This window comes from Panthera onca, chromosome B2, assembly GCF_046562875.1.
Source record: "Panthera onca isolate mPanOnc1 chromosome B2, mPanOnc1 haplotype 2, whole genome shotgun sequence".
Classification (NCBI taxonomy): Eukaryota; Metazoa; Chordata; class Mammalia; order Carnivora; family Felidae; genus Panthera; species Panthera onca.
Window position 1 is genome coordinate 14,806,591 of NC_138343.1, and position 144,179 is coordinate 14,950,769.

The 144,179-nt window shown below is 43.0% G+C and overlaps 1 protein-coding gene and 1 pseudogene across 1 annotated transcript; one reads left to right on the forward strand and one right to left on the reverse strand.

Moving 5' to 3' along the window:
- Window positions 1-28,769: 28,769 nt before the first annotated feature.
- Window positions 28,770-92,420, reverse strand: RNF182 (ring finger protein 182). Its single transcript, XM_060614760.3, has 3 exons — window positions 92,326-92,420; window positions 65,218-65,369; window positions 28,770-31,997 (listed from the first exon to the last, which is right to left on the reverse strand). Exon 3 carries the CDS (start codon window positions 31,783-31,785, stop codon window positions 31,042-31,044), a length of 744 nt encoding a protein of 247 aa, XP_060470743.1. The 5' UTR covers window positions 31,786-31,997; window positions 65,218-65,369; window positions 92,326-92,420; the 3' UTR covers window positions 28,770-31,041.
- LOC145715478 (rRNA-processing protein FCF1 homolog pseudogene) lies at window positions 46,237-49,157 on the forward strand (annotated as a pseudogene).
- Window positions 92,421-144,179: the final 51,759 nt, after the last annotated feature.

Here is a 144,179-nt window from a genome sequence, read left to right on the forward strand (position 1 = left end):
GGTGTCCGTGGTCCTTAATTTTACGCCGTGTGAAAGGAAGCCCCGCGTCGAGCAGGAAGCGTGGCTATGTGCCCGTGACCATGCATGCAAACACCCGAGTGATTCTCTCAGCGCTGCCCTGAGGACTTAACCACTGGAGAGCTACGGGCTGGGCACCCACCCTCACCTGGAAAGTAGCCTTGGAGTCCTCTGTTCGGGTCATAGCACCGGAATCTTAATACGAGGATTTTTCCATTTCGCTCGTGCTCCGAACATGTTCCCATGGAGGTAGACACGGGTGCAAGAACAGCGGGTTTTTCTGAGAAAAGTCGTGGCAGCTGGGTAGTGTTTCTCACAGCTGTCAATGGCTCCTCACCGTTCATACCTGCGAGGCCTGGCATTTTCCGTTGCTATGGAGATTTGCAGTGGGTTGAGGAAACGCACTGACTTGTGCTTTCACTCTGGAATTTGAAAGGAAAATATGTATTCTGGAGGCACCTGGGTGGCTCAGCCAACTGAGCGTCCAGCTCTTGGTTTCGGCTCAGGTCATAGTCTCACGGTTCGTGGGATCGAGTCCCATGTCGGGCTCTGTGCAGACAGCACGGAGCCTGCTTTGGGTTCTCTCTCTCCCTCTCTCCCTCCCTGCTCCTCCCCTGCTCACGATTTTTCTCCAAATAAATAAACAAACATTAAAAAAAAGAATATTCTGATCTAGGCCTTGGCTATCACACAGCTCTATATAGATTAAGAGATCTAGTAAGCCAGGAGTCTAGGCTTATTCTTCAAATCTTTCCATTCACGTTCCCCCAGCTCGTTGATTTCCAGCAACAAAATCCAGCAAAAAGTCTCTTTTATCAGGATAATTTAGAAGACAGCAACCTCCACAACTGGCTTCCATCACTAGCAGCTTCCGGGATAATTCCCAGTCTTCAGCCTAAACTCCCTTTGTCATCCAAACGTGAGCTCCTGGGCACAACTTCATTATGACTGTGGCATATGACCCGCACTGGAAATGTCATGGGACATGAAATGAGGGGGGAAAAAATGGCCCCTCGACACTATTTCCCCTACAAAGCTCCACAGCCCAAAGCATCTTTCTCCATAGTTAGTCAACCAACACCGAGCAAATGTCTTCAACTGGCAGAGGACTGAGTCCAAGAGCTTATGTGACTCACAGCACAGCCTTCCGGGAGCAGGAGTTCATATTCTCGTGCCCCAACTAACAAAAGAATGATACAGGATGAAAGAAACAGGCTGTCTGAAAGACATTTGGAAAATCCTGGCAGATATAAAGAAAAAATTAAAATGGCCTTACTCTACGATCTGTCAATAACTACCATTAACACGTGGCCTTAATCCACTCCTCCAGCTTTTTCTGGTTTTTCCCCCACAGTTGAAAATTGTACTGAATGTGTATACATTTATGTCTTGTTTATTTTCCTTTCAACATTGCAAGAAGAATATTCCCCCTATCACCACAGAAACCCCGTGGGCACAACCTTTTCCTAATGAATCGTTTTGCCTTTGTCCTCCTATGATAGACTCACTTATCACATTTTAAATGTTTTTGTTGCAAAGTTTCATTAGGTTCTGATTAAGCGATGCTCTGGGGTTGCTGAATCGTGTGCGATTTTGTTTTAAAATCTTGGGTATTAAGATGGACGGTGGGGGACCATCCACACACACACTCAAGGTTCAGAGGGCGAGCAGCTGACGTTGATGGGGAAGAATCCGCCCTTCCGATTGGAAAAAGTGCCAGAATGTCAGACTGGCAAACGCAGAGGCAAGGGGACAGCAGAGGGATTATTGAGAAAATCAAATTAACTGCTGATCCGAAGCCCAGATTCTCCTTCTATTAAGTACAATCAAGTCCAAGAATCTCTAGTTAGAGGAAAACACAGTTGGTAGGCAGTAGTCCTCCATGGAGCTAAACTCAGGAAAGTTTGAAGGATCTGAAATTTGGGGGTAACACGGAGACGCGTTCCTTCTAAGCCCAGACGTGGGGAATGCCAGGGTTCGATGAGCAACAGCTAAAAAGGGCTAAGGAATACTGCACAGGGCTATTAATTGTAATTAGGCTTTTATATCTCTTGAATCTGGTTGAATCACAGGGTGATTGATTGGCGTTGTTGCAGGTTGAATCGTGTCCCCCCCCCCCCAAATTCATGTTGACATCCTAGCTCCTGTAACCTCAGAATATGCCTGTATTTGCAAATAGGGTGGTTGCAGATGTCATTAGTTCAGATGAGGTTACATTGGAGTAGGGTGGACCCTAACCAACGTGACCAGTGTCTTTATGAAAAGGGGAAATTTGGACACAGAGACGGACACACAGGGGAACACCACGTACGGACCGGAGTTACACGGCCACAAGCCAAGGCAGTGCTTGAACCTGGGAGAGGGGGAGGGTGGCCCCGCGGTCACCTTGATCTCAGACCTCTGGCCTCCAGAACTACTGTTGGAGCCGCTCTGTTTGCAGTGTGTCACAGCAGCCCCAGGAACACAGAATACAGAAGGAATCCTGGGAGTGATTTCATCCAATTTCCTATTTAACACGGATCTTCCTCCCCGTATGGATAGACGCTCCCTTCCGCCAGCCTCCAGGGGACATTTCCAGGGATGCGGAGGCCACTGTTCTTGGGGTAACACATTCAACTGAATGGTTCCAATTATTTCATTGTGTGGGGTATCATGCTTTTGCGATACAATTATTTGCAACACTAGTTAACATGAAGTTGCCCCCTTTTCATTTCTTATATAAAGTGCTGTTAACATGCAAGAAAAGGGCGATGCGTAGAAAAGTCTGTGCGGATCACCGGCTTAGCCTATAACCAAGGCCCCATTGTTGGCTCGGAGGTAACAAAAGTACTCGGTGCTTGGATGGAGGCTCTGGCCTCCCTAATACGAACTAAAAAGGCAAGAGCACACTTTACACTCCCTTCTGTGGCTTGCAGAGCCCGCTGCCCGACCCAGTGCCCACGAGGAGCAAATCAATGCTAACAGGCTGGCCGACTGAGTCATAAGAAGCCCAACTCGTGAGCCAGAGCGCAGCATCTCCCTTTCCTGCTACAAAAGAACAGGGACAGAAACAGAGCTGTGAGTCACAGAGTAATGCTGGCAATGGGCAAATCCCACTGGAGTAGTCGAGGGGACGGGGGAAGCATCTTTGATGCGTTCCATGACCCTCTTTCTTTCCAACCAGCCACATTTCCGAAAGGACCAGAGAGCTAGAATTCCTGCCATCTCCCCTCAGCCCATTCAACAACAGCTTTTGTCGAGCACATGTGCGGACCATCTGCCCCAAGGAGAAACTGCTCGAGCCACAGGGCTGATTAACTCTTATGAGCTACGAGTTGGTGCCTGGAGGCTAAGTGACTCATGACGAGAGATCAGTGCCTTAGGAAGAAGTGGCAAGTAGATTGCATGTCCAGAATGCCTGGCTCTGGATGCTGATGAAAAATCCTGTCCCTACTTGGTCATGTTCCTCTGCGCCCCACCCCCCAAAACCCAGTGATGAGATCAAGCCATCTCATAGTGGAAAGCAGAGTCTGTATTTTCACATACACACACATGCACACACACACACACACCTAGACCTATTAAGAATGTTCCAAGCCCCTTTCCACTGTGTGCACCTAGACCTCTCGTCTCCCACACTCACGTTTAGTGTAATTCAGCAAACGCTCACTGGGTGGTGTTTACACTGGGCAAGCCCCATGCTAGGAGCTGTGGAAGCTACAAAAATAAGACCCAATGCCCTGAAGGAGCTCGGGGAGGAAGCAAGACGATCCCTCTGTCTTCACGTGCTGGCACCAGTTCCTAGGCTGACATTTCTATCTCTTTTTCATATGGGAGCCGGGGAGACCGAAGTTCCTATTCTGTCACCAGTGCCTCCTCGCTGTGGAACACGAGGCCAAATCCTAGGGAGGATTTCACCAAATTTGACAAACCGAATTAGAAATTCATAAGAGAAGCAAAGGACCGGGACTAGCGGAGACACCCGTAAAGGCGATAGCCAACGTGAGGGGTCTTTCGCTGCAAGATATCGCACTCATAGCCGTGTAGAACTGCTGTGATTAAAGCAATGTGGTCAATGGGTATCACAGCAGAAGCGAACAAGTAGAACAGCGATGCCCAAGAGAAAGCCGATGGGAAACACACAGACATGTGAGAGCCTGTTATGTGACCAACATGGCATAATCAATGGGAAATCACGGACTCCTCGAAAAACAGCGCTGAGACAGTTGATTAGTCCAAGAAAAAAATTCGTTTCATTCACTAAATACAGCTGTTTTCTTCTCCTTCTGGGCGCAGGAGGGAGTTGCATCGTCCCGAACCCTCTGAAACTAGACATGGTTATGTGACTCGCTTTGGGCACGGAAAGGTGATCAGAAGACACACGTGTCCCTTCAAGCACGGCCCTAAGCACCAGTATGAGACTCACCACATTCACCCCCTTTATTCAGGGATCCCAGAGGCCCCTGTCTAGATAAGCCCCCAGCATCCTGGGTCCCCCAGGGGCTACGATGAGCAGAGACCCTGCACTCCCACAGTGGACGACAGTATAAATGAGACATAAATTTGGGGTTAAACCTCTGGAATTCGGGTTTATTTCTGCAGTACAACCTAGCCTCTCCTACTACGAAAAGAACCCAAAATTAAATTTCCATGGATTAAAAACCCAGATGTGAAAACTTTAAAATTTTTAGAAAAAGATACAGGCAAAGATCTTTATGACCTCAGAGTATGGGAGGACTCTAAAAGTTTTTAAAAATTATCAGCCATAAAGGAAAAGATCAACGTATTGACCTCATCCAAGTTAACGTCTTCTGTTCATTAGAAAACACCATACATGGAACAGATAAGCAACAGACTGGAAAGGGGATTTGCAGTGTGCGTAACAGCTCAGAGGTGAGTGTTGAATGTGCATAAAAACACTCTGAAGATCAATAAAGAAAAGACAAATGAGCCAAAGGGAAAAATAAGCAAAGATATGAAAAGACAAGGAACAGAGAAAACTACTGAAGTCATCTAACCGTTGAAGAAATGCACAGTAACGTGATTTAAGCCATTTCACATAGTCGGTTTAGCAAAAATTAAAATTGCCACAACACCTCAGATTGTCAAGGATGTGAGGAAGAACTTCACAGAAGAGCAATTTGGACAAATCTAGTGAAGTTGAGTACACTTGCCTTTCAAGGCAAGAATAGTCACTCTTCTCAGTGCATTTCCTAGGAACCCCTGCACTTTTGCACCAGGAGATGGGTAGTCAGGAACACGCTTTGTGGGCTTATTTTTAATGGCAAACAATTAGAAACGATTCCAATATCCACCCCCAGCAGAGTAGATGAGTAATTTGTGATATATATGGTGGGATATTCACAACCACTTGCATCCACGTGGATAAATCTCGAAAACACAAGCCAAACAGTTAAGTTGCAGAAAGTTGTGTGCTATGGGTGCCATTTATACAAAGTTTGAAACCCTGTACGCTTTAATAGAGACGTACATAAGCAGCACACGGTAAGAGTATGAAAGCCTGCAAGGGAACGATGCACATAATCAGAGGGAGAGGATAATGGAGTCAGGCATGTAGGTTTCCAATGGGTCTCGCTTTAATTAAGAAAAATTGAAACTCATATAGCACAACTTTAGATTGGGTTGAGGGGTGCCTGGGTGGGTCAGTCGGTTGAGCGTCCAACTCTTGGTTTCTGCTTCGGTCACGATCGCACAGTTTCACGGGTTCGAGCCCCATGTCAGGCTCTGCGCCGACCGCGTGGAGACTGCTTGGGAGTCTTTCTCTCCCTCTCTCTCTGCCCTTCCTCCACTAGCGCTGTCTCCGTCTCTCCCAAAATAAATAAATGAACTTTAAATAAATAAGTACATAAAGAAATAAATACATACATGTATCCTAAAAAATTTTTAAAGAAATTAAAAGAAGACAACAATGAAATTGGCCTCATTGATCGACTCTTCATGAATGATTTCTCTGCAGCTTGTGATGCCGTTTGACAGCATTTTACCCACAGTAGAACTTCTTTCAGAATTGGAGTCTGTCTTCTCAAACTCTTCTTTTTCAACTAAGTTTACATAACATTCTAAATCTTTTGTTGTCATTTCGACAATCTTCACAGCATCGTCACCAGGAGAAGCTTTCATCTCAGGAAACCTCTTCCTTTGCTCGCTCACGACAAGCGACTGTCATCCTTCAAATTTTATCATGGCAGCAACTCAGTCCCATCTTCAGGCTCTAGTTCCTTCTTTTGTAATGTTTATTTATTTTATTTTGAGAGGCAGAGAGAGAGAGAGAGCGTGTGTGCATGTGAGTGGGGCTGGGGCAGAGAGAGAGAGACTCCCAAGCAGGCTCCACACTGTCAGCTCAGAGCCCGATGCAGGGCTCAATCTCACAAAACGTGAGATCATGACTGGAGCCAAAATCAAGAGTCTGGCGCTTAACCAAGTAAGCCCCCCCAGGCGGCCCAAGACTCTACTTCTAACTGTAGATCTCTTGCTGTTTCCACCACATCTGCGGTTACTTCCTTCACTGAAATCCTGAACCCTTCAAAGTCATCCATGAGGGTTGGAATCAACTTCTTCCAAACTCCTGTTCACGTTGAGATCTCAACCTCTTCCTAGAAATGATGAACGTTCTGCAAGGCATCTAGAATGGTGGATCCTTTCCACAAGGTTTTCGATGGACCCTGTCCAGATCCAGCAGAGGAATCACTGTCTATGGCATCTATGGCCTTATGAAATGGATTTCTAAAATAATAAGACTTGAAAGTTGAAATGACTCCTTGATCCACGGGCGGCAGAATGGGTGTCGTGTCAGCAGCATGAAAACAACACTGATCCCCTCGTCCACCTCCATCTGAGCTCTTGGGTGAACAAGTGCCTGGTCAATGAGCAGTAATATTTTGAAAGGAATCTTTTTTCCTGAGCAGTAGGTCTCCACAGGGGGCTTAAAATATTCAGTCAACCATGTGGTAAACTGATTTGCTGTCATGCAGGCTTCATTGTTCCTTTTAGAGAGCCCAGGCAGAGTAGATCTAGCGTAATTCTTAAGGGCCCTAGGAGTTTTGCTGTGGACTGGCTTCAGCTTAGAGTCAGCAGCTGCATTACCCCTAACAAGAGAGTCAGCCTGTGCTTTGAAGCCAGGCATTGACTTCTCCTCTCCAGTTATGAAAATCCCACATGGCATCTTCTTCCAGTAGGCGGCTGCTTCATCTACATTAAAAAATCTGTTGTTCCGTGTGGCCACCATCATCAGCTACCTTAGCCAGATCTTCTGGAGAACTTGCAGCTTCTACATCGGTGCTTCTTTGTTATGGAGATAACTTCATCTTGTGCTTCTTTGTTACGGAGATAAGATGGCTTCTTTCCTTAAACCTCATGTACACTGGCTTCAAACTTTCCCGCAGTAGCTTCCTCACCTCTCTCAGCTTTCACAGAACTGAACAGAGTTGGGGCCTTACTCTGGAGTAAGGCTTTGGCTTAAGGGAACGTTGTGGCTGGTTCGATCTTCTGTCCAGACCACTAAAACCATCTCCATATCAACAATGAGGCTGTTTTTGCTTTCTTATCGTCTATGTGTTCACTGGAGTAGCACTTTTAATTTCCTTCATAGAACTTCCCCCCCTTCGTGCACAACTTGACTAACTGGGCCAAAGAGGCCCGGCTTTCAGCCTATCCCAGTTTTCAATATGGCTTCCTCACTGAGCTTAATCATTTCTAGCTTTTGACTTAAAGTAAGAAACTTGCCACACTTCCTTTCACTTGAATACTTAGAGGCTATTGTAGGGTTATTAACGGGCCTCAGTTCAAGACTGTTGTGTCTCAGGGACTAGGGAAGCCCAAGGAGGGAGACAGAGGGAGGAAACAGTGAAGCAGTCTGAACACACACAACATTAATCAGTTACGTTTGCTGTCTCATATGGGTCCATTTTGTGGTGCCCCGGAACACAATAGCAACACCAAGGATTATTGATCACAGATCATCATGACAAATATAATAACTTGAAATACTGTGAGATGAAACAATTTGAAACATTGCAAGAATTACCAAAAGGTGACACAGAGATGTGAAGTGAGCAAATGCCAATAGATTCACTCCATGCAGTGTTGGCACAAACTTTCAATTCATAAAAAAAAACACAGTATCTGGGGCACCTGGGTGGTTCAACTGGTTAAGCCTCTGACTCTTGGTTCCGGCTCAGGTCATGATTTCACAGTTTGTGGGATCGAGCCCCTCCTCAGGCTCCGCACGGACAGTGAGAAGCCTGCTTGGGATTCTCTTTCTCCCTCTCTTTCTGCTCTTCCCCTGTTCATGCTCGCTCGCTCGCTCTCTCTCTCTCTCTCAAAATAAATAAATAAACTTAAACAGTATTTGAAAGCACAATAGAGCAGAGGGCAATAGAATGACATATGCCTGTAACTTGACCTGGGGCGTGGCCTGGTGTTAAGAGCATTTAAAGCTTCTAGGTGATTCTAAGTGCAGCCAACGTGGAGAACAGCTGCCTTAGGAGAAATGGTAGGAAGAGCTCAGGTTTTCGAATCTGTGAGGAAGAACCACAGATCCGCCACTGCTTTGTAATCTTGGGCAATTTCACTATCAAGCTCTCCATTGGAACAACAGTGATAATAACACTTATTTGGGGGCGGGGATTGTGAGAAGAATTAAAAAAAAGAATGATGGTTATACATTACCCAGTACAGTATCCGATATATGGTAGCAATAAGTAGTTTTTCTCCTTAAGATTGATGAATAAAATTCTGACGTATTTTAAGGAAGTGAAAACCATTACCGTCCTGGATGATCTCACAAGAAATGAACACCAAGCAGATTACTCAGATCCTGGGACTGGGCTGAGCATCTTAACATCATTCTCCATCCTGTGCCCTCGTCCTTCCTCCTTCTGTCCTCCTCCATCCCACCGACTACACTGTGAAGCAGCCTATAACCCTGCTGTTCTCTCAGCCTATCTTATCCAAGTGTGCTTGGAATTTTGAAAAGTCTCAGTCGCACGTTTACACCCAAAATATAGCCCTTCAGCCAACAAGGTGGTCTGCTGGATTCTCAATATTTCTTCTTAACTGGTATCATTATCTCAATGAGTCAAACAACACCATCAAAGTGATAAATCGAAAATGCTTTTGCCTTCCTTCTTTTTTTTTTTAAAGTCTTTTACAATAGTGGGTAAGACGCCATACCGCAAAGCTATAATCTTTTAAACTACCTTGCTCATGGATGAGACTTCTCTTGACTTAAGAAGACTGGTCTCTATTTTCAAGGCCTACGGTGACTCATTCTGCACATCATGTATTACGAAAACAATATTATATATTCATCATTTTCAAAACTACTTACTTTCACAAATCCCTTCTTTTATGAATGTGAGAGGAGAGAAACGAGGAGTCTAGATATCTGAGCAATAAGGAACTGTACAGACGTAGCCTATCAGGTGATGCTGCTGACCAGACCACATTCCGTGACCCGAGCAAACGTTTAATGTGTCTACCATTTACTAGACGTGTTGGAGGTAAAGCAATGCGTAACAGATAGCCTGTATTCACAAGACACTTGTAAGATATTTTTGAATATAGGCTTAAAAAGATAACTCATAATACCAGACACTGTAGCAATTGAACAATTAACAATTTAAAGTTAACCACCTGGAAAGACGATACATGTGAGAATTCTGTGGAAAAAGATATGAAGCTGCATGGGTTAGTGAGGAGATCATTTGGGGCAGGGAAGAGTGCCTGATCTGGACATTGAAGGATGGATGGTCTGGCAGCCCAGAGGTTTGCCTCCAAAGTCATTCTCCCCTTCCTCATTGCCTCTAGATCCCTGATTCTGTTTGGACAGCAACGTGCCCATTCTGAAAGAGAAGTCATGTCTTCCAGGAATCCTGCTGTCTTTGCAGCTGGTGGATCTAGGGATGGGGTGAAGGTACAGTTTTGCTCAAATTCTGGGAAATATTGTCTTGCTATTTGCCCCACTCCCTTTCTTGCTTGCTTGGATTGCTGTTCTATGAAGATATGATTCTGGAAGCTGAATCAGCCCTCTAAGGAACATTATGAGTGGCATCACCAAGACAATGAAAGTAGTAGAATACAGGGATGAACGAGTCTGAGTCACTGGTGATACTGCAGAGTCATTCTGTCAACTCTAGGACCCCTCACCTCCAAATTTTGTTATGTGAAGTAACTATGCCTTTACTATTGAAAATACTTTAGTTGGCCATTCCATTACTGACACAGGTAGCTCAGGCATTCCAACGGGAACAGCAAGAGCTATTAGCACGTTTGGGGGATGATGAACAGACAAATTTGACCAGGTAAACTAGAAGGCTTGATAAAAGCAATAACAACTGAAATCTAGCAAGAAAAAGCATGAGATTCAGAACCAGATAGACCTGGGATCCAATCCTGGCTTAGGCATTTATTATCTATGTGACCATAGCAATTTCTTCTACTTTTCTACAGCTAGAGTTCACATCTGTAAAACGGACATACATATATATACCTTGCAGTGAGTGTTTCTGTGTTAAACACTTATAAATAGCAGGTACTCTATACATAATAACATCATTATTATTAGAAGAAAAAGTGAAAAAGTTAGGTTGAAGACAAAACATGGAAGCCTTTGCCTGCCAGGCTAAAGGAAGCCCTTTACTGATAATAGGAAATCTTTGCAGGTTGGCATTTTGCAGCTTTTATACAGAAATTTATAAACTCCATATTTATTTCAACTCTTAATGTTAGCCAAGTTAACATATCCTCACAGCAAAGTCTATTTCCTTCAGCTCCTAGTACACAATACAAAATGTCCAGCTTTCAACAAAACTGCCAAAAGTTACATGCAGAGAAATAGATATTTGAATGACTATATATATTAAAGAAATCTAATCAATAATGAATAACCTTCCAAAAAAAAGCAAGCACCAGGCTCATAGGGTTTTCTGGTTATTCTACCAAACATTTTAAAAAGAAATTATAGTGGGGCGCCTGGATGGCTCAGTCAGTTTAAGTGTCCGACTCTTGATTTCAGCTCAGGTCATGATCTCACAGTTCGTGAGACTGAGCCTCACGTTGGGCTCTATGCTGGCAGTGTGGAGTCTGCTTGGGATTCCCTCTCTCTCTCTTCCTCTCTGCCCTTCCCCCAACTCATGCTCTCCCCCCCAAAAATAAATAAATAAATAAATAGTCAAAAAAGAAATTATACCAAATTTCCACAGTCCCTTCCAGAAAATAGAAGCAGAAAGCATACTTCTTCACTCATTCTATGCGGCCAGGATTGGTCTAATATTAAAACCAGATAAAAGATATGACAAAAAAGAAAAACTACACACCAATATCTCTCATGGCATAGATGCAAAAACACTCAAGAAAATATTAGTAAATCAAATCCAATGATGTATAAAAATTATATACCACAAGTAAATGGGATTTATTTTAAGCATGCAAGGTTGGTTCAACATTTGAAAAACCAATCAATGTAATCCACCATGACAATGAACTAAAAGAAAAAACATACGATCATATCAATTGATTCTGAAAATGCATTTGACAAAATCCAACACTCATTCATGATGAAAACTCAGCAAAGTAAGGATAGAGGAAAATTACCTCAAGTTCAAGGAGAGCATCTACAAAACCCTAGATAGCAGCAGCATATCTAATGTTGAAAGACAGAATACCTTCTCCCAGAGATGAAGAACCACAAATATAGTCATCCCATCTTTGACAAAGGAGCAAAGGCATTTCAGTGGAGAACGTCTTCAATAAGTGGCTCTGGAGTAATTAAATGTCCACCTCAAGAACAAAAACAAGGGGCGCCTGGGTGGCGCAGTCGGTTAAGCGTCCGACTTCAGCCAGGTCACGATCTCGCAGTCTGTGAGTTCGAGCCCCGCGTCGGGCTCTGGGCTGATGGCTCGGAGCCTGGAGCCTGGAGCCTGTTTCCGATTCTGTGTCTCCCTCTCTCTCTGCCCCTCCCCCGTTCATGCTCTGTCTCTCTCTGTCCCAAAAATAAATAAAAAACGTTGAAAAAAAAATTAAAAACAAAAACAAAAACAAACAAACCTACCTAGAGACCTTAGATCTTTCACAAAAATTAACTTAAAATGGGTCATAGGCCTCAATGTAAACCACAAACTATAACATTTCTTGAAGATGGGGCACCTGGGTGGCTCAGTCAGTTAAGCATCTGACTTCGGCTCAGGTCATGATCTCATTGTTCGTGAGTTTGAGCCCCACATCAGAGCCTGCTTCAGATTCTGTGTCTCCCTCTCTCTCTGCCCCTCTCCCACTCATGCTCTGCCTTTTTCTCAAAAATAAATATTTTAAAAGTTTTAATAAAAAATAAATAAAATAACATTTCTTGAAGAAAACAAAGAAGAAAATCTAGGTGGTCTCGGATTGGGTGGTAAATTTTTAGATCCAACACCAAAACCACAATCCATGGAAGAAACCATTGATAAATTTTAACTTTATTAAAATTAAAAACTTCTGCTCTGGAAAAGACATTGTCAAGGCAGTAAAGAGACAAGCCACAATCTGGAAGAAAATATTTGCAAAACACAGATCTGATAAAAGGCATGTGTCAAAAATATACAAGGCAGTTCAAGCCTGTGCAGCTCAAATCTATGTTGTTCAAGGGTCAACTGTGATATTATTGTATTATAAATATCTGAAACAGCCTCCCTGAAGAAAGTGGCGGGAAAGGTGGTGGCATAAGTCACTTCGGAAACAGAGTCAGTAAGAATAAAGTAAAAGGAACTGTGCAAACTCATGGTACATGGTAAACTGATAAAGTTGTACCCCATGGGGGTATGGCTAACAATTCTGATACTGAAACACACGAATACTGGAACTGAACAATGATGTACAATGATGAACAATGACGGTGGGTGATGGCGGCCAGATTTCTAACCTTTGGGGTGGGATTTTACAGTTAAGCAAAGGGAGAAGGTTAGAATGACCCATACAGTAATGGGTTGGCATTGGAGAAAGTAGTATGAATTTTTAACTTAATTTACAGATGGTTACACATAGAATATTTACAGATTTGTGTATGTACAAAGGTTAGTATACTCACATATATTTCCTTGCTGTGTCAGCTGAGGGGGCCTAGAAACTAATGACACCCCAGTCACAATAGCATAGTTAGTGCCTGTAGCTTGGTTGCTAGTATTGGTCTCCAGTAAAAAGAACCAGGGTTCTCTGGAGAATGGCTGATTTTAGAACCGGGACAGGAAATATACAAGATGAGCCCGGAACATCCTGTAGTGCCAGGAAGTAAGGAAGTGCTCAAAAGTCAAACTAACCAACCAAAAATCAACATGAAGGGGCCAGGTCAAAGGGAAAGGAGCCAACTGAGAGAATGCCCAATGGCCCAAAATGGGGCATTTAGAAAAACTAAATAAAGTAGCACTCGATTATAACCCAAATTATAAAATACATAAATTTTAAATTTTAAAATACACTAAAATAAATAAGTGATTAAATAAATAAATGAAGGAGAAGAGACAAATCTCCCATCAAGAAAAATCTCAAATCATTGATGTTAGACACTCCACCCTCAAGGTGATAGAGCATAATTCCTGCTCCTTAAGTATGGGCTACCCAGAGTAACCTCCTTCCAAACAGGATAATATGGAAAAAAGGAAAAAGAGTGACTTCACAGCTGAGAAATCTGACACAGAAATCTCAGGCATGGAATCAATGTCAATATCATCCATGATAAGCCATGTTGACATCATGAAAATGGCACTTATCTCTTCCATCTAAATGCCCATAACCCCAAGTCTAATCATGAGGAAAATGTCAGACAAATCCCAGTTGAGGGACATTGTACAAAATAGCTAAAACTCTTAAAACGGTCAAGGTCTCCTTAACACTACCATTGACCCTTGAACAAAGCGGGGGGTTAGGAATATCAATCCCCTGCACCAACAAAAATCTGCATATAGCTTTATAGCTTTGACTCCCACAAAGGCTTAACTACTAATAGCCCACTGTCGACCAGAAGCCCTACCAATAATATAAACAATTAATTACACATATTTTGTATGCTATATGTACTACATGCTATATTCTTACAATAAAATAACCTGGAGAAAAGAAAATGCTATTAAGAAAACCATAAGGAAGAGGGGCACCCGGCTGGAACAGGCGGTAGAGCATGAGACTCTTGATCTTGGGGTCATGAGTTCAAGCCCCATGTTGGTCTTGGAGCTTACTTAAAAAAAAAAAAAAAAAAAGGAGGAAAGAAGGGAGGGAGGGAGGGAGGGAGGGAGGGAGGGAGGGAGAGAGAGAGAAAGAAAGAAAGAAAGAAAGAAAGAAAGAAAGAAAGAAAGAAAGAAAAAGAAAGAAAGAAAGAAAGAAAGAAAGAAAGAAAGAAAGAGAGAAAGAGAGGAGAAGGGAGGGAGGAAGAAAGAAAAGAAAACCATAAGGAAGAGAAAATACATGTAGAGGACTGTCCCATATTTCTCTAAAAAATAAAATCCATAGATAAGTGGATCTGCACAGTTCAAACCTGAATGACTTATTTGTTTAAGGGTCAACTACACTTGTCAATCTCCTTCAAATTGCCAAGGTCATCAAAAACAAAGAAATTCTGAGAGACTGCCATGGCCAACAGGCACCCACAGAAACATGACAACTGAATGTGCTAACTTGGATGGGATCCCAGAAGAGGAAAATGACATTGGGGCAAAAGTGAAAAAATATGAACAAAGCATGGACTTTAGTTAATAATAATATATTTATGTTGGCTCGTTAATTGTAACAAGTCTACTATATTAATATTAGATACTAAGAGGGGAAACTGAGCATAGGGTATATGGGAATTCTCTCTACTGGAGAGAGATTCGGTGAAAGGGAGTGTGAGTTAAATACTTCCCCTCTCAGAGAAGGGAATCAAGGACCATGTAAGGGTGATACTTAAAAAAAATTGTGTTTTTTTAAATTTTTAATGGTTATTTATTACTTTGAAAGAAGGCAGAGACAGAGCACAAGTCAGGGAGGGGCAGAGAGAGAGGGAGACACAGAATCCGAAGCAGGCTCCCGGCTCCGAGCTGTCAGCACAGAGCCCGACACGGGGCTCGAACCCACGAACCCCGAGATCATGACATCAGCCACAGTTGGACACTTAACCGAATAAGCCACCCAGGTGCTGCCCCCCGCCAAATTTGTTTTCATAGTTAAAAGCGAATACTTATAGAGAGTAGAGCTGAGTTCGGGAAAAGAAAACGTTTGTTTTTCACATAGTAGCTGCCGCAGTTACCCGCCAGATGAGGATAACAGGGTTGCTGTGACAGCTGGCCAAAAGAACGTGCTTAAGGCCATTCGCCCAGACTGTGGCAAGTAGTAAGTGCTCAGTAAATCCCACACGGGATCATTACAGGGCTTCCAGAAATGTATCCTACAGGAGGAGGGAACAGGGCCTCAGATTCCACAGGGGCCTTAATTCATAAGCACGAGGTAGCTGAAAAAGCGCAGGAAACAACTTTATTGCTGGACAGAGCACATCTCTGCACTTTAAGAGCTGCGTAATGTATAGCATGCTATCCGCCTCCAGCCCGATGTGAGGCAATGACTGGCTGATGTCAGTGTCAATGTCAGATACTTTCACAGGCAACAGACTCCAGTCTCACATTTACCTGCATACTTGAAAAGCAAATGATGCCTGACAAATGCTTAATTATTTCTGAATTTTCTGTTAGGACGATGTCAGCGTCACGCAAAATAGATTTTGACGAATAACTTGGCCACGGTGAACCTTTTAAAAGAAAAATGCTGGCTTTGATGATCTGAGATTCTCAGATTATGAGGTCGTTCATCACTGCAAGTGTTAGGTCTCATTTCTGCTAGGGTTGTTTTACTAGGCCCCTTAGGGCCGTAGTATGTTTATTAGGCTGAAGTTAAAAAAGAAAATGATTTCTGTTCATAGCTATTCAGATTTTATTAAAAACAATTTCTAAACCAGGAATCATTTTTCCTTCTCTCCATTAAACATGGGGAATTGGGTGGCTCAGTCAGTTGAGCGTCCGACTTCGGCTCAGGTCATGATGTCACGGTTTGTGAGTTTGAGCCCCGCATCAGGCTCTGTGCTGACAGCTCGGGGCCTGGAGCCTGCTTCAGATTCTGTGTCTCCCTCTCTCTCTGCTCCTCCCCTGCTCACACTCTGTCTCTCTCTCAAAAATAAATAAAGATTTAAAAAAAATAAAAAAAAAAACATAGGAAAGAGTAGGCTTTAAAAAAAAAAAAGCAAACAGGGGCACCTGGGAGGCTCAGTTGGTTAAGTGTCAGATTTCAGCTCAGGTCACGATCTCACGGTTCGTGAGTTTGAGCCCCGCATGGGGCTCTGTGTTAACAGCTCAGAGCCTGGAGCCTGCTTCAGATTTTCTCTCTCTCCCTCTCTCTCTCTCTCTCTCTCTCTGCCCCTCCCCCACTCGTGCTCTCTCTCTCTCTCTCTCTCTCCCTCTCTCTCTCTCTCTCAAAAGTAAATAAACATTAAAAAGAAATTAAAACAAACAGCCAGGCCGTCCTGCCCATTTCCCACATTCTAACACAGAGACAGTAACACCCACTGATAAAGAATCTTTCTCTTTGACGAGATGGCTGGTGACCATGTGTGTCTCTTGCCATTCTGAATCCCATACGAGCCCACCCATGCTTCGGGGGGGAATCGGCACAGGGCACTGCGTGTGTTTTTGAAATTGTTTAACCCTCACTGTGTTGCGTATACACTTCAACCGCACAATAGGAGAAAGTTCTAAAATTTCTAGAACCCATGAAACTCATCTGGAATCACCTCAGCTAATAGATAGAGCGAGCATACACTTATCGAAAGATGCCCTTAAGCCTGCAGCAGGACCAAGTGGCAAAAGTGGCAAGGAGAAGGAATGGCAAAGAGAAGCAAGTTGATTCATTTAACAGAAGCTTGGGAAAGCTCGAGAATTGGAAGTACCAGCTGTTTCTGGAGATGGGGGTACAGAGTGGTGGAGAGTTGACGCAGAGGGGATTAGTCTCGGGATTCTCTTGTCTCTCCCTCCGGCCCACCGAGGGCCAGAGGCTTACTTTCTAGAGGGGTTACGTCCACCAGAGAGGGCCTGTCCCCAGAGACAACCAGAGGATGTGTGGGCAGAGCTGGGGCGTCTACCGGACACAGAGGTATTAAATGACAGGTTCTATATTGGAAAGGGAGTCTGACATCCTCTCCCCATCGTTCAGCTTCCAAATCACGGGCAGCCACGATCGTCCTCTGGGAAGGGACTCATTAACATAAAAGACCCACAGAGAGTAAGAAGTGAACATTGGCCAGTAAAGCAGGAGGACCTTCCCCCGGGCCAGGTGACAAGCCCCAGCCACGCGTACAATTTCCAACTGGCCTGTCAAGCTCCTCACTAAACCAAAAAGGCAGATGGGGATCACATAGTTGAGGGGTGGTTCTCCATGAAAGACAGAGGCCAGAAAAAAACGACCAAATTAACTCGAAGGAAACAGACAATGCAGGGAGCAAAGGAATACACAGAAGCTCTAGAATGAAGATTCTCACTAAGAGAAGATCCTGTGTTCATGACGGGAGAAGAGAATATCATTTGAAAAACTAAAAACAAAACACTTTCAGAGAACAAGGAAGCACTCTAAGAAATTAAAAATGATGGCAGACACCATAACATTAAAGAGAAAGGTTGACAGAGAAGATTGAGGACAATTCTGGGGAATTAGATCAAAAATGAAAGAGATGAGAAATAGGAGGGAAAGAATAAGAAAATCGGAAGATCAACCAAGAAGGTTCAACTGGAGTTTCAGAAACCAGAAGAGAAACAAATGAAGGGGAAGATATTTCATTAAAAATTGGGGCACCTGGTGGCTCAGTCGGTTAAGCGTCCAACTGCGGCTCAGGTCATGATCTCACGGTTTGTGAGTTCGAGCCCCGCGTCGGGCTCTGTGCTGATGGCTCAGAGCCTGGAGCCTGCTTTGGATTCTGTGTCTCCCTCTCTCTCTGCCCCTTCTCTCCGCTCTCTCTCTCTCTCTCCCAAAAATAAACAGACATTAAAAAATAATTCAGGAGCATCTCTAGAACCAGAGGAATGAATTTCCACACTGAAATGGCCTGCTGAACACCTAGCACAATAAATGGAAAGAAACCGCATAACAGTTTTTCACTGTGAAATTTCAGAACAAAATGGGCAAAAAAGACCCTAACAGTTTACACAATGGAAAAAATAAAGATCACGGGCAAAGACTCGAAGATCAGAATGCTATAGAACTTCTCCACAGCAAGCTGAGGGTTGCAAGCCAAAGAGGCAATGAGAAAGAATGATCTCTAAACCAGTTGGGAATCAAGCCTAAGGCTAGAAGTAAGATGTTTTCAAACACACAAGGTCTGAAGATTTTTACTTCTTATGCCTCTTTTTTTTTTTTATTCCTCCTGCAAGCTGCTGGAGAATGTGCTCCACAAAATAAATAAATAAATAAATAAACCAAGAAAAAGATGGCATGCAATTCAGAAAGAGAGGATTCCCAGGATGAAAGGAAGTCCCTATAGGACAGCTGGGCAGAAAACAACGCATACACATCTCATCAAGGCAATGAAGGGCTCCAGGAGGGCAAACTGGCAGATTATCTATCATGTTTGATGTAAAGGAAAGGTTTTTTCCTGAGTCAGAGACTCTCGGGATGATTCAGTTGTAAGTACAGAGAAATCAAAGTAAGTTCTCAGATGAGGTAATTAATTCTAGGGAAAATGAACACTGTATAAGAAAGAAAATGGGGGTGGTTGGCCGGGGCTGAGGGGGGAGGGAAATAGGGAGTTGGTATCAGCATGAAGTTCCCGTTATGCAGGATGAATTAGCACTGGAGACCCGCTGTACAATATAGGGCCCATAGCTAACAGTTCGGTATTATTATGAGTAGATCTCACATTAAGTATGGAGGTGACAGATACGTTTATTACCTGGAGCACGGGGATGGTTTCACAGGTATACACACGTCGCCAAACTCATCAAATTGCATACATTAAGTAGGTCCAATTTTTTTTGTAGATCAGTTATGCTTCAAGAAAAGCTGTTAAAAGAAGAAAATGTACTCACAATACACTATGACCGCAGCTACGAACAACACTCTATAGTCATTAACAGTCTAAGCACGCAATCTCTAACTTGCGCTGGAACTACATTGAGCTGTAAAGAGTGGAAGTGTGTGTGTGTGTGTGTGTGTGTGTGTGTGTGTGTGTGTGTGTGTTGGAAGGCAGACGGCAAGACACTAAATCCTCACGTTCCACAACAGAAAATAAATAATGACTAAAATTGGAAAAAAAAATAGGAATTCTTTAAGCACAGTTTTCAGAAATATGGAAGTAAAGAGTTAAAAGGATTTTAGCGTAGAAGGTGTTTGCCCTTCGGGGACCAGAAAGAATAGGTCAGGGCACCTGTGTTTTATTACATGACCTTATACATTTAGCATTCATACATTCAGCTTTTGACACCATGAACATGTTTAACTGTGATAAAAATAGAATTTACTTTTTTTTTAAGTTACCAGTCCTTTTGAGAAAACAGTCTCATTACAGTTGTCGTGGTAAAAGCCAAACCTGCGTAATTCAACGTGAGCAAGAGGATGTGGGGGGTGGGGAGGGGGAACAGAACATGGGAGTTGAGATCCAGGCACTGCAGGACCAGGGCATTAGAGGAGCACCTCCCTGGATGTGAGGATGATTCCAGCTGCCGAGGACGTCAGAGCGCAGGGTATCCCCATACGCCCTGCAGGAAACTTGCCTCAAAGACTATTGCAACTATGCAGGTAAGGGTGTAAATGAGGATGATGCATATTCACAAAGACTGTCTCTCCACGGCCCATCTTTAACCTCTGAGCCCTCTGCTCAAATCTGCCCCACTTGGGCTTTCCTCTCTGTCTTTGCAGAATCCATTTTGAACAAGAAAATTCACCTACCCTTGGTGTCTGACCAGCCTTCGTATCTTCTCACTCTGGCCTCCTCTTACTAATTTTCTATCTGCTGACCCCCCATCCTGCGCTATGGATATAAATCCCCGTTGTCCTTGCTGGAACCAGAGTTGAATCCAGTGTCTGTCTCCAACTGTAAGACCCCATGAGAGCCTACCGATCCTGATGATTTGTCACGCATTTCCTGACCTCTTACCACAATACCCTCTTCCTTTGCCTAATGACTACAGCTGTCTGCTTGTGTGTGCTAAAGCTCTTAGTGTTTGTTTTCTGGATGAGTTGCTAGTACTCACTCAAATGTTTAATCTTATTTCTCCAGAACAAAGAAGGATGTTAAATAATTCCGATGACCATCTCGTGTCTTCGTTACACATTTTTGCAGCTAGACACAACCTCGATGAATAAAACAATCTCATCCAGCTGCATATTTCATGGTCCACAATTTGATAATCTGTGTGGGAAAAAATAAGTTGACCGCTATGACTAATCAGCAGGGAAGCGTGGGGTAAAAAGCAAACCTGGACCTCAAACACCTTGGTCGGAACTCGGCTCTGGCACTTGTCGTGTTGACTCCTTTGATCACTTCTCAGAGCACAGGTTTTACTTTCTGTACAATGAGGCCGTGGGACCGTGCTCTCTAAAACCTTTCCAGCCCCAACATTCGAGGATCAAACATTTAAATCTGGTACCTGTTTTTCAAAATTTGGAACACTGGGTTCCGTCCTTTGCGAGTTAACTCTGCAAGTTTTGTAGGCTCAAAAAAAAAAAAAAAAAATAGCCACCAGTTCATTATTCTGCCGGGGACCTCCTTCTGCCTATATTTAGATATTTCCCCACGTGTAACATAATGACTGATGCCGACAGAGGGCTTAGAGCCATAGTTCCTGTGTCTCATTCCAATGAAAACCTCTGATCAGAATAGAAATCGCTTAACTTGGAAACAAGTGGTATTGTCAACATTTTACTACCCCTGCTGCTGGAAAGCTGTTCCCTTCCTCCTGTGCGTTTTGGCACTCTGCTTGCACCTACTGCCAAATTATGACTTTCTTCTCGACTGTCTTTTTAATTCACACCCTGGTTCCGTGATTTACATCTGCCGTCAGATTCCACACGACTGTTTTATCAATTCGGTAGCGAAAATGTCATCAAATGTGCCCCCACAGAACACTAATTCCACTAAATATTCATAGATGTTTTGAGAAAAACTTTCGTGGCTTCTTAAGTTTGAGAAAACACTGGATTAAACCACGAAACAGGTTTAACGGACTGTCTTCCCAGGCACTTTACCGTGTGGACACTCAGTGAGGATCTTTAAGGGGAAGATACAGCCTGCATAGCTACTTGACCACACGGCCACGAAGCCCGCTCTTCTTGAGCCATCTCTTTGGACACATTCCACGTCACGTGGTTTGGAACAACTGCTTTAATGTGAGGCCCTTTTCAAACACTGTGATTGTCTTTAAATTCTTTCACCGCAGCAGGACATGCATGGATATCATGTCAAAGAGTCAAGGAATATTTGCCTAATACACGGCCAATGATATGGCCGAAATAATTAATCTAAATGTCTGATCCACAACCGGACAAGGTTTCCACTTGGGATATAAAGCTATAGGTAAGGAAGAAGACTACGTAATCTACAGTGTGGTCTTCCTCCTTGGCTCCAAGAACAAAAGTTCGTGTTCTTGGCCTTCTGGTACCACTCCACTCTGCCCTCCACTCCAACAGCAGAAAAATGCCACAAAATTACAGTACGTCTTGCTCTCTTTCGACTGGGGGTTGGAGTTGGTCAAATGATAGGCTGGAAATAGCTCTATAACTTTAAAAACTCTAACCAAAGATAAAACCTGTAATGACAACAAACTTAACCATATAAATACATAGCTCCAGCTGGAATATCGTGAAAAAAAATTACATCCAAAGGAAGCAAGGTCACAACCAGCCCATCACATAGCTTGGGATAATCTCTGTTGCTTAGTAATGGTGAATACTGTAAAAGAGTAAACGATGACCTCTGAAACAAGGAGCTGGAATCCATTATTCTATGAGCAGTCAGAGATGTAGTTGTTAGAGGTCACAAAACTATTCCGAAATAGATCTTAAGTGGATAATTTACCAACTGGAAAAAGACTAGTGTGGTTCTCCTTTACAAATCTGTTTCACACAATGTGAAGATGTGGAGTGTGTGTGCACGCGTGTGTGTGCGTAGGAGGCACGTGCAGGATGTGTGAAGGAGGAGGACAGTGAGGAGAAGTAGGTTCTTCCACGAATGACATTAAAGAAATCAAAGAAAGTAGGCAACAGAGAGAGAGGGAGACGCAGAATCCGAGGCAGGCTCCAGGCTCTGAGCTGTCAGCACAGAGCCTGACGCGGGGCTCGAACTCACAAACCACGAGATTGTGACCTGAGCCGAAGTCGGAGGCTTAACCGACTGAGCCACCCAGGCACCTCCTAAAGTGTAATTTTAATCCAATTAAAACTCCATGTTAGGAGGTAAGTTTTCTTACCTATAGCTATGGAACCATCGGAAACTTCATGTATTCTAAACTATGGGGGAAGGATTGGAGATGAAGCCAACTTTCAAAACTACCTCGCTGCAGTTCGGTACACATTTATTAGCCAGGGTAATTCATGACTCATTCAACCAGATGGGAGTTGTATCGGCAAGAATGAAGGGGAGATGTTAAGTTTGGAATTACACAGCATACATTTTGCTTAAGAATGTTTATTAAAAACTTTATATTGTCTGTCAAAAAAAAAAAAAAAAAACCTTTATGGGGTGCCCAGGTGGCTCAGTTCGTTGGGCAGCCGACTTCGGTTCAGGTCATGATCTCGCAGTCCGTGAGTTCGAGCCCTGCGTTGGGCTCTGTGCTGACAGCTCAGAGCCTGGAACCTGCTTCGGATTCTGTGTCTCCCTCTCTCTCTGCCCCTCCCCTGCTCATACTCTGTCTGTCTCAAAAATAAATAAATATTAAAAAAAAATTTTTTTTAACTTTAAAAATAGGGCGCCTGGGTGATTCCGTAGGTTGGGCGTCCAACTCTTGATTTTGGTTCGGGTCATGATCTCAGGGTCATGGGATCGAGCCCCGCATTGGCATACATGCTGAGTGTGGAGCCAGCTTGAAATTCTCCCTCTCTCTCTCAAATCAAAAAATAAATAAAAATAAAATAAAATTTAAAAAACCTTAAAACTGTATCTAAAGACTATAGAATTTATTATGTGAGCTGACAGGAGCTCTGCCTGAATTCCATTTGCCATTCAAGGGGCTGAAAAATCCAAAAACGGGAGGGCACATATAGAAAAGTTCCAGAATTACATCCAGACTGGAAACAGTGAACCTTCCTGAAGAATCCACTGCTTGGAAAGGACTTTAAGAAAGGGAAAAATGGGGGAGGGAGTCAAGATGGAGGAGAAGTCAGGGAACCGGAAATTCCCTGATCCCTCAAACGCTTGGAATTCTGGGAATCCAGGCAACAGGGTGACAGAAACATCTCCACGGGTGTACAGGGACAGCTTGGCAGGACAGAGGTGAGCGTTTTCCAACTGGGGGAGAGAAAACGGGCAGGGTAGGCAAGGAGGGGAGGGATCCCCTTCTGTGGAGACACAAAGGGAAGGGAAAGAGAGGCTGTGCAAGTGTGGGATTGTATTTGGACAGGAGAGAAACCTCTCCGGGCCACGGACTGGGGAAGGAACAATACGGAGAGAGTCCGTTTCTACCTTGCTGACATCCTTAGGAGCGAAGATTGGAGTCTTCGGGGTCGCACAACTTTCTCCAGACCAGAGCCGCTGCCTATGCATGTGCCTGGGGGAAGGGGAGCCAGTCCCCGGGCCTGGTAGCGAGACTGACACTTATCTTAACCAGAGGGCCCCTCCTCCAGACCAGCACCGTCACCGGTCCCAGGCCCCAACAGGGAACTGTCCAGGGGTTTTGCATTTTCTGATGTGATTTTTGGTCAATTCTTATTATATATAGATTTTTGTCTTTTTTTTTCTTCTTCCTTCTCTGTTCTGGCTGTTTGTTGAATCACACATGTTTATTCTTTTTAGACCTCTTCTGTATCTCCTTCTTTATTTTCCCCTCTCTCTCTCTGGGTTAAGCCTTATAGTTTCTTTGATTCTCTGCCTGGTCTTTTTTTTTTTTCCCCGCCCCTGTCATTTCTCTCTTCGTACGGGATAAGGCGTCTTCCACGCCACCCCCCTTTTCCATTTTTTTCCAGGGTGGCTTCAACGAACAAATCAAAGCACACCTTTGGAAGGTCCAAACCACCACTACGAGTAGGGAGATAAAGCAACCCGAGATGCAACAACAGAATGCACTCAACACACTTCAAAAACGCTTCCTGAAGGGCCAGGCCCTGGACAGTGTCTGACCCCTTTTTCATAGAGTCGTACTCGCAGGTGCAGGGCACATAACAAGCTACTAAAACACGTAAAAGACAGAAAACAGCCAAAATGATGAAATGAGAGATTTCTCCTCAAAAGAAGGGAGAAAACGGTCAGACAATAAACAAGAGGTTCGGAAGATAAACCGAGGAGCGCAGTAGTTACTAGGAAAACAAGAAAATAGAGCTGTCTGAAGTGGAACGTTCAAGAAGATCTGACAAAGACTGAGGCAAAGGAATGTGCAGTCTTAAGGGAAATGACAAGTAGCCCGAACATGGTTGAAGGATAACCAGGGAGTTGGTTAAGCTAAGCCAGAGGGTAATAATGTGTTCCGGATGGGTAGTTAAATATCCAGGTGGTATTTTGAAGGTTTGAGGCGAGTCAGGCACATTATTTACAAGCTGGAACAAATGTTACTTCACAGATTTGAGTTTCCTTCTTCTCTGAGATTACAGAAGGTACATCAGGAGACAAACGTGTGTTATCCTTTCCAGTCTAGTCCTTCAATAATTGGACGACTGCGATGATACATTCCAACCTCAAGGTTCCCTGAAGCTTTAGACAGGCACGAGGCGTGGGAAATCCGTTCTCAGAGAATAACACATTCCAAATCTTGGGGAAATAAAATAACCGATTCAAGCCAGGATCATCATTGGATACTAAGATCATCTGGAACAAATTCTCAAGGAAGATGAAATTTCCTGGTGCCCGAGCATCCCCCGACAGACGACCTGCTAACTGCACAGGGGAAATGGAAAGACCTAGATGTCACCACCTTAACTGAGGGATCAGACAGCATTTCAAATGGGGGAGCCAACTTGCAATCACGCCTCCCGGTGTGATGCAATAACAAGAACACCGCATCCCCTAAGAAGACTTCTTGCGCCAAATGTGAATGCAATCAAAATTCTATACCTAACTCTCAGTTTACCCGAAATTCAAGCGACAGGAGGATTTCTGACGATTTCCTCACCACCACGAGGAAGCAGACATCCCGAAGGTGGGATAGTGTGCAAAATAACAGGCCTTCTTTCTTCAAGCAGTCAACGTCATGGGAAAACAGAGTGGGTCGACTGTTCCGGCATAAAAGAGAATAAAATACGTAGTAACCAAACGCAATGCGTGAATCTTGATTAGCTCCCGGCTTGTGTTTTGTGCTTTGAGCTATAAAAGATACTTTGGGAATAGAAAGATTTGATGAGACTGCATAAATGATTAGAGAAGTATTTTTAATTGTCTCAGAATGATGATATTTTAGTCAAATTAGAGGAAGTCTCTTATTTTTAGGGGGGAGAGAAAAAACAAATACAACAAAAGGTCAAGTGTGGACTCTAACTGGTAAGCGTACCAGCGACAATTAGGCAATTCTCTGAACTTTTTCATCAGGAGAAAAACTTGACAAGCCTTTTGTTAATAAAGTCATCTCCATTGGGGCACCTGGGTGGCTCAGTCGGTTAAGCATCTGACTTCAGCTCAGGTCATGATCTCAGAGTTTGTGAGTTCAAGCCCCTCGTCTGGCTCTGTGCTGACAGCTCAGAGCCTGGAGCCTGCTTCGGATTCTGTGTCTCCCTCGCTCTCTGCCCCTTGCCCCTCCTTCATGCTCTCTCTCTCTCTCTCTCTCTCTCTCAAAAATAAACAAACATTAAAAAAAATTTTTAATCAAAATAAATCATCTTCATCTGCTTTCACGTGTGTTCATCTAATCATCCTAATTCCACCTCCTTTCTCTTGGCTCCTGTGACCGCACATCCCCCAGTGTCTGTACCTCTTTCCTCAGGCTCTGGCTACACTAATACAATTTCTTTGCACTTAGCAATTCCGCTACTGATCATTCAGTTAGAACTTCAGAGAGCTCAACCTTGACCCTCTGCTCTCTCCCGCTCTCCTTGTCTCTACTTTCTTAGCTTCAGTTGCCATCGAAATGCCAGAGACTCTCAAATGTGTGTCTTCGGGCCAGACCGCTGATCTGTGGTAAATGGATCTGAACTGCTGAAAAAAACTTAACTAAAGCACTGAACTTCATGGGAAACCTAAGACCCAAACTGACCTACTAAGTGAGAGCACGTTCTTTTCCCTTATAAAATTCCCACCATCTCAGCGTAAAGGGAAAATGTTAATAGGGTGCAAATCTAATAAACTCCTGGCTAATTAAAAATGGTTGTAGGGTAATTGTCCCAGGTAATGGAATGTTTTCATCAAATCAAGCTTCAGCCACTTTTAAAAATACATTACCACATATCCCTAGTTAGTATACACAATGCACAGGGCATAATTTTTTTTTTATTCCTAAATTTAAAGCATCTTCATGTCAAAACCCATAAATATCCGTGTTTTTTTTGGGGGGGGGTAAAGTTTATTTAATTTGATAGAGAGAGAGAGTGAGTGGAGGAGGGGCAGGGAGAGAGAGAAAGAGAGAGAGAGAGAGAATGAATGAATCCCAAGCGGGCTCTGTGCTATCAGCTAGCTGGAAGCCTGATGCAGGGCTGAAACCCACGAACTGTGAGATCACGACCTGAGCCGAAGCCCAATGCTTAACCAGAAGAGCCACCCAGGCGCCCCTAAAAACCGTAAACATCTATATACTGAGTATACTTAGTTGAGATTTGAATTATACCACGAATTTACATGATATAAGCAACTGAGTCGAATCTGTATAGCCTCCAGGACTCACTTGGAATTTACACAAATTCCAACATCCAGCCGTGCACATTCTTCTTTAAAAAAAAAAAAAAAAAAAAAACAAAAAACTCTTTTACACAAAAATAAACCTGTCAGGGAAGACCCAACATGAAGCCTCGAGGTCCTCACAGAAGAGCAAAAATTCATAAAGTGTCTGAGGCCATGAGAAGTAACATCTAACAGATGGGCAGAGATGGGGAAAATACACTGTACTCAAGCTTCCCCAGCAAATGGTGAACATCTCTCAGAGATCTTACCTGTAACCACGCCTCCCACTGGTTTTGAGGAAAGCTCTGGAATAGTCTGTGGTGTTTCTGCGGGTGTTGCAAAAGAATTAAGGCAAATATTTGGGGCACCTGGGTGGCTCAGTCAGTTAAGCGTCCGACCTCGGCTCAGGTCATGATCTCGCGGTCTGGGAGTTCGAGCCCCGCGTCAGGCTCTGTGCTGACGGCTCAGAGCCTGAGCCTGCTTTGGATTCTGTGTCTCCCTCTCTCTGCTCCTCCCCTGCTCACACCCTCTCTCTCCCTCATAAATAAATAAAAATTAATAAAAAAGAATTAATGCTACTTGGCAATGAGAAAGAATGAAATCTGGCCTTTTGTAGCAACGTGGATGGAACTGGAGAGTGTTATGCTAAGTGAAATAAGTCATACAGAGAAAGATACCATATGTTTCCACCCTTATGTGGATCCTGAGAAACTTAACAGAAGACCATGGGGGAGGGGAAGAAAAAAAAAGGGGGTTAGAGAGGGAGAGAGCCAAACCATAAGAGACTCATAAAAACTGAAAATAAAATGAGGGTTGATGGGGGGTGGGAGGGAGGAGTGGGTGGGTGATGGGCATTGAGGAGGGCACCTGTTGGGATGAGCACTGGGTGCTGTATGGAAATCAATTTGACAATAAATTTCATATTAAAAAAAATAAAAATAAAAGTAAACAAATGCTAAAAAAAAAAAAGAATTAATGCAAGGTTTTTTTTTTGTTTTTGTTTTTGTTTTTTTGCCAAAAAGAATGGGGAAAAAGAACAAGCCTCAAAAAAAAATGCAGAAACAGGGAGGATTATAGTTTGCCCCCATTACACTCAAGTTAACTCTTTCCCCCCATCTTCTGTGCTCCGGGACTCAAAGACATGGCATTGATACTTCGGTGTCAGTTTATCTATCAATACAGGATTCCTTCGGCATCTGCATCTACCTGGATGACATATCAGAACACTTCTTCAAAGTCAGGGTGTCCGTTCAAAACCAGGCAAACGCTCGTCACTTGCGGGTCTCTCAGCGTTAAGCATGACTCATCTAAGTCATGACTAGCGCAGGCAATGCCCTTCCTTAACCAGATTCCTTGCTCATCTGTGCAAAAATTTCAGAAGGAAACCGTCACTCTTGATGAACAGGTGGTGCCAACTCACTAATTATCGTAAACAGGGAATCATGACATATTCCCAAGTGATTTCTACTTTGCCTAACAACGGTCACATTTAAAGATGGGGTAATTTAAAAAATTTGCCCAGATCACAGAAGGCTAGTGATTCCCCGACTAAAACGGACACTGTTCTGCTGAGCGGCAAGGCACATTCCGGAAAATGAGTCAAGCAAATTAAAACCAAAAATGTTATTTATCAAGGTAAAGATAATGGTTTCGTTTCATCTTCGTCCGTGTTTCCGAAAGCTCAGGTCTGCAATGATCTGACGTTAACAGAAGTCCAAAGTAATAACTGAATCTCAACCATGAGTCAAAGAAATCACACTTCTGGTGTGGAAACAATAACAATTTAATGGACAAACAAAATATTATCACAGTGGATAAAATATTGAAGCATTGTCGTGTTTTCATTCAACAGCATGAAGAGTTTTTTGCTGTCTTCCATTTAAAACTCTTTAGAACCAAATGAAGTTACCAGCAACTTTTTAAAAAGGAGACTATCACAATATTCAAAGAAACACGAATTTAGCACTGCAGACATGACACAAATAAGCAAAATGCACAGTACCCACAACCAGAGCTTTCTAAAAATCTCATATTACTCACCAATTTATTTGATGTTACATTTCAGACAAAATGAACATTAAAAAAAAAAAACCTTATAAATATATAAATCCGAACCACAAAACACCTCCTAAACATTAGATTTACTCTAAGTACAAATGGGTTTTTGGAAACTGCATTCACAATGCTATCTAAACTAGATTTTACGAAATTATAAATGTATTGAGCTGTAACTTGGGGCTCCAATTCATTGGGCCACACCCCACGTATGCTTTCCCGTCATACTCCCCTTGGGTGGACATATTCTCAGAGTCAATAGTTATACGATTAAAATCAAACTACGACTATTCTAAAAATAAGCGTCAACTCTTCCCGAAAATTCGGAGATTGGACTGACCCACTGTAACGGTGCCACGCAACGAATGTTTCATCGCCAACAAGTTCAAGTAGTCTTAGTAACGCCCTTTTCTAAGAGAAATAAATATTTTAATGTTAATCATCAGTAACGGGTTTTAGGAACTGAAAAGCGCTTTTTTTTTTGGCCTAGTTTCTGTGGACGTTCTATTCCCTCAAACCTAAAACCTGCTAGACAATTTCTTCTCATAAATATATACATTCGACTACCCCTCCGTCACAGAATCATTAACACGAGTCACACGGCTTACGCTTTTATTTGAAATCAATTACGTAAGAACTTGAACCCGTTCTAAAACGGACTGCCAACGGGACCCGCGATATGTCAAGTTGTTCTCTGCCATTTCCTTTGTGTTTCCTGGGAGGGTCCTCTCGAGCAGCCCGCCGCCTCTGCTTCTGGCCCATCTCTTTGCCCGGCCTCCTGCAACACAGTTTTGCACACAGGCCTAAACCACTGTGTTTGGGTTACAATTCAGTACAGCACAGCAAAATACGTCGGTCCGCGGCACCTCAGACCGTGAGCTAGAACATCTCCACAATTGTTTCTGGGCTTCCACGGCCACAATTCATTCACCCCAAACCGTTAGAGGAGTAAGTTCCAGAAGTTCACCGTGGAATTTGAAATACAGTGGGGGGGGGGGGGTGGGGGAACAAAGCCTCATGAGTGTCTAACAACTCATTCCAGGGGAACCTCATTCTGGGTAAGGGGTGGGGCTCGCTGAACAAGGTGGCTGACAAGACAAAATTCAACGAAAACGTTTTAGGGAGAGACTCCACGGAAGGTTTCCACGAACAATAACCGGGCTGTGAGAATTTCAGAGAAGACTGAGGCGAGAGGAAAATAAATACGGAGGGAAGGGTGTATCTCAAAGACAAGGGGCCATGTTCTGTCATGAAGGGCGCTGTGATGCAAAGTCCACGGTGGGTTTAATTTCTCTTCGGTGATGTGGCAACACAGGTATTTAATTGAAACCGCACAAGGGCACGAGGCCGATTCGCTCTGGGCAAAGGGGCTTGTGCGCAGGGAACAAGCCCCTCGCTGGGGCAGCAGACCACAGACAGTGGCCCCAACTTCGAGAGAAAACACCTGAAGATTCCAGGGAACGTCAACAACCAGGTGTGGGAGGGGAGGCGGGGGGGGGGGGGGGGGGGAGGGGCGCAGGGGGAGTCACACTTTTTAAGCGGCCGTGTCTCAGAACAGCTTTCCTCTCGTGTCTACCCTCCACCACAGATTCTCGAGGATTACGAGAGAGATCGTTCATCCCTAGCCGTCTACAAAGACCTTACTACAGCCTGACCCCTCGCCCCTGGGGCCTGTCTAGCAGGGCTGGGGGAGATCTTGGCCATTTCTGGGGGAAGACTCCCCGGAAGAGCTCTAGGAAGGCTTAGCTCCTACATTTCTGCGTCTTTGCCCACCCCTAAGTAGAAATGAACGTCTTTATGTCCAGCACACAGGAAAACCGACGGAGTCCAGGTTTCGGTGGAAAAAGAGAGCACAGACATTTGGCCAACGGCTTCGTTAAGGTCACGGACGCTCCTCGCAGAGAAATACAAAATAAGCAAATGATGGGTGACCTAACTTCAAAGGTGGCAACGGGTGTCAAATTTCCGAGTTTGCGCCTCGGTTAAGAAGAAGGGGCCACGCAGTCTAGAAACTCGTGACAAACGCACTGGCAGAAACCGTACACCATGAGGATGACGAGGCTCGAAGGGACGAGGCTGACAAAGACGACCCCGAGGGTGACCTTCTTAGACACGAGTAAGTAGATCCCTAGGGGTAAGGAGCTGAAGTACAGCAAACCCAGCAGCCAAACCAGCACCCGGATGGACGTCTGAAACAGCAGGGACGTACAGTTCCACACGGTCCAGTTGTGGGACACGGTGGTGACAGAGTCGAAACTTGCAGGCCGGTAGAACTCGACCACAGGAGTGGAGCTCAGAGACGGGGAGCTCTCTCTCTGCACCTCCATGATGGTTATGACCAGGCAGTTGGAGGAAGCGTGAGAAGGGCTGACGAGAGACGCCAGCCTCTTGGGGGTCAGCAGCAGCTCGGTAGGGTTTTCCGGCAGGCACTTCTTGCCTTTGCCTCCGCAAGTCAAGTTTACCAGGATGTTGTTGTCATCCGGCAGGCTGCTGACTTCATCATCCGGCAGGCAGGTCTCAAACCTGCAGAAAGGGCAGACGATGACGCCTTGCGGGGAGTCCCCGAAGTCTATGATCTTGTAGAGGCATTTGGCACAGACCCTGTGACAGCACTCCAGCACTTTGGGTTTCCTCTGCTTCAGGTTGTACCGATTGTAACAGATCTTACACTCGAGCTCGTCGGAGACCTGAGAGTCTGCCCCATCTTCCGGCGGCTGACTGGCCATCCTGAATGGTGTGGACACTGTCTTTGGCCAGAAGTGTCTCTCTGAAGGATGACTTCGATTAAGGTGTCCCTCTGAATATCACATCATCCGAATCAGGCAGTGGGGCCAAAGGGCAGGAAAAGGAGGGACAGAAATCAGAAATCGTCCAGGCATTTTGAGCTTCTACATTCACTCTGTCTCAAACACATATTTAAAAAGGCCACATGCAGGGTCTGCAAAGGAAAAAAAGAGATTCTAATATAGTGAAGAGTTCACTGAAAAGGGCTTTCTGGAATTTTCTGCGCTCCGGTGGCTGAGAAGCCATAGATTTAAAGGTTAGAGCCCCTTCACCTCCTCACACATTTCTGCGCCAGGACAGGAAAGTGTTGTCTCCATGCTTAGCTTTCTCAGTCCACAGATACGGTAGGAAAGAAGGAATCCAGATTCCTACTGGTCTAAGTACATTCTAGAGCATCCTGATTTTGACTAGATACAGAGATTCTCTCTCTGAAACTCGTAACATTTCTGGGCCCTTTGAAAACAGAACGGGACATGTATCAGAAACAGATACATTTGCAATCAAATTCCATTCAGTACAGACTGATTGATTCAGATCATCAATAGTGTAAATGCCAGTCTTCTAAATACCCTCAGCAGTGCTTAGGAATACACACAAAAGAAGGAAAGCCTTAAGGATAAATTCACTCCGGGAAGAATGGGGCAGATGACACGTGACACAAGCATTACAACCAGGCCAAGTCTAACTCTCAAAAAAGAGAAGTAAACACAAGGGCAGCTGCGTGGCTCAGTGGGTACGCATCTGACTCTTGATTTCAGCCCAGGTCATGATCTCACGGTTCTTGAGTTCGAGACCCACGTTGGGCTCTGCGCTGACAGCACGGAGGCTGCTTGGGATTCTCTCTCTCCCTCTCTCTCTGCCCCTCCCCCACTCACACTCCTGCTCTATCGCTAGAAAAATAAGCAAACATTTAAAAGAGAAGTAAACAATACACGCACAGTTGCATCTCTAAGCGAGAAGAATCGTGCATGCATGGCTATGGGGACGAAGTCCTCAAAGTTCCCCTACTCGCCCAGTTTATTTCATGTAAACTCTGTCTCTGCAGTGAACAGAAAGCATAATAGAGTCAACAGTGCCTAACGTCGGCCCTCGGGTGCTGTTACTGGCTTTGGACAGAAGGCTGAGGCTTGATTTCGTGCACCCAGTCAGTCCTCGATTATTAGCAGTCACAAAGGGGGCTGAAGTCTGGGCCGCCTCCACATCACCAGTATTTGGCTTTGACGTGTATGACTGTTTTGGTAAGAGATTGATCTTATGTTTTGCTGGGGTAAATATCGAAATGTACTTGAATTTCTGAGCACACTTCCAAGCCCAGTGGCGGAAGGCTGTCACAGCAGCTCTAGAAAGCCCAGCACAACTCTTCGAGGATTAACTTCACTGTGGGTCATCCCGCTTAACAGAGAAGAGGCAGCGGGTGCCTCGACTTGAAATATTTGGAATTATGAACAGCTGGCTTGTGAATATATATTATCTTCCTTTTTATGACTTCAGCTAATTTGTTAATTGATATCATATAATACAAAAAGGCATAATGGATGGCAGTTACGAGACATAATGTTGGGAAAAGGAAGTCACTCCATAAACAGAATCTCTAGTATGACCCAAAACACGGAGGCAGGTTTTTTTTTGTTTTTTGGGGTTTTTTTTAGTTTTTAGTTTTTACATTTATTTATCTTTGAGGGAAAGAGAGAGAGAGAGAGAGAGAGAGAGAGAGAGAGAGAGAGAGCGCACAAGTGGGGGAGGGGCAGACAGAGACAGAGACCCAGAATCCGAAGCAGGCTCCAGGCTCCGAGCTGTCGGCACAGAGCCCAACGTGGGGCTTGAACTCACGAACCATGAGATCATGACCTGAGCCGAAGCCGGGGGCTTAACCCACTGAGCCACGCAGGTGCCCCGGGTTTTTTTTTTTTAATAGAGTTTATTGTATATGAATGCATGTATTTCAAAACTGCCATCATAAGCCAATTTCTGTATATCTACTCTTACGCACAAAAAAAGGATATACAGACACACACATCCTCTCTTCTGTGCCCTTTCTTTCCATGTGCCCTCAATGTTTTCTTCATTCCTGGTCCTGAAGCATGTGCCCAGGTGATCACGAAATGGGACTGTATCTTGCCCACAATTCTACAAAGCTGGGTTCTTGGTCTCCTGTGGGATGGACATCTATCTCCAGGAGGGGAGCCAAGGGCCACGAAGATGTTCTATCCCTGTCACTATACCCAGTCCTCGCCACCTTCACAGAATGGGGCCCGGCACCGGGCAGTTCCGCTTCCTGGACAGCTCCCCTTGTCAGGTGTCCCCTGTGGCCACGCACAGACCAAAGGCCCATCCCAAAGGAGTATGTTCTGTTCTCTGTGCAGCAGTCCTCCCACTCAGCCTTAATGCCTTCCAAAACCCAGGCGGGCTAAAACTAGTAATAGGGGTAGAATTCACAGCAGTGACTGCCTCCATCGCCATCGAAAGGACCGATGTGTGTGAAGGTGTGTGAAAAAGTAAAAGACAAAATGTAAACATATACGCCGAGACATCTGGAAAAGAGCAAGTGAAATATTCAGTGAGGATAAGTTAGCAAAATCAGAGAAAGCTAGACTGTGCATCTAGTAACATCAGCAAGAAGCTTATATGGATGTGAAAATTCAGCATTTGATGAGAGCTCGTCCCATTAATACTTTCTGTATCACGCTTTGAAACAAAGCTTTCCTTTTGTCACAGAAAACCACTCTATCGGACCTTCGAAGGTGGTGACACGGTGTTATGTGATAATGTTCCTCTTTATAAAACTTCACATCGGGGGCTTCTTGTAACATGCAAAGAAAATACCAGATGTTTGAATATCCAATCAAAGAGACATCTACTTCAGTCCTAAGGCCAACTGTAGCAAACCCGCTCTCACCAGCAGAAATACTTTAAGTCCTGCCTCTGAGAGAGGCCCCCCCCCGGGCAGCGCTGGCTGACAGCCTTGAGTTGCATCCCTGGAAATGCGGCCAGGACAAGGGTTTCTTCCTGGGATGCCATAAAGCAGCATGGCGATCGTTCCTCTCGGGAAGGCAGGGTACCACCTGCTGGAGTTCTTAAGAATAAATACTTCATCTGTCTCCTTGTGACTCGAGGGTCTCTCAAAGGACTCGACTAATAACTGAAAATCTGTAACTTCATTGGGCTGCCACGAGTCAGAGTTATTTGGTTCTCCAAAAGCTATGCGTTCACCCCTGACAAGAGCTGCGGGCAACAGTCACGATGCGGAGTGAAGGAAGTCAGACCCAAAAGAGCACATACCGCAGGGTTCCATTTTTAGAAAGCTCAAAACACACACACACACACACACACACACAGTCAAAACTAAGCTGTGCAGATGCAAGTTTAGGTGGTAAAGCTAAGACAGAAAGCCAAGAATTGATTAACGTCCAAGTCAGGATCTCGGATGCCTTTGAAGGGGTGGAGAAGCGGGGTCAGAGGGCACCGGCTGATAGGCTGATGATCCTCTGGGTTCTCAGGAGTGCTCAGTTGGTGACATGCCATCGGGCAGTACGTTGTTTCTGTACTGGTGTTATCTTTCACGGTAAAAAGTAAGAAGTAAGAAGTAAGAAGGGGAGAGGGGAGGGGAGAGGGGGCGGGGAGGGGTAGGAAGGGGAAGGGAGGGGAGGGAAGGGAAAGGAAATACCTACATATTTTGGTATTTTTAATAGCCTGGATTTTTCTGTCAGTAGGTATTTCAGATCAACTTATCTTTCCCTCTATGATCTGTAATTCCATTTCTTTTCTTTTTTTTTTTTCTTCCACAAAATTGAAATGTCACTTATTTATCACCTAAACATCCAGGCACTACTGTTAAGTCAATATTGAAATGAACGGAATCTTTAAGACACGCCGGTCTGGCGCGTTCCTTGAGGAGAACTACTGCTGAAAGTCTGTCTCAGCAGGCACAGGGGAGAGAGTCTGGCATGCTAAAACTGCCTCAAAAATAAATACACATAATTATGCAAGATGACAGATGTGTTACACCAATGTTATTGTGGTAAACATTTTGCAATATGTACACGTATCACATCACGGTTACACCTTAAATTTACACCATGGTGTATGTCAACTGCATTTCGATAAAGCTGGGAAAAGGTTTTCTTTATTTTTCCTGGAAAAATACATATTTAAATATATGAAGGTGATATTCCTTATCAACCACTTAATAGTCTTTAATCCTTTTATAAGTCATCTGGGGTAAGACCATCCATGTAAATAATTACCTACTGTGAATCTTGGTGCTATCAGACCAACGTTTAATTGCACTGCCCTAAATGTACGGTACTTATTGTTTGACTCAAACCCACTTCCTCCACTGCTCAATTCTTTTGATCTTAAAGATGCAAATTTTGCTTCTATTTGAGGCAAAGCCTCCAGCAGACATCTGTGGTTTCCGTCTACCTGGGATCTTCTGGTTTTCTCCTTTACACAGACCTGCACCCCCTTCTGCCACTGCCACCGCTTCTGCGGGGACGTGCTCCCCGCGCACTCAAACCACGTGACTTGTGTTTCTACCGTCCACTGCCCGCGCTGCCTCCCTTCTCTCCAGAGGTGTGGCTTTGTGACCCGGAAGGCCGAGGGAGGGCGCACAGACCAGAAAAAGATGTTTCAAGGAACTGTCCTGCCCTCCAGAGGGAGAAAAAGGGAGAAAAAGCCAAAGCCAAAGCCAAAAGGAGAAATACAAGACAGCAGAAGGTGGAGATACAGACAGAGGCAAAAGGCAGACACCTGACGACAGGTGAACCGGACCTGAGTGGAGGCTCCTGTGAGCCAATGAATTCCCTTCTTTGCTTCTGCTGGTGTTTTGATTGGATTTCTGCTACTTACAACTCCAAGAGCCCTGGACACAATTACCATGCTGTATTTGATTTGAGAATGTATTATGTTTTGAGATCTAGGTTCCTCCTTGCTAGGGCAGAAATTATAAATGATTTGTAAAACTGGATACATGTACTTTTAAAATTTCACTTGTGTGCGCGAGCACACATGCACATATACATACAAATTTAAATTTACTAAACACGCAAAGGTCGTCATAAATATCATTGTTTATTAGTCGTGTGTGTGCGCGTGTCCGCACGCATGAGTGTGTGTGTTCTTGTGTATCTGGCTCATTTCTCCTCTTCACTCCCTCCATCCACATCAGCGTCAATGCGACCTTCTTCCCCGCCCCCCCCCCCCCCCGGTCACACATATTAACTAGCTGGTATGTTTCTTCCATATATAGTTCCATGTACATGTATTTATCCAGTACATATCATTATAATGGCACACACAAGCACCGTGTTTTCCATTGTCTTGACTATTTAATACCCACTTGTCCGCATCTTGCTTTTCCCATTCAATAACGGTTCATGAAAAGCTCTCAAGTCAACTGATGAAAACTTCCTTTTTTCATGCGTGCGTATTTCATTCATCATTTGGATACACCGTAATACAGCCAACCACCTCTCTCCTGGTAGACGTTCATCCATCTCCATTCTACCCCAACACATACATTTCGGCAGAACACAACCTCGTGATACGCATCCTTACGTCCGGGTGTTTTTATTTCTTTGAAAGAAAAGGAGTGGAGTTCCTGAGTCAAACAGATGTTACCCCTAACAGATGTGGCCAGCCTGCTCTCCAACAGGAGTGTAACACGTACGTCAACCAGTGTTAATAAATGTACTTTGTCCCTCACCAGCGATAGATGCTATTGGACTTCAAATGTTTGCCCGTCTGAGGGGTGACACATCATGATTTGGGTCTGAGTGCCTTCTCACCTGTTGGCTTTCTGTGTCCGCTCCTCTCTGAACTACACCTTCTCATTTTTTGCTTATTTTTCTATTGGATTGTTGGGCCTTTCTTGTCCATTTGTAAACATTCCTTGTCATGAGACACATGAAACTCTGTCCTCTGTATTGCAAACGCTTCCTCAAATTTTACTATGTATTGGCTTTGCTTCATATGTTTTGAAATGCAAAATATTTGACTCTTCGGACAATCACGTGTTCATCCTCTCTCTTGTAGCTTCTAGGTCTCCGATCTTAATGCTGCTCCTAATATTATACATGTGGCTATTTTCCTACAAAGTTTGTCTCGCTTTATTTTTAACTTGTTTTCAGTTTTACATACGGTATAAGATACAGTCCTAATTTTATTTTCTTCCAAATTTGGACATTTATATTTGGCAAGGAAATAACCTATCTCTTCTAGTTTTTCAAGTTCGTTGCCATAGCGTTGAATACCGTTCTCTTTGCTATCTTCTTTGATTCGTTCCTGCCTCTCTGATTACGTCTTTGCTCTCATTTCTGGTCTTGTACATTTTTTACTGTTTATTTCCTAATCAAACACATGAATCTTTGTATCTATTTTGCTGTTTCAAAGAACTATAAAATGCATTTGTCCTTTACGTTATTTTTTGTTTTATGAGCTTCAGCTTTCATCTTTATTATTCCCTCTTTCTAACTTGTTAGTTTGTTTTGTCATTCTTTTTTCTCACTTTATAATAAGGGTACAATTTGTCTTTATTCTCAAGTAATGAAAACATCTAAAGGCTGTAAAATTCCCACTAGCTACAGCTTTCACTCTATCCCAAGCCTTTTGGAATAAATTGTGCTCCTTTGACAGATATCTAGGTATCTTCTAAATTGACTTTTGTTTTCTCCTTTGATGCTAAGGTTTTAAAGAATGTTTTTAAATTTCCAAACAGTAAAGGGTCTTTTTACTACCTTCCATTATTTATTTCTAATATTACTGTGTTATGATCAGAGAACAAGATCTATAAAAATCCCTTGCCTTTGAATTTGCTAAGGTCTTCTTTGTGGTCAAGTATATGATCAAGTTTTGCATCTGATTCAGAAACGAATATTCTGTGTTAAGGGATGTGAGGTGTCCCATGCCCATCAAATCCAACTTTTTTATTTGTTCAATTTCCCCATCTTAGGGTTCTATACAAGGTTAACACAGGTTGAGACAAGCAAGAGATGTTTATGCAATTTCTCACCATAACTATATTTGCATTTGTAATAATTTTGCTTTACAGATTTAGTGGCTATGTTATTCTATACATACAGGTTTATTTACCTCCTTCATCAACTGTGCCTTTTAAAAATTATTATGTAATGTCTTTGCTTATCTTATTTACGCCTTTCCCTTAAATACTACCTGTCTAAACCTCATATTGCTAGTTTCTGACTGTCCGTATTTGCATGGGATCTTCGTCCATCCTTTTATTTTTCACCTTCTCTCACTTTGTCTCAAGTGTTTTTTTTATAAACACCAGATTACTGCATTTTGCTTATTAACTCAGTCTGACAGTATCAAACGTTTAATGGGGAAATTTTAGTTCATTTTCATTGAATGTCAAGACTGCTATCTTCCAATTTATTCTTTCCTTCCCACTTGAGTTAACTGATTAATGTAGAAAAATTTCCTCTGCTAGTATCTCTCCTCACCTTGAGGTGTTTCTGTTGAACTTCTCATGTGGATACTTTTTGTTTGATACTGTTTCTGGAGTATTTTTGTCAGAAAACGGGTGATGGCATCTCTGCGTTCCTACAGAGCAGCAAATTTTCTTTTACTCTGACAGGGAAATGGCAGCTTGGGTATGTATGTGGCTTTTAGGCTGCTGGCTTTTTGTCTCTGGAAGTTACTCCACTGTCTCTAGCACTCTCTGTCATACATGAGAAATCTGGGGCTAGTCTGATACTTCTTCACGGTAGTTCATTTGTTTTCTCTGTCTGGAAGCTTCTAAGATTTTGCTTTTTATTCTCAAGAGTTCAAGCACTTTCCCAATATATACAGAGATGTGTTTTTTCATAAATCTTGCCTGGAACTTGATGAGCCATTTGAATTTATAGACTCCAGGGGCACCTGGGTGACTCAGTCGGTTAAGCGTCCCACTTTGGCTCAGGCAGGTCATGGTCTCGCAGCTGGTGAGTTCAAACCTCGCATTGGGCTCTGTGCTGACAGCTCAGAGCCTGGAGCCAGCTTCAGATTCTGTGTCTCCCTCTCTCTCTCCCCCCCCCCCATCACGCTGTCTCTCAAAAATAAACATTACAATTTTTTTTTAATTTATAGACTCCAGTCTTGATATTAAAGCTCAGAAAAATCGTTTCTTATATTTATGTCATTATGGCCTTTCCTCCATCCGTTCCTTTGCCTCCTTCTGCCTCTCCTATTACTCACACATTGCATTTCCTGGATCTATTTTCTCTTGTGATTTCTGTCCTTTATATTTCTGTTCTGTGCTCTCAGGTTCTTCTGCCTGACTGGCCAGGGTGCTAATTCAAGCCTCAGGAATAATCGCCGCCTCCTTTAATTCATTTGCTGAAATGTTTGATTGGAAATTCACGCATTTCATCTCTAGGAAGCCTTTTCGTGCTGCATTTAAATCTCCTTATACGCTCTTAACTACGTTTTGTCAGGTTGTCATCTGTCTCCAGCCGCTGCTCTATCGCATTAACCGTGTGTTCTATCTGTTCTCACGGACTGTCTTCTCGCTGGCTGTGGTGCCATTATTTGTTGTATCGCTGGGGTTCAGGTCGGATTGTTGGAGGACCCATGTGGCTGCACTTGCATCAGCAGTGGGAGCACAGTGGCCTCTGTTCCTGTAGAGCGACTCCTGGAGCAGTGCGACAGCAGGCAGGCACCAGGGCCCTGCCGAGGCACCAAGGGGGAGGGCTTTATGTTCTAGAGTCTCCTCTCTCTCTCCCAGCCTCCGAAACAGGGAGGACTCAGCCCAAGGGTTCGTCTTCTCCTTGGTCTTTTGTGGGACACGTACCCACACAGTCACGCGCACACAGTGGGGCGAGGGAGGTTTTCAATTTTCCTCCCAAGACTCCCTCAACCTTTGTAGATCAGGCTCTATATAGTATCCGATGCATTCTGATCCTCCCCCAGGACTTATCAGATGCCCATCTTTATTGCCAGCCCCATCCAGCCCAGGAAGTAAGCCCCCACCCGCTCCCTCTCACCCTCAACTTCCACAGAGCTCAGGACTTCCCTGCAGTGTGGGTTCTGTTGGCTGCAGGGATTGGTCTGGGTCAGGAGAGGCAGAGTAGAATGGAGAATGGCAGGATAGTGAACCACTTTACCTTGCCATCTTCCCAGAATCCTCACCAACTATAATTCCTAGGTTTATTTTTCAAATGTGTATCCAGATCAAAAACATGAGAATTTGTGATAAAAGTTTAATATGGGGGGGGGGGGGGGGCCTGGGAGTCCTCATCATGTTCAGTGACTGTTATGTAAAGACACATGTCAAACTGATATACATCTCTAAGTTCATAAAGATTTTTGAAATTCACTTTTTAAAAAGGATTCTCCTTTCCGAATATTCTTTTGTGTTATTCCTTCTATAGCAAACTGTCTTACCCCAAGAATACATAAACTTGCCACCCACAAGTATCAGAATCCTCTTACTTTTTCCTTGGCTGTCTTGCTACCGCTCAAGTCCTGGTTTCTATTTCAGAAGCTGTATTAACACATATCAGTTATATCAAAAAACCACTAGATCAGAATTCTTCAGGGGCGCCTCAGTGGCTTAGTCGGTTAAACATCCGACTTCAGCTCAAGTCATGATCTCGCAGTTGGTGGGTTCGAGCCCCACATCGGGCTCTGTGCTGACCGCTCAGAGCCTGGAGCCTGCTTCTGATTCTGTGTCTCCCTCTCTCTCTGCCCCTCCCCCAATCACGCTCTGTCTCTCTCTCAAAAATAAGTAAACATCAAAAAAATTTAAAAAAAGAATTCTTCATATCATATTTTTATATTTCAAAAATATTCATGTATACTTTCAAAAACTTAGACTGTTCATGGTCTTTCCTGTTTGGATCTTAGGCTATCTTGGGGCTTCTCCCCCAGCTTTTCATGATATAATTCTTCTATTTCAATTTTAAATTTACTAGTAGACCATTTTACCTAACTATCCTTTGCCCTTCCCCCATGATGTGTAGTAGATTGTTTGCATGCAAATGGAGTTGTAATAATTCTCCACAGCCCTTTGCAATGTGACTTTCCATTGACCCATCAACAGGTGGAGGAAGCTGCTTCCCCATTCCTGAAATCGAGGCTGACCTTGTGACTTACTTTGAATAGCAAAGTGAAGTGACTTCCTAAGAGTTCTGACCCTTGACCTCAGGGTGCTTTGCGACTTCTGTTGGCCTCTTAGGACCCTGGGACAGCCATGTGGAGAAGCCCAGGCTACTCTCCCTGAAGACGAGAAGCCCAGACAAAAGCCAGTATCAACATCCACACCAATACCAGTCATGCGAGTGAGACCATCATGGCGCAACCAGCCTCTGCTGAACCACCAGTGATTATATCCATTGAATGAGTGACCCTAAGAGAGACCAGCCAAAGAATCATCCCTACAGAACCCAGTAGAAAATGCTGAGCCACAGAATCATGGGCAAATAAAATGGCTGTTATTTTAAACCACCATGTGTTCAAGTGGTTTGCTTTACAACAATAGATAACCAGCCTACCATGCTAAACTATCCCTTTCTGACAAAATCCAAAGCTAATCTCTGTCCAAAGAAATTATCTTCCTCATTTATCAACGGCCGCCATTCCTGCCTAGAAGATTTAGACATTCTTACGTACTCCGAAGCTGCTTGACCCTGTAGTTCTTGCAATTTTTGTGTGAGAAAATTCTTGGTCAAAATCCAGTTGTTGTATTTTTGCTATATATAAACCTTTATGATCTTTATCATAACTTTCTGTTAATTATAAGCCTCTAAGAAGCTCAAAACTTTTAGAAATACTGCATAATCCTCCTAACGGTGAAAGGCAATTATAATTCCCTTTTAACAGATGTGTAAATGCCCATAGAAGGTAAGCATTTTTTCCAAGATGCCATAAGTTAGGACAAACGGAGCTCAGAAACAAACTGTCGCTGTGATCCTATTTTCTGCCTATCCGGGGCTCTGGCCTGTGTATTGCCCTACCGTCCACGCAAGTTGATTTTCTATGCCTTGGGGTGACTTTAGGTTCTTCCAAGTGATTCTCACACAGGTTTCATTTAGCCTGAATCATGCTCCCAGAGTCCATCAACCATTTTAATTTGGCATCAACGGAACAGGTTCTATTTTTCCCCTTATTTCAGAGTAACAGCTGCCAAGTTCCAACTCTCATTTCCTGGATCCTCCTCCCATCCTGGAAAATAAACATGACTAGCATCGCTTTCTACATGATGAGTCGAGAGATCTTGAAGGGCTCTCTAACAACAACGACGACGACGACACAAAACTGATACAAACTAAGGGATTGTCATTTCCGTGATCTATGGTTTCTGTCTTGAGAGCCAGTGCTAACGATTTGCTTCTGTCTTTCAATTCCTTTTTTTTTTTTTTTTTTTTTTTTTTTTTGCAAAAGGAGCCTCACTCCTACATGGTCACTTCGTGGGCATCAGTTTTTATGACAGCCTAAATTCTCTGACCAATGATTTGGGAAACATTAGCAATATTTGAACTTTCATATTACAGCATGACCGCCTCAGAGTTCAGGTTTCTGCTATTATGCCTTTTCGTTAAAAGCAATCTTTCTTGCTATTATAAACGGCTGTCACTTAGAAAACCCTAAAAGAATTGCCTTGACAGATGCCGAGCACTCATTCCTAACAGATCAGCAGCTGACTCTCAATGAATTTAATCTGCAACACCCATAATCCTTAATGGCTGCCTGACAGCACACACACCATTCCAGAAACTTCCCTCAAAGATTGAAACTCTTGCCCCTCCTCCAGGACCAAGCAATTTAATTTGATAGGGAACCATAATCTATTAGAATACAGCCAAGTTAATGATCTAGAATTCTAGGCTATTGATTTTGGACAAGAAGCCGCTATTTACACATGCGGAGGAGAGATTTATGATGCATTCTTTGCTAGGGTTTTAATCCAAATGAACGTCCAGCAACAAAGGAGAAAAACTAGGTACTCCTCGCCCTATGCATAGTGACCCACATCGGCAACCTCACGGCCCTGGATGTACAGCCGGGAACATGACCGTCACTTCTGGCAGTCTGAGATGGAAACACATAGGGATCTGGAATCAGGAGACCTAGATTTGCAGGCTAGCTCTGATACTGACTGGTTACGGGATCTTGGGCTAAAAGATAATGAACCCTGCCTCACGAGGCAGTGATTCCATGAAATCACATAGGCATAAACATTTTTGCATAAATAAGCACCATATGGATGTACTGGAAATCTAGAAGTAACATAGCCATTGATATTTTTAAAGTACTCAGGGGCGCCTGGGTGGCTCAGTCGTGAAGCCTCTGACTTCTGCCCAGGTCATGACCTCACAGTTGGTGAGTTCGAGTCCCACATCGGGTGAGCGTGAGCCCCACTTCGTGTAAAAACATGAGCCCCAGGTGAGCCCTCCTTCTCACTCTCCCTTCTCTCCCCGCCACCACCCCCCACTCCGCCTCTTTACCCCTTGTGGGATATTCTCTCTCTCTCCCTCCCTCCCTCGCTCACTTGGGCCTTCTCTAAAAAAAAATAAAGTCCTTCAGCGTTCCAATCTGGTATTAACAGAAGACTCGGCATTGAATACAGTACCGAAAGGTACACAGGTTTTCTGTCTATAGATAGAACCCGCTGCAAGTAAACTATACGCTACTAATTCTGCAATATCATACTAAGCTCCACTACCTGACGAGTTGCAAGAGATCTTTTATTATTTTTTCCTTAATCTATCTACAGGGGGTATTAACAGATCATGTAGAAGTCTTACAAGTTTCGATTGGTTGATTTGTACCTTCCTCTTCACTTGGAAGAGGCAGAGATAAGATTGAAGAAAATCAAGGGTTAACAGGGATACAGGCTGCACATGACATTATTAAAAGTGACTGACTCTTTCCCCATTAAACAAATCTCTTTGCTATTAATTCCTTCCTCCATCATTTCCCTTGGCCAAGGCTTACTAAAACTCTCTGACCATATCAAGAAAGAATAAAATGTCTAAAGACACTAAGGTGCTTTGCACCATTTCTGCAATTTCAATTTCAAACTTCGGTGGAAGGAGCTGAACTATTTTGATGCCAGTTTCACTAAATGAAACGAACATTACACACGCACACATGCAAATATTCCCTCTTTTTCCAAACCAATGTAAGCACCTCTCTTTTGGAACAAAGATGGAATGTATCTACTTGTCCAAAAAGAATGCAGTCACGTTCCTGAAGTCACGCGGAAGATCAAAAACTTCTGGTATGTTTTTATCAGTTTATTAGCAATTGATAGTAACGTTGTCTCAATGGATTTAGAAACTCACTTAAAAGATCAACTGCTGAATTTAATTCTTGACTGACTCATTCATGATACAGCTCTCTTTTGAAACTCTCTTTCATTTAATCATTCGACAACTATTTTCCTCGTATCTATTATGTGTCCGGCTAGATGCTAGATGCCGGGGACGCAAAGACAAACAAGATAAGAGTTCTGAAAGCAGAAGCTGATTATAAAGGTACGTGGATCCTTTTCTGCCTTTATCTGGTTTTACCTCCCGACAGCTTTCTACCCAATGACGACCCCCTTCCTCCTGAAACCCTCTCTTCTCATTGCTTCCGCGATGGAACACTCTTCCGGTTCTCTTCCTGACTGCTCGTTCTCAACGTTCTCCGCCAGCTCTGCTTCGGTCAAATCTCTAAATGCTCGAGCATCCTCGCACTTGGCCTCGAGCCACATGCTCCTTCTCTATTTGCAATCTTTCCCTTGGATTGTCTCATTTACCCCAACAGCTTTAAATACCATCTGACAACTCCCCCAATTTTGTGTCTACAGCTCGTGCCTTTCTTCTCAGCTCCATACCGCCTACTGGACACCACCACCTGTCTCTTATAAATATGGCAAATTAACCTAAGTCTGAGACCGGCCTTAACCCTCCTCTGCAACTCCCACCCAACCAACGTCCCCATTAGAACAACCGGCACCACAGTTTCCTGTTTTTCGGGCCAAAACTAGGAGTCATCTTTGATTCTATGGTGTGTCTCATCCTCACGTCCAGCCCACGGGCAAGTCAAGTCAACTCTGCTTCCAGAGCGAGCCTCCAATCTTTCCACCTTCATCAGATCTTCGACCTCGTCCACGACAAAACTGCCTCCTAACTGATCTGCCTGCTTCTAAGCTTGCCCCACTGCAAACTATTTTCTTTGCAGAAGCCAAAAGTGCGCTTCTAAAAATACAAATTAGATCATACCTATTGCTTGTTCAATAGTTTTCCATTGCATAGAGATTAAAATCCAAACTCCATACAGCAAAGCACAACAGTGTGGCCCCTGCCTTCCCTCCAGTCCCCCCACAAACCGCTGTCCACACGGCCTTCCTATCACATAGGCCTTTGTTAAGTTGCATGGACAGTCCAGGCTCTTTCCTGCTTTAGGCGATGTCCTTGATGTGAGATGTCCTTACCAAGCTCATTCTCTCTTACGGATCTGAGCCTCCAGATAAAGTCTTCAGGGAGCACCTCCCTAATTACCTTCTTTTTAAAATTCTTTTACCATTTGTTTTCTATTATAGCACCTTTTTTTTTTCAACAAACTTCCATAATCCCAATTTAACTAATTAATTTGTCTGCTCTCAATCTCCACTACTAGAATGTAGTTTCTAAGAATACAAGTGCCATTGATACGTTGTTTCCCACTGTGGCACAAGCACCTATCGTAAGCCAGCACAGAGTAAATACTTGCCAAATAAATAAGTATATTGAATTATCTCCAAGATTCCTCCTCTCTCCATCAATCGGTGTTACCACATCACACGTTGCTAAGTGTGGTGAAGTCAGCACTTTGTCTTGATAAATATTCTTGAACACTGTACATTTTTAATCTGGGTTTTTAAATTATAAATCTAATGTCCTATAATTATCGTAAAGAAATATTGAATCTGATAAGATGAATTTCAAAAAAAAATCTTTAACTCTAAAGTAAATATGTAAAAATATTCATAAATCACAGCATCTAGGAAGCCCTTCATATATGTTGAACAAATGAATGAATTCCTTCATCTTCATTACTGACAATCCCCAATTTTCATACATATTTGTCCACCATTAGCTTCAGGTTTAGGCTCATCAAAGATATGCATTAATAAAATGGATACAATACAATTCCTTTAAGATTGTTTCTCTGTAAATGTCCAGACATCAACCTAAGAAGCTATATGTTGCTTTAAGACCTTTTTTCATTTTCTCTAAATGTACCCTGATATACTAGGCAAAACTGTCATCACCACTATATCTAGACACAGCTTTCTCAAAATTATTATAGACACAGGAAAAGCTAGAAAGGTGTTATGTTTATAATATTACTCTAAAATAAAAACAAAGTGACAAAAATATTCTTCGTCTCCCCAAAGTGTTTTGTTCACTTCCCAAATTCTAAAGTACATATCATCTCTTCTCCAGCACTAATAAAAACATTTGCAACACCTCCTGAAATGTAGTATATTTACAGCTACCAAAGTCCAACTGTGCTCTGACTCAGCAAAATGAGAACAATCGAATTCATGAAATGCTTTAATAAGGGGCAAAAATGCTTTAATAATGGGCCAAAAAATGGGCAAGGGGAAACGGAAATCAAGTCAGATTTCATTGCATTTATTTGCCCTGAATGGCTTTTCTCAATAGGCTTTTCGGACTCAACCTTAATGAAGATGTCACTTTGCAACACAGCTACAAAATGTGGCGTTACTGACTGGCACCAATTCAACCACAAAGATCAGGATAAAGCAAAACGCTACAACATTATTTTTGAGGAGATATAAATGATAGTTGTACGGGAAAAGCAGCACACTGTGAAGAAAGATACTTTTGTATTTATTACATATTAAGGTTAAGCGACTGTGTTGTGTGACAGACCCATTAAACACTCAGACCCTCAAAAGGCAAACCTAGAAGAGTGCTGCTGTCTTTCTTATCAGCCCAGAAAATAATTGGCTCAGAGAAGCTTCTAAGGTATGAAAAAAATTTCTCCCAATTTTATGGTTGAGAGAAAACTAGAGCTCAGATGCTAGTATCCTCAAAGGTGGTCAGAATTAGTCTAGAAAATCTTTGTGGAGGGGCGCCTGAGTGCTCAGTTAAGTGAGTCCTGATTTCTACTCACGTCACAGTCTCGTGGTTCATGAGATCGAGCCCCGCATTGGGCTCTGTGTTGACAGCATGGAGTCTGCTTGGGATTCTCTCTCTCCCTGCTTCTCTCTCTCTCTCTGTCTCTCTCCCTGTTTCTCTCCCTCTCTCTCAAAATAAATAAACATTAAAAAAAAAAAAAAGATGCTGCTTCCTCTTAAAAAAAGAAAAAAGAAAATCTTCATGGAAAGGAGGGAAACGTGTTGTGGGACAACATATATTAAATGGAGAAGTAATGTCATAGAAGCAATGTCATAGAGTCTAAAGCAAAGGATAGCCAGCCAAGATTGGGCCAATGCAGAAACAGGGTGTAGTGGAAAATTAAAATAAACAGTTATTGGGGCGCCTGAGTGACTCAGTCGGTTAAGCGTCTGACTTCGGCTCAGGTCACGATCTCATGGTTCGTGGGTTTGAGCCCCGCCTCTGGCTCTGTACTGACAGCTCAGAGCCTGGAGCCTGCTTCGGATTCTGTGTCTCCCTGTCTCTCTTCCTCTTCCCCCACTCACGCTCTATCTCTAGCTCTCAAAAATAAACATCGAAAATAATTCTTTTAATAAATAAATAGCTATTCACAACAACAGGGCAGAGTGAAATGGGGAAGCAAAAGAAGCAAGAAATACATGACCGTCAAGTGAAGGCCTAGTCTCAGAGATCAGAGACTTGAAGGGAAGAACAGGTTAAAACCTAAAAAGAAAGAAAAGCAAGATCCCAGTGCGCTCAAGGCCACAGAAGTCCCCCAACATCCTTCCTGCTTATTCTTCCAATATAACACACAGCTGGGCCCACCTTACCACATCCTGGCTGATACTAACGTTATCAACTTTTCCATTAAGGCCAAAGTCGACGTAGGATAGTCAATGATGGGCTGTCTGTATGCCAGGTGTATCCCTTGTGTAACTGACTTTTTAACGGCCGAAACTGAGAGACAGGGGCACAAGTATTAAGGGGCCCTAAGGACTGCCAAGGATCCAAGGCTGGAAGATGACCGTGCACACACCAAGGAACCTATGCGAATGACCGCTCAGTATAGATGGTAACTAAGCAGTGCCACGCCGTGGCCACAGCTGACCAGGACTTTTAGTGAAGGATGGAAAGATCCCTGGAGTTCCCAACATGCACGTTTCTACTACAGGTACAACACTGAACAGATGCCAGGTGATTATGGAGCCCCTTGGTTCTAATTCTTCAAAAAAGAGTTCCTCCGCCTGCCTTTACCAACTTGTTCTGTTGCCAGTTCCCATAGCAATAGGCTATAACACGAATTATTATTCCACTTACTCATTCACTCTGTTGCGAGCTGAGTATGGCTAAATACACTCGACTTTGGGGGCGCCTGGGTGGCTCAGTTGGTAAGCGTCCGACTTCAACTCAGGTCATGATCTTAGTGGTTCGTGACTTTGAGCCCCACGTCAGGCTCTGTGCTGACAGCTCGGAGCCTGGAGCCTGCTTCAGATTCTGTGTGTGTGTGTCTCTCTCTCTACCCCTCCCCTGCTCGCACTCTCTCCTGCTCACACACACACACACACACACACACACACACACACACTCTCTCTCTCTCTCTCTCAAAAAAAAAAAAAAAAATATGGGGCACCTGGGTGGCTCAGTTGGTTAAGTGTCCAACTTCAGCTCAGGTCATGATCTCAGAGTTCGTGAGTTCGAGCCCCGCGTCGGGCTCTGTGCTGACAGCTCAGAGCCTGGAGCCTGCTTCAGATTCTGTGTCTCCCTCTCTCTCTGCCCCTCCCCAGTCATGCTCTGTCTCTCTGTCTTAAAAATAAATAAAACATTTAAAAAAATATTTAAAAAAAATAAAAAAATAAACATTAAAAAAATGCACTCACTTTCTGATGGTTTTTGAAACTGATATTTTGTATCATTTTAAAATTTGTTGTATCTTTTTATAAATCCGATGATTACTCGCCAAGTAAAATAAAACAAAATAAAGTAAGACAGCTCCTGGGAGACAACTTTCAGAAGGCTTTAAACCCATCTTCAAAATCTTTTCATTGATCAACCAGCAGCCAGGGGCCCCATCAGTGACAGGAATACATTTAAAAGGCACCTCAAGAACACGGTGTACTCTTTCTCTTAGATTTTCTTTTTATTTGTTAGAAAAAAAGTCAAAGTTGAAACATCTTATACTCCACAATAAATATAGAGATAGAAACATCAGAGCTCAGAACGAGACACAGAGTTCTAAAAGTCATCCATCTATGGGGAGTAAATGAAATCATGAGAAGTAAGACTGGCAAACCGTGAGCGTTCCTAGGAAGTCAAAGTAAGGCAGAGAGAGAGAAAATGAGAAATGCTGAGGATGCATCAGCAAGATCTGGAAACATTGTTAATGAGCTGGGGAAAGAGAAGAGAGAAAAAGAATCATAAAGAAGACAGGAAGAAAGACAGGTGATCTGTAAATCCAAGGACAGAAACGAAGAGGGAAGTGTCAAAGCAGCACGCGGGCCAATGAGACAAACACCTAGAGAAGACAGCACGTAACCATAAGCATCTAAGGAAAAGGCGGACTGCACGGGGCTGGGGTGAAAGTTTGGCCGTAACAGAGAGAAAAGATAGACAATGACTTTGAAGAGCTGGAACACAGAAAAGGAGCGAGAAAGAGCATTATCACAGCCAACTAATCTCAGTGAAATACCGACCATCAATCAGGAGACAGCCTCTTGGGACGTACTAAAATTTGAGCTCTTCGAGTATGTCCATTTTCCCCCCACTTGGCACTAATGAAAAAAACATATGGGATTGGATCAAATTTCACATCGTAGGCTAACTAAATGATGTTGCATTATGAACTATGAAACGTCAGTTTGGCTCATCAACAGTGACCTAGTCATGATAAAAAAGACGAGCATGGGGGCGCCTGGGTGGCTCGGTCGGTTGAGCGTCCGACTTCAGCTCAGGTCACGATCTCGCGGTCCGTGAGTTCGGGCCCCGCGTCAGGCTCTGGGCTGATGGCTCGGAGCCTGGAGCCTGTTTCCGATTCTGTGTCTCCCTCTCTCTCTGCCCCTCCCCCGTTCATGCTCTGTCTCTCTCTGTCTCAAAAATAAATAAACGTTAAAAAAAAAAAAATTTAAAAAAAAAAAAAAGACGAGCATGTTAACCTAGATAAAAATATGTCAAACTGCAAGAAAGGGTCTAATTTTTGAATTTGAAAAACATCGTTCTCCTTACCCAATAGAACTGAAAAGCTGAAGCATCGTGGATTTTACCACCGCAGAAAGAGACCACAGCTGTATTTTCTAAGAACCACAACTGAGGTCCTCGCCTGCACGGACAAAGCTGCAGGCACACACAGACAGGAGATTTCTCCCACTGCGTTTCTGAAGCGAGTGTGCCTCACCCACTACAATCTCCAGCTGCCTCCCCGAGGCCAGCAGGCAGGTGCAATCCGCACGGGAGACACCCCCTGAGCCCCTTGCCCTGGTGGCCAAAAGGCTGGTGTTCCAGAGCTCCACAGGAATGTAACAAATAGATGCACAGCTCCCGGCAAGGCCACCACCTCCAGGGTGCTACTACGCAGACAACAGAAGGAAACACAACCCCAATCTTCCTGGCGGGGGGGGGGGGGGGGGGGGGGGGGGGAGGGAGGCCTATTTAGGTAGCCTGGAGCTTCAGCTTGAGGGACAGGCTTCAGGCCTCCCACACATCTAGAGGCTAAGGAAGGAAGGTCAGAGAACGTAAGCAGGCAGATACCACCCTCACGCACCTCTCTGGCCCTGCTACGGGTATGGTTGTGGCCCCACAGGACAGTACATACTTGCATACTTTAAATGCTGCTGCCTGAGGGTCTGGCTTCCCACCAGCCTGAAACTAGGCACTAAATAAGATTCCTCCCCTTGGATCACCCGACAGGTCTTGGCACATCCACATCAATGAGGGCGATTAGGTAGTTTAGACAGTCACGAGGGTTTGAGAGACAAGCAGGAGCTAGGGCAGGCTTGAACAAGAAGGATCACACCTACAGAAAGCAACTGCTTCAAGACTAAGAGAGGCAGGGGCGCCTGGGTGGCTCTGTCAGTTAAGCTTCCGACTCCAGCTCAGGTCTGGATCTCACAGCTCGTGAGTTCGAGCCCCGCGTCGGGCTCTGTGCCGACAGCTCCGAGCCTGGAGCCTGTTTCCGATTCTGTGTCTCCCTCTTTCTCTGCCCCTCCCCCACTCACGCTCTCTTCCCCTCAAGAATGAATAAACAAACAAACAAAAAGACTGAGAGGGGTAGTTGTTTCACCTAATACGTAGAAATAAACACAGGGAGAGTCAAGCAAAATGAGCAAATAAGAGAAATATGTTCCAAACTAAAAAACAAGACGAAACCTCAGAAAAAGACCTTCATGCTACAGAGATAAGTAATCTACCTGATAATCCAAAATGATGGTCATAAAGATACTCACTGGACTTGGGAGAAGAATGGATGAACACAAAGAGAACTTCAACAAAAAAACATGTGGAAGTATCAAACCGAAGTCACAGAGCTGGAGAATATGCTACCTAAACTGGAGAATACACCAGAGGGGGACAACAGCAGGCTGGGAAAGCAGAAAAGTGCATCAGTGAGCTGGAGGATGAAACAGTGGAACTCACCCAGACAGAGCTAAAGGAGCTCACCGCTACTAAACCAGCCTTACACGAAACATGAAAGGGACTTCATGCTGAGAAGAAAGGACACTGATTAGTAACGAGAAAACATACAAAGGTAAAAATCTCACTGGAAAAGGTACATATGTAAGAAAGTATATATATATATACGTATATATATACATATATACGTATATATATATATGTATATATAAGTATATACGTATATATGTATATATATGTATATATGTATATATATGTATATATGTATATATATATATATACATATATATATGTATATATACATGAAAGTGATAGTAGATCCATCACTAATATAACACTACTATAAAGGTTAAAAGGCAAAAGCAGCAAAATTAGCTAAAACTACAATAATTGGTTAAGGGGTACATAAAATAAAAAGATGTACAAAATGACATCTAAAGCATAAAATGTGGTGGAGAGAGTAAAATGTAGAGTTGGAGGACGTGTTCCGATTTTAGTTGCTATCAACTCAAAACACACTATTCTATACGTGGGAAGTTACATGTGAACTTTATGGTAAGCCACAAAACAAAAAAATAGTAAATACACAAAAGAAAAAGTGAGAAAGAAATCTAAACATAACACTAAAGGAAGTCATCAAACCACAAGGGAAGAAAGAGAAGAAAAAAGGAACAAAGAGGAACTACAAAAACAGTCAGAAAACGATTAACAAAATGGCAACAAGTACATACCTATCAATAGTTACTTTAAATGAAAATGGACTAGGGGCACCTGGGTGGCTCAGTCGGTTAGGCATCCGACTTCGGCTCAGGTCATGATCTCGCGGTGCATGAGTTCGAGCCCCGCGTCAGGCTCTGTGCTGACAGCTCGGAGCCTGGAGCCTGCTTCAGATTCTGTGTCTCCCTCTCTCTCTGACCCTCCCCTGTTCATGCTCTGTCTCTCTCTGTCTCAAAAATAAATAAACATTTAAAAAAAAAAATTTTTTTAATAAATAAATAAATAAATAAAAATGGACTAAATACTCCAATCAAAAAACAAAGTGGCTAAACGAACAATAAAACTAGATCCATCTATATTCTGCTTGTAGGAGACTCGCTTCAGAAGTAAGGACACATGGAGACTAAAAGTAAAGGCATAAAAAAATATATCCCATGCAAATGGGAATGAAAAGAAACCTGGTATAGCTATACTCCTATCAGACAAAATAAACTTTAAAACAAAGACTGTAATAAAAGACAAAGAAGGGCATTATATAATGATAAAAGGGTCAATCCACCAAGAAGATATAATATTTACAAATATACATGCACCTAATATAGAAGCACCAAAACATATAAAATATACAAAGTAAATATTAACAGGTAATATAGCAATAGTAGGAAATTTTAACACTGTACTTACATCAAAGGTTGGATCATCCAGACAGAAAGTCTATAAGGAAACTATGGCTTTGAATGACACATTAGACCAGATGGACTCAACAGATATATAAAGAAGATTCATCCAAAAGCAGAAGAATACACATTCTTCTCAAGTGCACATGGGATATTCTGCAGGATAGCTACACATTAGGACACATAACAAATCTCAATAAATTCAAGAAGACTGAAATCAGATCAAGCATCTTTTCCAATCACAATGGTATGAACCTAGAAATTATAAGAAGAAAACTTGAAAACTTGGAAAAACTACAAATATGTGAAGATTAAACAACATGTTATGAAACAACTACTGGGCCACAGAAGAAATCAAAGGGGAGATCAAAAAATAACTAGAGACAAATGCAAAAGAAATAGGATGTACCAAAATTGATAGGATACAGCAAAAGTGGTTCTCAGGGGGAAATTCATAGCAACACGGGCTTACCTCAAGAAACAAAAGAAATCGTAAACAATTTACTTTTATACCTAAAATATACCTTAAAAAAGAAGAAAAAATAAAGCCCAGAGTTAGTAAAAGGGAGAAAATAAATAAATAAATAAATAAATAAATAAATATCTGAACAGAAATAGATTAGAAACTAAAAAAACAATGGAAAAGGTCAATGAAGCTAAGAACCGGTTCTTTGAAAAGATTAACAAAATTAAGGAACCTTTAGCTGCACTCACCAAGGGAAAAAGAGGGTTCAAATACCATCAGAAATGAAAAAGATGTTACAACTAATACCACAGAAATATAAAGGATCATAAGAGACCTGTGAACAATTATATGCGAGCAAATTGAACAGCCTTGACTAGATAAATTCCTAGAAATTTACAATTTCCCAAGACTCACTCATGAAGAAATAGAAAATCTGAATAGACTGATTGCTAATAAGGAGATTGAATCAGTAATCAACCCTAAAACAAAGGTCCAGGGCCAGATGGCTTCACTAGCGAATTCCACCACACATTCAGATTTAATACCTATCCTTTTCAAACTCTTCCAAAAACCTGATGAGGAGGGAAAGCTTCCAAACTCATTTTATGAGGTCAGCATACCAAAATCAGATAAGGACACCACACACACACACACACACACACACACACACACACAAATTATAAACCAACATCCCTGATACTGCATACGTCAAAAATTCTCAACAAAATACTAGCAAACTGAATTTAACGATACATGAATAGGATCATACACCATAATCAAGTGGGCTTTTTCCAGCAATGCAAGGATGGTTCAACATCTGCAAATCAATCAACATGATATGCCGCGTTAAGAAAGTTAAATATCATTTGATCATCTCAGTAGATATGGAAAAAGCACTTGACAAAATTCAACACTGAATTACGATAAAAACTCTCAACAAAGTGGGTATAGAAGGAACATACGTAAGGCCATATATGACAAACCCACAACTAACATCACACTCAACCATGAAAAGCTGAAAGCTTTTCCTCTAAGGTTAAGAAAAGACAAGGATACCCACTATCCTCAGCCTTACTCACCATGGCGTTGGAAGTCCTAGCGACAAGTTAGACAAGAAAAGAAATAATAGGCATGCAAATTGTAAAGGAGGAAGTAAAAGTGTCATTATTTGTAGATGACATGATACTATATGTAGAAAAATTTACAGGCTCCACCAAAAAACTGTTAGAATAAATGAATTCAGTAAAATTGCAGGTTTCAAAATGAATATACGAAAATCAGTTGTATTTCTATACACTAATCGTGAACTATCAGAAAGAGAAATCAAGAAAATGTTCCCATTTACAATCACATGAAAAAGAATAAAATACCTAGGAATAAACTTAACCTAGGAGGTGAAAGACTGAAAGACTTATACTGAAAACTGTAAGAAACTGAGGCAGAAATAAATAGAAATATAATCCATGCTCATGGATTGAAAGAAGTCATATTTTTTAACTTTTTAAAAATATTTATGTATTTATTTTGAGAGAGACTGAGACAGTGTGAGCAGGGGAGGGGCAGAGAGAAAGGGAGAATCCAAAGCAGGAATACGAGGCTTTAACTCATGAAACTGTGAGATCATGACAAGAGCCAGACGCTTAATTAACAGAGCCACCCAGGTGCCCCTGAATATTGAACAGAGCCACCCAGGTGCGGTAATATTGTTAAAATGTTCATACTGCCCAAAGCAATCTACAGATTCAAGGCAATCTGTACCCAAATTCCAATGACATTTTTCATAGAACTAGAACAAAGAATCCTAAAACCTGTATGGAACCGTAAAGACTCCAAATAGCCAAAACAATCTTGAGAAAGAATAACAAAGCTGGAGATATCACAGTCCCTGATTTCAAACTATACCACAAAGCTATACTGTCTAAACAATACGGCATTGGCATGGAAACAGACACACTGGTCACTGGAACAGAATAGAGAGTCCATAAATAAACCCATGCTTATATGGACAATTAAGTTATGACAAAGGAGGCAAGAATATGCAACATTTAAGGAACCATCTCTTTAATAAATGTCGGGAAAAACAGACAGCTACAGGCAAAAGAATAAAACCAGGCCACTATGTTATACCATATATAAAAATCAACTCAAAATGGATTAAAGACTTGAATGTGAAGCCAAAAACCATAAAATCCCTAGAAGAAAATCTAGACAGCAAGTTCCTTGACATTAGTCCTATGATTGTTTTTAAAGATCTGACTCCAAAGGCAAGAAAAAGGCAAGCAAACATAAATGGGATTACATCAAACTAAAAATCTTCTGCGCAGGGAAGGAAACACACACATCAACACAATGAGGGGCGCCTGGGTGGCTTGGTCGGTTAAGCGTCCGACTTCGGCTCAGGTCACGATCTCACAGTCCGTGAGTTCGAGCCCCGCTGAGCTGTCAGCACAGAGCCCGGAGCCTGTTTCAGATTCTGTGTCTCCCTCTCTCTCTGCCCCTCCCCTGTTCATGCTCTGTCTCTCTCTGTCTCAAAAATAAATAAACGTTTAAAAAAAAATTTATAAAAAAAAAAAAAACACAATGAAAAGGCAGCCTACTGAATGGGAGAAGATATTTGCAAATTATGTATCTGATAAGGGGTTAATATCCAAAATATATTTTACAAACTCATATGACCCAATAATAAACACAAAACAAAACACAGTCCAAAGAATCCAATTTAAAAATGGGCAGAAAATCTAGATAGACATTTTTCCAGAGACATACAGATGGGTAACAGGCACATGAAAAAGATGCTCAATATCACCAATCATGAAGGAAATGCAAACCAAAACCACAATCAGGTATCACCTCACACCTGTCAGAATGGCTAGAATGAAAAAGACAAGAAATACCAAGTTGGTGGTGAGGATGGGGAGAAAATGGAATCCTTGTGCCCTGTTGGTGGAAACGTAAACAAGGGCAGCCACTCTGGAACACAGTATGGAGGATCTCTGAAAAATTAAAAATCCAGCTACCATATGATCCAGCAATTCCTCTCCTGAGTATCTATCTGAACAAAAATGAAAACACTGATTTGAAAAGATACATGCACCCCTATGTTCACTGTAGCATCATTTAGAACAGCTAAGATACGGCAACAACCTACGTGCCTATCCACAGATGAATGAATAAAGAAGATGTGTGTGTGTGTGTGTGTGTGTGTGTGTGTGTGTGTGTGTATTTGCACACATACAATGGAATACTACTCAGCCATAAAAAAGAATGAAATGGTACCATTCGTGACAACGCGACGGATCTTAAGGGAATTATGCTAAGTGAAATAAGACAAATATCACGTGACTTCACTTATATTGAAATCTAAAAAAAATAAACAAAACAAAACCCAGACTCATAGATACAAAGATAGGTGGCTGCCAGAGGGGAAAGGTGTTGGGGATGGGAGTGAAATGGGTGAAGGGGATTAAGTACAAACTTTCATTTATAAAGTAAGTAAGTCCCGGGGATGTAATGGGCAGCATGGGGAATATAGTCGATAACCCTGTGTTAACTCTGTAAGGTGACAGATGGTGACAAGACTCATTGCAGTGACCATTTTTGCAATGTATAGAAATGTCAAATCACTATGTTGTACACCTGAAACTAATATTAGTTAGTAGTTAATTATTAATAATTAGTTAATGGCTAATCTAATAACTAAATAATGCAATTTTTGCCAATTGTACCTCAATTTTAAAAAAAACTACGACTGAGACATTCCGCCAGGGAGCTCTCAAGGCCTCAGAAGTACCACACGGCTGCGCTGTGACTCCTAACAGACATCAGCCATAGGGTTCTCCTGTGTATCTACAGGGCCTCAGTCTAGGAAGACTGAAATATCAAATATGTTTAATATCCATAATTTCATGATGACACTTAAAAGAACGAACTGGTCACCTTTGGAAGATGCTAAGAATCAATTGTTCTGAAAATAGATAATAAATAAAGGGAAAGACTCGTGCATTTATCTTCCCTTTCCTTTACAAACAGCTCCTTAATAATTGATGAGGCAAAATTCCTCTTTCTAGAAGCACTTCAATTAATAAACAGAGAATGATAGAATTATTATATTATTTTGCACACCCCTAATGAAATAACTGATGTAGGTCAGAAGAGTTGGCAAATAAGTTTGGCTAGCAGGCCAAATGGAATCTGGTAAATACAGTTTTACAGGAACACAGCCACGTCCATCATTTACATATTGCCTACAGTCGCTGTCACACCAGAATGACAGTGACCATATGGTCTGCAAAGCTGAAAACACTCACTATTCAGCCCTTACGGAAAAAGTTTGCTAACCCCTGATAATCTTGACGATAATGATCAATGGTTGCTAACACCACTCGGCAAAAAGCAGATGAGAAAGCTTATAATGACAACACCTGTGCTCACTGGTGAAGCTTTAAGTCACAAAGGCGGGGGACAAGGTATTATGTGCCCGGGAGGCCATGCATTAGAAAGTACATATACCCCACCTCTGAAGTCTTCTTGCCAAAAAATTAAAACTCTGATCAAACCTCTGGTTCTAATTAGCAGTTTACAGGAAAGACGGCAGATAGAAAAACAAATTAAACTACGCCATGGGGATACAATCAGTAAAAATCCACACTGTGGGAAATCCTACAGACAGAGGATCTGGCCTCTTCAATACATAAAATGCAAGGAAAAGGGAAAGGTGAATCTATAGATGAAAAAGTCCTAAGAGATTTGAACCCACAACCATATGGTCAATTAATCTTCGGCAAAGTAGGAAAGAATATCAACAAATAGTGCTGGGAAAACATGCAGAAGAACGAACCTGGACCCCTTTCTTATACCATAGACAAAAATAAATTCAAAATGGATGAAAGACCTAAATGTGAGACAAGGTTCTCCAGAGGAGAACACAGGCAGAAAGCTCTGACATCAGCCATAGCAACTTCTTTCTAGATGTGTCTCCTGAGGCAAGAGAAACAAAAGCAAAAATAAACTATTGGGACTTCATCAAAATAAAAAGTATTTGCACAGTGAAGGAAACAATCAACAAAACTCAAAGGTACCCTACAGAATGGGAGGAGGTATCTGTCAACGACATATCTGATAAAGGGTTAGCACCCAAAATCTATAAAGAACCTATAAAATTCGACACCCAAAAAACAAATAATCCAATTAAAATGGGGAGAAGACATGAATAGACATTTTTCCAAAGAAGACATACAGGTGGTCAACAGACCCATGAAAAGATGCTCAACATGACTGATCATCAGAGAAATACAAATCTACAATGAGATATCACCTCACATCTGTCAGAACGGCTAAAATCAACGCAAGAAACAAGAGGTGTTGGCAAGGATATGGAGGAAGGGGAACCCTCTTGCACTGTTGGTGGGAATATATATATATATATATATGTATATATATATATATATATAGGAATATTATTAAGCCATTAAAAAAGTGAAGTCTTGCCATTTACATCAACATGGACAGAGCTGGAGAGTATTAAGTGAAATCAGTCAGTCAGAGAAAGACAGATACCATATGATTTCACTCATATGTAGATTTTAAGAAACAAAACAAACAAGCAAAGGGGAAAAAAGAGAGTGAGAGAGAGGGAAACCAAGACACAGACTCTTTAACTCTAGAGAGCAAACCGATGGTTACCAGAGGCGAGGTGGGGGGAGGGGGGGGATCGGTTAAATAGATGATGGGGATTAAGGAGAGCACTTGTGATGAGCACCAATGATGTATGGAAGTGTCGAATCACTGTACTATACACCTGAAACTAATATTACACTGTATGTTAACTAATGGGACGTTAAATAAAAAATGTACAAGAAGAAAGGTCCTAAGAGATTTGTCAACTGAACGCATGTATGGTCCTTATTTGGATTCTGATTCTAACATACCATCTGGACAAAAAATTTACAAGACAAATCAGGCAAATCTGAATACGAATCCAATATTTAACAGCAGTAAGCAATTACTGCACTGTGTCCTGGTGTATTAATAGTGTTGTGATTAGACTTTTTAAAAAGGCAAGTCTCTTGGGGCGCTTGGGTGGCTCAGTTGGTTGAGTGTCCAACTCTTGATTGTGGCTCAGGTCATTACCTTGCGGTGCACGAGATCGAGCCCCACATCAGACTCCGTGCTGACAGTGTGGAGCCTGCTTGGGATTCTCTCTCTCCCTCTGTCTCTGCCCCTTCCCCATAATCTCGGCTTTGTGCAGAATAATCCAATGGGGAAGGGGCAGATAAATGAAGCAAGATTGGCCATCTGTTTTTTTTAAGACATTTTTTAACGTTTTTATTTATTATTTTTGAGAGACAGAGAGAGACAGAGCATGAGCGGGGGAGGGGCAGAAAGAGAAGGAAACACAGAATGGGAAGCAGGCTCCGGGCTCTGAGCTGTCAGCACAGGGCCAACGCGGGGCTCAAACTCTTGAACAGTGAGGTCATGACCTGAGCCCAAGTCAGACGTTTAACCAACTGAGCCACCCAGGCACCCCAAGATTGGCCATGTGTTGATCACTGTCAAAGGCTGAGTAGTAAAAAGGGATTCATTCTGCCATTTTCTCTACTTTTGCCTATGTTTAAACCTTTTCATAATAAAAAGATAAAAATTCATACAATTAGCAAAGCTTTTTGTCTCCACTTCCAACGTATGTGTTCGTGATTGTTTTGTTTCTCTTCTGTCCATCCACCACACGTATCTGTTCATAAACCGTATATGTATTGAATGCTTACTATAACATGGCCCATGTGCTAGGTGCTGGCAATGATCTTACCTTCAGGTGATCTATAATCTAGATGTGGAGCCCAGTAAGTAACTCAGCTATTAGAGTACGGAGGGTAAACGCCACAGGACAAAGGCCCAAAGGATGCTCAGGGAACAATGCAAAGAAGGGGGAGCTGCACGTTTCTGTGTTCCTCATTCCTACCCCTTAATATCATTTGTGGTAGTGAGAGCATCCTGATTTTGCACTTTTCTCTCCTAGGTGAACTTGCTCAAGTGGCCCTGACTTCCACCATCTTTGGGGGTTTCCTATTGCCTATACCATGACTCCATGAAAGCAAAAGACTGGCATCTGCCTCCACCCCGGTCCCCACAGGCCCTTTACTTCTCTTGCGACCGACTCTCACAACCCCAAACTCCCATATCAGTTCAGTGCTCTCCTACTCACTCATGCTCACTGGTTATTAACAACCACACACACACTCACACCCAGTGCAGTGCTAACCCCTCTTTCCACATCTTCACTAGTAACTCACCTGTCCACTGTGTGGCTAAATGGTATGAAGAGTCACCCAAGGTTTCCGTACCCAGGGATCCACTGGTATCACCAGAATGAAAGGGACACCAAAAAAGGCAGAGGAAAAAGTGGGACTACACGCACTGGAAAGCTTCTGCACAGCAAAGGAAACAATGAACAGAGTGAAAGGCAACCTACAGAATTGGAGAAAATGGCAAATCAGGTTTCCGATAAGGAGTTAATATCCAAAATATATTAGGAAATCCTACAACTCAACGGCAAAAAACTAACAATCTGATTAAAAAATAGGCTAACAGGGGCACCTAGGTGGCTCAATTGGTTAAGCACCTGACTCTTGGTTACGTCGATGTCTGCACTGGGGGTAGAGCCTGCTTAAGATTCTCTCTCCCTCACCCTCTGGCCCTCCCCTGCCCAGGTGTGCGCTCTCTCTCAAAAAAAAAAAAAAAAAAAGCTGAGGACTTGAATGGACACATTCCCAAAGAAGACATGCAAACAGCCAACAGGTATATGAGAAAATATTCAATGCTACTAATCAAGGAAAAGCAAATCAAAACCCCACTGAGATATCACTTCATACCTGTCAGCATGGCTCGTATCAAAAAATCAGAAAATATCAACTGTTAAAAAAAGAAAAAAAACAACAAAATATCAAGCGTTGACAAGGATGTAAAGACATTGGAACCCCTTGCACACTGTTGGGAGGAATGCAAAATGGCGTGGCCACCATGAAAAACATCATGGAGGTCCCTCAGAGAGTTAAAAATAGAACTACCACATGATCCAGCAATCCCACTTCCGGGAATTCATCCAGAAGAACTGAAATCAAGATCTTGAAGAGATATGAGCACCTCATGTTCACCACAGTACTATTCACAACAGCCAAGATGTGGAAACAACCTATCGATGGATGAATGGATAAAGAAGTGGTATATATACATACACATGTACATACACGTATACATATACATACACAATGGAATACTATTCAGCCACAAAAAGAAGGAAATCCTACCATTTTCAGCAACATGGATTAAAGTGAAATAAACCAATCACAGAAAGGCAAATTCTGCATGATTTCACTTATAGGAAGTATCTACAGCAGTCAACTTCATAGAATCAGAGTGGAATAGTAGGGAGAGGGAAATCAGGAGTTACTGATCAACAGTCGCAAGTTAGTTAAGCAAGATGAGTAAGTTCTAGAAAACAACACTGAACCTAGAGTCAACAAATGTGGTGCTACAGACTTAAAAAGTCGTAAAAAGGGTGATCTCTTGTTAAGCATTCTTGCTACAGTTTTTTTAATGGTTATTTTAGCGTGCACGCACGCACACACGCGCAAGCTAAGGAAAACTGTCGAGATGAAATTCAGGCATGGCAATGATGGAAAAGAATAAGGGGAAAAAACCCGATTTACTATTTCACACCCAAAACAGCATCAATTAATGTTTCGACAGAAGAGACGTGGTATTATTTCAATCTTCAAAATTTTTATAACACTGTAATGGACATATTTAGGCAAAAAGAAAAAAAAATCAAGGTCTGCTTTTTTAGCTCTGTGTTGGTTGTTTTGTTATCATTATCCTATTACTGTTACTTTATTTTTGCCTAAACTATAGTGTTGCGGGGGGGGGGGGGGGGTGTCACTCAAAAGAGATTTAACAGATTCAGGCAGAAGTGTCTGACACAGAGATCTGCTAAGTCACCTGCTGGGGCTCCCCAGGACACGGCTGAGTCACTGTCACCTCCACCTACAGGCAATTTCACCTCTTAAGGTTATTTTCCAGAAGAATGCAGGGGCAACACTGTGGCAGTTTGCCATTGGATAAATACATTCAGTGATAATGACCTCTTAGGGTAAATCCCCAAATTGGGCCACGATAATTTCTGGTTAAACCAATTCCAGTTTTCTTTTTTTTTTTTTTTTCAATATATGAAATTTATTGTCAAATTGGTTTCCATACAACACCCAGTGCTCATCCCAAAAGGTGCCCTCCTCAATTCCCCTCACCCACCCTCCCCTCCCTCCCACCCCCCACCAATTCCAGTTCTCTGAAGCAAGCTCTGGGATCCTGAGTAAATCACTTGGGGGAAATCACTTAACCTTTCTGGCTCATGGCTTTTTCATCTAAGAAGTTAAGAGTCTGGGCTTGATGGCCAGAGACCTTCCTGTTTCAGGCACTACTGGGAGTTGTGATCCGGAGCAGCTTTTCCATATGTATTGGGGTGTTGACAGTAGTTCCCGAGACAACTGAGAGCATTTATATCCCCACAAAGCACTATTAACACTCCTACTTTCTCGCTGAATGTTTATTAAGCCTTGCTAAATTTTCTTCTTAGGGTTTGGCACACAGTAAACAGCTTATCGATGCTGTTATTAATGTAAATTATTTCTAAGAAAAGCATGTTGCTACATAATAAGATTAAAATACATGTTGAAAAGCACGTATTACGATGTATTGGCACTTTGAAGTCAAATGAATCTGGGTCTGAACTCCCAACTCCTGCAGTCACTAACTAGATGACCTTGATCACGTTACCTAAAATGTCTGAGCCTCATGATTTAACATGGAGACAGTACGGACCTCACAGGGTTATTAGAAGGATTAAGTAAAAATGACAGATGTCATGTGCCTGGTTAAACACACATTAGTTCCTTCTCCCCTAGCTAGAACTGGATATTAAACTCTAGGTATCCCTGATTTCTACCCCATTTTTGCTTTCACCTTCGATTTCCATTCATAAAGTACGCTGGTTGCCCTGTGTGTGATGGGACTCTCTCTTTGACCAAGCTTTGTTCAGGCTCCTCTGAGCCCTCTCCTCAATCAGGCCTCAACCTTGGCCTATGAGAACCGCAACTTTCAGCACAAATGATTTCATCCCCCGCCCTAAGAGACTTAATCACGAGAATAGTTTCTATCAGCTCCAGGCCTTGTTCCTAGAATGAGGACCCCAAGTCCCTAAACCATCTGCCTGAGAAAGCTCACGTCGCCAGAAGAATGGACTGTGTGCTCCAGCCAAAGCCTGGCAACGGGCTACGGATCTCCCTTCTGTTAGAGCACTTACTTTAAAAGGCTTACAATCTCGTCAGTCCTTGTGCTGCCCCCTATGAGAGGTTCATCTGCTACCACCCAGAAATGTCTCCGTAAGGACCTGGAAGCCAGCTCTTTGAAATGCAAATATCCCGGGAGGTAGCTCTCCTGACCCCCAGCTTCTGTGGGAGGGCAACAGCCTAACTGGGGTGGGCACCTGTCTCCCATCTGCAAAACTACCTCCTGTCCTAAAGATATGAGAAGGTGATTTCTCCTCCAGAGGATTGCCAGGCGATCCAGATAGCCTAACCATACAGACCGACTCCTCTTAAAGACTTTTGAAACCTTTCCTTTGGCACATCCCAGGCTGGAAAAGGCCTCCTGCCTTTTGTTACAGTGCTGTTTGTTGGCTTCGGTTTACATTGAAGTCTTTCTCCTCTACTGCAGTAGTACTGACTAAAATCTGCTTTGGGGTACCTGGGTGGCTCAGTCAGTTAGGAGTCCAACTTCGGCTCAGCTCATGATCTCGCGGTCTGTGAGTTCGAGCCCCACGTCGGGCCCCGTGCTGACAGCTCACAGCTTGGAGCCTGCTTCGGATTCTGTGTCTCCCTCTGTCTCTGCCCCTGCCCCTGCCCAACAACAAAAACAACAAAATTTATTTTAAAATGTTTTAGCCTCAACTTTTGAGCCTCTGTTCGTTCAACATCAATGCCTATCAAAAACATGTACTTAAGATCATTACAGCTCATGGCAATATTGGTTGTTTACTACAGGGGTATATAGGAAAATGGCACCTAACGTATTTAGGTTGTTAATTTACACTTAATAATTCAAACGTTTATCCAGCACTGTATCTGGTATATCAGAAGTAGGTAAATGTAATTTCTGGGAATCCAGTAATTTTCCTGAAAACTTTACTTTTTGTAATATTTATTTATTTTGGGGAGAGCACAAGCAGGGGAGGGGTAGAGAGGGGGGACAGAGGATGTGAAGCTGGCTCTGCGTTGACAGGCTGACAGCAGCGAGCCTGATGCGGGGCTTGACTCACAGACCATGAGATCATAACCTGAGCCGAAGTCAGACGCTCAACCGACTGAGCCATCCAGGCTCCCCAAAACCTATTTTTTTAGGGCAGTTTAAGGTTCATCGTGAAATTGAGAGGAAGGTACAGAGATTTCCCATCTACTCCCCGCCCCCACACAAGCACAGCCCCCACATCATCAACATCCCCCCACCAGAGTGGTATATTTGATACAATTAATCGCACCTAATAACTTTTAAAAGCTATTATCAAGATTGATTTTCATTTTTATAATACAAAGTATTAAATCCTAAAGATACCAGCATTAAAAATTAAGCATTCCGTGTCATTTCACTAAAAACTAGAAAAAAATAATAATAATAATTTGACATTAATGAGTCAGGATAAATACGTGTGTTTTCCTAACAATAAATTCAAATAAAATTGATCTTAATATTCCACAAATTGCAAAATAAAGATCTACCCCAAAGTCATTATCAAATTTTTGTAAAGCTGATTTATATATTTCATTGATTTTACTGCAAGAAGTAATAAAGAATTAATTGGTTCAAGAGAAAGTATTCAAAAGACCAGTATTATAACAACATCGCAGGTCAGTTTGTCCTTTTATGCAAAACCGTGTAGTCTCTTAGCTATTGATTAAGATTGACTAGAAGTTCCCTGGTTCAAATTTTGCAAAATAAGTTTTTAACTTTCCCACCTAGTCTTTATCTTGGAGAGACACTCTGACGATTCTAAGAAAAGACTCTGACCTAGAGAGAAAAATTACAACTCAACTTAGGTCAAGTAAAGCAACGATGCTGAAGAATGCTTTTGGAGATCCGCTTCCATAAAGAGGGAAATAGTTCATATCAGGTCAACCCTCCAGGAAGAAAAGCTGGATAAAACTTACAAAAGCAAAAAACTGTTCAAATTTTCAGAGAGCAACCAAAGCAACCAGGACTCGAAAGAGGGAGACCCCGGAGAGAAGAGAAATTCTGAAGTGAGTCTGACACTCCCTGCCGCTGTGGATGATCAAGGCATTTGCCAATTTCTTTGCACACTCAGGGGCCAGGAAGCCAAAGAGACAGCAGTGACTCAAAAATTCTAGCTTACTGAGCTATGCTCAAAAATTAGAGTTCAAGTTTACCAAAGCAGATGGGACTGGAAGAGCCAAGATCCACCAAAAAAGAAAAGTACAGAGGAGCAAGATCAACAGTCTACACAACGTCTCCCTTCAAGTTTCCAAAGCTGTGTGATATGAGAAGCCAGAAAAGCAAAGAGAAAGTGGCATGTGTGAAGCTAAAATACCAAGCAGAGTTTCTGGGAGATTTGTAGGGTCCAGGAAAAAGAAAGTAGAGCCCGGGGTTAGCAAAGAAGAAGGTCCCAGTAAACACCTCGGGTTTGTACTTGGAATCTAAAGGGCTATGTCCTAGGAATAGAGGAAAACCAAGAGCCAAATATCCTTCAAAGAGAATAAAACTGAGAATCAGATTCTTTCTTCAAGTCCTGACTAAATAAAAATAGGTTACCCCTACCCTGTCTTCCAAAGGAAAAACAACATCAAACAGGGCTTCCACAATTTCTTCAAATACACTGTCCTGACATTCTATCACAAAGATCACGCATGCTAGGGGATGAGACCAAATGCCTAAAACCCGGGGAGAGAGGAGACAAGAGAAAATGACCCACTGGTGATTCAAATACTGAAGTTATCAGATATGGACACTAGAAGCACAATGATTAATATGTTCAAGAAAATAGAGGACAATTGAAGAGTTTCACCAGAGAACTGCAAATCTGTGTCCAAAAGGAAAAAAAGCGGGGTGCCTGGGTGCTTCACTCGGGTACGTGTCTGACTCTTGATTTCAGCTCAGGTCATGATCTCATGACCGCAGGCCTGAATCCCACGTCAGACTCTACACTCAGCGTGGGATTCTCTGTCTCCTCTGTCTCCTCTCTCTCTCTCTCTCTCTCTCTCTCCCTCTCTCTCTCTGCCCCTACCCCGCTCACACGCACATGTGCCATCACTCTCAAATAAATAAAAACTTTAAAAAGGAAAAAGAAAGAATCAAGTAAATCTCACGTGCATGCATCTCTGAATAAATAAATAAATAAATACTTTAAAAAGGAAAAAGAATCAAGTAAATCTCACGTGCATGCATCTCTAAATAAATAAATAAATAAAAAGCTTAAAAAGGAAAAAGAAAGAATCAAGTAAATCTCACGTGCGTGCATCTCTAAATAAATAAATAAATAAATAAAAGCTTTAAAAAGGAAAAAGAAAGAATCAAGTAAATCTCACGTGCGTGCATCTCTAAATAAATAAATAAAAACTTTAAAAAGGAAAAAGAAAGAATCAAGTAAATCTCACGTGTGTGCATCTCTAAATAAATAAATAAATAAATAAATAAATAAAAACTTTAAAAAGGAAAAAGAAAGCATCAAGTAAATCTCACGTGCGTGCATCTCTAAATAAATAAATAAAAACTTTAAAAAGGAAAAAGAAAGAATCAAGTAAATCTCACGTGCGTGCATCTCTAAATAAATAAATAAAAACTTTAAAAAGGAAAAAGAAAGTAAAGATCAAATAGAGATTGTGAATCTCAAAGATACAGTAACCAGAACAGAATCACGTGGGCATGATGGAGTGAGGAGGCTGGTAAACCCTCTCCCCACCAAGCCACCATAAAGCGGCTCAAAACTGTCAAAAACAATCATTCCAGCGCTCTGGAAATCTCCGCGTACAACCAAATGAGAAGCGTTTATCCATGAAAACGAGCGACCTAAGGTGAAATTACCATACATGCCGTAGTGCTCTTGTCTGGGGCTGCTCCCTTCAACCTGCACCCCCCCTCAGCATGTCAAAGGCCTACCCAGCTAAGAGAAACAGTGGCTTCACCGCTCCTGTCAAGGAGGCTCACGTGATATGAAACTGCTGTTGAAAAGTGGTCATTTCGGTCACAAGCCAAGAGGGAGCAGCTTCACTACCCGAAAGTAACAATTCTGCTTAGGGCAAGCCATACTCCGGCAGACTAGCCAGATACGGTGTTCAAGAGGCCAAAGGGAGGCGTGAAAAGCACTCCACGTGGCCTGGGTTGACCAGAGGCTGAGTACATCCATAGTAGAGACTAGAGTTTAACACGCTAAAACGTTCATGGTCGACAGGGCCCAGATACACGCATACAGAAGACCTCAGAGCGCCCAGTGGGAGTAGCAGCGAGGGAAAACTTGAAAGCAGTCTGAACTGTGAACGGAGCCCCCCAGTCCACCTGCAGATTCACCTGGGCACAGTGGCAGCCTTCCAGACTGGAGATATTTGAGCACAACCTCTGACTAATCTTTGGCGGTAGCCCCAGCGAGGCAGACTCCGGAAAGGTCCCCAGGGAGCCAGGCTTTCAAAAACAGAAGATGAGAAAACGAACTGAATGGAGACATCAGCCACAGATCACGGGGAGACAGATTTCACAAATTTAGGCCAGTTAAGTTACTAATCACAAACAAAATAAAACCACCACCACCACCACCCTCAGGGAGAAATAAGTCACAATCCATAGTTGCTACGGTATGTTATTCAAAATGTCTAGTGTTTAAACAAAAATGTTTAAGAAATGCAAAAAAAAAAAAAAAAAAGACAAGAAAGTGTGACCTATAGTCAGGAGGGGAAAAAAAGGGAATCAATAAAAACTGTCTCTGAGTGAGCCCAAGTATTAGATTTAGCAAAGACCTCATGCTGCTATTAGAAACACACGTATAGAACTTTTTCTTAAAAGTTCAAAGAATCAAAGAAAAATATGACAACAGCGGCTAAACAAATGGAGACTCTCAACAAAGAGATATTACTTTAAAAGAGCCAAACAGAAACTCAGGAGTTGACAATTATAATAACTGAAAGGAAAAATTCAGCTGAGGAGATCAAAGGGTACATTTGAGATAGCCACAAAACAAACAAAAAATCAGTAATACTAAGATAAAGAAATATTACCCAATATCAGACAACATCAAGTATGCCAATATACATGTAATGGGGGAGTCAAACGGTAAGCAGAGAAAGGAACAAAAGAATATATTTGAAGATATACTGGCCCCCAAATTTTCCAAATCTGATGTAAAAAAAATTAACTTACAAATCTAAAAGCTCGATGAATCCCAACTAAGATAAACACAGAGATCCACACAAGGGCACGTCTCAAATTGTTGAAAGACAAAATGATAAAATCTTGAAAACGGCAAGGAAAAAAAAACATCCATCATGTACAAAGGAACAAAGAGATTAACAAGTGACTTCCCAAGGCGCCTGGGTGGCTCAGTCAGGTAAGCAGTTGACTCTTGACTTCTGCTCAGGTCATGACCTCATGGTTATGAGACTTGAGTCCCAGGTCTGGCTCTGCACTAGGCAGGGAGCACGAAAGGGCATCTGGGTGGTTCAGTCGGAGGAGCGTGCGACTCCTGATCTTGGAGTCGTGAGTTTAAGCCCCACAGTGAGTGTGGAGATTACTTAATAAATAAATAAAAACTTTTAATATAAAAAAAAAGAAGATGAAAAATTTCTCAGAAAAAAGTCTGAATTTGTTCCTAGCAGAGACCTGTCTTACAAGAAACACTGAAGGAAATCCTTCAAGCTGGAAGAGAATGACATCAGACATCGACTTGAACTGGCCAGAAAAAATGAGAAGTGTTCCAAATGCTAAGTATGTAGGTAATACAAAATGTATAAAAACTATTTTTCCCATTTTTTCTCTTATTTTCTTTAAAATACATAAAATGGTATAAAGCAATAATTATAACATTGTTGAGTTTGAAATATTTAGAAATATAATTGTTTAGTTCTTAATATATATAATTATATATATATGTGACATATATATATATATATGACATATATATATATGACATAATATATATGACAATAAGAACCCCAAGGAAAGAGAGGAAAAAGAGAACTATTGGAACAAGGCTTCTATATTTTAATGGAATTAAGTTACTATTAATGTGAAGTACACATAAATTAAATTAGGACACATATTGCAATCCCACTAAGATCGTAACAACAGGAAAAAAAACAAGCATAATTTAAAAATCAACAGACAAACAGCCAACTAAAAAGCAAATAATGCAAAAGGAAGTCAGGGGGAAGAGAGATATGAAACAGGAGATATATGGAACATAAGTAGAATGGCAGACATTAAACCGTAGCAATAATTACATTAAATATAAATGGACTAGACATTTCACTCAAAAAGCAGAGACTGACTAAATGGAAAAGCACAACTGAACTAGATGCTAGCTACAAGGGATACACCTCAGGTTCTAATATACAAATAGATTGGAAATCAAAGCACAGAAAGATATACCATGTTAAAACCAAACACAAGTGAGCTGAAATGGCTATATTAATATAAAATAAAACGAACAGTAATGTAAGAAATATTACTAGAGACAAAGAGGGGCATTTTAAAATAATAAACCTGCTAGTACATCAGGGAGACATAACAATTATAAATATACATACAAAGACATAATAATGATAAATGTATATACAACTAATAATAAAACCCCAAAACTCAGCACAATCTGACAGTCATGAGAGGAAAAATAGACAATTCAACCATAACAGTTGGAGATTTCAAAACCACAGTCTCACTAATTGATAGAACAGCTGAACCAAAAATCAGCAATGTTAGTCAACATATAAATAAAACTATCAACCAACTTAACCTAACTGATATTAGTAGAAAACTCTACTTTGTGAATACAGAATACACATTCTTTTCAAACGCACATGGAACATTCTCCAGGATAAAACACAGGCTGGCCACAAAACAAGTCTCAAGAAATAAAAAATTAAAATCATCAAAGTATATGCCCTGATCACAATGGAACTATATTTGAGATCTACAAAAAAAAAAAAAAAAAAAAAAAGGGAAAATCCCCAAAATTTGAAAATTAAACAAGACACTTGGATCAAAGAAATCAAAAGAGAACTTTAAAAATATTTTGAGCTAAATGAAAATGAAAGCACAACACATGAAACTGGGTGGGACCTACTGAAAGGAACACTTAGACTTATAGCTATAAATGTCTGTATCAGAGAAGAAGAAAGGTCTTAAAAACCTAAGCTTCTACCTTAAGAAACTAGATAAAAATAAACAACCCAAAGCAACTGGAAAGAAGGAAATAATAAAGATTAAAAACAAAATCAATGAACCAGAAAACAGAAAATAATAGTGAAAACCACTGAAACTAAATGTTGGTTTGTAACAAATAAAATTGGCAAGCCAACTAAGTTAATTAAACTTAAACTACTCCTAGTAAAACAGAAGATATAAATTATCAAATTATCAAAATAACTAGAGAACATCACTACTATATATAATTAAAAGACTTGTAAGGAATATTATAAACAACTATATGTTCATAGACTTATACATATGTTCGTATACTTATGAACATATACTTATATGTATAAGTTCATATATTTATACATATGTTCATAGACATATAAACAACTATATGTTCATAGACTTATATAAGGAAAAAAAATTGAATGGGTAAATAAAAATCCTCCCACAAAGGAAAGTCCAAGTCCAGATGGCTTCACTGGTGAATGATGTCAAAAATTTAAAGAAACAAAATCCACTCTTCACAAACTCATTCAAAAAATATAGGAGAGAACACTTTCCAGCTCATTCTATGAGGCCAGTATTGCCTTGATCCCAAGGCCAGATAAGGATATCACAAGAAAGCTATAGCCATAACACTCCTTATTAATATAGACACAAAAATCCTCTTAAAAAGTACTAGCAGGCTGAATTGAGCAATACCAGAAAAGACAGCTGAGACAAGTGAGATTTAACCATGGAAGCAAAGTTCATTTAAAATTCAAAAACCAACTGGTGTAATAAACTAGATTTGTAAATATAATATTAGGAAGAGGAAAATCAATAAATATTAATGAAGGGGAAAAACACACGATCATCTCAATACATGTAGCAAAATATTTAATAAAATCAAATACTCATTTATAATTTTTTAAAACTCTCAAACTAAGTATAGAAAGGGTCTTCCTCTGGGGCCCCTGGGTGGCTCAGTTGGTTAAGCGCCCGACTCTTGACGTCGGCTCCAGTCTTGATCTCATGGTTCATGACATGGAGCCCTGCATGAGACCAAGCCCTGCGTCAGGCTCTGCACTGACAGCTTGGAGCCTACGTGGGATATTCTCTTTCCTCTCTCTCTGCCCCTCCCCCGACTCATGCACGCTCTCTCTCTCTCTCTCTCTTAAAACAAGAAAGAAAGGGTCTTCTTCAACCTAACAAAAGGGTGTCTGTGAAAAAACTACAGCTAACATCATATATACTATCGAAAGAGTGATTGCTTTTACCCCTAAGTTTAAGAACAAAGTAAGGATGTCTGCTTTTACCACTAAATAAGGCAAGGTTGTCCGTTTTTGCCATTTGTATTCAACACTGTAGTGGAAGTTCTGGTTCCTACAATAAGAAAGGAAGTAGAGAAGGAAGGAAGGAAGGAAGGAAGGAAGGAAGGAAGGAAGGAAGGAAGGAAACAGGGACAAGGAGGAACTAGGGAGTAAGAGGATGAGGAAAGAAAGGCATTCTGATTTGAAAAGAAAAAAAACAGAACTTTTTTATTTGCAGATTATGTGGTCCTATATGTAGAATATGGAATCCACAAACAATTCCTAGAATAAATGAATTTGGCAAGATTGCAATACGAAGGAACAAACACAAGAATCAATTACATTTCTTCCTATCAGCTATAAACCAGCTAATATGCTACATCCTAGCAATAAACAATCTGAAAATGAAATCAACAAAACAATTTCATTCATAATAGCATCAAAAGGAATAAAATACTTAGGAATAATTTTAACAAAAGACATGCAAGACTTGCCCACTGACAACCACATAAACATTACTGAAGGAAATTAGACATCTGAGTACATGGAGACATTCCATATTCATGAATTGAAAGACTCATTGCTGTTAAGATGGAAATCCTTCCCCAAAGTGAGCTATAGAGGCAACACAATCTCTAACAAAATTCCAGTAGGCTTTGTGTGTGTGTGTGTGTGTGTGTGTGTGGTAGAAAATGACAACCGTATCTTAAAATGTGTATAATAGGAATGCACAGGACTTCAAATAACCAAAACAATATTGCAAAAAAAAAAAAAAAAAAAAAAAAAACACAAAGTTGGAAGATGACTATTTGATTTCAAAGTTCAATATACGTCTACAGTGTAATACGGGACAACCATAGAAGACAAATAGATGATAGATATAAATGGATCAGAATTAACAGTCCAGAAACAGGGGTGCCTGGGTGGCTCAGTCGGTTAAGCGTCTGACTTCGGTTCAGGTCATGATCTCACAGTTTGTGAGTTCGAGCCCCGCGTTCTGAGCTCCTTCTCTCTCTGCCCCTCCTCACTTGTGCTCTCGCTGTCTCTCAAAAATAAATAAATGAAAAAAAAAATTTTTTAAAGTCCAGAAATAAACCTTTACATTTACTACCAGTTGACTTTTGACAAAGATGCAAATTCAGTGAGGAAATTATAGTCTTTTCAACAAATGGTGCTGGTAAAAGATTGGACACCTACATGCAAACAAATCAATAAACAGATAAAGCGACCTTTACCTCACACAAAATACAAAAAAAAAATAATTCAAAATGGATCATAAACCTAAATGTAATAGAATCACAAATCTTCTGGGGAAAAAAATATAGAAAAATCACTATCTCATAAAAATCTAGAGAATCTCAGATTAGCCAAAAAGTTCTTAGGTACAACAAAAGCGTGCCATAGAGGACAATATTAATAAACTGGACTTCATCAAAATTCAAATCTTTTTGCGCTTCAAAAGTAGGCACTTTGGGGGGAAAATATTTGCAGATCATATATCTGATAATGGGCCTGTACCTAGAATATATAAAATACTCTTGGGGCGCCTGGGTGGCTCAGTCGGTTGGGCGGCCGACTTCAGCTCAGGTCATGATCTCGCGGTCCGTGAGTTCGAGCCCCGCGTCAGGCTCTGTGCTGACAGCTCAGAGCCTGGAGCCTGTTTCAGATTCTGTGTCTCCCTCTCTCTGACCCTCCCCCGTTCAAGGTCTGTCTCTCTCTGTCTCAAAAATAAATAAACGTTAAAAAAAAAATTAAAAAAAAAAAAACTCTTATAAATCAATAAAACAACTCAATGTAAAAAATGGGCAAGATAACTAAATAGACACTTCACCGAACAATACTTACAAGTGGCTAAGAAGCCCATAAAAAGTGTTCAATATCATTAATCCTTAGGAAAATGCAAATTAAATCACAAATTAAATTCAACACGCATACTCTAATGGCTATAATCAATAACCATTGGACAATGATGTGAAGAAACTGAAACCATCATACACTACTGGTGGGAATATAAAACGTTACAGTTACTTTGGAAAACAGCTCAGGAGTTTCCTAAAAAGTGAAACATACATGCACCATATGACCCAGAAATTCTACTCCACTTCTCTTCCTCAAGAGAAATGAAAACATAGTCTACGAAAAGACTTATATGAATTTTCATGGCAGCATTCCCCACAATTTGGGAAACAACCCAAATTTTCATTAACTGATGAATGGATAAACAAACCAAAGCGTATCCCTTCAACATAATACTATTCAGCAATAAAAAGGAATAAAATACCAATCAATGCATGTTACGATATGGACAAGACTTGTAAGTTTCTTCAAAAACATTATGCTAAGTGAAAGAAGCCAGATACAAAGACTACATTTGTATGATTCAGTTTATATTAAATTAGTAGAAGAGGGAAATTTATAGCATTTGCCTGGGGTTAGGGCTGGGAGCAGAGATTGCAAATGGGCTCAAGAGAATTTGGGGGGTGGCTGCAGAACCCTATAAAACTCAATTTTGGTAATGTTTGCAGAACCCTATAAATTTAACTATCATCACTGAATTGTACACTTACAAAGAGTGAATTTTATGGCATGTAAATTATACCTCAATAAAGCTGTAACAAAAACTCAATACACGGGGTTTGTTTTTTTTTTTTTTTAAGAGCAGACTGAACATTAAGAAGAAAGCATTAGTGTATTGGAAGATAGATCATTAGAAAATCTCCAAATTAAGGCAAAGAAGGAAAAATATACAATGGAAAATACAGAAAAGAGTTTGAATCAAACAGGACGTAGTGAAAAAGTCTACTATATGTAAAACTGTACTTTCAGAATAGAGGAGACAGATTGGACCAGAAGAAGTTAATATATAATGAGATAATTGTCAAAAATATTTCAAAACTGATTTAAGAGACTCTATGGTCTCCAAGTAGGATAAACAGTAAGAAAAAACTGCCTGGGCAGATTATAGTAAACCCCTCAATATCAAAGAAATAGAAAACAAAATTTAAAACAGAGGAAAAAGCACATCATCTTCAAAAGACCAACAATGAGACTGACGGCTCGGTTCTTAAACAAAAATACTAGAAGACAGAAGATGATTAAATTATGTATTTAAAGCACTGAAAAACAGTTAACAACCCAGAATTCTACATGCAACGGGAATTAGACAGATTTTTTGAAGTTTCAAATAAAAATACAAAGAAATACTAAAAAGAGGTCTTCAAGCAGAAAAGAAATAATCCCAGAGGGAAACAGACTTACATGAAGGAATAAAGAGAAATAGTAAATACAAACAGACATTAACAGCACAAAACATCAATAACAATGTATTGTGTGGTTCTATTCATACGTGAAATTAAAATAAATGACAGCAACAGTACAAAAGGGAGCAGGGGCTTTTACAGAGGTAAAGTATTCTTAGAATTGTGCATGATGAGGAAAGTGGTTAAGCGCTGAGAGTAAATTCAAGTGAAGGGCGGGTGATTGTACAGATAAACTATTAAGACTAGGAAGCCAATGTAGCAAAATCCTTGGAATCTAGGTCAATACACCAAAATCTACTGTAGTCTATATTCACAGGCAACCTAAAGTTAGAAGGTGAAACTTTAAAGATTCATCTGCAACAACAACAAAAAGAATCAACCTCATGAAAGATGTACAAGAACGCCACAGAGAGAACTTGAAAACATTACTTTGAGAAATTAAAGACAACCTAATTAGATACAGAGCTATACTGTGTTCACTGACTCAATTATTATAAAGAGTCAACTCTCCCAAATTGATCTGCAGATTCAAGGCAATTCCAATCAAAAGCTCAGCCAGTGTTTTTGTGAAAATTGACAGGGTGATTCTGGAATTTATATGTAAATGCCAAACACCAAGAAAAGGCCAAAAGGAAATCAAGAAGAAAAACAAAATTGAAAGACTTACACTACCTGGTACCAGGTCTACAATAATTTAAGGTATTTTATTAAACAAACAGCCCAATAGGACAGAATACAGAGGGTCCAGAAAGAGGTTTACAGACACAATTTCTTGATTTAGGATAAATGTGCTATTGTAATTCAGTAGAGAGAGGATGATCTTTATCACAAGTAATGCTGGGTTAACAGGTTAATAACACAGATAAAAATCATCGTGACCCCTACCTCACACCACACGCAAAATTCAATTCCAAGAGGGTAATAAATCTAAATGTGAAAGGTAAAACAGTAAGACTTCTTAAGAGTACAAGAAAATATCTTTATGACCTTGAGGCAAGCAAAGGTTTCTTAAACAAGACACTAAAAGCACTAACATAAAGGAAAGATTTATAAGTCAGAATTCATTCCAATTAGAACCTTTGGTTCATCAAAGACACAACATTACAAGATTAAAAAGCAAGCCCATAGTGGGGCTCCTGGGCAGCTCAGTCAGTAAAGCGTCTGACTCTTGGTTTCGGCTCAGGTCATGATCTCACAGTTTCACGAGTTCGAGCCCCGCGTCGGGCTCTGCACTGACAGTGTGGAGCCTGCTTGGAATTCTCTCTCTCCTCACTCTGCCCCTCCCCCACTCATGCTGTCTCTGTCTCTCTCAGTAATAAATAAATAAACTTTGGGGGAAAAAAATCATTAAATAAAAAAAAAAAAAGCAAGCACATAGTATCAGAGAACATCACTTATAGGCGAAGTACAAATAAAAACCACAATGAGATATTACTTTTTGCCCTCTACTATGATTTACAATACCAAGTGTGAGCAAAAATGAGAAACAGCTGGAACTTTGAGACATTCGTGCTGGGAATGTCAACTGGTACAACCTCTTCAGGCAAATGTTTGGCCATATCAGTGGTAACTCATACATGTAACCTATGATCCATTCCAATCCTACATATATACTCAACAGAGATGCCCACGTATACATACATGTATGAGACTCTTCATGACAGCACCATTTGTAACAGAGAAAAATTAGAAATGATCCAAATATCTATGAACGACAAATGGATAGGAAAAAAATGTGGAATCTACAATAACAAAATACCAAAGTGTGGGAGAAGACGAACCAAATACGATTACATCCAGCAGCTTGGGTGAATGTCACAAATATAACAAAGAAATGCTTAATGACCAAAAAAAAAAAAGGACACATTGCATGATTTCGCTTGTAGAACATTTTAAAATAGTTTGCAAAACTGATCCGTAGTAATAGCACTCAGACCAATGGTCACTTTTTGGGTGCAGGTAAGGTCTGAAAGAAAGCGGTGAATGGATTCTAGGTTAACGATAATATTTTACGTTATGTTTTGATGTAAGTTGGGGTTTCGAAAGTGGCTTACTTTTGGAAAATACAAACCGCTATAACCCTCTGACTTGTGCACTTTTCTGCATGCATGTTAACCTTCAATGACAATGCTTACTTAAAAATAAAAATGACGGTTCCTTATATCTTTACATGATACATAGAACACAAAACAGGTAAAAGGATGCTATGATTTTGAAAAGTCTGCACGCGGTCCCAGAAAGACTTTCTAGAACTCAAACTGCATCATTTACTTCCCTGCTGAAAAGAATTTAAGGTCCTCCCAATCTGGCCTTGCTGGGGCCACCCGTCATTCAGCATAGGTACTAATTATTCCCAAATCTTACTTGGATGCCTCTCCCACCCCCTTCCACAAGCATCATATGCCTTTCGTATCACACTCTAGTGTAACGACCAAGCACGACACTGTCAGTGCTTTTGGGTCATCAGTGCCCAGCCCAGCGCCTTACACACAGTGGATATTCAATACGTACTTACTGGAAAAATTAAGTAGTAAAGTCAGCAAAAAGTCCTCCTTTCTACCATGAGAGAGTTTAACATGGGCTGTCTAAATTTTCTCTTTTTTTTAAGCTGACTTTCTCTGGCAGAAAAGTCTATCATTTTATAGACCAATCGACCATGACCCAGAGGTTAATAATCAAATCATTTAAATTTACTGCAGACCAAAGAATAATTGAATTTCAGTCCAGATATAAAATTGAACTCTAAAATGCTTTAAGCTCTTCCTAATTATGTGCCCCACTGTTTGAATAAAATTGTTTAAAGGTTTCAAACTCTTCCATCATTGTCTGTAAAAGAAGGAGAAGGGGAAACATTCAATCTGCTATGTTGCTAGTTCCATACCCAAACTACGTGAATCAGCATCCCGGTCCATTTCAAATGCCCCATTGTAGTAAGTGAGGTCTGTCTTAAAGGAATCCTACTGATAGGTCTTATTGTTTTCATTAAAAGTTTTGAAGCAACTTATGTATACACTCAGTGTAAGATGCACATTGTAACTTTTCTACCCGTAAATTACCATGACTAAGTGAGGAGGACAACCTCAATAGTTTCAGCAACATCGTGTGGTTATAACCAACGTGGCTGTCATTTTTGACTACCTTCCGCTTGTGAAAATACCTTCCACTCTCTAATACGTGCCTTGTGGCACTTCTACCATCAGAGTAAGAGTGAAGGACAGGCGACTCTAATCTGAAGATTTGAATAAAGACCTTGATATCAACGACTCTACGAATCTTTTTCCTGCTGGCTATAATAATTCCTTTGGCCATGATGCATACGACCATTTTCTATGTGTAATATCAGAAATACACTCACTTGATAGTTAAATCAACATATATGGACGAAATCTTATTCATGGTATCTCACAATCGTTATCTAGTCACTAGAGTACTAGGTCACCAAGAACCCACACGCTGCCAGGCTCTGGACTGCGCACTGGGGATACAGCTTTAAAGAGAAAAAATCGCCTCTTCCCTCGTGGGGCTTACAGTCCAGTGAGGGCAATATCAAATAAGCACAAAAAGTAATATAAAGTTACAGTTGTAATAGGCACACCACATCTCACCTGGACTACTGCAAGAGGCTCCCGATAACCCGGCCTGTAGCTACCACTCTTGCTTGCCCAAGAACCAACCTCTACGTGGAAGAACATTTCCAAAACGTAAACCAAAGTATTCCCATTTTCCCAACCACTACTTCTGCAGCAAGCCCTCCAACGGTTTTCCCACTGCACACAGAATAAAACCCAAGTCCCTGCCACGGACAAAACCTTGAGGAATGTGGCCATTCCTTCCTTCTCTGACATCATCTCTCGGCATTCTCCTGCCTTCTCTCTTCCTCAGGGCCTTTGCACTTGTTCCTTCAGTCTGAAATTGCTTTGCTCCTGATAAAGGCTCCCCTTGTCACTGAGATCTCAGCTTAAACGTGATCTTGCTTCCTAATCTAAGGTAGCATCTACTCACTTGCCATAGTTTAATTATCTGTGTGGGTTTTTTTTTTCCTTCAAATCAGTCGGTGTGAGTCACACAACTTTATTCTTTTCCACATTTGTTTTGGCTCTTCTGGGGTTTTTTGCATATTATCTGTGTTTCATTTGTCCCTGCTAGTTTTCTTTTTTATTTGGATTTCTGTGTGTGTGTGTGTGTGTGTGTGTGTGTCCACACATGTGCACATGTGTACTTATCTCCTCACCCAAATGCAAGCACCACCGCAAAGGAACCTTGTCTGTTGATATTCCCAGAGTTGAGAGTCTTCCGGCACTCAGTCACATTTGCTGAATGTCTGACCCCATCAAGAACGTCAGGGAAAATTGCCCTAAGGAAGTAACAAATGAACTGAAATCTGTAAAATGAGCAGGAGTTAGTGAGTGAAGAGAGAAGGGAAGAACATCTTCACAGAGGAATGACCAGTGCAAAGGCCCAGGGGAAGGAGGAAGCACCGCACAAGGGAGGGATTCACAGAAGCCCCACGAGCTGAGTTCAGAGTACACAAAGAAAGATAACAACGATGTCAGAACTGTTAGCTAATATAAAGAATACAAAGACAAGTATTGCACAGTGAAATTAATATGCTTGTCAGCTTGAGCAAAACAAGAGCCAAATGTAAAAAAGAGAAAAATCACTGAGGAATTATTTCATCATAATAAAACCAAATAAGATCTATAAAACAAGATAATAATGTATTAAATTAGTCATAATTTTAGAAAAGGAGCTACTATAACATATGTAACTAAATTTCACAACCTGATCATTATCTGTTCTTATTTTTGTCCTAATTGTATCTAAAAACAAAAAAAGCTGCTGCATGAAAAATGCTTTATAATGCTCATCAACTGATGAAAATTTATTTGTAGATTTCATTTAAAAAGAAATCCTCGGGGCGCCTGGGTGGCTCAGTCGGTTAAGTGGCCGACCTCGGCTCAGGTCATGATCTCGCGGTCCGTGAGTTCGAGCCCCGCGTCGGGCTCTGTGCTGACAGCTCAGAGCCTGGAGCCTGTTTCGGATTTTGTGACTCCCTCTCTCTGACCCTCCCCCGTTCATGCTCTGTCTCTCTCTGTCTCAAAAATAAATAAACGTTAAAAAATAAAAAATAAAAAATAAAAAAAAATAAAAAAAAATAAAAAGAAATCCTCATTCTACTCATTCAGACATTATTGCTGCTGTATTGAGTGTGGTCTTACCCTTTCATAGGTTACACTACTAAATATCTTAAGTAGATTCGCAACGTCGTTTTAAAATTATAGAGGACTCTCTGTTGGAACACAGGTGTACAGAACTTTGTGGTCACAAACTAAACAGAGACCCTCGAGAAAAGACAAAGGTAAAATGCCAGAATTATTTTTTTTTTTTAAGAAATGATTTCAAATGATCTTCAGACATTAGGGTTCATCTCGTAAGGGGAAGAGGCTGAGAGGAGAGGGCATGTGATGGAGGGAAAAGATGCCAAAGAGCTTTGGGCTGCCTTCATTAAGCGCTTTTCATCGGTCGGATGCGTGGTACACACCTTACGTGCATCCAGCCAGCCATCACGTGTCCTCACAACAGCCCTCCGCGGTGACGTACCGCACCCAGGTCACAGCTCAGCGCCCCCCAGCTCCTGGCGTCTTCTTGTACCTGTGTCATTTATCTGACTTGTGCAAACGGGACGGGGCAAATGAACACGTTCTCTCACAAAAACCGAAAGCTCACGGGCTGAGTACAAGATTGACAGCTTCAGAATTACGCGTACAGAAGTTTTAACAGAAAAAGTTATTCACCCTGCTCTGTAAATTTCATTTCCTACCATCACCATCTGTCAGTAGGAAGAACTTCTTCCTGCCTTATCCCAGCAAATTTATTTGTTGCCCACACCCGCCAAGTTATTCAATCGCAGCCCTCTCTTTCAGAGGGAGAGTTAAATCTCATTACTTCCCACCCACAGACCAAAAGCAGTTGCAAGACCCTTAGTGCAAAGCCAGGATTCCGGCCCAGATCTGACTACCAGGAAGCCCGGATTCTTCGTATGAGCCAGCAAGTGACATCACACGCCAATGAATGCCTCTTGATTTCACTCCCATCTTTTAGAACCTGAGAGCTGACTTAATAATCTTCAATGAGTCTGTTCGCTTTCTGAGACACGGAGAGAAGCTCTGAAAAGAAAACGTTCGTAAGTGACAAAGACACATTGCATCCAATAAGTAGCAGAATTTTCCAAACCCCAGGGAATGGGGCTGTGTTTCGTTGTCTCTATAGTCCTGCTCCTATGGCACTGATGAAGAGATAACGAAAAGCTTTGCTTAGGCACAACTTTCCAACCTCCCCCCCTCCCAAGGGTAACACAGATTTTTTAAAAAATAGATAAATCAGCAAACTTTTAGGCTGATGGATTTTACAGCCTCTAGCTCTTGGGATGCAATGCTTTTTAAAATGCTTTTTATTAATTCTTGAACATCTAACAAGCAAATAGCTAATCCAAGCTCAGAGAGAAGTGGGCTGTATTGTTCTTTTATGTCTTAGCCCCACAATTGTACAATTGAAGAAATTCTAGTTCGTATTAACATTAGCAAGAGTTCAAAAATTATCTCTGAATGGTTTATATCCAGTTTTACAAAAGCCTTGAGAAGAGAAGGGAACTACATAGTACTTTTTTTTTTTTTTTAAGACTTGGACAGAACAGTTAGAATACAAAGGTATTATCAATCAAAAGCTCTCCACACATTTGAAAAAGTCTCTGCATGGAAATGTTCACATCTCAGTGATTATAGATGTCTCAAGTTTCACCAAATCACTAATTCTGACCTGTTTACCAGAACAGAGGATGGCATTTTTCTATACTCTTCTCTGGGACCACTTAATAAGCTGTAGGGATGGGGTGCCTAGGTGGCTCAGTTGGGTGAGCATCCGACTTCGGCTCAGGTCATGATCTCATAGCTCGTGAGTTCAAGCCCCACGTCGGGCTCTGTGCTGAGAGCTCAGAGCCTGGAGCCTGCTTCGGCTTCTGTGTCTCCTTCTCTCTCTGCCCCTCCCCCACTCACGCTCTGTCTCTCTCAAAAATAAACACTGAAAAAATAATAATTAAAAAAAAAAAAAGCTACGGACAGCCATCTGAGAACACCAAAGCAGACAGAGACTTGACTACGGAAATCTAAAACGCTCCTATGATATTCCAGTGGTTTCCTAAGACTGGTCCCCTCTGCTGGAAATGGACATCATAAAAAATTTTTTGATTCATTCAAGAAGTATTTATTGAGCACTTACTAGGCATTGTCCTAGAAGCCGAGAACACAGTAGCAAAAAGAAAAAACAAAACAGATCCACTGTCTTTATGGAATTGTACACAATAGCCGAGTAAGACAATTATATGTTTTTCGTTTGTTTACTTGATGTACCATGTGGTAACAGCACTGTGGAAAAGAACAGATGTGGAAGAGAGTACGGGAGACAGAAAGATCACAATTTTTAATTTTTTTTAACGTTTTAGTTTTTGAGAGACAGAGTGCAAGCAAGGGAGGAGAAGAGAGAAAGAGGGAGGCACAGAATCCAAAGTGGGATCCAGTCTCTGGGCTGTCAGCCCAGAGCCAGACACGGGGCTTGAACCCACAGACTGTGAGATCGTTACCTGAGCCGAAGTTGGACACTCAACTGACTGAGCCACCCCGGCACTCCAAAAGATCACGATTTTGTACAGAGAGCTTAGGAAGGCCACTCTGATAATATCAGAGTACAGACCTGAAAGAAACAAGGGGGTAAAGTCACACAAATGTTTAGAGAGAAAGCAGCCCCAGCAAAGTGGACGGAAGTGCTAAGGTCTAAAAACCGTAGGAGGCTTGGCATGTTCAAAGAACAAGGCTTCTCAACCTCATCCAGACCTCCAGCATCCTAGACAAGGACCTCCCCCACGTAACAAAGAACACGCTGCTCTGACCCTCTGAGAAGCCTACCCAGAGGTATATGACACGACACATGCTGAGTTTTCATTTCTTTTCATCTAGATCATCTCACGTGGCCCTTTTCTGTGTTACATTCCCAATCCAGGGGCACAGTGTAAAATAAAACGAAATAAATTCAGGAGACAGAAGACAGCGCGATTAATTTTGGTCTTAATTCTAAAAATAGATCGAGAGCAAACATTCTCCCCTCCTTCTACCCCAGAACCCCCACTGGTGTCTGCAGTGGTGAGCATAAACAAGGATGTATTCTTCTTGGTTTCCTCAACGGCCTCTCTTCCCAAAGTGCTCACCAACAAAAGCATCTTCGATGCTGTAGGAAGCACTCTTTGCCAGGAATTAGCAGAGCAACCCTAGGCAGCTTCACATGGTGACTTACCCACACAAATCATGGTTTTACATTTACCAACTCTACGCAACCCTGTATAAGCTATTTATTAGTACTTTATTGAAGGGGAAACAAGGGTTACTATGAAGACCAAAAGAGACTGCTTGTGTAGCCTACTAATAAATTACCCGGCACCAAAGAAGTACTGAATAAATGGTAGCTATTAGAATATTTGTTAAAAGAACCCACAGAACTCTGCCTCGTGACTTGCTTTCATGGACACTTGTCCCTTACTTCATCTTATTTTTCACGTAGCTTAAATAAGAAAGGATCACTGAAGTTAATATGCTTAATCACTCTTAATCACTTTACATGGGGTGGAGGAGGGGCGATCGGAGGTAAAATACTGAAAGTATTGTAAAAACAAATGTAAATGATTTTCAAAGATTCATTTTTTTTTGCTCTTTGACTAGAATAATCAAAAGCTTGTTCATAATTGCTAGTATAAAATTATGCTAGCTACTTTTTTAATGTTTATTCATTTTTGAGAGAGAGAGAGAGAGAAAGCGCGGGAGCGTGCAAACGGGGGAGGGGCAGAGAGAGGGGGAGACACAGAATCCAAAGCAGGCTCCAGGCTCTGAGCTGTCAGTACAGAGCCCCACATGGGGGCTCCAACCCTGAACCTCGAGATCACGACCTGAGCCGAAGTCAGACGCTTAACCGACTGAACCACCCAGGTGCCCCTGCTAGCTATTTTTTTAAGTTTGCATTTAAATTCCAGTTAACATACAGTGTAAGATCAATTTCAGGTGTACAATTTAGTGATCCAACACTCACATACAACACCCAGTGCTCATCACAACAAGCTAGCTACTATTTTTTTAAGCTTTTTATATATAACCTTTTAAGGCATGAATATCAGAAATCCAAGTAAGTTGAAACAGAATTGTGATGTGATTTCTAATGTTCTATTTCAAGTAACTAAAAGCTCAAATTAATTTTATAGTGCCCAAATGATACATTAAACTTGAGTCAGTTTCCTAAGGCCCTAAAATTGATTTTTTTTTAAGCTCTCACTACTGACTTTGGAACTAGAGTAAAACATAATAATTTTATGTCACAGAAAAAATCGTTTAAGTATTCAATTAAGAAAAGCATACTCGTACCTACCTGATCTTTGGAAATGAGTTAAGACATAGTTGTTGTTCTTAAGAAGCTTACAGTCTAGCACAAAAAAAAAAAAAAACTAAGAAACAAAAAAAAAAAACCAGACCTATGTATCTTTCAACACAACGTGCCAATTTTTTTTTTTTTTTAAGGTATACACACAATTATCTTGGAAGAGAGTAAAAAAGGAGTATCACTTAGTCCTTGGGGCAGGAAGTCAGCTAAGGACAAAACAGGTGAGCCCAGATTGAGGACAGCGCACAAAAGGCAACGCAAAATAGACCAACACTCAAAAGATATATTTACAGGTATATTCCATGCCAACACCATAGAAAATATGTATTCTTTTAGTACAGAATACAAACCATAATGAAAGGACAACTACCTTCAGAAAGTATCTTTTCTGCAAATCAATCTCTGCCAGTTTCTATACACAGAAAAGAATCCTGATACATGTCACAATAAGCTACGAACAAAAGCTTCTTGTGACTTTAGGCTTTGTTTCTTTTCATTGAAAAGAAAGAAAAAAAGCCAGAGTGCCACAACGATTAGTGCCATCATTTCTACACTTTACACACACACAGACAGACACACACACACACACACACCAGTGAACTGAAAAAAAAAGGCAAAGCTGCCTGCACTCCTTCCCATCAAAACATTGGGATTGGGGCACCTGGGTGGCTCAGTCGGTTAAGCCTCCAACTTTGACTCAGGTCATGATCTCACGGTCTGTGAGTTCAAGCCCCGCGTCGGGCTCTGTGCTGACAGCTCAGACCCTGGAGCCTGTTTCAGATTCTGTGTCTGCCTCTCTCTCTGCCCCTCCCCCATTCATGCTCTCTCTCTGTCTCAAAAATAAATAAGCATTAAAAAAATAATAAAAAAATTGTTTAAAAAATGCTGGGATTCTGGTGTATTTTGTGTACCTTTAGGTGAATACATCAGAGAGCGGTCACATCAGTTTTCTCCATCTTAAACTGGGGACCACAAAAGTACCTACCGCATAGGGCTCCTGTGAGCATTAAAAATAAGCTAAGAGTTGTGCAGTGCTTCGCACAGGATCTGCCCCATCAGAAGCCCTAGTGAGGATGTGACTGATGGACAGAAAAAAGATGAAACGTCAATCATACTGAACGTGGTCTGAGAAAAACCGGATGCGACAGGATGAAATGCCAGACAAGACCACACAGAAACCTTTTATTGCAGATTTACAATTCAAGAGTTTGAGTAAGCATCTATTCGTCAATATAACCATGCCTGACATGTCACAGCGTGATAGAATTGTGTAAAATGCCATGTCTTCATTGAAGGACTACGGTTATAAGAAAGGGAAGAAGGTTCCTAATGGACTGATACTCAGAAACACAGTTTCCCACTTAAATACATCAAATGTGTTAGACAAACACATAGTTTCATACTTCCAGTACTGTCTTGATTAATCTAACTGGTCTACTGGAACAATCAGATTACATAATACTCTCACACACACACACACACACACACACACACGCACACACACACACACACAAACCCTCTATTCTTGTACCTTTACTGGAGGCTTATAATATTCAAAGTGCACTTAGTCACAATTCACGGGAGTCGCTTTTTGGTTAGTCAGGGGAAAAGGTGGGGATCGGTGACCAGGACCCACATCTCTGGTGTAGAAGTGGCCAGCCTCTGAAAACCATGGAAACAGCCCTTCGGTAACTGCTTCAGGAGTTTGGACCATAAGCTGATAAAGAGATTATTAATGCCATCAAAGTCTTTTTTTCTTCCCATCCCCTTGACCATCATGCCCTGCAGGCTTTCAGTGTGTATTACACTCCCTTTAAACATCTTTTAACTCATTGAAGACTCTACCTCATGGTCCTTTGGCTTTTACTTCTACTCATCATAAGGTAAAAATCTAACGTGAGACACTTAGGGAAATGCACAATACATCACCCTACAGGATGCCAAATTTTCCTATTCACCACACAGCTCAGTAAACGTCCGATATGTCAGATTATAATATGGGTTGGGCTTTTTTTTTTTAATGTTTATTTATTTTTGAGACAGAGAGAGACAGAGCATGAACAGGGGAGGGGCAGAGAGAGAGGGAGACACAGAACCGGAAGCAGGCTCCAGGCTCTGAGCCATCAGCCCAGAGCCCAACGCGGGGCTCGAACTCACGGACCACGAGATGGTGACCTGAGCCGAAGTCGGATGCTTAACCGACTGAGCCACCCAGGCGCCCCTGGGCTTTTTTTTTTTTTTTAATACGCACTACTATAAACTAAGCCTCTAAATATTCTTCTGGTTGAATAACAAATTAGCCAAATCATGTTTTTAAAGCTCTGGGGATATAAAATTATTTAAAAATCATCAAGGCATTAACTGGTGACTTTTCCCCATAAGACAAAGAAGGCTCGGGATGCCTGGGTGGTTCAGTCAGTTAAGTGTCTGGCTCTTGATTTCTGCTCGGGTTATCATCTCGCAGTTGTGGGATCGAGCCCCGCAGCAGGTTCTGCACTGAGCATGGAGCTTGCTTAGGAGTCTCTCTCTCCTTCTCCCTCTGCTCCTCGTGCTTTTGCACGCACGCTCTCTCTCTCAAAATAAATAAATATGCATTTTTTTTAATTTAGAATAAAAAGGAGGCTGAAAACTAGGCCAAAGGAGACCATTTGGTTATTGCACATAATGAACTCGGAAATGAAAGAAATAATCATAACAGTTGGAAACAAGTAATTCCTCATCCATAAGGGTTCGGATGCCTTTGATCAAGCAACACAGAATATATAGAAGGAAACACCTGATAACCATTTGTTGACTGATGTCCAAAACTGTACTGCGTAATTGCTACCAATAACTGGCAGGTAAGGAAATCAATCATTGACCTAGAGCTGTATTTGTAACACTCCAAGTGGCAGACAGTAGAAACGTATATATTATCCCCAAGCTCTGTGGTTTACAAAGTGGTTTAACAAAGACGTGGGATCTTCATTTTAACGGGGAACACGAAAAGAGAGACCTACGCCCAACAAACATTTCTCAATCTCCGTCAATCACTGGTGATAATCTATGCTACACTTCCACGGATTCCAGAACACTTCCATAACCCAGAACGCCACTTCCTGTCACCACCACCATGCGTCTCCCATGCCGCTTCTCAGCACCACAGTTCCGATCACAGTTCCGATCAATACCCACCATGCACAGCAGGTCAGTGAACCTTATATTTATAGCACTCTTCCTCGAGCTAGTCTCAGGGACCACATTACTCACCCCCAGGCACAGATCTGAGCCTGAGTGTTTTGGTAACGAAGACACCATTCAAAACCTATCGGCCTTCACAAATGCGCTTTTATAAATGCTACAACACTTTGTACTAGATGCCAAATTACGAACCAGTCAGCACACTGCTACTAGAAACTGCAAGAGAACGTTGACCCAGAAACAGGCAATAAAGGCTTCCGTGGCCTTCTGCTGCCCATGCAGGCTCACGTGGTTACAAAACAAACGGACTTTCAATGTCACGAGTATGTTCATCCTAACTTCAACAAGAACATTCCGCGGTTTGTCTCATAGCTGTGGACATGCTTGGTAAGTTAAGGTACAGAATCCCTCTTGTAGGACAAGGGCTGTGATTACAGTGATCAGACCCTATTTTACAACTTATACCAAAAACTAGGACCAGCCGTACTCCCTAAAATACAGAGTCCTCGGGCTAGAAATGCGCAAGAGTCACACCCCTATGAATAAGCGGGAGGGACAAGTAGGGTTTTTTGCACCTGAGGACGCGCTGGGCTGTTTTCTACGTCCACCAGGTGGCTAAGCTAAACCAAGGACATAAAGCACACTTTCCACGTGCATTTATTTCCTAAGGAGACCCTCAGGATCTCACAACTGCTTTTTTCTGTCATCATCTGGGGACGCACGTACCTCGGAATGCCAGCAACATACACGAGCACGCCAAGTTCTCTTTCACCGCCCCGACAACAGCTCCATCTCGTGCTTCAGACACTGGTGGAGACAAACCAGTACAAAGCGGTACGTGCAGTCCGTGACTGTTTATTCCTGATGTTTACGGACCTCACTTTTTGGCAGAAAGACAGACAGCTTTAGAAATGCCAGACTCCGTTGAATCTTGTGCCTTGTGTGAGTTAGCAGCAAAGGCAAAACAGGAGTCCTCGTGGTGCTGAGCCAACAGTGGGTTGTATCTCCGTTCTTGAGAATACAAGCTAAGGGCCACCACGTTAACTACTGAGGTTAGAACCCACCGTGAGGGCTCCATCTGGCTGAAAAGCAGGTCCAGAAGCCTTGCACTAGAATGCTGGATTTGCTAACAGGTATCCGGATAAAGCTATAATCTTGGTACCCCCGAACACGCAGGAGAAATCATGATTTTTACTACAAAGCCAGAAACTCCCTCCCGTGTCTATATCGTGTGTCTAGGCTTCAATATTCTGTTTGCCTTTCACGCCTCAATGAGAAAATACTGATTTTCTCTCCTGGTTACCTTCTCAAAACAGACCTCACGGGGCGCCTGGGTGGCTCAGTCGGTTAAGCGTCCGACTTCAGCTCAGGTCACGATCTCACGGTCCGTGGGTTCGAGCCCCGCATCGGGCTCTGGGCTGATGGCTCAGAGCCTGGAGCCTGCTTCCGATTCTATGTCTCCCTCTCTCTCTGCCCCTCCCCTGTTCATGCTCTGTCTCTCTCTGTCTCAAAAATAAATAAACGTTAAAAAAAAATTTAAAAAAAAAAAAAAAAAACAGACCTCACATCTCACTACCGACTCGTTGCCACCATCAGTGAGCGTTAAGCACGGCAGCTGTGAATCACTCTACAGGTAAAATCAGTTTCAAAAACCACCCCCGGTTGTGAAAGAACCTGCAAATTGTTGTGGCAACTTCGTCTTTCAGTCTTCGATACAATCTTCTAATGAAGTAACATCACTTACGATTGCTGGCAAACACAAACCGACTTGGAAACCTGGTAATCAGCAGGCTAACAGGTGTTGAAATCCCACGAGGAGGAAGAGGGGATATTATTAATCACTTCACGCCTCAAAGCTCAAGTAGCTTTAATAGCCATAATTCTAATCAACTTCACTGCAATGCAAAATGATCCGTGCCACCCGTTTCTTTTCACCAACTACCTTTTAAAAGAGCAAAGACACAATTTCCTGCACTCCGCAGAATGTTCTCTAACTCATCTACTCCAACTTGTGTATTATTTTACTAAGTTGGGAGCAACAACTTAAGTTGAAACATTTCCCAGTTCCCAGTCGACGTCGCTCCCCAATGAAGATAAACAATGTCAATATATTATTGCCTTCCGGATGGATCGGCGAGGTTTCTTTCCCAGTATCACACGTGTTGCCTAAGTAGCCCCAACGCCGTCTTTACAATCGTATCTTTAATTCCTTCCCTGTGTCTGCCACAAGCTAAGTATCACGAAATGATGGCAAGGCTTGGGGCCCTTGAGAAAGGACGCATGCACCCATCACCTGAGCAATTCCCCCGAGCGGTACCCTCACGCCCTTGGCAACCGCATCTTCACTCTCTCCCCGCCCTTAACGCCCGGGTGCAAACACCGGCCGCTACACCTGCCTCGGGAGCCGCTCCGAGCTGCTCCCTCACGCAGAGAAACGCGAGGCATTTTGCAGTCCCTTAAAGCGCGAACACAATACCTTCCAGAAACAGTAACAATGCCCCCCGCCCCCCAGGGGGCCAAGGATCTACCCCGCAAAGTACTGGTCCCGCCAGGAACTCGGGTACCGCCGGATGGGAAACCCGGGCTGCCCTTCCCGTTCGGTTGCAGGTTTAGCGACTACACCTTGCAAAGATAAAGGTCGTTATGTTCAAAACCCAAAGGAACTTCGGAAGCACCAAACCGGGCAGGGGCACCTAAGCACGGGCTCGCTTTCCAGAGACTGTTCAACAACAACAACAACAACAACAACACCGCCTGGCTTGCCCGCCCCTGCGAGCCTCCCATCCCGTCCTCGGAGAGGATCGGTTAGCAAGTCCACCGGGCGAGTCCAAAGGGAAACGGCGTCCCATCTTTTTTCCCCCAAAGCCTCGCGAACACGCCACACCGGCAAAACCGGGGGACGCCCGCCCCCGCCCCGTCGCTCGGGAAGCCCCGCGCCGCGCACCCCGTCGGGGCCCCAGCGGCGCGCCCACCCGCGGAGGCTCTGCCCGCCTTGCCGGCCGCCGTCCGGGGCCGCGGGCGGCCGGGCTGGAGGCGCCGGCGCGGGGCGCGGGGCGCGGGAGGCCGCGGCGTCGGGGGCGCAGCCGGCCGGAGCCCGGCGGGGGACGCGCCCCTCGGGGACCCGGGCGCGGCCGGGCCCGAGCCCGCTCCCCTCGGCGGGCGCCCCCCCCCCACCCGCGGGCGCCCCGCCCCAGCCTCCCCTCCCCCACCGGCCGCGGGCGCGCTCGCTCGCTTACCTGGCCCGCGGCGACGGCGGCGGCGGGGCCGGGAGCCGCTCCGGCGGCGGCGGCGGCGGCGGCGGGGCCAGAGGCGGGGGGCGGGGGGGAGGGAGGCGCCCGCGGAGGAGGAGCTCGGGCGAGGAGCGGGCGGGCCGCTTTGTTTCCACTGCGCCGAGCCGCCGACCCTGCGTCACCATGGCAACCGCCAGGGGGCCCCCGGGCCCGGTGGGGACCCCAGGGCAGCCGGGGTCCCGGGCGCGCGGGGCCGCCGCCTGGACCCCCGCCCTCCTCTTCCTCCTCCTCCTCCGCAGTCTGGGTGCTCCGAGGGGGCAAGGACCCCCCCCCCTCCCGCCTGGAACCGCCGCCACCCCAAACACGCCCCTCTCTCGTCTCCCTCGCCAAATCGTGTGTCTCGCCCGGGCCACAGGGGAAGGGGACCGAGGGGAGCGAGCCCACAGCCAATTCTTGTTTCCGTCCTAGCAGGCGGGCACCCCCCCCAACCTTGATTTCCCGCACTGGACATCCCGAGCCACCGCCCCCCCCCCCCCCCCCACCACCACCACCACCACACCTTTCCTCTATGGAGCTGTACCCTCAAAATGGAAAATCACTGAAGAGAGAAGGAGCAGTGCAAACTGATAAAGTGTTGAGCAACTGGTACCCGAGCTCCTGTTGCCACTGCCGCAGCCTGCGTGGAGCTGCCAAGGGACACCCAACGTCCTCCTCCTCCTCCTCCTCCCCCTCTTTCCCCGACATCGCCCCACCTGGGTCTGCTTTCACTCCCTCCAAACAGCGCCTCAGTCCTGTGGAGGGCTCCAGTGGGAGAGGCGGGAGGGGGGCCTTGTGTTTCATTATAAACACAGGATACACTTGTAACCTCACGAGCCAAAACTCAACTTTCAGGCTGCATCGTGAATCCCCGGCTGCTGCCACTGCTGGGCTACTGGCTGTGACTGCTGAGCATCTACCATGAGCGCCGGCTTACTCTGCGCCAACCACCGGCCATGCACTACGGACCGTGGCATGGTGCTCCGGGGAAGGGAACCGCGGCGAGGCTGACCTTGGCACCTGCTGGGCGTCCCTTCTTAAGGAAATTCTTGAAGAGGGAGGAAAAGTACTAGCAGACCCACAGGAAGGCTTCCTCTAAAGGACAGAGCTAGAGGACAGCTACGTGGGGTGAGTCATCGCCCCATACAATGTTTTCTTAAAAGATCATTTACTGAATCCAAAACCCACAGTATCTTCATTTAGGCCCCAGGGAGCATGGCATTTATTTTCTGGCATTTGTGAATCACCAAAGGAATGTCAATAACTTAAATAAAAAAAAAAAAAAATCCAGGGTGGCTGATGTTTTCTGGGTTTGCTACCTGTCTGAGAAGCTGTAAAGCAGAACAATGTTATTACCAATTGAAACCACACATATTAATTAATGGAAATATAAGATCCATTTTATGGTGGAGAGTAGAAACAGCTTGTTCCTTGGGAAGGCTGGCCACTTTCCTGTAACAGGAACATTGGTGTTTCCAGATGAAGTCAGGAGACAAGGGCTTGTCATAGGCTGTCAGGCAGTTTTGCAGTATTCGTCAAAATTTAAGCTACCTGTAAATTTAATTTAAATTTAAGATACCTTTCACCCTGCTATCTCTATTCTTGGAAATCTGTCGTGCACAGATATACAAGCGTGCAATTGTAAAGGTACAAGAATGTGCCATGAAGCAGTTTTGTAATAGCAGAAATTTGAAGTAACTTGTACATCCACCTACAGTCATGTGGCTAAAGAAATTTGGCACATTCATAGCATATAATACTATGCAGTCATTGCAAATAATAAAATATGTAAGATACACGGAAAGATACTGATTTCTTATTTTAAAATCAGGGCACCTGGATGGCTCAGTCGGTTAAGCAGCCGACTCTTGGTTTCAGCTCAGGTCATGATCTCACAGTTCATGAGATTGAGCCCTGTGTCCGCCTCTGTGCTGACAGCACAGAACCTGCTTAGGACTCTCTCTCTCTCTCTTCCTCTCTCTCTCTCTCTCTCTCTGCGCCTCCCCTGCTCACGAGAGCTTTCACGTGCTCTCTCAAAATAAATAAACATAAAAAAAAAGAGGGACTACAGAACATGTGTGTGGGGTGATCCCATTTCTGCGCAAAAGAATTTCTAGATAGATAGGTGATAGATAATAGACAGACAGACACATAGACACAGTCTCATAGATAAAGGTCTGGAAGAATACATACCAGTAGTTGTCTTTGAAACTATGGTAAGAACTGAAAGAACTCTCAGTTGTTACCACATACAACTCAGTATCATTTGGTCTGTTTGATTTTTTTTTTTTTTTTTGATCTCGTTTTCAATGAAGAATTTTTCAAAAAGTCCCTTACTAATGTATGTTGACATATACATTACTGCCTGGTTGAGAACTGAATACAGTGAAGGGCCAATTAGTTGGCCAGCCCCGCTCTCAGATGCTAAAAGCCTGGAAAAGTCCACTTTTGGGTCCACAGTCAGTGAATTCCTTAGTGACCTGGTCCTGCCTTATTCTGTGAGGTATTCTTACAGACATTCACTTTCCCCAAGGAGATTTCGTTTTACCTTCAGGTCAGCTCCATTCTAGCTTTTAGACCAAATGACAAACTTGCAAGGAAACTGTCCTTCTAGAATATTCCACCGTACCTGCCAGGGGATGCCATTTGAACAGGTTAAGGGGTGGCCATTAATCCAATTAGTTAAGTTGGAAATGAAGGTGCTGAAGCTGAGAAATTTTTGTGTGGATGCATGACTAAGCCTTTCTTATCGTCACCGTTTTTGAGATACCTAAAATAGTGAATTTGCTTTCCTAAAAAGATTTTCCTGAGCTGCACTGTCCAATTTAGTAGCCACGACCAGCCACGTGAGACTGGTGAACCCTTGAAATGGGGCCAGTCCAAATTGGCATGTTCAGGAAGTGCAAAATACACACCAGATTTCAAAGACTGGGAACAATAACCCCCAAATACCTCATTAAGAATATTTATGTGTCGGAATGTTTTTAATATGTTCCGTTGAACAAAACATTAAAATTATTACATGGGTTTCTTTTCACTATAACGTGGCTACTAGAATGTTAAAAAGTACATATGCGGCGTATTGGATAGCCTTGTTTTAGGAGTGTCTTCTTAAAGTATCATCAAGAAATCCAAAGTTATCTATTCTTCTTAATTTTTAGTTAAAATATAATTAATGCTTGGGGTGCCTGAGTGGCTCAGTCGGTTAAGCGTCCGACTTCAGCTCAGGTCATGATCTCACGGTTCGTGAGTTCAAGCCCCGCATCAGGCTCTGGGCTGACAGCTCGGAGCCTGGAGCCGGCTTCAGATTCTGTGTCTTCCTCTCTCTCTGCTTCTCCCCGGCTCATACTCTGTCTCTCTCTTTCTCTCAAAATAAATAAACATTAAATATATATATATATATAATTAATGCCTCCCAATTCATAGATGTGCCGTCATATAGCAACTTATGTTAAATAATGTCAACCGATTAGAAAAGATGTTATATACAAACATTAGCTCATTTGCTTATATTTTATTTTTTTTTATTTTTTATTTTTTTTTAATTTATTTTTGGGACAGAGAGAGACAGAGCATGAACGGGGGAGGGGCAGAGAGAGAGGGAGACACAGAATCAGAAACAGGCTCCAGGCTCCGAGCCATCAGCCCAGAGCCTGACGCGGGGCTCGAACTCACGGACCGCGAGATCGTGACCTGGCTGAAGCCGGACGCCCAACCGACTGCGCCACCCAGGCGCCCCATCATTTGCTTATATTTTAGAAAGAATTTACCACAGACGCTGAAGCGGGAGAGGGGCAGAGAGAGGGAGATGCAGAATCCAAAGCGGGCTGCAGGCTCTCAGACCCAGGCCTGAATCCCAGCTTTCCTGTTTATTAGTTCCACGACATGGACAAACAGTTTAATGCAACTGGTCCTCAGTTTCCACATCTGTAAAATGGGTGTAATAATGGTGCTTGCCTCGCTGAGTTGTAAGAATGAGACAAACAAATGAGTGAAAAACTCTGTAATACCTTGTCATATAAATGCTGAGTAAATTGTAGGCTTTTTTTTCCCTTATACTTTGTCAGCTCTGTCACTTAGTCTATTAACCCTCAGTTCAGGTGAGTCTATGTTTATAAGAAATCTTTCACCTTCCTTTAAATAAGCTGATTGCAACTGTGGCTGAGCCATCAAAATTTGATTCTCCTCAACTCTGAACTGGTTATAAAATTACTATCAAAATCAAAGAGATATTTTGGTCTATTTTAAGTTAGCAAAATAAATAAGAAGTTTCAAATTACCAGATCAGCGTTCATGAGAATTTCGATAAATATTAAAATTTCCAGGTTTAACACAATGCAACAAGTATCCTTAAGTGGTTTATATTCTGCTTATTATCATCAGATCTCTACTATACAAAATAAATAAGATATTGCTCCGAAAGCCTTTGTATAAAAATGTTTCTGTTCTAATAGTTTGGAATATATCTCCCCAAATCCTTATTCTTTTCTCAATTATAAACTATAATAATAATTTATTATAATATTAATTATTATAATATTATTATATTAATATTATATAATAATATATAATATTGTATATTATATAATATATATATTAATAATAATAATTAGCTATAATAATAGCTAATATTCGTTTCATATTGGGTACAAGGTCATGTAGGTATTTATTAGCAGAATTACTAGACTCTTAACCACACACTAAGAAATATCTTTAAATCATTTGAGAGCTTGAACTCACATATGTTTCATTCCACTAAGCCACGAGTTTTGGAATAGGCAGAGAAAAAAAGCAAACATCAGTGTTTCCTCACTACAGGCTCATTAAGCAATAACTCCTCAAACCCTGCCTTCTGGTCATGTTCTGACGTTGTTTAATAAGGTGATATGAACACATTCAAAACAAATGAAAAACATACTTACTTCTGTTGTCTATGTCTTAAAATCTGTTTTCTTCCTGGATGTCTATCTATCTATCTATCTATCTATTTATTTATTGAGAGAGAGAGCATGAGCAGGGGGTGGGGGGGAGAGAATCTTAAGCAGGCTCCACGCTTAGTGTGGAGCCTGATACGGGGCTCGATCCCATGACCTCGGGATCATGACCTCAGGATCATGACCTCAGCTGAAATCAAGAGTCAGATGCTCAATCCACTGAGCCACCCAGGCGCCCCTTTCTTGGATAGTTTCGAAACTTGATTAGGAACACTCAGCTCCAGCCATTCAGAAGGCTTGAAAAAGTGAAACAAACACGCTGCCGAATCGATAGAAGCTGAAAACTCAGAACTCACAAATTCCTCTCCTCCAATAGCCCCAGGAGGGCACCAGGCAAATCTGCTCTAAAAAGGCAAATATTGACGATCATATCCCCACAAGGAGAGAAAAATCACTCCTGTATACACGACTTCTAAGCAATATGGACATCCTTGCTCAAAGAAGGTATGTGTGTGTGTGTGTGTGTGTGTGTGTGTGTGTGTGTGTGTGTGTGTATACTGGTGCCTTGAACTAAAAAACCTGTGGCCATAGAGGAGTGTCTAAGTCATATTTATTTCAAAGGCTCCAAGACATGCCCAACTAACATCTTCAATTCCTTCATCACATTGACTCTCTTAGGGAAACAAAAGATCCAACGAAATCACAAGAATTTCACCTAACTGGAAATGAGGTCTCTGTACGATGTGTTGGTTGAGAAAAGGCTACAGATTACCCTAATGGCTTTAGCAAGAAACAAAAAGACATCCAGCTTTCTTATCAATGCCAAACAGTTCCATAACTGCTTATATAACTGGAGGAGAGAAATTCTCACTGCAGTACATTCCATAAAGATAAGACAAATTTTGAAATTACATTGCTGCTTAACCAGGTATTGTGAAAAATGTCAATATCGGTAGTGGCGATATATTTAACCACTGAGCTGATGGCTTCTCGGCCTTTTGGCTAAGATCAAGTGTAGTATTTAACCACTGAGCTATCTGACGTATCAACATCAGCATGAGAAAAGTTGCTGCTAATTAGAGAAATGTATCCTTTAAGAATCTGGAAGAACACAGCCAAAAGTAGATGGGATTGAGAAGCATTTAGACATCATTTGTGATCCCCTTGGGTTTATTGTGCAGCCCACTCAAAAAATATATATATATATAAATATATATATATATATATGTATATATATATTATCTGTCAATGGGGAAAATGGCAGGTAAACAGAGAATTAGAGACACAAAGACATCACAGTTCTTTGCCAAGAGCTCCCTATGGAAACACCCAGCATAATATCTCAGCCAAAAGTATAACTTGATATTGATCAAATCCTATCACAGTAAACTTTTGATGTGCTTTAATCTGCTTTAAATAAATTTTGTCGGAAATAAATTAACTTTCGGCTTTGTTCAAAAACGTATTCAATGTAAAGATGCTGCTTCCTCTCCTTGGGTCCTTAGATAGAGGTTCACGTCTCTCTTCAGGGGTCTCTGGCATCAGACCTTCTCCACACTCACAGCTTACCTCATTTCGGTGGCACAAATGTGTCAGCATAAAAACCAAATTCAATATTACCTGTTTTAAATTCATAGTTCATTTACTTATTGATCCGTGACACGGCTGCAAAGCAGCTCTTAGCAGAATGGAAATGATTTGTTTCTAGTTTCCTCACCTATAAAACGTGGGTATTGAAGCCTGCCCTTATCCCCGGTAATGGATTTCATAAGTCTGAATTAGATCGTTTAGTAAAGCTCATTGATCAAAGGTTCTGTGTGATGCTCATGCCATAATACTATTGGAGCGAGAGCCTAGAAGAGGTATCAAAGGGAAAATGCGTGCTACACACATCATTCTAATAGTAAAATTATTTTAAAGGCCCTCTTTGTGACTGGACCTTTTGAGCATTATAAATGAAGAATCTGACCCCATCAAAGGCAAGCCAAGGGTGTTACAACCAGACAGGCTCTTCGTGGATGAGGTATGTCAAAGGAAGGATACGTGACACCATTTCCACTGACGCCTCATCACCGCTTTGAGAGCGTGCCTTGGCTAGATGGGCAGAGATCACGGAAAATGACCAGATGCAGGCTTGTTAACTGCAGCCAGATGTGGCAGAGGAGGCAGCGAAAGAGAGATCTGGAACGAGCTCTGCTCAGCGGGGTGGGGAGGACTGTTGGCAAAGGGCAGGTTAGAGTTGCCAGATAAAATACACACGTGCAGTGTTTGGGACGTGCAGATACTAAAATACGTATTCGTTGTGTTTTTCTGAAAGAGTGGACTGGACATCCTCTGGTTTGGGGTTGTTTGTTTTCTGGGTTTTGTTTGTTTTTTCTTGTTTTCGTTTGTTCGCTCTTGCCTTTGTTTTTGTGAAATCAGGCCACCCTATAGGCAAAGAGCACCGGGAGGGTTTCAGCAGGGGCAGATACAGCTCCTGGGAAGAACCTATTCTCGTGGGAGAACTTTCCAAACCACCTAGCACTCAAGTGCTGTGTGCTGAGTGCTGAACTAGCACTCAGTTTCTCATGATCACATTGCCCTCTGCTATTGTCTTCCAAATACCATCTTCTGAAATGGTCCCTGGTTAACATGTATACTGGCCACTACCTCACCCTCTAGAACGCCAGCTCCCAGATCTCAGGGACTTGCTGTCCCTTTCATGCTGACTCCCCAGCTTCTAGAATAGCACCTGGCGTGGTAGGAACTCGGCAAACACTTAGTGAAAGGTCCCTCAGCCCGTGGCTTCCCAGTGCCGGGTTCTAGTTCACAGGCAGCCAGCTGTAGTCTGTTGTCTACTCTTGGATGTTGCAAAACAGCCTTGTCCTTACAATAACCCTTTCTTTTCCTCACCAACGAAAGGGCTGTACCAGGACACACGCAGAAGTCTAAATCAGGAGAGAGGCTGGAGGAAGGTTCGGGGATGAGCCAAATATGTCAACCTCTAATAAGGAGAAAAGCTACAGATTTTTTTTTTAATTTTTTTTTTTTAACGTTTATTTATTTTTGAGACAGAGAGAGACAGAGCATGAACAGGGGAGGAGCAGAGAGAGAGGGAGACACAGAATCCGAAACAGGCTCCAGGCTCTGAGCTGGCAGCACAGAGCCCGACACGGGGCTCGAACTCACGGACCGTGAGATCATGACCTGAGCCGAAGTCGGACACTCAACCGACCGAGCCACCCAGGCGCCCCCAGATTTTTAAAGATTAGAACAGATAAGACAAGAGAAGAATAACCCACTAAGATATTAACCTACTACCTGTGGAGGAACAGTAGCGAACTCCAAGACTTTATTCTCTTGTGTTGTCTCCCTTCCATATGCTATCTCTGGGCAAGGCCAGAGATCTAGAGGTAAAGAAGGGGGCAGCCTAGCCAAGAGGGAAAGCAGGTACAGGGCAGATAAGTGTGACAGTCAGTGGCAGCACAGGTGGCGAGCCCTCCGTGACAATCTACAGATCAGGCTTTGGGCCACCAAGGAGGTAATTTTCCCACTGGCTCTCGAGGCAACAAAGGAAGGGAGGTCATTCCAGGTGGAGGAAACCACAGACGCAAGGCTCCGAGATGCTAGCCAGCATATCGAGTTCCAAGACCTCGATTCGGTGTGGCCAGAACTCAGGGTGTTTGTGGGATCGTGGCAGGAAATGATATCGGGACAGTAGCAAAGAGCAGAGTGTATGGAGCTGTGTAAGGAAAAGTCATTTTCTTTAGTAACACGAAAACCCAGGCTGGTGAAACCTAGCTCTGGAAAAATCCTTTCCTGGTGAACAGGACCTCCCAGAGCCTAACTCTGCATCCTTCTGGATTTTCCTGCCCCCTCCACAATTTTTAACTCTCAATATTAACAGTCCTGGGGGACCTTTCTCCTTCCAGCTGAGGAGCTGGGACTTTATCCCCTAGGTGACCACCCACCCACCCCCCACCACACACACACACACACACACACACACACACACACACCCTTAAATGCTTTCTGACGTTCTCTATGAGACTGCCTTCCAAAGACCTTAGCAAATATTACAGCTGAATGCGATTAATAATGAAGTGTATTAGAAGTTAAGAGGCCTGCTGGTCCCAGGCCAGGTTCCCATGGATGGATATCTAGTGTCCCGAAGACCCCGCGCCATTGTTAGCCTCATCAATGACAGCTTGCCGGAGAAAGGCAGGGAGCCAGGAATCCTCTGAGGCGGCCTGCTGTGTGGGCTGTTGGAGACTGTGGAATCACAGGGGGCTTCAGTTAACTCATCTAACGGGAAAGACATTCATTAGAGCAGTTTGATTTTAATAAAAACAAAACCCGTAGGCCGGGAGGGGTACTCGGTCCTTTCAGAACTATAGAGGAAAGCCTGAGTGGACTTTTTTCTCTCCCGTTTGTTCTGGCCACTTGCCACGTTCCATCAACTCAATCTTTAAAATATTTACGTTTCAACTCCCCACCCCCCCCACCCGGTCCTGCTCACTTTCCTTTCTATAACCCTAGTAAGGACTTTACTATATTGTATCTGAAATATCCCGATAGCTTCTTAACTGGTCACGTGACCTCAGCCTCCCCCACCTTTCGTCGTCTCCCCCAGTGTCGCTGGCCTGAGCTTCCCAACGCACTGCCGTGCTTTGCTCCTGAACATTCTGTAACTCCCGATTGCCTGTAGAATGACAGCCTTTCCCAACGCTTTTGCTCCCTATAAGCTGGCACTAACTTATTTTTCCCATGGTGATGCCTAACTAAATTGTTTTCATGCCACAGCTAAACTAAAATACAGTGTCTTTCTGCAGTGACGAGTTTACTCTGCTCGGCGTGCCCTTTTGTCCCAAACTCCCCAGGTTCAAGTATTACCCACCCTTGAAAGCCCACTTCAAATGCCCCCATCCCCGTGAGGCAATCTCCCATCCTTTTGGTGGGATAGACTCTCCCACTCAGGACCCCTCATAGCACGTGACCTTGTATCTCTCTTGTAGAACTTACTACCTAGCCTTTTGTGCTAGAGCGGTGTCTGCATTATGTCAGGAATAAAAACTCCCAAACCACCCTCCCTCCTGACATGATGTCATGCCCGCCATTGACAGTTTGTTGAATTCGCCAAGTACGTCACCAGAGGTCCAATCTCCTGGTCCGGGTGGAACATCCACTGGGGTCATTGCTGAGGCATCACACTTAGCTGCCAAGTGACGGTGCACGGGAAGGGTGTGTCTACCCATTCTGCTTTATATGGGAGGTGGTGGTTGCTTGTTTGGGGGCTGGGGGTACAGGCAAACTGCAAAGCTGGCAATATGTGAACTGTGGCCTGGAAATGAACTCATCCCGTTGCTCTGACGGGGCCCTCGTTGGCACAAAAGCCCAGCTCTGGAGTTGCGATCTGAACCTCATTTCCTGTGTCCCTAATTACTCACGTGGGCTTCTTTTGTTGGAGATTTTTTTTTCCTCTCTTGGACTTTTGCCCTGTTTAACGGCCCTGAGCACCCTTGCGCTAGAAACATGTTTGTTTCAGCAGCTTTTACGCCAAAAGGGTTTTATAGGATCACTTTGTTGAAGCATGCTTCTAATTTGGTTTTGTTTTCTCTTCAGGGACTTTATTTGTAACACCGGGATGCGTGGGCACAAAATCGGATGATTAAAATGATGACAGTCTCGGGGCGCCTGGGTGGCTCAGTCAGTTAAGCATCCGACTTCGGCTCAGGTCATGATCTCACGGTCCGTGAGTTCGAGCCCCGCGTCGGGCTCTGTGCTGCCAGCTCAGAGCCTGGAGCCTGTTTCAGATTCTGTGTTTCCCTCTTTCTCTGCCCCTCCCCTGTTCCTGCTCTGTCTCTCTCTGTCTCAAAAATAAACATTAAAAAAAAAATTAAAAAAAAAAATGATGGCAGTCCCGGGGAGCAGAAAGCTAGCTCTCCCTCGGGGGACACTGGGACACATTCACTGCATGTACCCCGGATGGTTGTCTTGACTGTTCTCACACGGGTGGCAGCAAAACGTTACATTATTCAAGCACCTGTGTCTTCAGCCATTTGGACAGCTATGACGGAAGGACCATAGACTGGATGGCACAAACAATAAATGTTCACTCCTCACTTCGTCACTCCCCTGGGAAGTCCAAGGTAGAGGTGGTAATGACTGCATCTTGGGGAGGGCCCGCTTCCTAGTGCATAGACAGCCGTCCTTTTGCTGTAACCTCAGATGGCAGAAGGGGAGATCTCTGCAGGGTCTCTTTTATAAGAGCACTAAATCCCATTCGGGCACCTGGGTGGCTGTCGGTTAAACATCTGACTTCAGCTCAGGCCATCCTCTCACGGTTCGTGGGTTCGAGCCCCTTCAGGGGAGCCCTGCTTCTCTCTCTCTCAGCCCCTCATGGGATTCTCCCTCTCTCTCTCAAAAAAGAGAGAGAGAGAGAGAGAGCACTTAATTCCATTCATCAAGGTTCCACTGTCATGACCTCACCACCTCCCAAAGGCCCCACCTCCCAATACCATCATACTGGGGATTAGGCTCCAATATATGAATTTTAGCGGGACACAAACGTTCAGACCAAAATACCTTATATCAGGTAGGCCGCTTTCCACTGCAAGGAAAGAAATAACTAAGCGTAGTCCAAATAACAGGTGTTTGTTTCATACGAGACATCTGCAGGAGGGCAGTTCTCCTAATATCAACAAGGGACGGGCTCTTGTCGTCTTTCTGCTCTCCCCTCCCAGTAAGTCGGCAATAGCCCCTCTAAGAGCCACAGAAGCCACAGAAAGGCTGCCGTGGCTGCAAACTTCGTATCTTCACACAACTGCCTGCAAACAGGAAGAAGGGGGATGGGACAAAAGGCCTTTCTCATCATCTTTCCCAGAATTCCTTAGCAGCTCAAGTCTTCGTGCGCTGAACTCCGTCCCATGCTCATCCCTGGGCCAATCACGGTTAGAGGGAAATTCTAAAGCCATCATTGATGTAGGCCAATGACCTCACGCCCTGCAGCCGGGCACATTGACAGGTGTACAAAGAAAGGGGGCTCTGGGAGGAAGAAAAGGGAGAGGTGGTGGTTAGGCTGACAAGCCACGGTCCCCGCCACAAGCTGCGGAATGCTCTCCGTCTGGCTCCATGCCCCTAAGATGCTTTATAGACGGAAATCAGTACCGATGGACGTGCATGAAGGCCTTTCCGCATAGATTAATCCAAACGCAATCAAATAATAGTAATAACCTGCTGTTACTGCTATTTTCACCATCACCATCGTCACCGTCGTCCTCAAAGGGACGAGGAAGGATAGCTGAATTGAAAAGAGCCAGACGGTCTCCCTGATTTAAGCTGTGGCTCGCTTTATTATCCTGGACGCTCTCATTACGCAGTTACTGAAAACATTTATCTTGTGTTGACTTCAATTAAGCTGAAAGGCTCTCACTGTGCATTCTTTTCTCGTGGTTCGCTAAGTCCATAGTGGCTTATGTATAATGACCTAGAGGCTTATCCTGAGTTGCGGGGAAATGCCTCTCCATCTGTCCATCACGGCGCGAGCTTTCATTCAAACGGAGTCACCCAACCTCTGTCACTTCCTGCTAGCCCGACGACAGCCGCCCTATATCTTTTATCATCGCTTCCTAGGACGCTTCCTTGCATCCTTAACTTTTTTTGTTGTTCTTTCTCACCCCAAAGTCACCTCATCTACTTTTCCATGGATTGCTCTTCCCCTCATGTCTGGCATTCACACGTTCGCTGCCGTGTTCCTTTGCACATGCTGCGCTCTACCCCTGCCCGTGGATAATATAAGTTCCCCCGGGAGGCGGGACGGTGGGTGACCTTCAGGGTCACAAATCGAATGTCGGGCTACAAATATCAGAGTGCTCTTTGAAGCCGTGCTCCATTTTGACCCATTCAAGAGACAGCGGTGGGGATGAACGGAGCACCTGAGCACCGGAGTGCCGGGGAACAGACAAGACAGCTCAGGCTCAAAGTAAACTCAGAAGAGCATGGGCCAAACTGGCCACCAACACGGTAAAGAGGCAGGAGGGGCACAAAAGCTGTTGGAGGTCTGTTACAGGCAGCGGACTTAGGGAAGTAAGAGGGTGATGCCTGCAAGATAGCTACGAAGAGGAACCACGGTGGGGAATTGGATCATCCGCGAGTACAGAAAGCGTTCTTTCATATGCTAGGACTTTCAGTCACTTTAACAGAATGTCGGAGTCCGTCCCTGGTCCCCGTTGCCGGCCGCTAACGGCCCACTGCCTCCCTAGATTTAACAGAGAGGCAGAAGTGGAATCTGGAATACCTAATAGTTTCTCATATAAGAATCACTCTGGCTTCGGGCAAGATCTTTCTGTAGATGTAGTCCCCCTGAAATCTTGTAATACATAATGAAAAACGAAACAGGCACTATTTCGCGGGCACGCTGGCATATTATTTCGCTTTGCTTCTCATAAATTCCCAAATCCCCAACCAATTTCATCGCCTGTGCCTTCATTTTCTTCTTTCTAACACCCCTCCCCCGCCGTCTATGTGTTCTGACCTACCTTTCCTTCCAGATCCCAAAACAATAAAGTTCGGGGAAAACTATCCTCCTGTGTTAGGGCCATGGCTCGGATACAGTCCTTGCTAACCCTTTTGCACCTGGATGAGGCCATGGAAAGTCCCAGACAGGGAGCAGTAGGCGGAGCTTCCAGGCCGGGTCTACTCTAAGTGTGCCCTTTTTCCCCCAAAATATAATATGGGGCAGGGTTTAACGAGGTGATCACACAAAAAGAGTTCCTCTCTCAAAGGCAGAATTCTCATAATTAAGAGCAGATTTGGGTCCCTCTTAGTTCTACCCTAGAGATTCTAGTGCAGCCTCCCAAGAGCTAAGAAACCTTGGCCAAGACCCTTGATCCCCGGTGTCTAAAGTTAGGTGTCCCTAACTCTAAAATAGGGCAGATTAAAGTACCTACTTCATGAGGGTGTTGTGAGAATTAAAAGAATTAACACGTGCACAGTGCTTAGGAAAGTACCTGGCAAATACATTCTGCGTCATGAGAGGTAGCAGACTATGGGCTCTCTCTCTTTTTTTTTAATAGCTGTATTGAGATAGAATTTGTATACATACGATTCACCCATGTCAACTATATAATTCCATACAGTATTTACAGAGTTGTGCAACCTTCGCCACAATCAACCGTAGAACATTTTTATCACTCCATCCTCTTTAGCTATGACCTTTCTACCCCCCACATTTCACCCCAGCCCTAGGCAACCCCTAATCTACTTTCTGTGTCTATAGATTTGCCGTTTCTGTGCAGCTCACATACATGCAATCATACAACATGGCAGGGGGGGGTGGTTTGTGACTAGCTTCTTTCACTTGGCATAGTGTCCCCAAGATTTATCTACATTGTAACATGTATCAGTACTTCATTCCTTATAATTGCTGAATAATATTCCATGGTATGAATAGATCTACTCATCAGTTGGTGGACATTTGGGTTGTTCCCACACCAGGGCTATTATGAACACCGCTGCTCTAAACACCCATGTACAACTTGTTGTGTGAACAAACATTGTCATTTCCCGTGGACGTAAATCTAGGACCCATCATCACTCTGTGGCTAATTACTCAAGGAACCACCAGACTGTTTTCCAAAGCAGCTGCACATTTTTCATTCCCACCGGTGGTGTGAACGAAGCACGACCTCACCAACGTGTGTTGTTTTCTGCCTTTTTGATTCTAGCCATCCTTCCGGGTGTGAAGCGTCATCTCGTTGTGCTTTATGATCCGTATCTCCCTAAGAGCTAATGATGTTGAGCATCGTTGCCATTGATTCTTAACAAAATATCTCGTGTTGGTGTTTCAGGAGACCTCACGCCACCAGAGATGTTCTGAGAGCAGATCTGTATCGTAGGTTCCCGTGAGAGTTTGAGAAGATCCAGGTCATCCAACTTGGCCCTTGCAAGATGACGGCACTGTCATGCTCTTAATGTTTTACGAATCAAGGGAAACTAGGAAAATAGGACAGTACATCTTGAGCTCACCAGGTTCCTATTTAGGTCCCATTTTCGACCCAGGTCTCTTATATGTCTTCTTTTTTTCTTTCTTTTTTTTAATGTTTATTTACTTATTTTGAGAGAAAGACAGAGGTGGGGGGAGGGACAGAGAGAGAGAGAGAGAGAGAGAGAGAGAGAGAGAATCCCAAGCAGGCTCCACGTGGAGCTCAGCTCGGGGCTCGATCGCACAACCTGATCGCTCATGACCTGAGCCAAAATCAAGAGGCAGCAGCTTAACCGACTAAACCGCCCAGGCGCCCCAGGCCTCTTTTATTGCTATGAAAACTTTTATTCCAGTGTCTTCCAAAGGCCCCAGTTACCATAATTTGGGCTTTCGCTAATTCTGCTACCTTGGTGTCTTTTTCCTGTGTCTAAGCCTTCCCATTTTATAAAGTCTTCAAGGATATGGAACAATTATATCTTTCATAATGCACGTGGAAGTAACCTATACATACTGAGCAAGGTCAAAGTCTTACCACTTCTCAAGAAGGAGTCTTCTTAGGGGCACCGCTGTGGCTCACTCGGTTGAGCATCCGACTCTTAGTTTCTGCTCAAGTCATAATCTCACAGTTCATGGGTTCAAGCCCTCCAGTGGACTCTGGGCTGGCAGCCAGCACAGGGCCTGCTTAGGATTCTCTCTCTCCCTCTGTCTGCCCCTCCCCCACATTCTCTCACTCTCAAAATAAATAAATAAAGCATTTAAAAGAAAAAAAAAAAAAAGGAGCCTTCTTAAACTAGCCAAAGCGGTGTAAACCAGATTTGTAAACTTGAACAAGTTAATTCACTTCCATTTCCTCATTGATCAGATGAGATTCATAATCTCCATTTCCTTTTTTTTTTTTTTTTTTTTTGAGAGAGAGACAGAGAGAGCACAAAAGCACAAGCAGATAAGGAGCAGGTGGGGAGGAGCAGAGAGAGAATCCCAAGCAAGCTCCATGCTGTCAGCACGGAGCCCAATGCAGGGCTTGAACTCAGGAATGGTGAGACCATGACCTGAGCCAAAACCAAGAGTCAGACGCCCCTCATAATCTCTAATTTATGGAGTGCTTGTAAGTATTATATGAGATATTATCTGTAAAGTATTTGTGCTAGACAGATAAATAAGCACAGAATAGAAGAAAAAAATATATATATATACATACCTATCAATCAGTTTATGCCTATTTTAAGTTATTCTGTCTAAAATCATCTGCAGGTAGGGGCACCTGGGTGGCTCAGTCGATTGGGCAACTGACTTCACTCAGGTCATGATCTCACAGATTGTGAGTTCAAGCCCCATGTCAGGCTCTGGGCTGACAGCTCAGAGCCTGGAGTCTGCTTCGGATTCTTCGTCTCCCTCTGCCCCTCTCCCGCTCACGTTCTGTCTCTCTCCTTCAAAAATAAACGTTAAAAAAAAAATTCTTTTTTTAATCATTTGCAGGCTGACTCTCCAGCCTCGCGGGGCCCCTGGCATATATCAGAACTTGCGGGCTGCCCCGGAATACAATTTGCAGGGAGGTTGGGAAAGAAGAGAGAGAGAGAGAGAGAGAGAGAGATGCCAGACCCATAGAGACCAAATGAACAAGACTGAATTGCCAGAGGAACTTCCGTTTCACAACACTTGAGTTGAACGAGCTGAGTTGAAGGAGAAGGCAGGATCAGGGAAACCCCGACTACTGCCCTCCCCGCGTGGCCTTGACAGTTCCTTCGGGGCTCCTGGGATTCTTCCCTGAAGCCTCAGAAGAAGAATCAAAGCGGAACAAAGTTCTCTAGGTCTGAAGGGATGGGCCACATCTCAGACAAGTAAATGAAGCGTCCTCCAGAGATGTGATCTGGAATGGGCTTCCACGTTTCTCCCTTCACTGTGGTTTGACAACACGTGGGCCTACCGGGGACTGGCTAGGGCTGGCGCGTTAGCAAAGTGATCACTTGCTGCCATCTATGGGTAGGACATTAAAAGTGACCGAAGCGGGGGGCGGCGCCTGGGTGACTCAGTTAAGCGTCCGACTTCAGCTCAGCTCATGATCTCCTAGTTCCTGGGTTTGAGCCCCACATGGGGCTCTGTGCCGACAGCTCAGATCCTGGAGCCTGCTTCAGATTCTGTGTCTCCCTCTCTCTCTGCCCCTCCCCCACTCATTCTCTCTCTCTCTCTCTCTCTCTCTCTCAAAAATAAACATTAAAAAAAAGAGTATGCATTCAAATGTCGTTCTACAGAAAGTAGCAAAGAAGGGTTTTTTTGCTTATTCACTGATTTTCCTAAATGCAGAAATATAAGAGAAAAAAAAAGATGTAGGATTTCTAACAACCCTACCACAAATATCTGCAAATCTGCCTAAGAACAGTGGTTCACAGATGATGCTATTGGTTTGAAAAATGAATTGATTCTGATTTGTATGGCCCACCCCAGCCTTTAACTGGGAGCAAATTAAAAAAAAACAGAGATCAAGTTAGGTTAAGGGATTTTTTTTAATAGCAAAAACTGTCTCTGTTCTAACTAAAAAGAAGCCCATCAAAACCTATCATAGCAAAGGTCTATTTGTCATGGTAACCATGCAATTAGGCTTTTGGCAACCATTTTAAAATAGTACTTTCTCTCTAGAGCTAGAAACTTCTGCATACAGAGACAAGAAAACAGGTTTTAATGAGAAAAACTCAACTGTGTCCTGAAATATTTATACCAGCTTTGCCATTAGGTATAAAACATTTACCAGTTCTGCCTCCAAACACATCCTTGAAAAAGATAGACACTGTCATCTCTGATTCAGAAACAACAAAAACAGAACAGAAACAAAAAAAATAAGTTGTTTGGACTTACTTACCTGGTCTGCTAATTTTAGGCAAATTAAAAGCCCAGGGTAGGTGAACAGAACAGGAGAATAAGAAATGGCAACTTTAGTTGAAGAGATTGAGGCAGACACACTGAGCACACCGTTCTTTTTTTTTTTTTTTTTTTTTTTTAACATTTATTTATTTTTGAAAGACAGAGCACGAGTTGAGGAAGGGCAGGGAGAGAGAGGGAGACACAGAATCCGAAGCAGGCTCCAGGCTCTGAACTGTCAGCATAAAGCACGACACGGGGCTCGAACTCATGAGCCGTGAGATCATGACCTGAGCCAAAGTTGGAGGCTTAACCCACTGAGCCACCCAGGTGCCCCGCTGTGCACACGATTCTTAAAGCATAGTCATATTTCTGGTTGATATTCCTATCTCCTAACTAGATGTGAGATCTTTCAAAGCAGAAATAGTATTTTATTTGTCCTTGCATATTCCAAAGCTATTCCTAGTGCCTGGAGTTAAGACAAAAAATATTTATGGATATCTAGTCAACAAAAATTCATTTTGCAACTACCATGTACCAATCACTGTTCTAGATACTTATTAGATACTGGGTGTCTGGGTGGCTCAGTCAGTTAAGCGTCTGACTTCGGCTCAGTTCATGATCTTACGGTTCATGAGTTCGAGCCCCACATCGAGCTCTATGCTGACAGCTCAGAGCCTGGAGCCTGCTTTGGATTCGGTGTCTCCCTCTCTCTGCCCCTCCCCTGCTCGCACTCTGTCTCTATCTCTCTCAAGAATAAATAAACATTAAAAAATATTTTTAAAAAAAAGAGAGAGAGAGGAACAGATACTCATTAGATACTTACTCGAGGCACTATCACAGGTAAAAGGAAACAAGGATGGATGGATTGTAGTGTGTGTTAAAAACTGGATGTTAACTTTAGCAATGCAAACAGTAGCTAAGGCAGGAGAAATAGTATCTTGCTGAATGAGTAAGTTCAGACAAGATCGTTTAATTTGTTAATATGTTTACCATAGTGTAGCATGCATTACTAAGATGTAATGCATAAAGGCTAAATTTTGGTAGGGTGTATCGACTACGTTTGAGTAGATCAAGTGATTGCTTCCAGCTGAGGAAGGTAACATCACCTTCGGAGGAATGGGAATCAATTCTCATCTATTTTGTTTACAGTTGTATCTCTAGCACTTGGAACATTTCTCAGCACAGAAGTCTCAATAAATATCTATGAATGAATATGATTATCGTACCCTTCTACTAGAGGCATTGTGTGGCATACTTGTGAAAACGAGAGATGGAATGATCCTCCCGAGGTTATTTAACAGGAAACTATTTGAATTCCAACTGGGATCCAAATGCGTGATTTGGATCCCAAGATCTGTCTTTAGACCAGACTGTGTTATGTGCACAGATCTCGGATTCCAGCCTTCTTGACACTAACAAATAAATACACACAAAGAAGCAAATATAGTGAACCCTCAGCCTCTTCACCTCTGAGACCATCTGAAGGGTTCCGTGATAATCGCTGAATTGCATGACCATCCAAACGAGATTGCTCTTCCCTCTGCGAAGGGCCGTCAGAGCCCCCCGTGCAATGAATTTCAATTTAAGAAGCTTTATGTCCCGTCTGGAGCAAGAGGATTCACTCCTATATAAGAGAAAAAGATCACTGTGATTTTAACCTGGTTTTAATGGGAATGACTCAATCCAAATTTTAAAATTCAAATGATGGTTAAATACTGCAAGTCTCAGCACACTGAGAGAGAAGGATCTTGGCAACAATTATTTTCCAAGTCACATTTTCCCAGCAGTCAAAGCTCATTAAAAAGAAACCATGTATACGAGAGCTCTCACTGCAGCATTGTTTGCAAGTGGAGACAACTTGAAACTAACCCAAATGTCTATCAAAGGAGATGACATAAAGAGATTGTGCTGTGTTCAGACCACGCAGCTATTAGAAAGAATGAAGGAAATGTGCATGTGTCAATGGCACGATATTTAACATCTATGAATAAATGAAGAAAAGCAAGTTGCAAAATGTCATGCATGTTTCCAATACTAATGGTAACAGCACCGGCTCAGCACAGAGTCCGACTCGGGGCTCGATCTCCCAGCTGGGAGATCAGGACCTGAGCCGGAATCAGGAGTTGGATGCTTAACCCACTGAGCCACCCAGGCACCTTGGTATTGTTATTTGTGGCCCAAACTATTCCTAACAGTTTTGTGCCCCCCCCCCCCAAAAGGGACCCATTATTATCAAAAGGAGCAATTCTGAATCTCTGTAAATTGATAAAAAAAAAAAAAAAAAGAGTCCAATGGTCCTGAAGTGTGCCTAAATCCTTTTGCCTTCAAAATATAAACGGATTAGTGATTTTGGTATACGCATACCCAAAAAATCTGGAAGTATATGGAACAAAACATAGACAGTAATTATCCTAGGAAATAACATGATAGGATAATTTCATGTTCAACCTGATTTATCTCTGCATCGTGTAAAGTGTTTACAATCACCACATATTACTTCTCCAATTTACAAGGACTTCTGTGTCATTTTAAATATGAGCCGGTATAATAAATAAATTGCACATTAATAACCTGAAAGTTTCAAATGAAAGTTTGTGTGTCAGCTGAATGTGGTCCTTTAAGACAGTTCCTGTGTGCTATAAGCATTGTGTCATTTATATTCTTTAATCCACTAATAGTGAAAGGGCGGGCCTACGCCGGCCGACTCCATCTTGTTCTGTGTTCTCCACCTTGAGTGACTATGTCCCCGACATGACCCCTTTTCCGGGAAAATCACAGAAACCTCAGACGGCGCCTCCTCCCCTTGAGTAACCTCCCGCTCACCCGTTCAAACTTTCTGATCAAAACACGCCCAGCGACCTGCGTAACAGGACTCCGACCCTTCCCCAGCCAATCGGCTGAGGCCACAGCCATTACCTCACCAACTGCCCCTAGACCCCTATAAAACCTTTGTGCTTTTGAAACTCGCTCTCTCCCTGGTATCTCACCGCTGCGTCGGTGCAGGTAGGGGATTGAGCTCGAGCTAGCTCGAATAAAGGTTCTTTTGCTTTTGCATCGGACTCGGCTCCCTGGTGGTCTTTGGGGATCACGAATTCTGGGCATAACAATAGTTAATACAGAAAGTCTTTATTCGCAAAGAGAATTCTATTGTAATAGCAGAAAAGTGGAAACACCCAAGTGGTTAACAGGAATAGTTAAATAAACCGCCACTCTCAATAAAAATATTACGCAGCCATTTAATAAGAAGCATTAAGACCACGAAATAACATGAAATGCTCACGGTAATGATAATGGTGCTAATATTAAGGGTAAGTGGCAAGACACAGAAGTATATATTCAAATGTGTGCAACAGAGCTCTGAATGAATGGAAAATAAAACAGAAATTTACCATCGCTAAGAATAACGTCGTTTCGATCGTGGCAGTCTCATTTATGTTTCTTCCTTATACCTTTTCGTATTTTCCAATTTTCTAGTTAACCACTTACATTTTTTTAAAATTTTTTTTAAGCTTATTTATTTATTTTGAGAGAGAGCAGACGAGCACAAGTAGGGGAGGGGCAGAGAGAGGGGGAGAGAATCCCAAGCAGGCCCTGAACCGTCAGCACAGAGCCCAATGCGGGGCTCTAACCCATGAACCGTGAGATCATGACCTGAGCCAAGATCAACAGTCAGACGCCTAACTGACTGAGCCACCCAGCCCACCCCCCACACAACCACTTACATTTATAATGGAAAATCATGCAATCTCTCCTGTCGATGGAATGTAGTAGAGAGCAACATTCTCATTACCGACCTGGTGTAGAAATTTATTCACATTTTTCTTTCACTCCACCCTCGGGTTCATTTTAAGGAAAAGAGAGTTCTAATCCTGCAGCTGCCCCTAACTTTCCCTGTGCTGTAGTGCGAACCACCAACCTCTTCACTCAACAGCTGTAAAATTAGTCTACTTCACTAGGCTAAATGAGAAATCAAACAATTGATGAAAAATGAAATGCCCACAAAAGGAGGTCCATTCTTCTCATGGTTAAGCTTGGCATCACAAGTGGTCACCAGGGATTGATAACAGGGATCCACAGGTCCACATCAGAAGAGTTGAGTTCGTCACGATTCAGACGCTTACGCAGTGAATATTCTTTCTGCCAGTGACTTCATTTCTCCATTTTGCAGCGTTCTCACTTGTCAAACTAGTGTGTTGAACTAGAGTCTAGATTTCAGTCTCACGATTTTCCTAAAATAAAGGGAATAGAAAGGACCTACTGTGCGCCAGGAACGTATTAGATAGTTACTATTACCTTTATCGGACATGTAAAGAAACAACGTACAAAGGGGGTGAGAAAGTTGACCAAGGTGGTGACTGGGCTAAGGTTCGGTCCAGGTTGTTTGAATCCTTCCCTCAAAGATTTCGTAGGGCAGGGAAAAGCGAGGCTCCAGAGGGCTGAATGATTTGCCCAAGGTACTGGGCAGTTTAGCAAGGCAGACCCAGATCTCTTGACGCCGATTAAGAAATTTGCTCTGCCAATCTACCTTGCAGCCAAGGTAGCTTGACAAACCAATTCTGGCCAAAGCTTTGTAAGAGACATCTCTCTGGGGGAGTAGGGATTATAAACCCAATGGTGGGCGATCCGTAAGAATGCCCTTCCCCCGCTTCCCCTTGCTTCCTGCCTTCAGGTAGTCACAACATCTGGAGCTGTTGTATTACCTGGCAAGCAGCAAGAAAAAGTAACAGGCTAGGGAGAGCAGAGCAGAATGATAGTACCAAGTGTCCTTGAAGACACTCTTGAGCCGTTTCACCAAACTTGGAAATGCTTGCCCCACAAACTTCTTGTTAAGTAAGATAATTACATGTATCACAGCTTGAGCAACTATTTGTTAGTATTATATATATGTGTGTGTGTGTGTGTGTGTGTGTGTGTGTGTGTGTGTGTGTGTATTTGAGAGTGGGAGAGAGAGAGAGAGAGAGAGAGCATGAACTGAGGAGGGGCAGAGGGAGAGAGAGAATCTTAAGCAGGTTCCAGGCTCAGAGCAGAGCCCCAGTCGGGGCTCGATCTCGCAACTGGGAGATCAGGACCTGAGCCGGAATCAGGAGTTGGACTCTTGACCCACTGAGCCACCCAGGCACCTCAGCCTTATGTTATTCGTGGCCCAAACTATTCCTAACAGTTTTGTGCCCCCCAAAAGGGACCCGTTATTATCAAAAGGAGCACTTCTGAATCTCTGTAAACTGATCAAAAGGAGTCCAACGGTCCTGAACTGTACCTAAGTCCTTTCGCCTTGAAAACATAAAGGGATTAATGATTTGGACTTTTCCAGGGTCAACAAGCCAGGTACTGTGCTAGACCCTTCATGTGGATTACCTCCCTACAGTTCCCTTTCGTTGCTCACACAGCAACACTGAAGAGCCTCTCATGCAGAGAGCGACAAAAGCCTAGTGAGAAGAAATTTGCTCTGCGAAGCAATATATTTTAATGGTGCCTCTAGTGAAATACAATGTGAAGAGAGAACAGCCAAGAGTCTATGTAGTATAGTGACTAAGAATGCAACGGGCTATTCAAGTCTTTTCCTGTCGATCCTGCATTGACAATCAGCACCCAAAATAGGACAAAGAGCTGTCAGCACAAAGCCTGAAGTGGGGCCCGAACCCACGAACCGCGAGATCGTGACCTGAGCTGCAGTGGGACGCTCAACTGACTGAGCCAGGACTTCCACTTTCTAAAGACACCTGCCCACAATCACGTGTCTCTCTGACCTCCTGAGGACACAGAACTGGTCCCTGCCACTCTCCACCACCCAGTGTCCCTCCCAAGAGGACAGGGAATCTCTGAGTAGTCAGAAAGCAGTTTCATGGGGAGGAAGCTTTCTTCTTCACCATCATCCTGAAGCAAAGGGAGAAGTTCCTCAAAAGACTCACTGGGATTGAGGGTACCTGCGAGAAAGGGTAGTAAAGAGCATCCCACTTTGGGGTCCAACATCTACATAGAGAAAGAATTTGTTGGTTAAAAATAATTGGGGAGGGGAGGGCACCCGGGTGGCCCAGTCGGTTAAGTGTCCCACTCTTGATTTCAGCTCAGGTCACGATCTCGCCATTCGCGAGATCGAGCCCCAAGTCTGGCTCTGTGCTGACAGCATGTAGCCTGCTTGGGATTCTCTCTCTCCTTCTCCCTCTGCCCTTCCCCCACTCGTGCTCGCTCTCGTGCTCTCTCTCTCTCAAAATAAACAAAACTTTAAACATAAACTTTATTTTTTTAAAACAAATAAATAAAACAAAAATAAACTTAAAAAAAATCATTGGAATCCATAGGGGCAACAGAAAGGATATTTTAATATCAAACCTTCTTAAGACAGTTATTAAATGATGCGCACTATGAGATGAGAACCGTATCCAATCTACTCTACGGTTAATTTAACCGTTGTTATATATCACAAGTGGGAGTAACAGAGCAGTGCCTGACTGTAAGCACAGATCCCTCCCTTTAGCAACTGGTAAAATGCACAGGAAGGCATTTCTTTGTTTATCCTCAACCCCTTTTTATTGGCACACTGGTTCTTACACTGTCCCCAGTGGTCTTAGATCATGGCCCTTGTTACAAGTGGCAGAAAATTATCAAACTCCTGGTAAAATTGGTAACTATTCAGACAGGATTGAAAATTTTCCCTCGCTTATAAAAGCACATATATTTATTATGGATAATTGGAGGAAATAAAAACAAACCAAAAAAAAAAAAAACCTATAATACAGAATATGACAGGGAGCTTGGGTGGCTCAGTCCGTTAAGCATCTGACTTCAGCTCAGGTCATGACCTCATGGTTCGTGAGCTGGAGTGCCCCATCGGGTGACATGAGCCCCACTTCAGGTGAGCCCCACTTCTCTCTCTCTCTCCCTCTCTCTCTCTGCCCCTTGATCACTTGTGCCCTCTCTCTCTCAAAAAAAAAAAAAGAAAAAAAAAGAGAATATGAGGTCACATATAATCCTGCCACCCAGGTGAGACCATTATTAACATTGTCTTATATTTCCTGCAGGATTGCTTAGTGTGAGTGTGTGTGTGTGTGTGTGTGTGTGTGCACATGTGTGTGTCTTAAGTAAAATTGGGATTTACTGTAAACAATTAACTATTTTTTCTGTTATTGTTATATTATGAACATTTTCTCAGGCAATGAACTATTCCTTAAAAATGTGACTCTTAATGACTATAAAGGATTTCACTGTAAAATTGGATTACATTTCTTTTAACCTTTTCCCTATCATTGAGACTTGATCCATTTCCAACCCTTGGATATTCTAAATAAAGCTCCAACTGCATAGTGCTAAATTAAGATAATTGCAATAATGAGAGTGAGAAGGTAACGTGGAGAAAGACAGAAGCAGTGGGCCAGCCTGCCTCCCACCATTTGGCACAGCAAGGACACAGGAGTGCCCTTCCCCAGAAAGAAGTCAGCCATGAGCCATTTTCTTATCGGGATCCACTAAACAAAAGAATCCAAACAGCAAAAAGCCTGGCCGTTCAGGCGGTGGCAGGAGCTAAGCAGAGGTGCAAACAATCCGACCGGAGCCAACTCTCCAATGTCAGAGAATTGTTCAGTGGAAAGCCCCCCGCCCCACCTCCACCAGCTCTCAAAAACAAACAAATCGTTTTTAAAATCCTTGAAGCCCAAGACAGCCAGCATTTGGATACAGCCATTCAGCTGGCCTCAAAGGCCAGTCCAGGGGGGAGTCAGAAAAGCAGGGACCACGTTCTTTTGGTGCAATCTTTAGGATTTTTCTATATACAAGATCATGTCATTTTCAAACAGAGACACTTTTACTTCTTCCTTTCTGATCTGAACGACTTTTACCTCTGTTTCTTGCCTGACTGCCCTGGCTAGGACTTCCAGAACCACATTGAATAGGAGCAGTGAGAGTGGACATCCTTGTCTTGTTTTTTATCTTAGAGTAAGAGTTCCGAACCTTTCGCCATTAAATGCCATGTTGGCTATGAGCTTTTCATATACAGCCTTTATTATGTTGAGGTGTATTTCTTCTAGATCCAATTTGTTGAGCTTTTTTTTTTATTCGTGAAAGAATATGGAATACCGTCAAAGGTTTTTTCTGTATCTGTTGAGATAACTATATGATTTTTATTGTTCGTTCTCTTAAGTTGATGAATCATAATTATTGATTTGCATGTGTTAAACCATCCTTGAACTGTAGGGATGAATCCCACTTGATAATGACGCATGATCCTTTTCATATGCTATTGGATTTAGTTTGCTAGTATTTTGTTGAGAATCCTTGCATCTGTTTTCTTCAGGGATATGGCCTGCAGTTTTCTTTTCTTGTAGTGTCCTTATCTGGCTTTGTTATCATCATAATGTTGGCCCCATAAGAAGAGTTTGAGAGTATTCCCTCCTTTTCAATATTTTGGAAGAGTTTGAGAAGGATTGCTGTTCATTTTTCTTTAAATGTTTGGTAGAATTCACCAGTGAAACAAGCTGGCCTGAGATCTTTTCCACTGGGAGGAGGATGGCTCTATCATTTGTGATTCAGGGTACTTTAGCTCGAACAACTGCTAAGCTTCACAATTTTTACTTCAATGAGTACACTTTGGCTAAAGTCTTATTTAGCACAGTTTGTCAATCCAAAGTTGAATTCAGAATTTAAATGTCTACAGGGCTACACAAATTCCTGGCACAGCGCGGACAGGAGCAGCTGTGACTGGCTAACAATTCATCACAAAATAGCTAACAGCCCTCCAAAATCCAAACATTCACCTGCAAGGCAAGCAGGAGGGCAGGTGCTAGAGATGCTAGAAGCTTCCGTGACGACCCAAACAAACACTGGATCCAGAGTCCTCCTGGGCACGTAGTAAGAATTGTAATGTTTTCAAAGTTATGGATCGCTACGTTCTTCCAGGAACACTTGTCAGGAAAGTCCTCAAAGAGGGGCATCAATGTCGGTTTTGAATTCACAACGCCGCTTCCGAAGCACTCTGAGCTTTTCTGCCATCTACAATGCAAGTGCTAGTCAGAGACGATCCCTCTTGTCATGAAAGAGTTGCCAAATTACCTGGGATTTCACACTCTGAGACCTAAAGGCACACCAGCAGAAACATACATGTGCTGGGGCATCTGGGTGGCTCAGCTAGTGAACTGTCCGACTCGATTTTGGCTCAGGTCCGTGATCTCATGGTTTGTGAGCGCAGCGCAGAGCCTGCTTGGGATGCTCTCTCTCCCTCTCTGCCCTTCCCTGCTTGTATTTTCTCTCAAAAATAAATAAACTTTATTTAAAAAAAAGAAATATACACATGCAATGGTAAGTACAGCAAAACCTTGGTTTGCGAGCATAACTTGTTCTGGAAACATGCTCGTAATCCAAAGCGCTCATATATCAAAATGAATTTCAAGAACCATTGGCTTAGTTGTGACCCTGTGACGTTCAGCATCATGTGCGACTCGTATGGCAAGACATGGCTCGTTTATCAAGTTAACATTTATTAGAAATGTTTGTTCGTGGGGCGCCTGGGTGGCTCAGTCGGTTAAGGGTCCGACTTCAGCTCAGGTCACGATCTCGCAGTCCGTGAGTTCGAGCCCCGCGTCGGGCTCTGGGCTGACGGCTCAGAGCCTGGAGCCTGCTTCCGATTCTGTGTCTCCCTCTCTCTCTGCCCCTCCCCCGTTCATGCTCTGTCTCTCTCTGTCCCAAAAATAAATAAATGTTAAAAAAATTAAAAAAAAAAATGTTTGTTCGTCTTGTGGAACACTCGCAGAACAAGTTCCTCGCAGTCTAAGGTTTTCCTGTATTTGTATTTTCATTGGGTGAACAGGTCGGTAGTTAAAGAGTCAGTAAAAGAGGTGGTCTGTCGGAAAGGAAGCTCAAAAGTTAAAATGGGTCCCACATATTGTGAGCAACGTTATAACTCGAAAATGAACCTAAAGAAATAGAAAGTGCGTTTGTAAAATAGGTCAGAGCGGTTGAAGCATCATCTTATGTTCTTTGTTCTACAGCTTTTCTAAGGATTACACAAGTATTATTCTTCAGACTGGTAATACTATCACATCTTTTTTTTTTTTAATGTTTATTTATTTTTGAAGAAGAGAGACAGAGTGAGAGTGGGGGAGGGGCATAGAGAGAGGGAGACACAGAATCGGAAGCAGGCTCCCGGTTCGGAGCCGTCAGCCCAGAGCCCGACGCGGGGCTGGAACTCACGAACCGTGAGATCGTGACCTGAGCCGAAGTCGGACGTGTAACCGACTGAGCCACCCAGGCGCCCCGTTTTTTGTTTTTTCGGTTTTTTTTTGTTGTTGTTTTTTTACATCTTTCTTTATCAGTGGTGCGTATCGTCAGGAGATAAGTTTTGCAAGCGCACTTAGTTTGAGCAATGCCTAAGCAGAGATGTGAATTTGCGGTATATGCGAGCGGAATAAGTAGATAGGTGTCCTGTAACTTGAGGGTCACAGAAATTAGTATGTTGAAGTCCTAACTGCCAGTACCTTAGAATGTGACTGTGATTGGAGATGGGGCTTTAAAGAGGTGTTTCGCGTTAAATGAGGTCAGATATGAATGGGTTCTAATCCAAAAGGCCTGGTGTCCTCATCAGAAGGGGCAGATACCAGAAATGCACACACACACACAGAAGAAAGGCCGGGTGAGGACATAGCTCTGAGAAGGCAGTCATCAACAAGCCAAGAAAAGAGACTTGGAAGAAACCGAACCTTCTAACACCTTGATCTTGAACTTTGAGCTTAAAGAACTGCGAGCAAATACACTTCTGCTGTTTAAGATACCCGGTCTGTAGTATTTTCTTAGGGCAACCCAAGCTAGCCAATACAGAAAGCCAGACTTCTTTCTGCCAAACAGCATCTCCATTCTGCCTGAAATTCCGTCATCATAAATTCCTTTATACGAGCGGCAACTTATTTCATTTATTCACCAATCGTCATCACCATCATCACCATCATCATCATCACCATCATCACCATCATCATCATCACCATCACCTTGTCTCTGTTAGGCACAATGCTATGCACTAACAATACGATGGGCAGCACGTAAGACACGGCTCCTGCCCTCTTGAAGGATAATAGACAAAAGGGTGATTATAATAACGTGGTAAGTACAATGATATAGGATGAACACGATCACGGAAGTGCGGATGTGGGGCACTTCGTTAGACTGGGGTGGTCCGGGAGGGCTTCTAGAGGAGTAGGAGACATCATGCTGAGTGGGGGAAGGAATAATCCAGGAATAAAGGTCAGGAAATGAGAACTGATGGTGTATCATTGCACAGCGAAAGGGTGGTAGGGGACACAGTGGTAAGAGAGGAAGCTGAGGGGTGGGGGTAGAGAGTGATTGGGTCATCCAAGGAGTTTTCTGTGTGTGAGTTTTAAAATGCTTATTTATTTATTTATTTATTTTGAGAGAGAGAGCAGGGGAGGGGCAGAGCAAGGGGAAGAGAGAGAATCCGAAGCAGGCTCTGAGCTGTCAGCCCATCACCCGGCTCGATCTCACGAATCCTGAGATCATCTCAGATCAGATCGTATCAATCCTGAGCCAAAATCAGATCTCATGAATCGTGGGATCGTGACCTGAGCCAAAATCAAGAGTCAGATGCTTACCCGACTGAGCCACCCAGGCGCCCCATCCAAGGAGTTTTGACCTTCTACAAAGAGCAATGGGGAGCCATCGCAGGATCTAAAGCAAATGCATAAAAAAAAAAAAAAAAAAAAAATTTGTTTGCACAGAACTATCTGGCTGTAGAGTAGATTCAATGGAAGACAGGTTGCAGATGGAGAATCAGTTAGAGATGATGTGGTGACGTGAGGAGACCAAACCCAGGGCGCTTTCGGGAAATAGGGTGCAGAAGCCCGGTGGCCTCTCAGAGGGAAACCATTGTGAGGACATAGAGGACCTTTCCAGCGTGAGCCACAGTTGACGGGCGGAAAGCAAGAAGACTTTGCCGTCAGTGGTGAAGCAAATGGAAGGGTCATTTGGGAGACTGGGTGGAGGGTGGTCCCCTTCCCGGAGAAAGGAGTAAAGCCCCGAACGGCTGGATTCAGAACAAGGTAAGCACTTGCTCAGTGATGAAGCCAGTTAGCGTAGCTCCAAGCTAGGGAAAGAAATACAGCTGTGTTTTTGGCACCTTTTAATTGGAGATAAATGTTAACATTTTGGAGAAGATTCAGAGAGCCGTTAAGAAGAGAACTAGCAAAATTATAAAACCAGTAAGTATTGTTTCCAGAAGCTGAAACAATACTCTGCTCCATAATGACAGGGAGGAAAAACAAAGTGTCCAAGGGGAGATTTACAAAGGCCAAAAGAAACGCTCCGGAGAGGAGAAAGGCATTTCTTTCGGTCACCAAGTGTAAGCGTCTTGTTTTAATCAGCTAAAGTCTGAAGTTACAAGAGAGGGAAATATTGATATCAGTCATGAAAATATAATCTGTAAAGTGGAAACGTAACTATTGTGTTTAAGGAGACTACTTGTACATTATTCTGTGGAATAGGTGTGTCTTTGGAAAGATGTTGTGCCAAACTCCAAAACAGAGAGGAAGAGACGGGAAGTGAGGGCACAGAACACCTTTCTAAAAAGGCAGAAACTGAAGGAAACAACAGAGGGAAGAGAAGGAGGAGGAGAAGGAGGAGGAGGGGGGGAGAAAGTAGGAGGGGGAGGGGGAGGAGGGCAGGAGGGAGGGGAGGAGGGGGATCTGCACACTCACCCACATACGCAGACTCCTACACAAACTCCCCATAGGTGCACACAGACGCCTCACATGCACACACAGCCGCTGTCACACACACATCCTCCCTGCTCACAAACAGACATGCTCATACACACACACACACACACACACACACACATGCTCGGACGTCCACACGAGTATCCTCATATGCACACTCAGCCAGAAGGAGGAATTTCAAGGGCTTGCTAGCCAGAAGTAGCTGGACCACTCAGAGCCTCAAAATCAGTTTGTTACTGTTTTCCGTAACTACTATGAATTCAAGTGGGAAGCCAAGGAAACACCTGTTACTATATAAACTATACTTGGAGAGAAAAAAAATTAGTGACCCAATCAGAATTAGTGACCATCTCAATTTTTTTGAAAGAGAGAGAGAGAGAGAGAGAGAGAGAGAGAGAGAGAGCGCACAAGTGGGGAAGGGTCAGAGAGAGAGAATCTCAAGCAGGCTTCACAATGAGCACAGAGCCTGACACGGGGCTGGATCCTGTGACCCTGGGATCATGACGTGAGCTGAAATCAGGAGTCGGACACACAATGGACTGAGCCACCCAGGCGCCCTGCATCATCTTAATTTTAATTTCCAACTAGCAAGGGTCCTGAACCTTTCTCTTTAAAAGTCTCTCCCACGACTAGCCAAACCACCGGCTCTCCCTAGCAGAGAATACAAGATAATGCCATTTGTGCAGGGGTGAGGGGGGTGGGGTGGATCCTTCTGGGACTCTGCTTAAAGGAGCAGTGAGCCAGAGCAATGAGCCAGCATTGCCCAGGAATCAGACCCAGTCTGCTCACTAGGGAGCTGATCCTGTAATACCTTTGGATAACAGGAAAAGTTTTTGAAAACAACATATTTTTATTTTATCACTGTGAATTTCTTCTTTGAAGTTAAGATCCTTTTTATGGTATAAGTAACTCTGTCGCCCCCAGAAATATTTATTGAGGGACTCTACATATTGTTCCCTGGGACTTTCTTCCATTCTGGAGCTTATATCCCATTGGAGGGGAGAAGGGGGAGGAGACAAAAATAAAATGAATATGAAAAATATGCAGTAGGTCAGATGGTGGTAAGTCCATGATAAAAACTTAGAAGAAAGGGTACAGATAAGTATCTCAGTTCTTCCTTCTGAGGTGGTTCTCCATCTTCTTGAGGTATATCTTTTAGAAATTCCCTTAACAAGGATCTGTTGGTGATAAATTCTCAGTGTTTATCAGAATTGTCTATATTTCAGCCTTCTTATTAAAGAACGGCTTTGCAGAGTATGTAGCTCTAGGTTGATAATTATTTTCCTCTAACACTTTCTTTATATTGTTTCCTTCTCCTCTGGCTAAACCCCTCCCCCCTTCCCTCCTCCCCCCTCCCCCCCTCCCCACTCTTGGTTCCTCCCCTACCAGTCTAAATTTGTTCTTTGTTGTGTAATCCATGGTTTCTCTCTGGCTACTTTAAGAATTTTGTGTTGTCTTGGATGCTTTACAACTTTATTACCATGTCTAGTTGCAGATTTCCTTTTATTTACCATTCCCAGAAATGTGTCTTTTCAATGATCCCGTTTTCAACTTTGTTAATGTATTCCTTTATTGTTTCCTCATTTTCCGTGTCATTATTTTCCTCTTCTGAGTTTTGCTTCCTGAATTTTCAGCTTTTCTTTTTAAGACTAAAAATCTCTCATGAAATACCTCTTTAGTTATAGGCTTTCAGCTTAGTATTATTATTATCATTCCATGGTTAATATTTTTAGAATTTCCATTGTGCTTTCTTCATTAATTCATGAGGTGTTTAGAAATGTATTATTTAACTTTCTAAATGTATGGGATTTTTAGTTGTTCTTATTGATTTCTAACTTAATTTCACTGTGGTCAGAAAACGTGACCTTTAGGCGCCTGGGTGGCTCAGTCGGTTAAACTCTGGCTTTGGCTTAGGTCATGATCTCACTGTTTGTGGGTTTGAGCCCCAAGTCGGGCTCTGTGCTGACCGCTCAGAGCCTGGAGCCTGCTTCGGATTCTGTGTCTCCCTCTCTCTCTTGGCCCTCCCCCGTTCATGCCCTGTCTCTCTGTGTCTCAAAAATAAATAAACATTAAAAAAGAGAAAAAGAAAATGTGATCTTTGAAATTTGTCAAGATGGCCTTTATGGCCCCTTCATGGCCAATTTCTGTGTGTTCTTGTAAAAACTATTTCTATTCTCCATTTCATGGATGCAAGACTTTATAATGTGTCATAATATTGTTCGTAGTATTTTTGAAATCTTCCGTCCCTATTGATTTACTCTCTTTTGGTCTCCCAGAAGTGAAAAGGGTACATTAATATAGCTCCGTAGGCAGGCGGATTTGTCCATTTCTCCTAATGGCTTTTTCCTTTGGGTATCAAAGGAAATGAAGCGCACACAACACGAGTATTGTTACTTCTTTCCGGTAAATGTTTTATCATGATGGAGAGACCCTCTTTCGGTCTCGTAACCCTTTCTGCCTTAAAGTCTGGTTTTTCGACCAGCTGGCTACGGCAGCTTTCCTTGCGTGAGTCCTGGAACCCAGCCTCTCCAAGTGCTGATTATACAATAGTTACTGTCCAGGGGCGCCTGGGTGGCGCAGTCGGTTAAGCGGCCGACTTCAGCTCAGGTCACGATCTCCCGGTCCGCGAGTTCGAGCCCCGCGTCAGGCTCTAGGCTGATGGCTCGGAGCCTGGAGCCTGCTTCCGATTCTGTGTCTCCCTCTCTCTCTGACCCTCCCCCGTTCATGCTCTGTCTCTCTCTGTCCCAAAAATAAATTAAAAAAGTTGAAAAAAAAAAAAAAAAACAATAGTTACTGTCCAACGGGGGTCCTTGAACTGACTCTTTAAGGATTCTCGGGACGCAGGGTTCTTGGTGGAGTGTTTCTTCTCGGTAACTGATCATGACTTTGCTCCCAGGAGCTCCGCCCAATTCCCCCCCCCCCCCAGCCCCCCCCCCCCAGCCCTAGGGGCGGGCGGGCAAACAATTGAAAGCTAGTGGTTGTCGACAATGTTTCAGACCCTTCCGGGGATTTCAGGTGCGTAAATCGTAGTTTCATCTATCCTTGAAGTTGTGCCCCTTGGGCCTCCAGCCGTCCAGGTGTCCGCGCCCCGCCCCCACCGCCACGCCGCGGCACCTGCTCCTGTCCTCACCTGGTCCCGCCACCGTGAGCTGTGAGCCGCTGCGGCCATGGCCCTGGGAGCCGTGGGTGGGCCTCCAGTGCCCAGTGGCCTGTGCTCCGGGGACCACCAAGGGGTGGGACTCCGCAGGGCAGTGCGGGCGACCTCCGTTGCCTCGGCGCTCAGAGCTCCCGCTCCAGGAGAGCAGTGCGGAGAATTCCTCCGTGGTGGTCGCTTCTCCTCGACAGTCCTTGCCCTTCCCGGTCGTTGGTGGTCCAGCCACCTACTTCACAGCCTCTTCATTCTCCTGGGACCCCAGAGCCTGGGGGGGGGGGGGGGCGGGGGTAGATAATTAACCCTTGCCTGAGATGTGACAGGCAGGTGAGCGCCCCCCTCCTCACCAGAAGGGCAGGGCAGGGGGAAGGGATTATTGCCATCATCAACTCTGATCCCCCTGAAGAAAAGCCACCTGCCCTCTCCTCCACCTCTTTATCTCTCTCTCTCTCTCTCTCTCTCACACACACACACACCCAAGAAAAGAAGATGAACCAGTTTTCCTCTTTTTTCTCGACTTTGCCCCATCATGACAAAGTCTCTGCCCACAGCTCTAGAGGCTGGAAGTCCCAGATCAAGGGGTCAATGGGTTCTTCTCCTTGCCGGTAAGTGGCCGCTTTCTCCCTGTGTCCTCTCAACGTCTGTCCTCTGTACACAAGCACCCTTTAGGCTGTGGCCACACTAAATACGTGCCAACCATCCGTTGCCCATATTTAAGCCCCCTTCTCCCCCCCACCACAAATATTGGTGTGAAGTTCCTTAACTGCTTCAAATGGGTTCCATAAACCCGTTTCCAGTGGATGAGCGCTGGTAAATAACATGTGGGAGTTGGGGCTGGGGGGAGGGAGATAAACCCTTCTCTTACAACAGGAGTAGCTCCACTCATGCAAAGAGAGTGAGCCACAAGTAGACACCCGAGACTAAAATGTCCCTGGGGTCACCCTCACCGGAAGTAAAGGCAAACAATGAAAGCAGGAGCCTGGGTGCCGGAGTTGGCTGAGCCCCAAGACCTCACCTTGGATTACGCGGGCTCACTGCACATTTTTCTGCCTGATAAGCATTAATGAGAGTTATCTCAGGAAGCATTTCACCAAAGTAAAACTCATAGCAGTTTTGCCCCCAGCGCGATTCCTCCTGGATATTTCTTTCCTACTTTTTGCTTCTTGCTGAACTTGGGGAGCAAAACAAAAGCTTGCCTGTCACGCCCATCCCAACACCGTAGCTGAATAGGGTTTGTTTTCCGTGTATCCTCGTGGAGTCTCGTAAAGCACAATGAACGGCTGTGGTGCCAATTCACTTCTGCACGGCGATGCATTTTCTAGCTCAATCGGTCTCGTGCTGTTTCTTTCACCACTGCCAAGAGCTACTGGCTTCTTTTACAAGCAGAGCCTCTCTCAGGCAACCGATCCCAAGTTGATTGGAATCCGCACACCCTCGTGCCAGTTAAAAGGGAAGGGATGCCTCACATCTGTTATAGGATGGCTACCACCAAAAAAACTTGGAAAACAACTGGTGTTGGCGAGGCTGTGGAGACATCGGAACTGTTCCACGTTGTTGGTGGGAGCGCAAAATGGCAAAACCGCTACGGAAAACAATACGGCGGTTCCTCAAAAAATGAAAAATGGAATTACAATACGATGCAGCGATGCCACTTCTGGGTATATACGCAAAAGAATTGAAAGCAGGATCACCAAGAGATCATCGTGCACCCACATTCGCAGCAGCATTCTTCACAACAGCCAAGATTAAAGCAACCCAAGTGCCCAGCAATGGAACTGACCAGCCAAATGTGATGTATACATGTAACAGAATGTGATTCAGCCCTAAATGGAAGGAAACTCGGATACATGCCAGTATGTGGATGAATCTTAAGGATGTTACACGGAGTGAAATGAGCCAGTTACTAGAGGCCAAATCCTGTGATTTCACCACTATACTGCGGTGCCAAGAGCAGTCAAATTCATCGACACAGAAAGGAGAATAGTGGCTGCTGGGAGCTGAAGGAAGAGAGGAGAGGGGCGCCTGGGTGGCTCAGTCGGTTAAACATCCGACTTCGGCTCAGGTCATGATCTCGCAGTTCGTGAGTTCGAGCCCCGCGTCAGGCTCTGTGCTGATGGCTCAAAGCCTGGAGCCTGTTTCCGATTCTGTGTCTCCCTCTCTCTCTGACCCTCCCCCGTTCATGCTCTGTCTCTCTCTGTCTCAAAAATAAATAGACGTTAAAAAAAATTAAAAAAAAAAAAAAAGAAGAGAGGAGAAAATGGGGAGTTATTGTTCAATGGTTACAGAGGGTCAATTTTGCAAGATGGGTAAGAGTGCTGGAAAGGGATGGTCATGATGGCTGCAGGACAACGTTAATGTACTTAATGTCACTGAATCGCACACTGAAACATGGTCACGGTGGCAGATTTTATGTTATGTGTGTTTTTATCATAATGTTTCCACTGAGGGGAAAAAAATCAATAATCGAAGATATAAATTTTCAAATGGAATATCTTTTAAAAGAGAAGGAATGAAGTCAAGGATGGGATGGGGGCCAGGAGAGGCAGCAGTATCTGTCAAGCTTTGTTACGTGGCTACAGTTAGAGGTTGCAAGTCAAATGACTTTTTTCGCATGCAACAAATTACCGTTGTCGAAAGGGTTGTATCAAAACATCAATCACCCCCTTCACAGTTCCAAGGACGATACATCACCCAAGTTTGTCTCTCCTTTTCCTTTGCCTCTTTAAGCACACACATCAGCATAAATCTTACCTTATCCAAACCCACTCACATTCCAATTCATTTACATCCCCCTGGATGGCAGGTGCATGTAAACTGGTCAGAACAGGCCATTGTAACACGGAGAGTGAGAGGAAGATGTTTGCCCAGCCATTTGTCAATTGGGTCAAAACATTGCCTTAGAATTAAGAAACATGATTTTTATGGCTTAGGAATATTTTCTTTTATTTTTTAAATTTTTTTTAAGGTTTATTTATGTTTGAGAGAAGGAGACAGAGTGTGAGGCGGGAGAGGGGCAGAGAGAGAGGGAGACACAGACTCTGATACGGGCTCCAGGCTCTGAGCGGTCAGCACAGAGCCCGACGCGGGGCTCGAACCCACGGACCGTGAGGTCATGACCTGAGCTGACGTTGGACGCTTCACCGACTGAGCCACCCAGGCGCCCCGGACTTCTTTTCTTTCTGTCACGGTGCTCACCTGAACAAAGCCAACAGCAAATCTGTTTGCTTCCAGTGACAAAATGCACCCCAAATCTGACCACTTCTCACTACACCCACCGTCGCCTGATGGGCTCTTAGACACCATCATCTCTCCCCTGGATTCCTGTATGTCCTCCAAGGTGGTCTCCCTGTTTCCCGCTACAGTCTCCTCACCACACAGCAGATAGGGGGCTACTTTTAAAGGTGAGTCAGATCGTGTCATTCGGCTCGAAACCATCCAGGGACGTCCCCTCTCACTCAGATACAAGCCTAAGGGCTTTGTAAGAGTCCACACAGGCCTCTCTAAATCTCCTCTTCTGCTAACTCTCCCCATTACTCTGTTCCATTCACCCTGGCCCCCTTGCTGTTCCTCACACAAACAAAGCAAACTCCTACCTCAGGGCCTTTGCACTTGATGTCCTCACAACTTGAAATTCTTTTTTTTTTTTTTTTAATTTTTTTTAACACTTATTTATTTTCGAGAGAGACAGTGTGTGTGATCAGGGGAGGAGCAGAGAGAGGGAGACACAGAATCCAAAGCAGGCTCCAGGCTCTGAGCTGTCAGCACAGAGCTCCATGCAGGGCTTGAGCTCACAAACCATGAGATCGTGACCTGAGCTTGAAGACAACTTTCTGAGAAACTCATTAAACTCATTCTAAAGTCATCCAAAAATTCATGGGCTATAAGAATGGTATAATACACAGCAATGAAAAGTAATAAATTAGGACAATATATATTGATCTGAAGGTCTATCCAAGGTATAATGCTAAGTGGGAAAAGAAAATCAAACTACAAAGTAATAAGACTAGTATGATTCCATTTTTGGAAAAGTCTCAATGAATATGGTATATAAATTATAATTTTTGACCATAGACAACATAGGGAATCTCAAACCTGAATTATAAACCCCTCTATAGCCAACTTCATTAAAGTAATTAATATTGTCGTAACTTTTTTAACCAATAAGAATTTTTTTTTAAGTTTTAATGTGGAAAAGTTTTCCGTGGAATATAACGTAGGCATCAAGCAACTTTTGGACTTATGACATAATATTAAGATGCAAAATTAAGTTACTAAATGCTTGAGCCAATTAGGAAAATAATTAAGTAGATAGATTAAAGAACCTCTATATTTTCCTTGCTTTGCTTATACAACTCAAAATATTTTCAAAGAGTTCAACTAAATTTAATGTGTAAATACAGCCAAATTTTCCAAAGATCCATTTTTTGGAGAGGGAAAAAAAAAAAAACCAGATACCAAGGAACCATTTCTTGATTTTGTTGTTTTGGAGGATGGTTCAACTTGCTAGAATTATATTAATTTTGGATACTGTGAGTTTTAGCGATCTGGAGCATTCAAAATGTCCTACCATAGGCAGGACTATGGTAGAATGAATACAATAAATGAAGTATATTAATAAATGAATAAAATAATTGAAGTAGAAGCAGACATAAGAGAATCTCAATTTCTTTACTAACAAGACAGTAAGCAAGGATCAGAAGTATGTAATTATTTTGGAATTATTCAAAATGCACGTGTTTTTTACCCACTTTGTCAATTCTTGAGATTTGCCTCAAATTTTTAAAAAGTTTTTATTTATTTATTTTTGAGAGAGAGCTGGCATGCACGATGGGGGGAGGGGCAGAGTGAGGGGGAGAGAGGATCTGAAGCAGGCTGTGTGTGGGACAACAGAGAGCCCCACGTGGGGTTTGAACTCACAAACCGTGAGATCATTACCTGAGCTGAAGGCAGACATTTAACCAACTGAGCCACCCAGATGCCCTGAGATTTGCCTCAAATTTTGAGCAAATTAGGCTCTGTACTAAAAAAATTAAATTCTGAACAAATTGGTGGTCCTATTACATCTGTAATTGCTATATAATCATTTTTTTAAAAATCTCTGAATCAATAAAAGACTGAAAGTTCTCATCTTGTTTGGATTAACAGTAATACTTAAAATTTTTTTATTATATTGGCACAAGAACAGACACTCAGATCAATGGAACAGAATAGAGAACCCAGAAATGGACCCACAAACATATGGCCAACTAATCTTGGACAAAGCAGGAAAGAATATCCGATGGAAATAGTCTCTTCAGCAAACAGTGCTGGGAAAACTGGACAGCGACTGCAGAAGAATGAACCTGGACCACTTTCTTACATCATACACAAAAATAAACTCAAAATGGATGAAAGACCTCAATGTAAGACAGGAAGCCATCAAAATCCTCGAGGAGAAAGCAAGCAAAACCTCTTTGATCTTGGCCACAGCAATTTCTTACTCAACACATCTCTGGAGGTAAGGGAAACAAAAGCAAAAATGGAACTACTGGAACCTCATCAAAATAAAAAGCTTCTGCACAGCAAAGGAAACAATCAGCAAAACTAAAAGGCAACTGACAGAATGGGAGAAAATATTTGCAAATGACATACCAGGTAAAGGGTTAGTATCCAAAATCTACAAAGAACTTATCAAACTCAACACCCAAAAAATAAATAATCCAGTGATGAAATGGGCGAAAGACATGAATAGACACTTCTCCAAAGAAGACATCCAGATGGCCAACCGACACATGAAAAAATGCTCCACATCACTCATCATTGGGGAAATACAAATCAAAACCACAATGAGATAATACCTTACACCTGTCAGAATGGCTCACATGAACAACTCAGGCAACGACAGATGTTGGCGAGGATGTGGAGAGAGAAGATCTCTTTTGCTTTGCTGGTGGGAATGCAAGCTGGTGCAGCCACTCTGGAAAACAGTATGGAGGTTCCTCAAAAAACTAAAAATAGAACTACCCTACGACTCAGCCATTGCACTACTAGGCATTTATCCATGGGATACAGGTGTGCTGTTTCGAAGGGACACATGCACCCCCATGTTTATAGCAGCACTATCGACAATAGCCAAAGTATGGAAAGAGCCCAAATGTCCATCGATGGATGAACAGATAAAGAAGATGTGGTATATATATATATATATATATATATATATATATATATATATATAATGGAGTATTACTCAGCAATCAAAAAGAATGAAATCTTGCCATTTGCAACTACGTGGATGGAACTAGAGGGTATTATGCTAAGTGAAATTAGTCAATCAGAGAAAGACAAAAATCATATGACTTCACTCATATGAGGACTTTAAGAGACAAAACAGATGAACATAAGAGAAGGGCAACAAAAATAATATAAAAACAGGGAGGGGGACAAAACAAAAGACACTCATAAATCTGGAGAACAAACTGAAGGTTGCTGGAGGGGTTGTGGGAGGGGGGAATGGGTTAAATGGGTAAGGGTCATTAAGGAATCTACTGAAATCATTGCTTCACTATATGCTAACTAATTTGGATGTAAATTTTAAAAAATAAAAAATAAAGTTAAATTTAAAAAAATTTTATTATTTATTTTATAAATTATTTCTTATTACTTACAATACTAATGGGAAAATCTTACTGAGCATTAATGTAATAGCAATAATTTTACCTCAAAAGTTATAATTAGTGGGGTTTTTTAATGTTTATTTATTTATTTTGAGAGAGAGAGAGATAGACCATGTGTGGGAGAGGGACAGAAAGAGAGAGGGAGAGACAGAATCTCACCTGACAACACAGAGCCCTGACACAGGACTTAATCTCACAAACCATGAGATCAACAGCTGAGCCAAAATCAAGAGTTGGACACCCAGGCACCCCGATAACTGATGCTTAATAAACTTTATGCTACCTAGAGATATCATATAATCGATTTTTTAAAATAAATGAATTTTGTAATAATTATTAAGAAAGCAACATCTTCTGCCTAGAAATGGGGCATAAAATGTCAGTTTTTAAATAAACAAGGAACAGTTCTAAATCCTCCTTCGACAAGCTACTGGTGCAGAAATGTATATTAAAGTTAACATTATCCATAATTCCCTAAACCATACTCAAGATAGTGCTGATGACATATATATATATATATCTCTACTCCAAGAAAATGCGTGGCAAGTCCAATGTGAGGAATTTAGATCAATACAAATGAAAAATCTTATAACTTAATAATTACCAATATCATTGCACCTTCATGTAACATTAATCAAAAGCAATATTTTCAGGGGCGCCTGGCTGGTCAGTCAAAAGAACATGTGACTCTCAGGGCGCCTGGGTGGCTCAGTTGGTTAGGCGTCTGACTTGGGCTCAGGTCATGATTTCATGGTGTGTGAGTTCAAGCCCCACGTCAGGCTCTGTGCTGACAGCCTGGAGCCTGCTTCAGATTTTGTCTCCCTCTCTCTCTGCTCCTCCCCCACCCCCTCTCTCTCCCTCCCTCCCTCTCAAAAATTAACATAAGAGCATGTGACTCTTGATCTTGGAGTCATGAGTTTGAGCCCCACGTTGGAAATGGCGATTACGTAAACATTTTTTTAAAGAATATAAATTAGTGTGCTGTTAAGCTCTCCCAATTGCTTCAGTTTTAGGTAAAAAGTTATCAAAACCCATCTACAAGTAAAGAAAACAGAATACACTAGAGCAGCACTTCTCACTCGGGAACTTGTTAAAAACACAAGTTCCACCCACCCCCTCCCTTGACCTGCCGAATCAGAGGGGAGTCGGGTCTGGCGATCTGTTTTTTTAACAAGCTCTCCAGTGATTCGGATGCACGCTACAATTGGGGAACCACTGGGCTAAATAAAAACAATCCAAAATTATTTATTAAAAAACTACCCCATAGGACAATAGCCAAAAACAGCACTTCTCAGCATGGAAACCCGATGGTTGAAAAAAAATGAATAAATTGTTGGTATTTTCCTAACGCCACACAATACCAAAAGCCGTTGTTGCGGTAGCAGACTACTGTCTTTAATTTGTTGTTTTCAGATTTGAAGTTGCAGAATTTGATCATGTAATAATGTATTCCATCAAATAATGCTATTTGTTTATTAGTAAAGTGATGTGCATATATTCAGTCAACCTAAGCTTGCTCAGCTGTGCAAGGGGTTGTGGGAGAATATTAGTCAGCAATTGGAAATTACTTTGAGGACCCATTTAGCTAATCATGCTACTGACCAACTCTTCATCTCCTTTAAATTTTTTTTTTTTCAACATTTTTTATTTATTTTTGGGACAGAGAGAGACAGAGCATGAACGGGGGAGGGGCAGAGAGAGAGGGAGACACAGAATCGGAAACAGGCTCCAGGCTCCGAGCCATCAGCCCAGAGCCCGACGCGGGGCTCGAACTCACGGACCGCGAGATCGTGACCTGGCTGAAGTCGGACGCTTAACCGACTGCGCCACCCAGGCGCCCCTCATCTCCTTTAAACCAATGGTCACAACTCTCATACCCCAAGTGGAGGGATACCTCTTTTATGATTAATTGTAACAGCTAGCTAATGACCTCCTACAGCCAGGATTCTTTCATTCTCCCCAAATTTACCCTCATTTGTTCAAGTTAGAGGTCCCTTCATGTGTTTTCTTTTTTTAGCGTTTATTTATTTTTGAGAGAGAGAGAGAGAGAGATTGAGCTTGATCGGGGGTGGGGCAGAGAGAGAGGGAGACACAGAATCCGAAGCAGGCTCCAGGCTCTGAGCTGTCAGCACAGAGCCCGACGCGGGGCTCGAACTCACAAACCATGAGATCATGACCTGAGCCGAAGTCGGACACTTAACGGACTGAGCCACCCAGGCACCCCTACAGATCTCTTGATTTGGACCAAAAAGACACCAGTAAAGTAGTGTCTCCAAAGTTGGAAGAAAATACTAGAACGTGAATAATTGTGAAGAATAAGAACTGAAACCTTACTAATGTTTAGCATATGGCTTTGCTCTGCCCCAACTGGGCCCACAGGCAGTAAGATCACGTGCTGTACATAGTAGGTGAGGGATCATTTAGCAAAAGTAGGATTTCTACCACAACAAGGATTTGTAATAGCCTCATTCACTTTCAGAGAATTGCGTGAATTACAGTTTACCCGTGCTAGGTAAGTCAAGTCAAGAATTATCTTATTCGAGGCGCCTGAGTGGCTCGGTCAATTAAGCCTCCGACTCTTGGTGTCAGCTTGGGTCGTGCTATCACAGTTCGTGAGTTCAAGCCCTGCATTGGGTTCTGCACTGACAGTGTGGAGCCTACTTGGAATTCTCCCTCTCTCCCTCTTTCTCTGCTCCTCCCCTGCTCTCATTCTCTCAAAATAAATCAACTTAAGAAAATTATAGTAAGTAAACTGATCTTAAGAAGACATCTTTTGTTATGGATAGAATTTGTCATTCCCAAAATCCATGTGTGGGAAATCCTAACCCCCCATCTCTCAGGATGTCACCTTACTTGGAGATAGGGTCTTTACAGAGGTAGCCAAGTCGAAGCAAGGCTAATGGTGTGGGCTGTAATCCAACATCGACTGGCATTTGTATTACAAGAACTTTGGACATAGACAAACTCGGAGGGAAGACCATGTAAAGAAGGAGAAGGGAGAAACAGTCCTCTGCCAGCCAAGAAGAAAGGCATAGAACGGATTCTCCCTTACAGCCCCCAGAAAGAACCAACCCTACTGACATCTTGGTTTTAGCTCCAGCCTCCAGACTGTGAGACAACCAATTTCTTTTATTTAAGCCACTCTGTCCGTGGTATTTTGCTACAGAAGCTTTAGCAAGCTAAAACACCCGCCCACGAGTAAACTTCAGATGAAAGATGCTACTCATGGGGCTCCTGGGGGGCTCAGTCGGTCAAAGTGTTGGACTCTTGATTTCAGCTCAGGTCATGATCCCACGGCTCCTGAGTTCGAACCCCGAGTCAGGCTCTGCACTGACAGCACGGAGCTTGCTTGGGATTCTCTCTCTCCCTCTCTCTCTCTGCCCTTCCTCTACTCACTCACGCGTGCACGCACACGTGCACGTGCACTCTCTCTCTCTTTCTCTCAAAATAAATAAATAAACTTTAAAAATTAAAAAAAAAAATGCTTTTTAAGACATTAGACCGGGGGCATAACAAGAAAATGACAGAGCTGTTGCTTCCCTTGCACACGGTCTTTATTAGTCATAATTTAAGGTAAAAATAATAATCTTCTAATCAGATACGACCCCAAAAATGGCCCCTCAAAAAATCAGAATTACCAAAACAATAACAAGAAAGACTTAAACTACGGTTGTTGAAAATTTGGATGATGCTGAGTACTTAAACCTCCAAAACTTCTGAGTCTCCCTCTCCAGCAGAAACAACCATCCTCCCGCGTAATGAGGTTGACCCTACCTTGCCTGCTCTTCTGGCAACTGCCCTCCTGCCCCACTCCTCTATCGCACCCCCAAACCCACATGGAGTCGGGGCCCCCCGTGCCCCTCGGGAGCCAATTAAGAAGACAGTTCCAGGAAAAACTGAGTCTCACAGCAAAAGGAAAGCCTGGTTTGTGGAGGTTCTGAACCCTTGGGGAGTGAGTGTGGACACAGATCCCCAAGAGACTTATCCCGAAAGGGAAGAGCTCAGCGCTGACGTCATCTATATGGTGACAATCCTTACCTGCGATTCCTACGCGTGGTGCCTACAGTCTCTGCCTCTAGGAGGGACTCTCACTGCCTGCCCACTGGCCTGACTAAAACCTGAAGCCAGGGGCAGACTTGACCCAATGAAGCTGAGATGCCAGAAATTCCTCCCTGGAACCCGGAAGGAACCCGAGGACCCAAGGAGATAGGAATTGCAATGGATTTGTGCTCACCCATCCCTGCTGGTGGCCCTCAGTGGGCTCAGAGGATGTGACTTTCATCAGAGCTTTGAGACATAGAAGAGTGAGAGATAGAGAGAGAGAGAGAGAGAGGGCCTATCTCTGTGGGAACCTTGATGGAGGCTGTCCTCTGTGTAACACACATAAATTGAGAGAAGGGTCTGGATTTGGATTCCAGTTCCACACCTCACCAGCTTAGCAGACACTAAACGGCTCCAAGTCTTGGTTTGCTCATCTTTGTTTTTTTTATTTTTTATTTTCTTGAGCGAGACGGAGAGAGAAAGCAGGGGAGGTGCAGAGAGAGAGGGAGAGAGAGAGAAAATCCCAAGCAGGCTCTACGCCCGGCACAAAGCCCCATCTCAGGACCCCGGGATCACGACTGAGCCCGAATCAAGAGTCTGACGCTCAACTGACTGGGTCACGCAGCCTTACGCATCTTTCAACGGGGATAGTGAAACCCTTTGAGGGGGTGTGTTGACAAATACTCTCATTTGTTTTCATCAGATACGGTAAGAGATGCAGACACAGAGATTATTGTAATGAAGAAAGAAGTTTATACTCACAGAGCCCTAGGAACAGGAGGTATGTCACGCAGGGACACATGGAGAAGCACCAGGGACAGTCAGGGGACAGAAGAGGGGTGAGAAGGGAGAGCATAGCTTAGGGCCTCTGTTGGGGTTTTCACAGGAAGGAGTGGGCAAGGCAGGGTACATATGCTGAGTAAGTTTGGGGCTGGGTAGTTTTTGGTTTTTTCCAAGTAAAACCAATACAATATTTTTAATTTATTTTTTAATATGATTTATTGTCAAGTTGGTTTCCATACAACACCCAGTGCTCATCCCAACAGGTGCCCTCCTCCATGCCCATCACCCGCTTTCCCCTCTCCCCCACCCCCATCCGCCCTCAGTTTATTCTCAGTATCCAAGAGTTTCTTGTGGTTTGCCTCCCTCCCTCTTCGTAACTTTTCGTTTTCCCCCTTCCCTTCCCACATGGTGGGACTGGATAGTTTGAATAACTTCAGCGGGCTCTGGGCTTTAGGAGTGGTCCTTAGTTGTCCCATATCTATCTAGCCCTGGAGTGATTTAGGGCAGGGAAAAATTGGCTTGGTGTTTGAGAATTTGAAAAAGGAGATGGTTAGAGTGTTGTGGCACTGGTTGGTTTTTATATCCAAGGCAAGCTCGCAGGGGACTTATTTGCTACCTCTAGGAATTAGCTAGCCCTGGGAGGCCCAGGTTGGAGGCCCCACATGCCAGAGCATCAAGAACACGAAAACATAAAAACAAAAAAACACGTAGTCAATACACAGGGCTACCGTGAGATGGAAATGATGCAATCTTTGTAATGTCAAAGAAGAATATATTTTCTTTAAGACAACTAGAGACCAAAGCCTGAGCTCGGACGAGTCCCGTGTTTCTGTCTGGTCTCTGATCCTTGAACCACACAGGTTACTCTTACACTCAGAGGACGTGGCCTCCCTGCAGGCCCTTCTCAGCTCTTTCTTGGCTCTCTGAGGGGGACTTGGGACATTTCCCCATGCCTCTCGCTCAGAAAGTCTTCCCTGGCCCTGTGTCGCATCCACTCCGTCCCTGTCACAGCTCATTGTCGGGAGAACCGGCAAGGCCAGCGTGCGGAGGGCACACAGGTGTCCTTCCTGCCCTTTAGAGACTGAATAGACAAACAGACAATGACCAGACCATTTAGAAAATTCAGACTCTGACCCACAACCTGCAGCACCTGCCCAGGAAACCAACCCCTTATCTACAGTGACCAGCCCCGGAAGTCGGCCTGCTCAAAAGCAGACCTTCCGGAAGTCGGACCGCAACCTGGGGCAACAATCCGGGAAACCTAACAGCCCCAAATGGCCAGGACTCGTCTGATAACTGACGGCTTCGCGAAGGTTTGTCCCTGCTTCCAACTCAGGACCAATCAGAGATGACCAAATAGGTATCCCTTTCCAGTCACACAGGAAGCCCCCCCTTGTAGTTACCCTGCTTCCAGCCTCCCGGGGCCAACAGCTTCTGATGAGGACACACCTGAAGCGGATCCTTTTTCTTCCTCTCAAGCTTTTTCATGTCCCTGCCTGCCTTTGAGTGTCTTTCAAAATGCAAGTCAGCAAGGCCGACTCTTTCACTACAGCAAGCCCTGAATAAATCACCTCTAATTTCCTCATGAGGTTGGTCTTTTCCGTACCTCTGATCCCTAAACACATTCAGCTGTATTTCTACACAGCCTCCACCGGCAGGCACGGCAGAGCGGACCAGGAACGGGCTCGGAGCCCGCTCATCCACCTTTGGCTCTTCTTCTAGCTTCCAGACATCTTCAGTTCCTCTGGGGAAGGAAAAACAACATGGCACAGCCAACATTCCTCCACGTCTGCTGTTTTTAGGGTGAATACCATGCTCTGAATGCTTAAACGACAGGGCATTCAAAAGCCCAAGACACTTTCAACGACTAACTCTGAGGCAATACTTAAAGGCTACTGTGAAACTCATAAAGCTGAAACTTGACTCTTGTCTTTATATCACGACTGTAAAACCCCAAAAGAAGACAATTTAGAATTAACAGACTTAAGTGATAGAGCAATCAAGGACGACGTTTGAGCCTTAACTGTATCCTAGCGTGAGCCAACAAACTTTGAAAAATGTGGTCAGGTAACTGAGGACATATAAATGCTAACTGGATAATTGATGACAGCAAAGAATTCATGCTATTTTTATCACGTATAGTAAGAGTGTTATGTGCGGGTTTTTTAAAAAGGATTATTTTCTTTTAGAAAACAGTGAAATAGGGGTGCCTGGGTGGCTCGGTTAGTTAAGTGTCCCACTTCGGCTCAGGTCATGATCTCACAGTTGGTGAGTTTGAGCCCCATGTCGGGCTCTGTGCTGACAGCTCAAAGCCTAGAGCCTGCTTCAGATCCTGTGTCTCCTTCTCTCTGTCCCTCCCCTTTCCCACTCTGTTTCTCTCTCTCAAAAATAAACAAACATTAAAAAAAATTATATGTTAATCATGCCGTTTTAACCTTGGGGCCTTGCTAACCCAGAGGGACTGCCCCTCCCAGGATTAGCCAAAACCTAGAGACAGTAAATGACTTGCCTGGGAGAGTGCCTTTCAAGTGCAAAGCAGCAATCCAGAGCTCACACATCCCACTACTTTCTTTATCAGACTCACTCCCTCAGGACCAATATTCCCCTGTGGTAATCACCCCAGGGCAGGTGCAGACAACTCAGGACAACCCTACCCCCAAAGCCCACTGAAATGATTCCAGGGAGCCAACCCTAAGCCTGCTTACCCTGTCTTCCTGTTCCTCCCCCATAGAAACCACCATAAAGGCTCTGGCCTACATCTTCCCCTCATTCTCTGCTTCTCCTGAATGGCATACCCTACTCTCTTGGAATCTGTGAATAGAACGAATTATCTTTTCAATGGTGGGCATCTCCTTATCAGGATGAACTCACCGTACTTGAATAATAATAAAACCTCCATTTTAAAACAGAAGTCTATTTTGAAACTCAGAAGCTAAGATCTACTTTTATTTTTCTTTATATTGTGACTGTAACAAGTCTTCCCTAAGGGACTGAATTCGGAATGTCCTGTAGCCTGAACTGGGTGACGCAAGTTGGGTAGAAAAAAAACCCCATATCAGCAATTATCCCATGATAATGATAATAATGATAATTACCTTAAGTGCAGAGTAAGCACCCAGGAAATATTGTTGATTAACCAATTTTGCTTATTACCCAAGTACCTTAAGAAAGCTTTTCTTCATTAATAGATAAAAATCAGTATGCTTTTATTTTCCTCTCCTCCCTGCCACTGATCAAGTGCCCCTAAGTATTTTTGACAGATTGAAATCCATTTTGATCTACTTACTGTTATATTTGTGGGATTCTTCTTCCATCCTCTATCCATGGCTTCACTGATGTCTCAGAAGAGAAAATATTTATACTACGCTTTTGTGAAAATATATTTATCGAATTTGTATCGTGCCATTTCTTCCAAAGGAGAAATATTCAAATAAGGAATATTTAAGTTCAAAATAGCTATACAGATAGATTCATGCAAGATTATTGGTTTTGGTAATTTTTTTTAGCTCCAGAGCTGGCTGAAGAAAGCCATCTAGACATGTTCATTTAGAAATAAGACTTGTATGCTGGAATAAAGGCCTATGTTTACAGATTTAAATATGTACATTTATGTATAATTATGTGAAGTTATAAAGACAAAATATAAAAGTTGTACTGCTGTGATTAAGGAATCTTGCCAATTCCCTAGAAGTGAAAAAGAAAAAAAAGAATGTAAGCATCTTCATTACATAAAATTTAAAGGGTGCATTAGTTTTCTAGGGCTGTTATAACAAGTACTGCTGAAGCCACAGAAATTAATTCTCTCACAGGTCCAGAGGCTAGAAGTTCAAAATCAAGGTGTTGGCAATGTTGGTAGCTCCCAGAAGCCTTGAGTAAGATCTGTTGCGTGCATCTCTCCTAACTTCTAGTGGTTGCCCACAATCCTAAGTGTTCCTTGACTTACAGAGATGTCGCTTCAATCTCTGACTTCCCTCCCTGGATGTGTCTTTATTAACATCACCTTCTCTGTGTCTCTCTGTGTCTCTGTGCATTGTTTTTTATAAAGACCCCAGTGATTGGATAAGGACCCACCCTAATCCAGTATGACCCCCTCTTAACCAATTATACCTGCCACGACCCTATTTCCAAATAAGGTCACATTCCAAGGTTCTGGGAAAACATGAATTTTGGGGAGACACTATTCAACCCAACATCAGGCAGAAATATAGATAAGTGAAAATACCTAGAATCACATTCCATAGCACGGAGATAGGGGCTAGGTCAATACCTGGAATACAATGTAAGATGTGACATTTATCTTTATGATCTAAAATGAAATCAAATCTGGACTCAGATCCATAGCATCCACTTTTCCACAATTCACCTGCTAAGGACCTCTTCCTCCCACCCTGTTTATCCTAATTTCCAGAAAAAGTAATGAATCATCATTTATGTGGTAGGAATGATACCCAAGCGCCAACGATAGAATGACGAACACAACATGGCCCCTGACCTCATGGACCTTGCCCTCTAACGCAAGGATGGATGTTAAATTGTTACATATATGGTAGAGGTAACAAAATTGTTGATAAATTGTTATCACTCTGCATAGAGGAGATCCCCAAGACCACCTCCACTAGGAAGACTCATAGAACTCAGCACATGGTTGTATTCATGGCTGATTTATTACATCAAAATGAATACCAAGTGCAATCAGCAGAGGAAAAAGGCACACGGGGTGAAGTACAGAGGAAACCAGGCTTCCAAGGAATCCCTTTGGAATTACACAGGATACGCTTCATTCCCCTAGCGACAGGCTGTGACCATGGATGTGAAGTCTTGTCTACTGGGGAAGCTCGTTAGAGACTCTGTGCCCAGGGTCTTTTTTTTTTTTTTTTTTTTAATGTGTATTTATGTATTTGGGGGAGAGAGTGCGTGAGCGAGGCAGGGACTGAGAGAGGAAGACAGAGAGAATCCCAAACAGACTCCGAGCCATTAAGCGCACAGCCCCTGATGTGGGGCTCGATCCCACAAACCGTGAGATCATGATCTGAGCCGAGATCAAGAGTGAGTTACTCAACCAACTGAGCCACCCAGGAAACTCGCCCGGGTCTTTTTAGGGACTGATCATGTAGACAGACTCTGCTAGACATGTGCCAAAATTCCGGACACCCAGAAAGAAAGCAGGTGTTCAGCATAAGCCATATTGTTTATACAAACAGCTTAGGCACAGTGAGCTAGTCTTGTCACTTAGCAGTGAGACCCCTCCTGAGATCTAAGTTCCCAGACACCACCCAAGTACCAACCTAGTAAGCAGGACTTTCCAGGGACTATGGTTTAAGCTTGCTCTATTAACTCTTTTCTGCATACCCTGAGACACAGTGGGTCGTGTCCAGGGTCAGCCAAGCTCCCTAAAAGATCAGGATGCCACAGCCCATGGGATCTAAGAGGTCGTTGCCCTGAAGTCCCATCTATCCCACTATGCAGTCACCTTTATCCCTGACAGATTCCCTATTCTTACCTGGAAAAGGCGGCAATGAAGAAGGACAAAATGGAGTAGAAATAGGGAGCAAGGGACTCCTTGCTCTGAGTCCAGCCCAGTGTAGAGGAGCTGATGAATTAAGCAGAAAAGGTAATTGGGAGTGGGGTTGGGGGTGCTCTGGTAAGCCTGCTGGGTCTCTCCTGGGCCTTGCCATGGAGTTGATTTAGTGCACATGTCTCAGACAGGTAATCACGAGCTAGATGAGATGTATTGGTGGTTGTGTGATGATTGATTGTTTTCCTAATACATCATCTTTGAAACAACGTAGCAACATGGTGCCGATGGCATTATGAGAAATTGCACCTGGGACCTAACTATTAGATCCAAATGGGGTTTGCCATCCTTGAATGTTATTTTGCCTGAGTTTCCAGATGGCAGTTGGGGCTATAGAAGAATTGGTAAATCCCTATGATTTAAAGGACTTGGCCCTGGTTAGGCAGGATTGTATGACCATCAGCCTAGGGCATCTCTGATGAGAAAACTGGGCACTGGGAAAGCCATGCTCACAAAATACGGTCCATCCTGATGTCCTCTGACCTCTTCACTAATATGGATTTTGTGCTTGCCACACTCCCCTTAACATTTATACAGTGTATTTCTGGGTCTCATTCTTTCCAGAACTCAAACCCCATAGGTGGTGACACCAGGGAAGTCAGGATCTAGGTAAGCTCCTGGTTACAACTGGCGGAACCTGGAAACAAATCAATACGCAGAGGCATTGAAATGACATTGATAAGCACTTGGAGGCAGCACCGAGATTTCCAAGCTTGGTTTTTGTCAATTATCAGAATGAAAAGAAGTAGATTGTAGTATTATTCACTAAGGAATCAAATGTGTGTGTGTGTGTATTTTCTTCCTCTGGCAATGTAAAGAAATCTCTCTTCCACTTGTAGAAGAACTGTGAGTTTCCTTCCAGCATTCATTCTCCCTTTCTTTCTGATAGTACTATAACCCCCAGGTTCTAGTGAGGTTAAGGCCACTCCAAATAAAGACTATATTTCCCAGACTCTCTTTCAGCTAAGGTTGGCGCTTTAACGATGGTTTGGCCAATGGGATGTAGGCAGAAGTAATGTGTCCAACTTCCAGATCACATCCTTAAACGGAAGAGGCACACTCTCTCCTTTTTCTGCCTACTTAGAATGCCAGAATGTTGGTCGTTTATCTTGGCAGATGAGAGCAACGCTCTAGGAGGAGTCAACCAGTTCAACACCACA

Bases quoted from the DNA above. Each gene is read 5' to 3' on its own strand.
- RNF182 (XM_060614760.3), bottom strand. From the start codon at position 31,785: ATGGCCAGTCAGCCGCCGGAAGATGGGGCAGACTCTCAGGTCTCCGAC.